At 37.2% G+C, this 144,179-nt stretch overlaps 1 long non-coding RNA gene across 1 annotated transcript; it reads right to left on the bottom strand.

The window, feature by feature from the left end:
* Positions 1–50,766: 50,766 nt before the first annotated feature.
* Positions 50,767–141,225, bottom strand: LOC115946852 (uncharacterized). The gene is made up of 3 exons (XR_004080868.1): positions 140,992–141,225; positions 63,502–63,661; positions 50,767–50,859 (listed from the first exon to the last, which is right to left on the bottom strand). It is a non-coding gene; the product is annotated as an uncharacterized lncRNA (long non-coding RNA).
* Between the last annotated feature and the right edge of the window lie 2,954 nt (positions 141,226–144,179).

Genomic DNA, 144,179 nt, shown 5'->3' with positions numbered 1-144,179 from the left:
CTAGATGAATTCCAGTTTGTCCTTAACAGGGCACCGGAAAAATGGACTGCTGTAGCTGGTGAGCGGCTGAAGTTTCAGTTTCAGAAAATGGCTCTGGTTATAGAGCAGAAGTCCTGCTGTTTTGGCTGGCTCCTTTATATTATGGAAACAGCAGCTTAATCGTAATTGGCACACATATCTTCACTGGTAAATGAAAGGAGCACTGGAATGCTGTATGCAATTCATTTCAGCTTGTGTCTGGGATATATTGCTGGCATGCAGTGTGTGGGGTTGTGCCAGATGGAAAGGTTGGCATCTGCAAAGTTCCTCAGTGGGCATCTCACTAGTACTTTTCAGAAAGCAGTGCTCCATTTCTTTCTAAGATTGAACACTAGGAGAGAAATGGCAGCTAAAGCCTATTCAGCTGTGTTTTTACGGGTACGGTCTGTAACATGCCACTCTTTGGCAACAACCTGTTATAATTCAGCACCTAAATATATTAAGAGCCAATCCCTTAGGAATGCCTAGGATATTTTTGAAAATGGGAATTCAGATGACTAAGGGCATTTGCCAATAGACTGCAGCAAATGTAATTGCAGAAAATTGCCAGATACCTTCTCCCACTATCTGCTTTGCCCCTCTGCTGAGTATGGAGAATGGAATGCATACATGCTCAACTGCTTAAATGCAAAGTTTCAGAGCCTAGATTAAAGCCATCTTGGTCAGCAGTTTAAACTTAGCCCTTAGACTCCTTACTTACATGACTGAGGTGTGGGTGTGTGTCCCAACCTGCCTGCTCTCCACTGGGAGCAACAATCTCCAGAAGTGGGGAAATAGTAGAAGATAACATCTCAAACAACAGTTATAAGGCAAAGGAAATGTGTGCCAAAGACTTCAATGCCAAAGGCTTATGTGCTTAAAAATACATTTAATATGAGAATTTACAGAACTGTCTACTTGAATTCAGACATTTGTATTTCACTAAAATCAACATATGTTTATGAAAAATCTCAGTGATCACTTCTCTAAATCTTTAGTTACTGAAGTACCCTTAAAAAAACTAGTCACACATCAAGTATGAAAATGATTAAGGCTCAGATGAACTTACTTAGACCTTTTGAAAATGTTTTCCCCATTGGCAATGTGGGAAAATATTAGTGTTTATGGATGGAGCCATACTGGAGGATGAGAAGTAGAAAATAAGGGAATAAATTATATTCAAAGAATTATTTTTGACCTTTCAAAGAGAAAGAAGTGTAAAGTTTGGGTCTTAGTCAAAGCTGAGATTCAATGTATGGATTAGGGGCAAGAAGCAGGGCATTTTCTGCAAATCTATCTCAAATTATATTGCTAGTTGTTTCTTCCCTGAAAAATCCAAAAGCACTATAAGGTGCAATGACTATAACTAACATAAAGTAATTTGTAGATTTCTAATCACACTTCTTTTTTAAAAACACGCAAAACTAATCTCACAAAACTAAATGCAAAATAACAATTGAAAAATGTGTCCCTTAGCCTTTGGATGAATTTAAAGAAAAATGTGTATTGGATCTGTACATTAATAAAGCCTGCTAAGCTCAGTAGAATACTTTATATTCATCTGTGCTTCATCAAGCAGGTTCATGACCTCTACAGAACTGCAGCAGCTCCCTCTGTTCTGAAAACCACATGGGGGAAGATGGTAAATATTATTTTGTGATTAGAAAATGTTACTGGAATTGTCATAGAGAAATATTTAATGTGGAGAGTGTGGTTCAGGAATTAAAACATACACAGCAGGAGAAAAAACAGCATGGGGCAAATTTTACTCCTAGTGACAGGCAAGTAAAATTTAAGGTATGTCATTGACATTGGAGATATTATGCCACAGTTACATAGTTATCACTGAGCTCATGAAGATATTTAAGCACCTGTCTAACTTAAACCATATGAGGATTCTCATTGTTCTAGATGAGACAACATGGATATTTCGAATTAAGCAGACAAATATGTTGCTGAATTGGTACTGGAAATACAAAAACAAAGTCAAATGATTTTTCTTTCGTCAAATAAGCATGTATCTACATAACCAAACATGTTAAATATATATATATCAATGACATTTGACGAGAAGCATGGGAATGACCTTGTGCAGAACATTATTCTAAGGTAATACATAAAATATGTGATGCTATACTTATTAAAAGCTCAATACATCAAACATGTTTGCAATTCCTGTTCCTGATTTCCCTGCAATGTGCATGAATATGTGTACATATCCATGTACACTTTGGTAATAGTCAATCTACCTCCCTTTTTCACAGATTACATAACAACCTATCTTTTCGGATGTGATAGCCAAGTGGGCTGCTTAAAATACAAAACCAGAAGATTCATATTATGTATATAATTAAAAAACCCAAACACGACAAAGAAGGGTAGGATTGTCACAACAGCTCTTTATTAAGATGAACTTTCATAGGTCTGATTCTAAACCTAAGAAGACTCAGAAGACTCCTGGCTCTACAGCAGTCATTGCAAATGTTGCTTCCAACTTTCACAGATTTCAGCAAGGGCAAGTCTTAACCGTTATTTTTCAAAGTTTTCAGTTTGAGTGTTTCAGTCCAGCTTGGTTATCTCAGTAAACTGTTGATATATTAATTAATTCTTCAGTATATTTTCCCACATTGGTGAAACATTCTTGATTAGGTTATTGTTACCATGTATTCATATTACATGTTCCACTATTATCAAATGGAGACAAAGGTAGCAATGATGTCTGTGTCAGCACACACCCAGAATTGCTTATGCTCAAATCTCATCTAGAAAATTCAAATCATTCTAACGGTTCTGTGGAGCTAAATATTGCTTTCACATAATTGCCAGGAAAGGGCTTCCTAAATTATAGGACAGAATAAATTATAGGAAAATCATGTTCCCTACAGTCCAAGGGGGGAATTAACACAGTCTGTAAAGACTCCCCAAAATTATGAATCTGCATTTAAATTCCACATTTAAATGGAGCTAAGATTACTTCAATGAAAAAGCTCTCTGCTCTTGAGAATGTCTGTTCTGGAGAGCATTAATATAGGCTTTCTAGACTTTTGCTAGGCATTTAAAGCAAATATGCTATTTATTAATAACTAAAAATTACAGTGACTACTATAGTTTTTATTCTGAACAAAACTTAAACAGGAAAACACTAAGAATCTCAACAGACTGTTTTGGTTATCTGTCCCTTCTTTAATCTGAGAGATTACTCAACAAAACCAATGTTCATTCAACAACATTCATGAAATCTGTTGTGGATTACCAATATCATCAGTTAAACCTGCTTCAAATTTATTGCTTTCATTCAGGTTAAATAATAAAAGAGTCCATTTGTACTACCACATGTATATACATGAATTCAGCTTTCATCATTCTTTACGAGTTTAATCCGGTGATTTATGTTTTTTAACACAGTTTTGGGCAAACCTGGTGAAGAAATTTAGCCAGTCTGATAGAAGAGTTAGACTGGATTACTGTGATGTGTGCCATGTTTAAAACCAGCCTGTTCTGTTTGGAGAAAGGGAAAAGTGAAGTATTTTAACACTGTAACCCTGCTTGAAATTCTAACAATTTTAATGGCTTTAGCAAAGGAGAGCAGAATGAGATTGGGAGAGTTCAAAGACAATGATCTTTATTATTAGAAATATGCTAGAACAGCAAAGAAGCAAGCTGGTTTTTTTCCGCTTTTTCTTTATTCACAGCAGGAAATAACACTGTTTAGATTTGAGTTTTCTAACATATAAACAGTCACGGCAGTGGCTACATGTTAATTTTTCTAAAATCATCTCCCTTTTGAACCTCGTTCTATTTACCAGTGTTAGCTCCCCTCCCCCGAAAATTAAAGGTAAGATACTTTGCTTATGTGTTATATCACAGCTAAATTTTTTCATTTAAATTGAAGTGAATTGAATCAAATGGCTGCCCAGCATAGCTGAAAGTTCTGCTAATGAGGTACAAAGCTTTTTGCCTTTAGGTCACTGGTTCAAATCCAGGAAAGGCTAGAAACAGCTGAAAGCTTTGAACCACCTGATAGCTATATGATATTTTCACATGAAATGAGTTTGTCAATCAAAATCCAACTTCAGGAAATAAGTGTTCCCACCACAGAAACACCCATCACACAATTAGAATTATTTGCTGTCTTCTAAAAAGTAAAAAATTATTACTCTACACCTTTAACAATGATTTGGTTTTTTGAGATGAAATGACTAAAGTTGAAATATGTAAAGCATGAAATATGGAGAAGCTTACATTGCTGATACATTTGTGAAAATAGCATTCATAAGTAAAAAGGCTTAAATGGCTTTCCTTACTTAAATTTCTGTCTCCTCTCTCATTAGCATCAGTTGGTGTGTCATGTGCTCCTACAATAACTGACACAGATCCCCTCAGTCATACAGGGAGAGGAAAAAAAAGTTGTATCTCTGGCAGATAAAGACAGAAAAGATTTTAATTTCTGTGTTAATCAGCTCTTTAAATATGAAGCTTCTGAAGTTTCAAAAGGAATGTCAATGACCTGCAACATCCTCCTCCAGTTTATGTGGTAGCCTTTTTTTTTTGCATGTAAACAATTCCTCACTGCCAGCAACAACTGATCATGCTTGAACAAAAATGTTAGTGAGTGATAGATATGGATCTCTAACTCCTCCTACAACCAAAAGACAGAACTGCATATCAAACTAAATAAAACTCGTAATTAAAAAAAAATTACCTAACTGGAATTTTTATTATCTCATCAACTCGTTATATTTCAATATTATGAAGCTACAAGGAGCTCAAGCAATAAGAAAAGAGTATGCTGGAGGAGCCAAGTCCAAACTCACGAACAAAATTTTAATATAGTCCACATCCTAGCACTGAAACAAAACCAGATTACTTTTAATGGTGCTGATTGTAAGTTAAAGGAGGCTGGGAAATTTTGGTATTTAGGCAGTCAGGTCACGTACACACTCCCCCTCTCTCTCCCTCCCCAAATGATTAAGCTTGGGTTCAGGTGTTTACCTTAAAAATCTAAGTTGAAACATTTTTAATAGAATTTAAATAATGACTCTGGCTGTCAGTGTGAGTTGGACTTGGGTAGTTTTGGACATTGAAGGAGGATTTGAAAAATCAATCATTTAATCTTCCTTTTCTTCCCTTGTCTTCGCTCTGTGTGAACTCAAACAAGGCATTGGTGATACCATTTACCTTGCAAAAGGCAGTGCTTTTACAAATCCTAACAACAAAATATTTATGCTTAAAAGTTCAGAGACACACTTAGCGATGCTATTCCTGGGAAACAGAAAGAACCAATACCAAACTTTAGTTCTTATCAGACTGGAGCAAATTAGAGTAATTAACATTTTGAATAATCCTATTATCTTTACAGCTGTACTTACTAAGAATCAAAAAAATATTTCTGCTTCAATATTCCCTACTTCTTATATACTAAGAAAAGTTAATTTTATGGGAGTGGTCACAGTTCACATTAATGCACATGCAAGAGGTGGTGTAAGTGGCCCTTTAAAAGGTACAGAAACCCTTTGCAAGGTTTTAAAACAATCCTGAAGTGTATGATGTGCTGGTTTAGTTCTGAGGTATCTAAACCTTCAAAATTATGTAAGATTACTCACAGTGAATTTTCAGAAAATGCCTAAGTATGGAACAAGAATAGAACATTGGACTCTCAAACTTCAAAAATCTCTTTGCTTCGGTTTTCCAGCACAGACTTCAAAAAAACAATGATGACATTATTTTTAATTTTCATCTTAAGTTTAGATTTTAGTTGCTTTTATGTCTTTTATGGCACACTGCTATCAGTCTGGCTTTTTTATAGAGAGATCAGTTTGTTTAGCTTTCAATATGCATGTGAATGTAACAATACCTTAAGAGTTTTACTGGGAGTTAGTGGAAATTGAAGACTGCAGAAAAAGACTGGGATGTGGCTTAGCACTTGTAGTTTAATTCTCAGGATGTTTATGCAGCATAGTTAGCTCAAATGATTGGCATCTACATCTGAACTCACAGGTTAGTTCACCCCAAGTTTAAGGATTCCCACAGCAAGGCCTTTCTGTGTTATACATCCTTGCTATTTCCATATATCTCAAGGGCACACCAAACTGCTGTTTATGATGACATATTATAAAATTCTTTCCCTTTAAGAAAGCTAATTCTACTGTGGGTGTCTTGGCCAGAAGATTTCTTGAACAGAGGCAGACTATCAGCACTCAAAAGATCATGATTTGTTAAGTACTCTCCTCAGTAAAATACAGCTTGTTTTTTCACTTAAACATTCCAGTTTTAAAATCAGTGATGCAAATTGCTACGAATAGGGGCCTAACCACTTTGCACAGTAAAAAAGGGGGTAAACACAGTCATGCTGGGGATAAAACTATAAGGATGACTGTAGAGATGACATAATTAGGGTGAAATTTTAGAGAGTCTAAACAACAAAGATGGGTTCTGAATATTGCTCAGTTGTACCAATAAACTGGCAGAACAAATCAGTTCAGATAAGCTACAGAGGCAAAACACAGCTGGAACAACCAATTGGTTCACTGGGTCATGATGCACTCATTAGATCAACCTTGTCCCAGCTTTCCTCAGCTCTGCTTACTGAAGCTTGGAGACCTCCCTGGAACTGTGTGCAATTCACTAAGGCCTTTTCCAGTCATTCCTTTTTTCCTTCTGCTCAGTGAAGGAAAAGCATTTGCTTTATTAGAGGTTCTCTGTACCCCTAAGGGGTATAAATGTGTCCCCTAGACCCTAAAAGCAAGATTGAACTTTTCAGTGTAGTCATGAATAAGGCATAACATGTAATAGCAGCTTATTTTCCAAGATTGGAATTTTAAAAATAAAAGATCACAGGTTTCTGAAAAAATTGTTACAGTTAAGGGGGGATCAGTTCAGGGACAGTCTATAGCCTGTGTTACATAGGATATTACAGTGGTCATTTCTAGTTCTATAATTGACACAGAAATGAAACTTTTCCATTGCTAAGAAATAAATCATTCTTCACTTTTCCTCTCTTTGCTCCAAAAAGCTTCATTCTTGCAGTTATGAAAGTAATTTTTTCCCCTCATTTGGCTTACTAGCTGTCCTAATCAGATACAGAAGAATATGGCCTATCTGGGGAAGGGAGAAGAGCGCTGGTACAAAGGGCAGGATTGTGCTTTCTTCTTTCTACCCAGTTACGCATAAAGAAATGGATGTGAGGAAATAGCCTGGCTCAGTGTACAGCCTGTATTTTGGACAGCTGGAACAAGGAAGTGAGTGAGCAGCACTAGCTTTTGTTCCCTTACTTGGATGAATAAGCAGGAGTACAAGGCATACAGAATAGGTGTAAAGGGATATGACAAGAATTTGGATGCAATTTTCTTTTTCCTAAGAACTGTAAAGAGTGAATGAAATTTGGAAATATGTTGGTGCATTGTATTCTCTTGCCTCCAACACTTTGTGAGCTTTACTGACAAGTTGCAAAGTCTTCACTGGAATCCAGCAAGCTGTGATCAGGAGACCTTGCTTTCCAAATGTTAACACTGAAACTCCATGCTTGAGAGAAAGACTGACAACAGACAGACAGAAAAAAAAAATTAATAGACTGCTTCTTGCCAGTCCTCTGGGATTTTTAATAGCAATTTGGCATCCTGCACCGTTTTAGTAAACTGAGAAGAAATGTAAGTTTGAAAATTGAGAAAGGGCTTTGAAGCAAACTTGTCTGCAAATCTTTGACAAATCTTTCATTACAGAAATTTGGAAATGCTGTTACTAATGTTAGCTAAAGATGTCTTACTGACAACAAGAACCATTTATTATCTATATTTTGTATGCAGCACTTAGTGAATAAGGTGTGTGCTAGTGGTAAGAGTGCTAGCATTAGAAACAGCTGTGAACATCAATCTGCCTCCCTGTTCCAGGACAGAGGAGTTTCTATTTCCAGTAGTTGACTCCACAATTAGTAGCACCTGTCTTGGGCTTCTCACTTATGCTGACCCTTCAGTGGCCCACTTAATGAAAAGGTAAGAGATTCAACAGGACTATTTCAGGAGTTAATGAAACTACCTTCACTGATGCAACCACAATTTGGGTGGCGTGAAGTAGTATAAAAAGGTTAATTATATGTTATCTTCAGTCTGGATGACAGGATGTTTACTAGACTTTCTGAATTTCAGTCAATGAGTGTACATGCATTTAACATATACGCACTTGCTCATGCACAGCTGCTTATTGTGGTGAGTATATGAACCACAAAGTTGCCTGCTCATGCAGCTTTATTTAAACGAGTGAGAGCACTGGGCCTTTGAGGAGAACCTCTGCCTTAATGGAGAGCAAAAGCTTTTTGCATTGCAGCTCCCTGAGGCCCAGCAGTTCCACCAGAGGACGGCATTTAAGGTTATGGACTAATGTATGAAAGACACACCAACTAGGTGGGGAAGGAATTAGCACATACACTAACTACACAGCCCTGCTCCATTACTGGGTTTGGCTGGAGTTTGACAGCATATGTTAGGTTTTAAATATTTGACAGCACAGACAGGGACACCTGTCTTTGACGTCTCACCCCTCATTCACCCATTTAATGCAAAATTTGACCTTATGTCCTGAATATGCCAGGAGAGACAGGCATAACCCTTTGCTTAATACAACCCTTCTCTGTAACCAGATGTTTTAATACAACCAATGCTATTTAAAACAAGACAAACGTATCTCATTATTGTCTGAGGAGAAAAATGGGTCTCTGTATAGCATACATTTATATTCTGCAATAAAATTGACACCTGGTATAGCAAAAAGGATATCAATGTGCATGTTGCATGACTTTACAGACTTCAAGTGAATAATGCAAAAAGTATTAAATGAAAGAAGCACTGAAATTACCACTGCCGATAATTTTTCAAGAGTGCAGAATAATCTCTTGAGAAAACAAGAGGCACTATTCATTACGTTCTATCATGTGAGTTCTGCTCTCATTTTTTTCTCCTGGAATTAGTTGTGAAAAATTCAAAGATCCCAGCTGTTTAATAATGACGTTGTTGTATTCATGCAAATCCCTCAGACCTTATGTCAACATTTAATTTTACAAGAAATATAAAAATAAGACTAGTCGCATCTGTAGTCCCCTGGGTTGTACTGGGCAAATCATCGAAAACATCTCTCTCCCTCTTCCCTCCTGAACATCCTTGCTGCTTTAGAGGTAATAATAGTCAAAAGGAAAATGTTAACATTTGTGTGGTGTATTGAGAGAAGTTTATAGATATTGACAGTAGTACTCACAAAATAGATTATATCAAAACACCAAATATATTACCTTTACCCGTGATAAGCTTTTGTAAACTGAAGTCAAATATGTATCGTTGAACTCTGCAAGGATGATAAAGGCAGCATACAGAGGAATTCAAGCACTATGGATTTAGAGAAGGAACTGTTTCCACTAACCATTTACTCTTAATGAATTTTAGATAAAAATTCACTTATTTACTGACTGACACTTTAAAAAGGATTTATAAATTCTCAGATGTTTGCATAAAGAATGTAGTATCTATAACTCCCTCTAAAAGTTTTTCCAGTGCATTGAACACAAAAGAGAAAGCAAAGAGAATTTGGTTTCTCATAGAAACAGGTGCCTCAACCCTGAAAGACAAGTATCTTGCAGAAGAAAACAAGACTGTAGGGACAGTGAATATGATTGAGAAGCAATGATTCCGAAAAACCTATAAAATAAAACATAGAGTTATATCAAATATGTGAAATCTTAAAACCACAATAGAGCATTTAATATAGAAAATTCTCTACAAAAATTATTCTTCATGCAGTCCAACAGGAATTTCCTGTAAGACTATATATGCTTAAAATAACTAGATGTTCCTCAAATGTCAACACAACAGATTGTTAGTGAGACAGTTGAAAAAAATCACTCCTAATTCTGAACTTTGGAAGACTGAGGCAACATTGGTAGGCTGCCTAGTACAATAGATGCAGAAAGTTAAAACTAGACATACTGGAGTCAAGTTGAAGTATATCAGTATCTCCTGTGTAGTAGCATTAAGTGAAAACCACTTTAAAACACTGGGAGAGCTGGTAGCCAGTGACAGCCCAGATGAAACTCTACTTTCACCACATCTATGGGAACCTTACTACTACTGTTCAAATGGGTCATGATTGTACCCTGTTCATGCATAAAAAGGTGACCTTCACAGTAAGTTTCAGAAGTCACATCTCTTAGGCAGTTAGGGACCAAATGGGTGAGTAGGCTATGGGAGGGACAGCAGCGTTGTTTCTTTTGGCTTCTCCCAGTGTAGATTCAGCATGTGTCACAAAGCGTCTTTGACTCAAAAGGCTGATGCAAAGACATGTCTGTTGTTTCAGCCTAAAGCCTTTAACAATAGTTGTGCACCATTTATACAGGTGCTTTGGAGGAAGAATCTATCTGACAAACTTCCACACATATCTAACTACCAAAGCCTGTTCTTGCACTCTCACCTCAAAACATCAACCAGCACTTACAAAATATCTTTCTGTTTCTTTAAAACAATCAGTGATTTTTGCTCTTCACATTCAGGGATTCCTGTAATGACTCTACTTCTTGTACATCTCTTTTCTGGCTTCCTATTGCTTCCCCAGACACTCCACATTTGTTCTGCAGACTGCCCTGTTTCTTTGCGACTTCATACTATCTTCCAGGCTGCTGTCTTCATCTCAAGCAGTCAACCCCTTTCCACATTTCCCTAGTGCATCCAATGACCTCATTCCCCCTCCTTCAACTCATTTTCTTCCTTCAGTTTTATCTTCCCTTTCCACCTCCTATCATTGCTTAAGAAAAGCCCAGTGTCACACTTCTCCTTAACATGCCAGTAACACTAAAACAATTAGGCTAACAAAAATCAAACAAAAACCAAACCAAACTAAACCAAAACTTTTCCTGAAGAACCTTTATTTTGTTTTCACACATATAGATATGTTTACAGTGGCTTTGCTTCAGATGTGATTTGTGCTGATTAGATTGTAAAATGCCAAGGATAGAGCTTTGGATTGCCTTTTATCTGTGAAATGCCAGGCATGTAAGTGTTTGTTATAAATGAAATAATACTAAGACAATAGTGAAGAGAGCAGTTGCATCTTTTTCATATCCTCTGACTTGGAAAGGCTCTGAAAGGTTTTGAGTGAGACTGTGTGTGAAAGGGTAAGTTTATCTTTCCAGTTCCATGTAGCTGGTGTTCCTGAGGAAGTGCTCAATGCTAATGAAAAGCTGAATAGTTTCTCTAAAATCTTAGGGATCTTCTATCAGCCATGCCATGAGCATCCTGTATTATGAGTCATCCTCTTTTTGTATCAGTCTCTTCTCTCTTTTACTTTCAATTTCCACTGTATTAATTACATTTAGTTCACATACTCTCCTCTGTGGTGAGAAGTCTGTATGACAGGTATTTTGTGTATATATATATATATATATATATAAAGACAGTGCCTGCATGACAGATCAGAGATATGTCTGGTTTTTAGCTGTGAGAACACTTCAAAATAAGGTACATTGTAGATTTTGGTGGAGCACTAATGATTTCCAAACAGCACCTTTAACATTGTGTTATTGGAACATGGGTTCCAGTACAGTTATTTGCTTTGGTACCTGAGGGATTTATCCCCATACAAACCTGGGCCTAGAATGATAAACCTGATCTTGTGGATACCTTTAAGATACTATCAAACACTGACAAACAATACAGTAAGTAACCCAATATACTCTGGGAACAGTATGTAAGAGGAACCAAATACCTGCTTAAAGAAACAACTGAAATGAACATGTTTGAGGGAAGCCTTGTAAACTTGGGTACAATATTCCAGTCTGCTCATGTATTTTTGTTCTTTTCAGTCTTTATGACTTTGAAGAGGAGAAATGGACAAGGTAATCAAAACAGGAGTGCATTTTCTAAAATGCAAGTTTTATAGCTGATCTGAGACATGCAGAATTTGCTCTAGCTTTAAACCAGAGCTCGTTTTGCAAATCATTCACAGCTTTGCAAATGATCACAGTACTGTAATTTGCCTGGAATCACAAATGCACTGGATCACAAGGAAAAGATGCAGTGAGAGCAGCATTTTCTCCTGCACAGGAGTGTCCAACAATCAGTGTCCATAGCCAGCAATCCCCAAAAGCCTGGGAAGGCTTGGAGGTTAGTACACCTGTCTCAATTCCCAGCAATGCACCCTGGAGCAGGTGCACAAAGTCTATGGTTCAGAAAGTCTGTTCACACCTGCGCCTCTTAACTAATGACCCTTTTTGTTTTCTCCTTTTTTGATCTCCTGAGTGTGAGAGATGATGCTGACACAGCAGACAGGCAGGTGTGGCAACCCCAAGGAGAGGATAGAGAGGACATGTGCCTGTGCGTGTGTCTGCCAACAAACCATTGATTTTGTCCTTTATCTTTTTGCAGGTGACTTCTCGTGGGACTAACACAAATACTTGCACTTTTAGAAGCTTGTGATTTCACTGGAGCTTTGCATGCATAGAATCATAGAATAGTTAGGGTTGGAAAGGACCTTAAGATCATCTAGTTCCAACCCCCCTGCCATGGGCAGGGACACCTCACACTAAACCATATCACCCAAGGCTTCATCCAACCTGGTCTTGAACAATGCCAAGAATGGAGCATTCACGTCCTCCCTGGGCAACCCATTCCAGTACCTCACCACGCTAACAGGAAAGAATTTCTTCCTTAGATCAAATCTAAACCTCTGCTGTTTAGGTTTCAACCCATTACCCCTTGTCCTATCACTACAGTCCCTAATGAAGAGTCCCTCACCTCCATCCCTGTAGGCCCCCTTCAGATACCGGAAGGCTGCTATGAGGTCTTCATGCAGCCTTCTCTTCTCCAGGCTGAACAGCCCCAACTTTCTCAGCCTATCTTCATATGGGAGGTGCTCCAGTCCCCTGATCATCCTCGTGGCCCTCCTCTGGACTTGTTCTAACAGTACCGTGTCCTTTTTATGTTGAGGACACCAGAACTGCACACAATACTTCAAGTGAGGTCTCCCAAGAGCAGAGTAGAGGGGCAGGATCACCTCCTTTGACCTGCTGGTCACACTCTTTTTGATGCAGCCCAGGATACGGTTGGCTTTCTGGGCTGTGAGCGCACACTGCAGCCGGCTCATGTTCATTTTCTCATCAAACAATACCCCCAAGTCCTTCTCCGCAGGGCTGCTCTGAATTTCCTTTTTGCCCAACCTGTAGATGTGCCTGGGATTGCTCCGACCCAGGTGTAGGACCTTGCACTTGGCATGGTTAAACTTTGAGGCAGGAAGAACCAAGAGCCCCTTAAACAAATTCATGTAATTCTGATCTTTGCACTTGAGAAAATATTAGTCAATCCTGATTATAAGCATTTTCTTAAGTACTTTCACATGGTGAGTACTGTGACACATCCATGGGCATCAGCATGAATACTCTCAGCTAAGCAGATGTTTATTTGGCCCACGGTCAGGAGCAGTGTGAAAGAGCAGAAGTCTACCCAAAGCAGTCTGATAGACCCAGGAACTGGTCGATCAAGTATATACAGCCCATTTCATTTATGGCATAAGTAATCTTCTTTTGAATTGAGCTTTTATTCTGCTTATAACCCTTCTACAATGGTTATATTCTGTAAGCTAATCCTGACTGGTGGATATATTTTCAGTATTCAAGATTAAGCTTGAGTGATAGAAATTAACAGTTCTTCACCTGTCATCCATGAATTCCTGAATTACATTGTTTATTTGTTATTCTGTCTGGAAGCCATGTAAAAATCCTCACTCTTCAGTAAAGGAGCTAAAATATTTCACACAAAATACCAATGCATACCACATAATCAATAGTGTGTAACAAATACTTTTGTTTTCAAAAATACCTGTGTTTTTACTGAGAAAAGCCCATATTACACATATGTATAGTGACAAAGAACTGTTTATAATCTAACAGCAATAAAATCTCCTGCTAATGTGGTTTGGCTGGATATGGGTACTGAATTCAAATGGCTGTCTGTGCTCATAAATTTATTGTTGTGTGATTAATGTATAAGATCCTATGGGCAGAATAAGTCATATTTGAAATAATTTGAAAGGATTTAGTTTGAAGTAATTTGCCAATAACTTGTAATCAGCATATAATCTTTAATGATGATATTGCTGAACTTTGCCCATAAACCAATAAGCAGTTTAAGAGCTACTTATATTTCATAAATTAAACATTATCTGGATAAATACATGTCAGTACAGAAGCATTTGTGTCTCATATCTTTTCCTTGTTTTAAATGGGTTCATCCAATATCAGCTAGGTAGTGAACTTTGAAGCAGAGTCCACTGTAATAATAGTAAAGTTTAATGATGCATAGCTTTGTGAGACTGACAAATTCCCAGCCAAAGTATTGATTCCTGGAGAATTTATGAAGCACAGGCTCTATTCTATGTCATTATGGTCCATTTTTGGCTGAAAGAATCATGTAAAATAGATTTTTAAATGAGTGGTAATAGCCAGACATAAAGAAGGTATTGATGTGTGTCATGAAGGGTGAAATAGCATGCCAGGTAAAGGCATATAACAAATTGCAAACAACAGTGCTGAAACTCCTACAAATGTAAATTTGTTTTTAGTTTTAATCAAACCTTTGTTTCAGTAAGTACAAATTTTGCCACAGAACTAAAAAAACTCACCCTTTTAAAAAATGTAATTATTTACGGTTCGATTTCATGCTTCACTTTGGAATGTGTCTGTAAAATGCATATCTCACAGACATGTTAATCAATATGAATTGTGTACTACATTACAACAAAACTACATCTGAGATTATTAAGGAAAAAAATCAAATGCACATAGTTCTGCTTACTTGAGCAATATGTGAAAATTAATAGTTTGAACCTCTGCAGAACTGTTAAAAGACAGGACACTTTTTTGTTGTTATTCTTTTTCTCTCCTTTTTTTTAAGATACTTTTAATAATACAATCTAACGTATTTTTTCAATAAGGTAAAACCAAATTATGGCACAGTCAAAGCTTGAAATAGGAATAAAATCTCAAAGTGCAGAGAAATTGACAAAAAGATGGGTGAAGAGAACTTCTGATTGGGTTACCAGGGCTTTACAAGAAAGTAACACTGCATTTTAATTGCATTCCAGCAACCTCTTTTTGATCTAGAAAAAGGTCACCTAGGTCTAACAATGCAAGGGACCTTCATAGTCCAGACGTAAATATATCTCCCACACACCCAGAAGCGCCCTGAGAATTAGCTAAATCCTCCTCAGAGCAGCTGCTTTTCAACCATTCAGGAGTTTATCAGCCTAATAAAAAAAGTAGCTGCCAGGAAAAAAGGCTGACAGTCTCAATAGGCTCTTCTGTAGCCTAGTGGGGCTGAAGAACTCTTCAAGGCCTTAGTCAACACTAAACAGAGGGCTCTGAACTGACACACTCATCTACACCACAAACAAGCTGCAAAACCCAGAGAGAGGTCATTCTTTACATAAATGGTTTTCCCAGGCAGAATGCAAGTCGACTCAAAGAAAGTAGGTTGAATCCAGGTGCAAGGTTAGAAAAAAGTACTTTCAGGCTCAAAGAGCAGGAGGAAAAAAGGTTCCCACCTGTAATACAACCTAATATTAGCTCTATTTACTTCACTTTCAGTTCAAGTCCTTTTCTGGTTTTTTATTCCATATGTTTATTAGGATCTATAAACGCAGTCCTCATCTCTCAAATGCAGTATATTTTTGTCTGAAGTCTAAATTTTCAGCTTGTTTTTACAATAATTTCAAGAACAGTCTGGGCACACTGTAACAAAATATGATAGTGATTTCATCATCTTATTTTTCTGTTATATTTGTTTCATAGGCCATTTCACATAATTCATATCTCCCTTCCTATTACCAGTTTAAGATAGACTTTTAAAGGTGCTGTAATGTAACTTTCATGTGTTAATGCACATATAGTATAGATAAGAGTACATAATTATTATACCTGACTGCAACAAATCAACTCTACTAAAACAGAACTGTCCTTTTATCAACAATGTTAACTGCTGAAAAAGGGAAAATGAGTCTATTTAATGGCATATTAGATTTAGTAAATAAGCTATTCTACAATTACTAACTCACTTGATGACAGGCCTCCAAAAAACCACCTTTGATCACTGACAAGGCCCCACAAAATCATATGAGCTATGATGAATACCTATAATTAACAGCATGAAGTTAGTTCTGACCTACAGCAAAGAGATGACATCATATACAGCAGAATTTTCAGGCTCTTTGCTTACTGATCCATGTGGTTCATTTGTGCTTTAAATTCTCGGGACTGATTTTCTAAACTTCATGCATGCATCTACATGTACAAAAAGAAATTTGTAGCAGTCTTCATTTTCATGCATAATTACTGCAATTTGCACATGCAATTCAGCTACTTTTGCAATGTTACTGTTCAGTTTTATACCTAACTTGTCCCACAAAAACTACTGAACACAAAACTGTAGTACTGAAATATTTGTATATTCCCAGATCTTTGTTGTCAGTGTAGATCTACAACACATTTTGTATTATAACTGAGGAATACTCTAGCTAGCAAAATAAAAAACTATTTAATGTTCCTCACAGCCCCAGGTTTCACTAAGAAAGCTTTCTGGGACCTTATCCTTCCCAGGCTAACCTAACCTGGATTTGACAATTTAAGTGCACACAAATAGACAGTTAATACACATCAATAGTCTGTGGATGTAAACCTCCACATGTCACTTGTTTGTGTGTGTGAACTCTCTGTATTTTAATTACAGATTCACTGGAGTTATCATTAATGCACATTTCTGTCAATAATATAATTCTAAATCACGTTTTAATGCAGAAAAAAATACTTTTTTGGTTACGAAAGAAACATTAGTGATAGACTAAAAAGCATTTGTGGCTAGAACGGGTAAATTTAAATTTTAAGAAAAAACACATCCTCTCTCAAACTCAACTGAAGGCCCAGCACAAAGAGGATGTGTTGGAAAATCCAGCTGATTGCCAGTGTTGAAAACAAAAATGATTAACTATTATTTGTCTTTGCAAAGCTTTCACTTTACACATGGACTTCATCATTAATATTAGAAACATATTCTTTTCCCCCAAGTTTTCATTGCTCTGTATTTTATGCATGGATTTAAATGAACAGAGCAGAGCACGGAGTCACTGCACCAGAATGTCAACCTTTCACTTTCACTTTGTGCTTAGCCAGCCTTTTTTGGCTGGACTGATGTAATGCAACCTCAAAACCCTCCATCATTCACCATGGTCTTGTCACTCAGTAGCACTAAGCGAGCAGAATGGTGTCTGAGCACACTTGCTCATTGTTGTTACAGCTGGTGTTGTAAATGCAGGGCCTGAAAAGCAGTTGCTTGGCTGGGAACTCCTTACTATAACACAAATTTTGTTGAGTATGTTGGGTCACTGATTTTATACATGCTGTATTAGGCTTAAGAGAGAATAAAAATGACCTTCAATGAACAGAGTTGCTTTTAGCTGCAGCTACAAATCAAGGCCACCAAACAAAGGTATAATTCCTATAAATGCCAAACAGAGCTCACAGGCAAATACAGCCCTTTTTGAAAAAAGGTTTCTTTCCATCCACATTGAGAATTGTACAATATGAGTTTCAGTAGAACAATATCATACAGTATTCTGTTTGATATATGTTTATTTCACATTACTTGAACCTACTTTTGTGGAAATAATGTAAAATAATGTTTCCCACAGGATATACTGTTACTGTCATGAATGGATATAAGTGAACTACTTTCTAAACGAAGAGCAGGTCACAGCTTATCTAACACGATTCATCACAGAGGTTAAAGGGAACAATTACTTTCTGCATGACCAGCCTTGCCCTGTTATTTATGATACATATTGCTCTAACCAAACTGGAATGAGAGATCTAGATGCTGCCATAATTGGATCTTCTTTAATTATATCACTCAATAAAAGCTACAGTTTAAGAAATAGACAGGAACTGTGTCAGCACAGCTGATCTTCTGTAACATTTTAACAATATTTAAGTTATGTACTATTAATATTATGTACTACCACATCAAAGGACCAGCACTCTCTATTAGGGCATGAAAATTAAGACCCACATAGAATTTCCAGAATAAAGGATGGAAAGTCCAATATGAGACATTTAGACTGTTTTTTTGCTTGTGATTCATAAAGATATGGACTACAATCTCTGTCAAAGAAGAAGAGAAAAAGAAGTCATCAAGTAACTGTGATAGCAAAACAGTCAATTTAACAAATAATATCTTACAATCCTGGTCAAACTTAGTCCCCTACCAATTTATGTGAAATAAATTAACAAAATTAATTTAAAATAAAGTTTTGCATATTTTCTGAAGTGTATTGAACTAAGGCTCAGTAATGAGGCTGCTATATAATTGTAACTCACAAATATTCAAAGACAGATTACTTTCTATATTTTGGTGTAAATTCTCTTTATATCTAATGTATAGAATAATAACAAGCAATAAACCACTCAGAAATGATATTTCAGTACTCTTTCCTTTAAGTCATTTATGTGAAATCAAGTATTCTGTTTTCTCTGATAAGTGAAACACTTATACATGCAAGGTTCTCAATTCAATTTCTTCATCTTTGGTTTATTACAATTGTTAACTCCTAGTTTACTTATGAAAATATGTTCCACATATACTGTATAAAGAATATCAACTACATTCCTTCACCAATATCTGTATCTATATGTCAGTACAATGGGTTTGTAATGAATGTGTTCTAGGATGTATGTTATGGGGAGCAATTATCTTGTCAAGCATAAGACATACTGAAGAGACAAAGAGTGCAAATTGCACTCGATAGCCTTAAAAGCAGTGCTCTGCATGTAACATGTTACACATACCCCTGGCAACGGTCCAAAATGACTCTTCCCTGAGGTCTGCATTTTGAGTATGATAAGAAATAATCAGTCTCATGTTATATAAATGCAGGTGACAGTCTATGTGCTACAATAATGCAGATATAAACCAAAGTGATGATACAAAACCCTCTATTAGATGTAGATTAATGTCACTAAACATTATTTTCCAAAGGTCATGGTCTCCAGCATACTTCTGTGTTTGGCAAAGCTACATTATTGATAAAAAGCTCCCACTCAAATATTATAGAAGATATACTACACTGCTTGACTTACAAATTTTTTTTCTCAAAGATAATGTTATATCAGTCTGTCTGCAAATCTAAAGCATTTGTTTCTGTTAAAAACCACTCAAATGTCTTTAGACCTTCACAAAAATATAAATAAATCTTAGCAATGTACACACTGATGAAGTTTATTAATGACTAGAATAAGCCTTCCAAATATAACACACTTTGGAAAGGATGAGTTACAGAAATCACCCACCACTGCAAATGCAATATTTAGTGTGTAGGGCTCCACCCATCATCATCCCCTCTGATGGATCCTTTAGCACTGGACAAAATTGTGACTATTCTTCCCCATAACAGTGATCTGGACAAAAGAAAAGGAGTGCCTGTGTGCAATTATACTGGTTAGCACAATTGGCCCAAAAATGCAGGTGAAAAACCTCTGTACTGCTGAATGTTATCATAGTAAAAGATGCTAAAAGAGAGTTAAAAGGAGGCTAGAAAAATACATTTTTGGATGTTAATTGCATGCCTTCTGAAGCATGAGCAGTAGTATGGCGAAGGGTGTGAAAATTCCCATTTGCAGAAATAACCACAAGGAAATAAAGAAACTGGCATTGTGACTACTTGAGGGCAGGAGTCCGTATCTCCACACAGCAGTAACAGAAGTCTAAATAAAACCATTTAATCTATTAGGACCATGTCCTGTCACTCTGCAATGCACAGAACTGTTGAAGGTTCAGGGAATATTTTATGAAGAACATCAGAGTCAGAACATCACTTCTTTGCTGAGGTTTTAGCTGGTAAAAGTGTTTAACAAACTTGTTAGAGAGCTACTGAATATTTATTTTTAAGTCTCCCACTGATTTAGGAGGTAAAATATTAAATTCCTTTACATACAGTAATAAATGAACAGCATAACTCTGGTTTGTGATGCATAGTTCTGCTCACCATCAAATATTATGTTACCTTTTGGACTGTTTCTGATCTTGGCCAATTTGGATAGCAAGATATTGTCAACTTGTCTCCTGAAATGCAGAGCAAACACAACAGTGTCTTCGCAATGGAATTTTTGCTTCAGTCTGTTCAGACACCATTACACCTTGTGGTGGAAGATAGACTGAAGTCATATCAATCTCTCAGTTATTCACTTCTAATCAAGCAGCTGTATCTCTGTTCCCAGACTTTGGCTGCCTGAGAAGCCAGCACAGTGCTCCTGCTGTTCCTGTTACTTCATGAGCAAAGTAAAACCAGTCCCTTATCTCCACCTAGCATACTGAATGTAGCCAGGATTGGCACATGTCAGAGAGAAATTCTTACATACTTGCAAACTACTGCAGTAATTTACAAGTTAAAATGCTGTATTTTTGATACCTTCCTGTTCCTTATTTCTTGGAATTGTAAAGGTTTCTGAGGTGGTTAAGAAGTTTTTAAATTCTGTGCTTTGTACATGACTACAGTTGAGAATTATGATCTTACACTGACTACATAACAGTACTGCTGCCTCAGTTCAAGACCAGTGTAGGTAGTCTGGTAGTCCACAAACTGTAAGTAGCAGGGAAATTTCAATTTAATTCAAGAGGTCAGTGCATCTAGGCAAAATGGGTTTAGGAGTTTCATCAAAGAAATTCTGACAGTTACGGTTAGTTATCAGTGCTACTGCAAGTTTAATTGCTGTTAAGGCATTCATAGTTTCTATGGGCGACTTCTAACTGCTGTTGCGTTAGAAGGAATAAACAATTGTTGGGCAAAGAACTATGATTCCATACAGACAGATATTGCTGAATACTGCATGAAGCATTCTGCACTGTGCACCTGTATCTGGCTGGAATATGCTGAATGGTTGCACTCAACAAGTCACAGTAAACAGCTTGATGTCCAAGTGCAGACCAGTGACGAGTGACATTTGTCAGGGGTTGGTTTGGGACTGGCACTATTCAAGATCTTTGTCAGCAGCACGGACAGTGGAACTAAGTGCAATCTCAGCACTTTGCCAGTGACACCAAGCTGTGTGGTGTGGATGGCATGGTGAAGGGCAGGGATGTCTGGACCTTGACAGGCTTCAGGTGTGGGCCCATGTGAACTTCATGAAGTTCAACAAGGCCAAGTGCAAGGTGCTGCATCTAGTTCAGGGTAATCCCAAGCACATATACAGGCTGGGCAGAGAACAGATTGTGAGCAGCTCTGAGGAGAAGTTGGGGTGTTGGTTGATGTGGTTTAAACATGAGTTGGCCAGAAAGGAAACTCTATCCCGGGCTACATTAGAAGGAGCGTGGCCAGCAGGTGGAAGGAGGGGATTCTTCCCCTCTACTCTGCTCTCATGAGACCCCACTTGGAGTACTGCATTCAGCTCTGGGACCTCCAACATAAGACAAACGTGGACCTGTTACGGATGCCCCATTCCTGAAAGTGTTCAAACCCAGGTTGGACAGGGCTTTGAGAAACCTGGTCTAGTGGAAGGTGTCCCTACCCATGGCAGGGGCATTGGAGCTAGGTCTTTCAGGTCCCTTCCAACCCAAACCATTCTATGCTTTTAAGATGCTATGGAAGAATTAGAATTCTTTTATATTAAACACTAGCAATATCCCCTTTTCTGAATCCACAGTCAATAAACAGAGTATCTGAAATGGCTGAAGTTTCATTATTTGTTCCTCCAACATGTCTACAAGTTGAGGTACTGTCTTCAGCAAATAACCCTGATGGGAGTGGTTGATCAAGTTCATTACTTTACTAAATGAATTTGAGCTTTGACCTAATGTTTTGCATGTGTGACTTGTTCTTACATTGGCACTAAAAAAAAAATTATGCTCTAGGAGCCTGCCCATATGCTGGCTCTGTTTGACTTTTTAAAATTGATTTTAATATGGTTTAAGGTTTTCTTTTAACCATGTGAGCTAGAACAGTATGAACTAGAAATCAAAAGAATGTAAAGTGCATTATATTATAGATTACAATTTTTGTCAATATGGTGGACTCATAGAATCATAGAATGGTTAGGGTTGGAAAGGACCTTCCAACCGCCTGCCATGGGCAGTGATGCCTCACACTAGACCATATTGCCCAAGAGTCTGTGTGAAAGACTGATTTAACAACATTTTATAAAAAAGCAGATGTGAAAGCAAAAAGAGAGAAAATACTGATGTGAAACAGCAAAATTGATTCCTATGAAGCTGTCTTACCTACTTTTTTTTTTTTGTCTAGTAGCCCTGGCCAGATTAATGATAAAAGAACTCACTTTGACAGAAATGCAAAATTCAGAGTTCCTGAGGAATATTTTCACAACCAAACTCTTTCCAATTGTAATATTCTCTCAAAACTTCTCTGCATAGAGATATAAATCTGAGGGAAACCACACTTAGACTCAAATTTAGATAAATCTATTAAAGGAATTTTAAATGTAAAACCTGAACTTGACAATTTAGAATTTTAGAACCTTCTTCTGCAAAGGCTTTAATTCAAGGATGAATGTGAAGATCCAGAAAAGTTTTAAATAATTGATGGGTGTGGGATGGGGTTATATTATCCAAGAGGAAGGCTTCACAGTCTGCTTTGGGAATGAGTCAGTCTAACCAGAGCCAAACAGACTTCACAAACTCCACCTTTATGACTAAGACTTCTTTGTAAATTCTGCTAGTGTTAAGCTTCCCATTGTAATTACATCTCCTTTTCAAATAAATAATATGATGCTCATCTAAAATAAATTAACCTGTTATTTCATCTAATGCATTTGAAACTGGAGCACTCACTCTCTTTGAGGAAACAATTGTTTTACTTGAGCAGACTATATTTCTTCAATGGTGGCAGAAAGGAAATGCTCTGCCTGCAACATCCTGGCATAGTCTTTACAGCTAAAGTAAAAGAAATGCAAATCTAAAGGACAACTCCCTTTTTTGCACCTATGAACAATTAAATGTGCTGCTGGCTGCAATGCTATTACTCCATTCCTCATAGAGCAGCACTACTTAATACCTCCTGACAATTACAAAAAACAAGTAAGTCAGGATCATCCTGAACTGGATTGTGCTAACATATAGCTGAGGATAAAATTGGCTTCAATGAGTCTCTCTTTACTCAACAGTTCACACCGTTTTTATTCAGTTTGTCCCATTTCTTGCTTAATCTCTCCTGGGATTATTCTGACTCCAGTAAATTGAACTGAATAGAGCCTCCAAAGTGGAGATTTTTTTTTTTGTTTTTTTTTTGGTGTACTGAATACTATTTTTGCTTAGAATATTGGTACTCACTCATATACGCTCTTTGACTGAGACTATTGCCCTGAAGAGTCTGTCAAGGTTTTCTGTATTTCCAGAATCCCTAGTATCAACATCTAAGGGCCATTAAATCAGCCATTAAAATTTGTTTTTAGCTACATCTTACTGACTGAGAACAGCAAAAGACCTTTGCTTAAAAATGTCCAGGACACCAAAGGACTACAATTCTGCACATGACTTCTTTAACACCGTAGCTTTGGCCAGGAACTGAAAACCAATTTGCCATAATTTCAAGCCACAAATAACACTGGCAAACCACCTTTGAATTCCATACAAATTAGGTCCAATTCTTATTTCCTATTACTGTGATAGATACACTGTGCAAGGACAACACAGCTAAAACATGACTTCTTCCATGGGAAGCAGCAGCTCAACTTCACATAACTTTCCTGCTGTGTAATTTTTTTTGTTATATTGGTGGCTGTGGCTGTGTGCGTGTCTGCATTCATGCATCTCATTTCTGTAATATTTCAGAAATTCTCTCCAGTCCTCCTGGTCTGCTTTAGTGAGCATCTGGTTAAGCCGTTGTAAAACTCACCTGTGTTGTGCTAACCTTGACATGCTACACAGTCTTAGGAAGTGGAAGGCAAAACACAAACTATCAAAATCATCAAAGGAATAGCTATTTATATTTTATATAATTTGGAAAGCATCAGAGGTAATTAAAAAAAACAGCCCTACAAAATGGCTTGAAACAGGCAGGAACTTTTCCTCTTCTCACAAGCCCAGAAAAGAAAAATCACCTTTGAAAGTCCTCTTTAGCAGCCTTTCATGGTTAGCAGAAATTATAAATCGTAGGAAACACATATACACTTCTTTTCATAATGTCTGATTCAATACTCTGTCATCTGGCAAATCTCCCACTGACTTCAATGTACTTTTACCTAAGCAAGGTCTGAGTAAAGACTGAAGAATACAGCCCATAAGCTTTAAAATACGCTGTGTAGCTTTGAGGAGGATAATCTTTCTCTCTTTATACACCCTGTGCCAAGTTGGACCTGGCACTGACGAGATTTTTGCTATTAGCAGACAATAGGGACTAGGTTAAAAATAGTGTAGCCATGAGAAAGCAATGATTCTGATTAAGTAAATTCCATTGAACTCTTTCTAGTAAGTATTATTCAGGTCATGAATGCTAATTTGTCCTGCAGGGGGCTGTGGGTAATTACCCAGAAAAACTATCAGCTTTATTGAGTTGCTACAAAACAGTATTACTGAATGGAGTGCACTCTAAAGGGAGACAACCTTGATATGTGCCCATAGAAATAAACAGTCTTTTTCTGAAGATACTGTAAACTGGATTGAAATGATTATAACTTTACTGTGGATTAGGATACATTTTAGGCTACTTTTATGTTTCTATTAAATAAAATTAGCATGCAAAATTATTCAGCACAGAAGTGCCACTATGACACCTAGAGCAAATTTAGCGTTCTGCATATTTAAAGTTGTGTAGAATCAGAACCATCTTAAAAAATGAAGCAAATGTGGCACATTGGCTGCATTCCAGCAGTCACATAGAACTGCTGACATTACTAAAATCTAGATAATTTAGTCCCATATGGGAATCCATACCACAATTATATTGTCCCTGTTCTGACACAGTCCTGATTTTGCACTTCTTTAAGCCTAGCTTTTTATAATTTTAATTCCCTCCACCAATAAAGCAATTTGCATTCACACAGCCTTCTTTGCTAAGTGAGAGTGAAGAAGAAATCTGTTACATGACCTTGGTCTTTTTTGCAGTTGATTACAAGGAAACAAACTCTTCAGCTAAACCATTCTCTCATCTGTTTTTAATTGATGTAGAACATTGCACTAGAAACTGTACGAGAGAACTAAACAAGGAGCATACCACAGCAGGTGACATTTCACTTTCATTTGAAGAATGCATACCTGAGGCAAATCCTCCTCCACAGAAAGAGATGCAGTACACACACTGGAAGTTTTCTGGGTATATACACAGTATTGGCTGCTCACCTTAATTATTAAACTGAAGGAACTACAAAGTGTCCCCACTGAATCTTGCAATTCTGTAAGTGTTAATCTGACTTGTTGGACTTAGTTGTGCACACAGTGTAGAATCAACCTGTGCATGTTCTGCAGCCATTTGTCTGGAATTTTGGGCCATCTAGTCAGAACTAATGCTGTGATCCTTCCTTTGGACGTCCAAAGAGCCATTAGGTTACGGGTAGAGTGATATGGTACTGGCAAAAGTGTTAGAATGAACAGGTATATCTAAAGGAATGGCAGAAATCAAAATAGAAGCATAAAATAAGAAGATATTCTATACACCTATGGAAGCAGACTCTGTACTGGAGTCAATCAAAATAATCTTTCTATTGATTCAACTCTTAGAATAAATTGCCAGTCAACAAAGGCACACCTGAGTTCTATCATGCTAGACAATGCACAGACAGCTGTGGACCTCAGTCAAAGGATGTAGAAGCAGAGGCTGACTTTTCCACAGATTCTCTTCTATGAGAACTCAGATCAACTCCTATAATTTGATAAATCTAGTGTAATTAATAATAATTCATGATATGACCTTTATCCTAAACAACTAATAGCAAAAAATGATTTTAGATGAATAGTTCTTTAAAAGCACTCCAGGTAGAACTGACACGAATCAGGGGAGCTTTGTAACTTCTTTTGACTTTCTTAGTTACTGTGACAGAACAAAAACAGCATGTGAAAACTACACTGAAATTAAAAATTAATTTAAAGAATAGAAAAGTTATCCTCATGAGTCTGCTTAATTTCTGGCATTGCTGGACAAGGAACTACAGAACATGTAAGACTCTGTCCAATATAAGGAATATTATTTGAAAGTTTCAATAAAAATGGAGAAACCAGCAGCAAAACTTGCTTATTAATTTAGTAAATGAACTGACACTCCATCCTTTGTATTTCACTTTCTCTTATTTTCTTTAACTTTTCACTCTCCATTTTTTTTCACAGTCTCCAAATAAATACTTTTCCCTTTACTCAACAGCAGATTAACATTCCCACAGAACCAGCACAGTTGTGATTGGCTACTGTAATTTGTTTAAAGGATTGATTTAATGTTCAGAACATTGGAACAACAATGTTTGTGAGTAAAATAAAATATTGAACATAACTTTGAGTTGGACATGATATTAATTAATAATGTTTTTCAGTGCTTCACTTCCCATCAAAGATATGGGGTTTGGATCAAAGATCAAAATGTAACTCTATACATTTGGCTGGAAAAGGCTCATTTCTAAGTACTTGAATGCAGCTGGTTAAGTCTGCCATTCGGCATTTTTATATTTGATTTAAAAATAAACTTTATTATTACTTATTTTGAAAATATTATATTTTCTTGCTTTATTTTGGCAAAGAATAAACAAATTCTTTCATTCTCACAATGAACTGTTTTATATGTCCTGAATGAACTCACCAGCTATGAGCAAAGATAGCCAGACAGCTGTGAAGCTGAACCGTTCTAATACACTGAAAAGCAAATACATGGAAGTATTTTTTCATTCTTTTTGCACCTCGACAAAGCCAGAATTGAACAACAAAACAACACCATGAGCTGTTGTGATTATTGGTAATTCTTACTTTTCAGTGTTAGCAAAACACAGAAGCAATCATGATAATTCAGCTGCAAGTCTTTGTGCTGTCAGTGTATATCATTTTAAATCAATAAAATCAAAAATGCATGTCTACCTCAGACATATATTCTTCAGAATATCATTTTGTCTTGTGGTTGTTGTTTAATTAATACTACATATATTAATGAGAAATCCTAGGTATGAAGAGAGTGAACAAAATCATTTTTAGCATTAGTCCTATTTCCAGAGAGTTTTCTGATAAGCTTTTTGCTTACTTGGAGTATATATAGAGTCATTAAGTATCCTTTCCTGTATTTTCAGATGACAGACAGGTGCTCCTAAATACAATTATCACTGTGTATTTTGTGGTCACATTAATATTGATTTCTCAAAGATACTACTACCAGAATAGATAGAATTGTTACTGTAGGGTCATTAGTCCCTGTGCTCAGTCTAAAAAAGTCAGGAAGCATTTAACTGGGTGTTTTACATGGGACTGTTGTTCATCTACAGGAAAAGGTTAAAAGAAACCTTTTATTTCAATAGGGGAATTAACATAAAGAAAATATAAACACACTTACAGCAACCCCAACATACTCTAAAATTCTGTTTCTTTCTTCACACGGTGAAAGACTGAGAGCCATTTCTCATCATTCCTGAATGTGCTCTGTTGTAGAAAAAGCCTAAAGGATTGAAAAGGCCGTCCTATGCATGCACTTTATTAAATCCCTGCATGCCATTCTAGGGTGACTGTACTGTCTGAACAAGTTCTTCCTGTTTGCATGTAAGAAATAGCTGGCTCAAACAATTCAGCTGATCAGTGAGGCTCAGCCAGAGAGTGTGCCAGTCCAACTACATGTGGCCTAATACTCTTTCCATGAATGACAGTTAAAAAGGGTTTTCTTGCTTGAATGGTCTTCCATAGGATGTGGAAACAGTCTCAGCTGGGGGAGGGAGGCAGCCAAGGCAGGAAACCAGCATCAAACATCACTGCTTAGGTCCTTCTGGCTACCTGGCTTTTACTACAATGGAAGCAGACAGATTTACAGTAAATTCTTATAACTGTCTTTCAAAAAGCTATTCATTCTGTATCTTTTACAAAGCAGTTACCTGAATGGGGCAGAAGGTCAATGTGATTGCATGATAGCAATAGGACACTGAAAGAAATGCACTGGGGCGATCTTTGCTTCCTCTTATGAATTCTTCTTTCTGCCTGCTTGCACCTCTGCAAGTCACGTGCATTTTCCATTTCAGTAATTTTCTATGAAACAGAGACAACATACACGGAGCACAGAAGAGGGCTGCATGACGCTTGAGGATGGAGCAATGGCACCAGGAAGAAGGACAGGTGCCATTCTGCCTTGTGTTAGAATTATCCACTTCAGTGTGTTCAGCAGTCTCGGTTTTGAGATTTCATGTACATCTAGTTCTCATGTGTTTATTTTGAAAGATAAAGATGTGGAAATGTCAGAACTGGTCTGCTAAGTGTCATAACCAAAATATAGCTTAGATAATAATTATTCTACTAAGGCAGAGAGAAAAGAGTGAGGCATTTTACCATTACTGTTGCAAGAACTTCCCACTACAGATATGCACACTGTACATATACACTGGTCTGAGTAGACTGAGTACGTAACGAATACAGATTAAGTTCAGTGAGCTCAATCATTATGTGTTAGTATATTCAAGAGACTCTAGTTATTCACATCAAGATCTAAAACTAATTACAAACTAATTTGTTTTCATATTTCACATGAATATTTCACCTTCTAAAGGTTATGTCAGTAACAGACACAGTAGTAGGAAATAAATGAGGCAACCCTGTTTACTATGCCAAGTGAAATGAAGACTATCTCAGGAAGAGTTTCCTTGTACTGTTCTGCCAGTGAACTCACTGCTTGGCTAGAGAGACACTCATCTGTAAAAGTTTAACAAGTATTCCAATGAACCGGCCACTAAACCATCTTCCTTTGAAAGGACAGAGTAAGCCTGAGGATTTTGAAGCTTATACACAGACGGCAACTTTCAAATTATATACAGGCCAGGTACAAAGCAGGCATCTGTAATGTTAATTCCCCATTACTGTTCCACTGAACACATTTCTACTTTCCCACTGGAATCTCTTCTTAGTGACAAATGACTCACTCATCATGCTTACTCAGTTCTGACCTCACCCAAACACATCAATTGCACCAAATAGTGCAAAGCTTTCCTAGTTTTGTGATGTGGTCAGCTTTCAGACAGCTCAACTGTCTTCACTTAAAAGAGGTGATGATGTTCCAGAGACCTGAAAGGCAAGTGATAGTTGCTTTATCCAGCAAGACATCCTGCCCTTGGAGTAAGTGTATTGTAACTTGTCCATTCAATGAATTATCCTACATCCTTTGTGTCTGTTTTTATAATTTGACAATTGTGCAAGGTGATATGGATATCTTTTCATGACATTTTTGGGAAGGTTTTTTCTTCAGTTTATAGAATTGGGTTTTTCTCAGACTGTTTAGTGCTGAAATTTCTATTCCAGGTTTCATATAGATGTAAAAGATACACATGTGCATAATGTTACTTATTCTTACCCTGGTAGTATCCATGAGACATACTGTATCTGGCCTTTCCACAGACACACAGAATGTTAATTCACTAGAGAAAGCTTGCTAAAGAAATTTCCATAGTTTTTTTCTTTTCTTCCTTTCTATAGTCAGACTCCCATCTTGGACATCCATGAGACTTACATTTGGGGAAGAAATATGTGGCAGCTTAAGGGCTTAAAATAGCCATGGGAAAAGTCAAAGCAATCTCTGGATGTGTTAGCTGCTAAGGTGGACCATGTTGCCATGCATGTTCAGTCTTGCACAGTCCTCAGATTGTGGGAGATGGGCTTCCTGTGAGCATATTACCATTGTTATTAGATGCCCCATTAATATTCAGGCATCCCTGGTTTTTTTTTTTTGGTGATTTTTAGTGACGAAAGAGTAGAAATCTTAATTTCTCCATGTGTGTGATCTGCCAGCAATGACACAAGTCCATACACCTTACAGTGCTCTGGTCACTGTAGGAACCTCAGGAGGTTGCTGGGTTTGTCATAATACACTACTGAATCTCTTAAAGGAGATGCATATCATCTGAGCATATTTAAAGCTCTAAGGAAATGTGATGGATCCAATGGAAACAGATCTCTTGCACACTGCCCTAGAAATCTTCTCTCATCTACCTGTTCCTCTGACAGAAGCATGGGTAAGAAGCTTCACAGGGAGGTACAATTACTGAATCTTACTGAAATGAAAAAAGAAGTAATACATGACCACCTAATATTATTCCTTTTCTGATTTCACTGTCTGTTTCTATTCAATTAATCACTTCTGTGATTAGGGAAGAACACAGCAAAAGAACAGACATGAGACTGGTCTCTTGCCCTGCCCAGGAATCCAGAACTTTGGCAACTTTGCTGAAGCACCATGTTAAGTAGTTGATGGGGTGTGTATGTATACATTCGCATCCGTATACAAATTAAAATATCAGTGAGATTACTGAATTCACATCATCACTTACTGTTTCATTTTTGCAGCATGTTTGCAACCACCTCATAATGCTATAGGTTGGGCAGCTGCATTTTTCACCAGCATAGCCAAGAAGCCTATTTAGCCAATCTCACCTGTGCTAGAATCACAAGCAGCAGAGTTTAAGTATATACACAAGTGACTTCAAAATACTGTGAATCACTTTATGTATTTTTAAACTCTTCCTTCTCATAATTTAAGTAGCTGAGAGTATGTGATCAATCATTCTAACAAATAATTTTATTCAACTTCGTATTGCTCATGTGATTGTGCATGTGCATGTGAATCACAGCATTTATACTGCCTAAGGCACATGAACACAAAGGAGCAGCATAGACCCAGCTGATTAAGCTGTAGTGCAAAACAACACCTCAGTAGTCAGAGGTATGACAGCCGACAGTGGTTTATTGGACCAAGGAGTATAACATTATAATTTACTTCTTTAATACTTGTCATATTCTTTCTTATTGTTTCCCCTTATAGAATGAAATATGTAGGTAAGAGATTGCTACACAATTTCATGTGTTATGTCCCTCCAAAATTAGAGAGTAACAAACTTTCTTTATTAGCCACTACATTTGGTATAGTGCCATAAATCACTGGAAGTGCAGGTGGGCGTCTAGTGGTTTAAAAAGTCAAGAAAAACTAAAAGGCTTCATGTATCTGCCTAGAGCAATTTTAGAACTACAGTACAACTAGACAAAATACTACACTTCCTAGTCATGTTATCTTATAGTATGTTTCTAGCCATAATGTTTTTGCTTATTGACAGGAAACCCACAATTTACAGAGTCTGGCTCAGGGCAGATATTTAAAAGTTCTTACTTTTTTTTTTTCCCAAAACTGAGTAATATGGGCCAAAACTATTTTTTCTGTGCCTGTTTTTCTTTCAAAACTGTAATCTGTAGCCTTCTTCTAGAAGCACAAAGTATTTGTCACAGACAATTTATAAAAAATATTTTGTTTATGAAAAAAACATACGTAAAACTGATGAAATGACTAATGTCACAGCGTTAACTTTCTTCTCATCAATATAGCTTACCAGTGCTGACATTGCAATTACAGTCAAATGTTCCGGCTCTTTGCTTATTTGTTCAATCTGTCAGTCCACCATGGGGGGAGACAAATTGTGGTGAGCATTTGACAATGCACAAAAGAGATATAAGACCATCCTGATTAAATCTTGGTGAAAGATTAAATGACTCTGAATACTTGCCAGATTTCTCAGACATGACATTTTTAACCAATGCTACTAAAATATTCTGTTCACCACAGTTTTGAAAACATTTAGGGTAAAAATAGTCTGTGAAGCTCACAGACTGGTCCGTTACGTTTCAGAATCGACAGATTAATAGCTGCATTCATACTATGTCTCAGCGTTGTGAATTATGCATTTTACTGGATCAAAACCTATAGCATAGCTCATCCATACTCAGACGACAACCCCCAAATGAGTGAATCCTCTGATAAAACTTTCCCACTGATATCAGAGCAAGAATATTACTGATTTGACTCTTTTACCAAGGAAAAAAGATATTAAACTACTTTTGAACTCAATCATCCACGTAAAAAGGCTATAGACCAGGCAAATTTTGAATAAACTAACTACATACATTTCAGAGTTAGACAATTATGAAAAAAAAAACATAGATCTGTAATTTCCATGACTTTGGAATGTATGATTTCTGCTGATTTCAGCTGTATTAAACTGGGTCGTAATACTAGAAACAGATAATATGGACGATGTGAACTAAAACTGCTTGTTTATACTCCTATGGGTGATTAAAAGTCTTGACTGTCACAGAATGGTTGAGGTTGAAAGGGACTATGGGTGATTAAAAGTCTTGACTGTCACAGAATGGTTGAGGTTGAAAGGGACCACTGGGAGTCACCTAGTTCAAACTCCCTGTCCTGGGTTCAGCAGTAGCAGTAATTTTTAATCTTAGTAGCTGGTACAGTCCTGTGTTTTTGACTTTCAGCCTGGGAACAGCACTGATAACATTGATGTTTTTAGTTGTTGCTCAGTAATGCTTATTCTGACCAAGGATTTTCTGAGTCTCATGTTCTGCCAGGAAGGGGGGGAAACCTGGAGGAAGCAAAGACAGGACACCTGACCCAAACTAGCCAAAGAGGTATTCCATGCCACAGTACATCATGCCCAGGATGTAGAACTGGGGGCAGTTACCCGGAAGGGCTAGATCACTGCTCAGTTGGGCTGGGTATCGGTTGGTGGGTGGTGAGTAGTTGTGTTCTCTTCTCTTGCTATTTCCCTTATAATTATTATTATTGGTGGTAGGAGTAGTGATTTGTGTTATACCTTAGTTACTGGACTGTTCTGATCTCAACCCATGGGAATTATATTCCTTCGATTCTCTTCCCCATCCCTCTGGGAGCAGTGGGGAGGAAGGGGGAGGAGTGAGTGAACGGCTGCGTGGTTCTGGATTGCCAGCTGGGCTTAAACCATGACACTCCCTGCTCAAGCAGGGTCACCTAAAACACTGTCCTTCTCCATACAAAAACACACAAGAAAGGAAAGGCCCAAACTGCTTATTATGGTTTTTACTGGGAATCCTTTTAACTTTGGGATTCAAGTTGCCAGATACTAGAATGGATTATGTTCTAGTAGGTATTATATTCATATATTGGACTAAAAAATATTGGTCTACTTGTAGTCACAATATCGGAAAGAAGCCATGTAAAATTTAATGTTTCTTAATCAAGGAACTGTAAGTGATGACACCAAACATCAGGGCAATAAAGCACTAAACTCCCTATTTCTAGAATTATATACTACGTTTATAATGCAAAATACTGAAACCTGTTAATCTACATTGTTTTTATATCAGCTGAGGATTTGATCTTAAATTTCTATTCTAATAACATTTTTTCTTTTTTTCTTTTTCCAAACTGATATTTTTGCAAAAGAATAAGACCCAAATAGTTAGTTTGGGGCTTTCATTTACAATTGATATGACACACATTGAAACTGAAACACATAAATGACACATTTCAGAAGTCTCTAACAGACAAATGTTTACCTTCTGAGTGAATGAAAGTATTGTATTTGCTTTCTGTTTCATTAGATCTCAAGGCTGAAAAAAGTCTCATATGCTCACAATGAAAACATATTTTGATTTATGTTTTGCCAGATTTCAGTGATGACTTCTTACAAAAGAAGTCTTCTTACAAAGGAATCCTCTGTATAGGTCTTGTGAAATATACAGGTAATATTACAGAGAACTACAAGAATACAATTCTCACAGTTTACATAAATAATAATAATAATAAAAAAATCTTAAAAAGCTATTTCTTTAGCATTCTGCTTTTACAAACACCACAGGCATTCACTAAAACTCACAAGAAATGGTGAGCTGGCAAAAACCTAGAAACTAAGACAATTTTGTTGACATCATCATGGTTAGATAAATTGAAATAACAACTGTCTCCCCCCAACAAACAGTTATTACATCTCCTTATGCATTCTTTTAAGATTTGCAATATGTAGGGGTTTTCCTATTTTTATGCATAAAAATCTACATTATTATACACTTTTCAGATGTGATAAATGACCAAGTAGTAGTGATTTTTAAGTCCACCTTCCAGCAAATGCTTAAAATACATATAAATTCAATAGAGCAAGCAATCTCAATTGAAATCAACATGTTTGGCAGAGATGTGTGTAAAATACAAGCCTCAGAAAAGACGCTATAAATTTACAGCCCAATCCTGACCTTAACTTCAGTAGTAAAAATCCAGCTGATAGTGGTAAGAGCAGAATCAGGCGCCTACAGCTTAGGTTTCTAAGGTTTTCTCCCCCTTCCTTCCCCCTCCTTCTACAACAGCTTGAATTCCTGTATTCTGATTAAGATAGATGGAGTATTTGCATCCTATCCATATTCATAATCCTTCTTTTCAGTGTCAACCCAAAATACCACATTTGTTGCCCAGGCAGACACATGCAATGTCTTCAGAAGGTTTTGCATAGATGGATAAGGACACATCCCTTTTCAAAATTTGCAGAATAGGTGGCCACTAGGTGAATTCATGCTGTTTAAGTGCTAAGAGACCAGAACAAAACCTACGTCTTTTGTGTGTGACAGAAACTGTAATTAATGATTTCTTCCCTTTTTGCTAAAGAGAAAAGGGAGATGTGCTGTTGACAGGCATTTTATTAATGGTTTCTACCATCTTAGTATATATAAAAGGCATTATTGGTTGCAGTGCTAGTATAAAAGATTTTTTTTTTTTTTAGGAAATGTTGAAGATGTTTCATGGATGAAAAATGAAGGCAATCTGTCCGCTGCCACTGAAAGTTTGGGTTTCAATAATAAAATTGAAACTATTGTGACAGTTCCTATTGTATCCTTTAACCATCTGCCTCCTGCTGGCACAATCAATGATGGCGTCTGCAGGGACATGGTCACCCTTACCTAGATTTTCTCTTATTTCAGCAACAAAACCTGTCAATACCACATCTCACGGTTGCTCTTCTAAGAAGATTTATCAACCATCTAGGTGATGGTACTTATTATAGTGACTGTTGGTCTGTTGTTGCATTTGGAACCAATAGAAGATAAATATTCAGTCTGGCACACAAGAAATTAGCCATGCATTTTCCAGTTGCAACAATGGCAGCTGACTGTCTAATCCAGAGGCCAGAGCATTGATGATTTACTCTTGGGCCTTGCCTATACTATGGAATGAAAGTGAATGAGAATAAGACAGCATCGTATTTCTTTCTGAATTATATCAAGCAGGAGACTGTGACAATCCTGCCCACAATTCTTGAATTTGTGCTCATTTTCACTGAGTTAAAAAAAAAATATTGTGAAATATGCCAAGCAAAAAGCTGAAAATCAGAGGCCAAATCTTAATTCCGTATAAATGAAAGGTGGCAGTTTGACTGTTCAAATAGGCTATGCTCATTTACACTGGCTAATGGGCTTTCCATTGCTTATGGACAGACAAGAAAACAGTCATTTGTCTAGGTTAGTACTTCTTCCACAACACTTTGAAGAAATGTTTTGCTTTGCCACTGATTTGTGAACAACTTAATAACTTGTGTGAACCAACAAGAAGCAGACATTTACCACATGTATTCACAATAATGCAACCAGAAAACAGGTTGGGAAAAGGATTTACAGCAGTTTGCACACTCCTCTCCTGAAAGAAACAATGAAGTAGCAAAAAGCTTTCCCTATATTTTATTGAAAGTTTGCTGATATCTTAATTTTAAGCACAGAACTTTTTTTGTGATTGTTTAGCTCAGCCTTACAACTGACAAGAGTGTTAAATAGAGCTGTACTAGTTAGTTAATAAAATATCCGCCCCTTCTCTAAGCAAATGTGTGATTCTTTTAATTCAGTTTTTCAAACTTCATTCTTAAAAGTCCTGGAAAATCTATGTTTTGGAAGGCTGCTAGAAATCCACTGTTTGCACACTGATCTATACTAGCAGCCATTCATTTTCTCTGGGAATTTTTGTGTAAGCTCCCTTATTGGGAATATGCTAATGACATCCGCCATGATTACTGATTTTCTTTGAATCGTTATTCCTCTGTGGGCAAAGCAATCAGAAAGGGAGAACAGGAGATTTACTTTTTGCTTGTGTGCCTTCTTCAACCATCTGCTCTATCCTGATTCATTTGAATAAGATCTGCAGTTTTAGATTCTTTACTCTGGCATTCTGAAGCATTTTGAAGCTTAAAAGGAGTTAATAGTTATCTATCAGTGTCACAAACGTGGTACTGCAATGCATTCCAAGAGCAAGTTTGCCTTTGAATGGTTTACAGAGGCAGATTAATTTTATTAAAGTAAAAAATTACAATGTTCTTTAACAGCTTCATTATTTCAGACAAGTCTTTTGTGAGCACATTTATTATCTGGAGCATGGAGTATAAAAGCTGAAAGAAAGGGAACTAATTTATAAAGCAGGAACATTTTAAAGATGAAAATTGTTAATCTAATCCCCCCTCCCCCCATGGAAAAAACAGAGAGCAAAATTGTGATCAATTTAATAAAAATACAACCTTGTAAAATGCACTGCATTTACTGAATTTTTGTACCTGTTCTTTTACCTGTGTGAATTTCTGAAGCACATTTACACAAAGTCATTTTGGTTTTAACAAAAGGTGCTATTTAGCTGTATCAAAATTCAATTAAATTGTTCTCTCAAATGAAGTACTGGCCTCATATAACAAGTTTCTCCATGCACAGTGATAATGATGTGCATGCTTTATTTATTTTTTTTTTACAGGATACCAGTTTTGCCCTGCTTTATATGTACATGACGGGTTTAAAGCAGCACCGCTGATTGCCAAAAGGCCCGTTTGTACAACGATAACAGAAAATAAGCAAGAAGACATTGTAGCAAGACAGAATAAAGCACAGACAAATGCAGAGACAGCATTCAGAGGACTGTATTGAATGCTTTAGTGTAGTCTTTTCATAAGCAAGTAAACTTTGAAATGTTAAGGAAAATTAGTGGTTGGAATTAAAAATTCTTTCCTGTATTTATTTCAGAAATACTGTTAATGAACACAAAAAGACAGCCTCTCTAATTGGTTCATAATGCCTATAAAAATAGAGACCCTTTGAAAAAAGTAAAGACAATCTTTAGATTAGCAGGCAGCATATAATGGTTTTCAAAGTGCAAGATGACTTGTATTCTTACCTTTGAAACCAGAAACTAAAAGTAATGCAAAATTATTATTAAAATTGAATAGTTTTCCAGTTTCTTTGGAGGTGCCACATTAAAACCTCTGCCTAATGTTTCTACTAGTTTTCTGGCAGCCCCTGTTGATTAACATTCTGATTTCTCCTTATCTTTTTAAAAATAGAATGACAATGCAAAAAACTGAAATGGCAGTGACCTTCCTGCTAGAATTAGTTATCAGTAGTCACTTTCTATCAACTAACTTCAACTCCTTTCAGTGCTCTCAGACAGAAAGCTGTAACTTGTATGAAAAAAAAGTAGTTACTTGAGAAAGGGTTTTTCTGTTCTCATTCAAATGAAGGGAACTTAGAAACACACTTTGTGTTTGCTTTTAATTAGAGATGCAACTAAACTAAACCATAAATTACAGGGCTCAGTTCAACTGTGACTTGGTTATCCTGGAGATTGGAAATTATGACTACAGTTTCTTTTAGTTTAAAGATGTATTCATCTCTGAAATTCCCTATTCCGTATTGCACTAGAGGACTGAAAATACAGATTTAACTTTTATGGTGTTTTTTTATAATCAATGTCAATGTGGTTCCATGAATTTCAAGGACTGGTCTCAACCTTATTTTTACTTTGATGTATTGTACAAAACAAACACTTCTGAGAAACCTAACAAAAACAGAAGAGCAGAATTCTATCTTAATAATTCATAAAGCAAAATTCTTAACACCAAATTAAAGGTAGGCAAGTAAGGAAATACAAAAGAGAAGAAATCATGGAAATGGCAGTGTTATTTTTTATAACAACATAGACACCTCACTATTTTGCTGGTCAAGTGTACTAAAACCAAAACACATGTGATGCGATATTAAATCCTTTTAATTGAGAAACATGTTCTCTTGTCTTGCATTAGTATTCTTCTTTCTTCCTAATGAAAGAGTACCTTATTGCTAAAACTTTGTGCAATACAGCTTACTTATTCCATGATTAAAGCCACTTACCACATGAAGCTCTGGCTCTTTAAGTACACAACCTCACAATACAATAGAAATATTTTAATCTCCTCCTCACTGTGTCTCTGTAGTCTTAAGCAGTTTTAGGCTCTTTATTTCTACTAAAAAAACACCTTATAACCAAACACAATGTTTCTGAAAAACAGTACCAAATGCTAGTCCTTCTTGAAAAGCTGAGGAGAAGGCAGTATGTTTATTTTTGACAGAGAACTGCAGAGTATCTCCAATGGAAATGTACAGTAATAACATCAGTTAAGAGGCCCAGCCCACTCCCATATTAATGGCTGACAAATACAGGAAGGTCTACCAACAGCATTTAATCCCATCAAAAATACCACATTTACACTCCTGCAATGACAACTGTACAGAGTTCAGCTTTGAGGTATCTGGGGGTAAATGGAAAAACCCCATGTTATTTCTCCATAGACTGCAAAGTCAGTCTATGGAAAACTTTTGGCCCCTGTTAAAGCACTCAGCTCATTAATACACAATTTGTTGTAGGCATTCTACATAGTCATAATCACATTAACATTTGAGCCCATCAAGATCTTTACAATTATTAATGCACGCATATGAGATGACAGTGATAGGAATGAGACTTCAAATTTTTATCCATTTTTGCTGCATATTTATTATATAATTTACCTAAACAAACAAAAAAAAAAGGGGGGGGGGGGGAAATGGTCACACTGTAGACCTTACCTGTTAATAAATCCTGCAGAATCCAAACTTTCACTTTTATCAATAGGCAAGTATTAGTTCTTTTTACTATAGTTTTTTCTCTTGAATTTGAGGTAAATAAATGGAGTATTTTCCATTAATAAAAAAAAAAACAAACACAACAAAAAATCCAATGCCAAGAGAAGCACCAGAAAACATTCTGATAAACTCTCTTGAGATTGCCAAATAAGATATAGATATACTTGCTCTTTGAGTGTCTTTGCTCTTTGAGTGTCTTTGCTCTTTGAGTGTTTTTGGATGATGTAGAATAATGTTCCTGTGGCCAGTTTAAAATGGTATATACTGGTTTATGTTTACCTGTGAATTCTTTAGCATTCAGACTGTAGACTGAGAACTATTCTTTGAAATTTCCTAAAAAAGATAGCGCTGCCATGGGTTAACATTGTAATATTTCATTTTCATGTAAGTTTTGTTATATCCGTGAGTGGATATATACAGACTAGCAAGCCACTAGTATAGCTGCATTCATGTTCCTTTTCAGAATACACTGTATTTCTCATCTTTGCTATAAAATGGAAAAAGAATTTCCTTTCATTTGCATAAGATGTTATTTGGAACTGTTAATCTATCATATAGACACAGTCAAATGCACCTTGTAATTAACACAAACCAAATTCATTGCATTTAGGTAGGATGCTTCTTGATGTACATGCAAGGCAATTGTTCATGCAGCCTGCTCTGGAATTTGAGAGCCTTTCATTTAATGCATACAATAAAACTAGTGTGATTTGTAAAAGAGGCAGTTTTTCAAATAACCTGAAAAATGGAAGGTGGGGGAAAAGACAGGAATAAAATTCTTGGTTTGCAATGCTTCAAATGTTTCCCAGACAATATAACATACATTTTTTTTTATATATCTTTTAAAAAGTTATGAATTGGTGGCAAAAATAAAACTTAATTCAGAATGGTTTGAATGGTCTCATAATTTGAGTCCAGTTCAGAGAAGATGAAAATTTTCTCACATTATATTTTTGGGAACTGCAGGACCCTCAATATGACAATTACTCTGACAAAGTACAAAGTTTCTGCATGACATATATACTATGCTCTTAAATTTCTGACATCTCTCAGCACTGAGATTTTCTGGTTTATGCAGCTGTAGAGATGTTTCCATAGAATTAATTTATGTGCTATGCAATTAAGTGAAAAGATTTTCTCCTCATCACATTCCAAGAAGTATTCAGTAATTCAGTTGAGTTGATGGAAGTTATACTTTGTGTATGTTACAGGCAGTTATTGACTAAGAAAGGAAACTGACTTTGGGAATAGTAGACAGATGCCAGGATCACTGATAGCTTGAAGACATAGAGAACACCAGACACTATGTGTACATTTGTAGCAAAAAACTTCAGTCCAGCAAAAAAGGCCACATATTGCAAACCTGATGAGACTTCTGTTAAAAGAAAACACATTTTGGGGCAGAATAAAGGTAATGAATAGTGTCTCTGTGCCTCCCCATTTATCAAACATCTAGCAATCTTTACAATATATTTTTTAAAATCTTTATGCTGACTATACAAAACCCCTCAGACTATACAAAACCCCTCATGTCATAAATACTGTGGTTAGCTAACTTAGGCAATAGGTGCATTTTAAATCCCAGCCATATGCTCAAAATACCTTTAAATCTAAAAAATAAGAGGCAAAGGAGCAGAAACCAAAATGCTGCAAGAAAACAGGATTGAATTAATTTATCATTAGTTATCAGTCCTGTAGATTAATATACTGATCCATAAGCTTTCATTAACTGCTGAAGAAATGGTTTGTATTTTCTTGAGTCACACATTAGTGTAAAAACGAGGACAAGGAGAAGCCTCAACCAAGCTTTGTATGCAAGTTAATTAAGCTTCTGGAGTAATTGTCCTCTCATAAACCTCAATAGATTTCTCTCTGTTGCTTTCTCAGATACTGAATTCCCTAAGGATTTTAATTTCCTTCTCCAGTTCCTAATTACTGTACTCCACTCAGGTTCCGGTTATCTTGTTTTCCTTCTCCGAGTGCTGTTTTACTCCTTTCAGCTCTTTACTCCTCCTCTTTAGGATCTAGTTTCCCCATTCAAGCTGTTTTACATGTTATTCTGGAGAGTCATTTAGTACCTTTTTTTTCCCCCGATACTGATGGAAATCCTTCACTGCTCCTAGTAGACCAGATTTTGGGGTAAAAATAGAACACTGTTCTCAGCACAATGGGTGGGGTCTTTTTGTTGTTTTGGTTTGGGGTTTTTTTTCCTCCTCCTCCTCCTCCCCCCCCAACATCAATTCAATAGTATCGCTGCACAAGCTAGTTTGTGCTTTGGGGTTACTTTGCTGAGAAATAAGCTCATCTGCTTACAAAATTTTAACAACATTACTTTTGGTGGAAATGCACAGACCTAAGATCTGCAGACTGCATGAGTATATAAACTTACAGACTAATTTATCTTTCTCCAGAACTACTTGAATGCTTCCTTCAAAACAGACTAAAATCAACAACAAACAAAAGCAACAAGAAGAAAGCAAAAACCAAAATCTCCAGTCACCCTGCAATTTCTTTTCAAGAATGGTGCAGTTGATATCATCTTGTCTCAAAACACACTGGCTACGAAAGTTTAATTTTGTATGTAGCTTTGTTCAAAAACTTCCTAGCAAACACTGCTTATCGAATAAAAGAACACTATACCTTTCATGGTACAAAAATCAAAGGTGGCTCTTCCTGCTACTGGTTTTACTCAGCAGTAAAGAGAAAACCTTGCAAGTGTTGTTTACACAGTACTAAATCCTTGTAAAGTCATACTGAAACAAGTCTGCTATCTGACCTAGCCCTTAGGGCTACTTAAACACCTGTGGATTTATAGAGTTCAGATGTCTAGAAGGTCTGTGCTGAAGTTCATTTCCAAACCTGTGCCCCATGTGAAGTACTTTGTTGGCACAGTTAAGCCATTACTACTTGTTTCTGGTTTGTAAGGCAATAACATTATGAAACAGAAAGAGTTCAGAATTAAGACTACTTATCTTTATATACAGACTATAAATGTGCATAATGGCTAAATACTCAACATATAAGTTTTTATTTGCAGAAGCTTAGCTTCACTAAAAGAAAAACAATGCAGGGAAAGAGAGGAGTTATCCTCATCTGTACACATATAACTAATTCCCAAGTAGGAAGTATATATGTAAAACACATATCAGACCATCAAGTTTAAGTAGGGCACACTTTGTGCTAAGATACTACGTATTATTAGAGAAAACACTTCTCATCCCCCTCTTAGAAAATAAAGTCTCCTGCAGCCCAGATCACAGTAAAAATAGTATAATATAATCTACAAGCAGAAGAATAAAATAAAACAGGTTCTAAACTTTTTAAAAGGTTAATCAGTTAGAAGGCTTATTCATTAAATCCTGGTCACACAGGAATCAATAAGCTTGACTTGAACAGGAACAAGATTACATTGTCCAGTGGTTTTAAATAAAGTATCCTGTACCGTGAATCTCCAGAAGTCAAACATGTTTGCTTTCCCTTTAATCCTTTCAAAATCATAATTCATTAAAGTTTAAAATTAAGGCCATGTTATTATTATGTGGCTCAATTATATCCATTTACTCTAGATTCTTTACTACTGGATGTATGCTCAGCAAGCTGTAAGAGAAAAATAATGGCAATTTTATGCTTTCAGTGGGTTTTGTATAACTCTGTCCAGCACAACTGGTAAGTTTCAGGTTTTCTATGAGGTCCCCACAGGTTTCAGAAATCCACAGCCTTGCTTAGATGATGCAAATGGCAACAATTCTTTAGAATACAGCACAACCCCAGCAGCTATAGAAGCATTTGGCCCAGTTCAGCTGCAGTGTGCATTGACAACTCACAGTTTTATTGAGATTTCAGAATACTGTTTTTCAGAGCTCCAGTTTCTTGAAAGACCAGCTCAGGAAATGCTTAAAGATATGATATTAGTATATCCTAAAAGTTCATAAAACCAAAGCAAATAATAATAAAAGGAATACAGCTTTTTATTTTTTTCTTCCTTTGGTTCTTTAATTTCGTGATTTTTTTAAGCCAAGCTCCTAATGCATAAATGTGTCACCTTAATTTGCTAATGCTGGAACTGGTAAAATTGTTTCCTGGAGCTCTGAACAAATGCATGCTGAGAAAGAGCTTTGGGAAAGCATGCAGTCAGGGATTTTTTAATAATTTTTAATTTTTTTAAACACGAAGCTAGCTTCACTGCATGAGAGAGAGCAAAAGCAGCAATTGTCTTACTGTTGCCTCATATCTCTACAACGGCTTTAGGGAGGTTGCTGCTGCCAACACAGAGCAGTGAACGGTGGCTGCATATACTGTAGCAAAGATGGCTCTTATGCAGGGGGACAAGTACATATCTCCATTCCCATTCCATGTTTAGCACTGTACTAACCCAGAGCACAACAGCACATCTTCATGTATTTCATCTGAGCCACTACTGCAACCATTTAGACCTCATGTATGTACACTGAAGAATTAAGAGTTACATAAAAGCTAAATGTTCTTAAAATCAGACTCACAAAAGCCTCAGAACTCTTGTGGAATGCAAATTCCAAATTAGATCCCTCTTAAAGAGCAGAATAATAAAACCAGCCATTACAAATTTAGCACTTCTTTCTCTTTTACATTCTGCTCAGTATGGCTTTCAGTACATAGGTGCGTATAATAACCCACTTCCATACTTAGCCTCTTGCGTATCTATCCTGTTTACACATTGCTAAATCTCTTTTATTGCTGCTGACAATATGTTGTTTCATACCTTTATATCTGTGCTTATATTGGTTTTACTGTTGGGTTATCATTGTGGTGGTGAATTACACTGAAAAAAAGATATCTATTTATCTGATAGGGTTTGGCTCACACAAACATTTTCATGATCATAGTCTTTTTTTTGTACCATTTATTTAATATACATTTATACACAGATACATGGTTATTCTGTACCAAACATAATAGAACGTAATAATTGCCATCAGTGCTATTACTAGACAAAGAAAAACTGACAATTTCTGGCAAAAGCAAGAAATGACACAGCCAACACAAATTATTTATCTCAGTTGTTCTCCATACTGAGTCCTTGAGGTCTAAGGATGAATTAAGTGCCTAGCAACTAACAGATAGTCCACATTACCATTCCTTTCTTGTCTTTATTTACATGAAGAATTGGGCCCTCACCAGGAAACATCTCTTATCCCCACTTAATAAGAAGATCCTCATTTATCACCAATTGTCAATTCATACAGATCTCTCCATCCAATCCTGTGCATTAGCCACTCAGGAAGACTGACTGCTCTACACTACATAGGGAGAGTCAAAATATATGAAAACTGTTAGCAACTCTTATTCACATAACTATGCAGCCAAAGGTTATAAAATGCCTTTGTTCTGACAGCTATAGGGAAATGTAAAAGTAGCACAAATTCAGGGAACTAATCTTCTGTTTGGAAATTTGGGAAAAACTCGGAATTGCCATCCACAGCTTTTTACCAGCAGCAGAAAACCAGGGCAATATGGAGGCAAGGAGATGCAGATCCTTCAAGTCCCATCTACTGAATGTGAGATTCATGCACCTGAAAATCCCTGTACATAGCCCTTTATCAAATGCATTTGCTAATCAGGGCAGAGACTTCCCGTGTGCCTGCATGTACTAGATCAGCTATGCCTGGCATGTGGGGTCATGCAGCAGAAGGCAGAAGCTAGAGGCTCAAAGTAAAAAAAAAGGCAACTCATCCTGTGTCACAAGTGTTTCTCTAGGATATACTTCAGCCCATACCAAATTTCTCGAATGCTAGACGAGGAGGGTTAATTTGAAAGCCCTAGGGGTATTGCAGTGCTCAGGTCAGGGGCAGTCAGTAAAAAAACAGCGGAGACTGCCAAAGTGGGATTTTGGGTAGTACAGTGGGAAGGTAACTGAAAACTCCAGAAAGAGCTTTTAAAGTATGTGGAATAGAGATAGTCCATGTACTTCATATCTACTTGGCAGGTAGCACAGGGAAGCTCCCTGTGGCATTACAGTAAAATGGTTTTACATTCCTAGATATGATAGCAGTGTGAGGCCATAGCAATAGCTGCTGAAGGGTAGAGAAGAAAAATGCAGGATAATGAATCTGAATTAAGATGAATAGAGCAGTGGACAATTAGCTAGTTTGTCAAAGGAACAAACAATCATTAAAGGAAGACTTTCACAATGTAAAACCATTTGTACAGATGCCATAAAAGCGACATCAATTTTGCAAGACTGCAGTTGAGCTTGATCTTACTCCAAATGGGGCTGATTTGCAAACTCTCAGCACAATAATCAGTTATTTCCCACATTCAGAGGGAATGCAGCTCTACCTCTGATTAAACTTCATTCTTAATATTTCATTTGTTGTAAAAAAAAAAAAGTCTCCTGAATCATTAGACTACTTTGATGGGACAATTTTTTTCTTCTGCTTGAAATATTTCATACTGCAATAAACTGCTGAATGTAAGTGTTAAAATACAGATTTTTGGAGAGCTAGAGAGATATTTTTGGGTTTTCAAATATTAAGACAAGATGACATCATTTTGTATCTAAGTCTGAATTTTAATGAGCAGCTCTATTGATAATCACTGAACATCTATATTTATAGAAAAATTGAATATCATAAATACAGGATTGTGCCATTATCTACATATGTTGCATTTCTCCATACATACAGAAATCAGAGTTTAATTTCAATAGCAATGGAAATACAGCAATTTACACCAGAACTATTAGTCAGAATGTAAAATTAGATCTAAGTCAATGCACTGGCTCAGTTTTTGAAAGTTGGATCTAGCTAAATTTTTCTTGTGTATACTTTCATTTCTGCCTCACTGGAAGAAAAGAAGCACAATCCTGTGCCCACTTGTAAGGTCATTATGGAAGGTTCTTAAGACTTTTAATGCCATTTACTGTGGTGCAGCAGTACTTATGACCTAGGACTTAAACAGCATTGAAATGCACAGCAGCAAATCAGAAAAGCAGAGTAAAAGTTTGATAGAAATTTTGTTCACAAGAGTTTTGTTTCTAAAGGTAATGTTGGTGTTTGATAAGAATTAGTAAAAATAATGAAAGGAAAAAATACTAGAAACCATGATTTTTGTTTCCTTCTCCATAGCAAAAAAAACACTCAGTATTTTTAATTGTGGGTTTGAAAACTACCCTAGTTTCCCAAAGTAAATATACTATAGGTGCTCTTATGAGATGGAATCTCTCTAATTTTGTTGATTCTATAACTAAGTTGAGAATATGCAGTTAATGTGCAAATTCTTAATCCATTTACTTAGCACTGCCCATATTGGCATGCACTTTAAAAAGCAGAAAATATATTAATTATGCAGTATACCTTCAGATCTTAACAGTGTAAATGTGCACAAATAAGCATATAAGAATAAAGTATTATGGACACAGCTAAAAGTGTTGGAAGCTGGCTTTCTAAACATGTTTCTATAAGCATAAATACTTTGAGATTCTTATATGAAACATAAACACATACCATTGGTTATTCACATACTTTCATAAGGAATATAACTGCATAGGCAGAAAATACTGTGTTATAAAATACAGTTATGTTACCTACAGCATGAGCAATAGAGTGGAATGTAAAATCAAGACAAATTAACCATCTTTTTCTCCAAAACATGTGTTAATATTAAAAAAACCTTGCAAAAACCTGACTCTTCCTGCAAACATATACACAAAGTTAATATTTTTGCTATTTGTCTAAACTGAATCTTAAAGTGGTTTTGTTTTCTTTTAAACTTTAAACTTTATTGACTGTGGGGAAAAGATGTATACACTGTGCAGGGTAACTCTTTTAGGTGAATATTTTCTAGCATTGTTATTATTAATAATAATAATAATATAAAAAAGTGAAGCGGATCAAACCAGAAGGAGCCTTGAATATATTTGCTGGGAATTGCCTCAGGCTAAACACCAGGGACATGAAACAAACTGTTCTTATCACCTTTTTCCAAACACAGCGATTTAAATTTACAATGAAAATGCCAGCACCAGCTGCACTTTAAGAAAGCACCACATGTCTTGATGAGCTCCAAGAAAATGGAAAAAAGCCCAGTTCAAGTTGGAGGTGTCATCTTCCTCTAGTCAGCTGGGTGACACAAAGCTGAAAGCGATGAAGTGCTAATTAGAGGTTGATGAACAGAATCTCTGAGTGGAAACTTGTCGAAATGGCCTCTACTGAATCATAGCCTTATAAGTCTGCCCTTATCTCCCCATACAGAGCACTGACGGAGCCAGAAAAAGGCAGTGTGAATCCAAATATCTATATGGTTAGGTTGCATGTTTTATCTCATACCATATGTCCACTTTATCTTGGAGTTATTTAAAAATTACCTTATTTTTAATGCTGATATATCTTTCCCTTAGTTAGTTCTCTTAGAATGTCTAGACTCTACTGCAGAAGGAGCAATCAGACTTAAAAAAAAAAGATGCCTTTTATAAATAACTCCCATAATGAAAAATAAAAAAAAATATCTTCCAATGTTAAGTGAAAATAAGCAAAGACCTGTGTCTTAATGAGAGATATGAATAAGACCACAGGAAAGAAAAATGACGAAATGCACTGAAATGAAAACAAAATGAAAGAAAACAGAATAAAGGTCATGCTTAGAATAAGGCTGAGTTTAGAATTGTTCTTCACTAAAAAGAAATGCAGTGGAGGAGACCTTAGCTGGCAGGAGAATTTGGTGGTTTTTTTCTTCTTTTTAAATAATGTTGATGTTAAAGTGCAGGCTTTTTTTTTGGAGAGTATCTTGTTCTAATTGGAATGAAAGCAGAAATGTTTAGTGGTGCTGACAGGCAAGTACAGGCAGGGCGGTTTCACTTCTAGAAACAGCAGGAGCTACTGCTCACACAGCAACAGCAGGTGCTCCAAGCTGGGCTGGCAGGACACTAGAAGGTAACTACATCCTTTTCACAAATACATTGCTTGCTCTTCCCTCCACCTCACATTTCCTCCTTTCTTCCACCTTATTTATTCATCCTAACTATTGCTGTCCTCACTGAGCAAATGTTAGCGTCACTACAGCCCTTCAGGTCCTGAATCAGCATGTTACCAGCTTCACTGGGAGACAAATATGTGCTGAATATTAAGAGCAAATTCAAAGGTTCTCTTTATTCCGGGTGACAAAATCCAATTAATATGAAAGAAAATCTGAAAGTAGAGAGGAGGGCTGAAACCTTTCCCATGCAGATGCTAATGCAGATGCACAACACTACAGCATCAACTAATCTGTGTATGTACGTAGTATGCTAGAGCCACATAATTTGGGTCATCAGCTTGGCATCAGAATATCATATCTGGAACTTTTTAGAAGCTTTTTCAGATTACATTGCATTGATACCCAGGAACTGACTAACTGAGCATTGCATGTTCCTTTTTAATTTTAGGCATTTTGTAAACTGTGTAGCAAAGTGATCACCCTATGAACAGTATGTAGTTTGTGGGATAAAATACCATTAAGATTAAACTTCACCAATAACTGAGTAATTCCAGAGTATCTTTCAGCCCATATGCTAACAAGTCCAACAAAAACCAGACTACACACAGCTGAAGCCCTTCTCCTTGTGCTACAAATTTTATCCTTGGGAGGCATTAGACATTTCTGTGCAATTTATGCTAGCTAATGTAATGTATTTTTCAATATAACCTGATTGTATTACAATCCAAAATATAAAAGTTAGAGACCTTTGTTGATATCAACAGAAAAGGAAAAGATAATGAAAAGTTCAGAAGGCACTCACAACACAAAGAAATACAGCCCTTGCCGGAAGGTCACAAAATTTGGGACAAAAAAATCCAGAGCCATGATTGTTTTATGTAAACAGTATGGACTATACAAAAATAATATTTCAAATATTTAATACGTTATAAGATATGAAGCACACTTTCACATTTGCAGTTTCAGTCAGTGTTTTGTTCTGTTAACCTATCACTTCAGAAACCTAGTTCAGATTAATTGTTGTCTCAGAAAAAAAAAAAAAAGAAAAGGAGAAAGAATCCATGCTCTTTTGAAAATGCCAACTCCCATTAAACCAGCTCTCCAAAATAATGATGCTCATCTGATTTCTCCCTCTTTGATTAGACTTGTATAATTCTGTATTATCTTGGTAGCTTTGATGCCAAACAAGATTAGATTGTCATGTACAGTATATTAAATTTATAATCTGAATAAAAAAAATCACTTATAAGACACTCAGAATCAGTATCCAGGGACACAGCTACTACATTTACATAATTTACATCACTGATATGCCATTATTTCCTAATTATTTATGGCCAATTATCAATTGCTGGTCAATGCTTGGAATCAGTCACTATAATTATTTCCCTGTGGCTTCTTGTTTAAATGTAACAGACACAGTTTTATCAAGCCTGAGCAAAGCACCAACATAGACATTTTCTCTACTATTTTTTGTTGCCTTATATGTAATTTTTCTTCAATATGAGAACTGTACCAACTACAAACTCTAAAGGCTTTCAAGCAGCATTTGGTTACTTCTGACATGTATTCAAAACTCGTGTATGAAACAGAGATTAAAGAAAACCCCAAAACCACACCAAAAAACCAAAACCCAACCAAAATCTTTTGGAAAATTCTGTCCTGTTCAACAATATATGTGGTTGTATTGTCTATCCTCTTTTCTTTTTTTTTTTTCTCACATTTTCATTTTTTTGCTTTTGTGTTTTGCAAAAAATTGATGAAATAATAGCTGATTTCTGCCCTCATATCTAGATTTCACTTCCACTCAAATCAGTTCTAAAGCATGCAAACAAAAATCTGCATTTGAATTCCTAATGATTCCTCCTATTGTCTCATTGCTGCTACAACCTGTCAATCACTGTTGAAAAGTGCTAATCACTCCCAGAAATCCCAGTCTCACAGACAAAAGTACCAGTCACCAAAAAAATAACACCAATTGGTCATGGATGGAAGGCAAATCTCACTAGGGATCTAACTGCACAATGGAGTTTATTAAGTCCATTTTGCTATAGTCTAGCAGCACCCAACGGTTTCAGACTTTAATTTCAAAGTCAGCTAAAATCCACCAAAGTAACTTATATTCATTAGCTAGGCTTTAACTGAACTGCTGTGAAATCTCTTGGCTGCGAGGGCCTTGAGTAGAAGTGGCAGCTTTCATTTTCAGTTTAAGGAAAAGAGATCTAGTTAGGTGTTAGGTACTCATTTCTTAATCAGTTTGCTTTTTACAGACACTTAGTTCTTTGCAAAATTATTTCTTTAACTAATTGTATACATCTTTGGCTAAAAATACACATGAAAGAATATCTCACAGTTAATACTCTGTACCTGACTAGTTCCCCTCTGTTACAACATTCAACTTTAAGTAGAAAGAAGTAGTAACAATGAGTATATACCATGCACCATGAAAAAAGTTGCCTCAGGTCACAGAAACTGTATTTTATATTACAAAGTGGAAGGTGGCTAATTCAGCAGTCATGACATCTAAACTGCTGTATCCTAAACCTCACTTTTTTTTTAAGACTCAGTGCAGATTGCACTGTTTGAATTTAAAACTATAAACACAGACTGTGTTTTCCTGTTACATCAACTAAATACCGAAGTATGTTTGATCTTAATAAACTATAATTAAGCAATATACAGTAATTACCTTTTAGAAATCCCTATAGTGATTATTACCTCTGGAGTTGAGTAGAGGAGGCTAAGAATGTGCAATAATTGATATCTATTGGTTATATGCATTCTACTCTTGAATTCTTAGAGAAACAAAATATTTTAAACGAGTGAAACTTCTTGGATAAGTAAGGCTCACCTGGCTTCAGGTAGACTCTACTGCAACCAGGAGCTTCTCCAAAAGGTATTGTTGAAGCTATGATTAGCGACTATTGCAGTAGAAGGACCACCCCTGAAAAAAATGACATTAAAAACTGTTTGCAGAGAAGCATAATTTGTATATGGCTGTGTGCAGTACATGCCTGCCTGCTCTGTGTGGTTGGATTTCAGTAGGGTTTTACAGCCTGTGATTCTGAACTCTTCTTGCTTCAACAGGAACTCACAGCTAGCAGCATTAGAGTGCTCTCAGCACGCTTGGTGCTCATAGTACTGAAGAAGTACTTGCTTTATTTATTTTTTACTCAATATGCAACATTTGAAAAGCTTTTTTCTTTTTTTTTTTCCTAAACCAGTTTTTGCAGTTTGAGTGACTTCTTCAGAGTTAAAACAAACAGCAAGTTTCAGCACAGTGATTGTGAAACAGTATGTAGCTTCAAAACACAGAAGGTTCAGGTTCATCAATATACTTCTTGCATTACTGGAGTGCTCATTCTTTTGGATTTCTGATTTTGGTATAAGTGCAACTCAAACAACTGTATACATGGTGATCCAGGAGGGGAAGCAAGCTTGCACTTCAGGTATGCTCAGTTTGTGATACAAGCCAGGCACATTAATTCAGAAGTACATTAATCCACAGTGCCACCTAGCCACCTGCGTATATTTAGTTTAAATGTGACAAAAAGAAAAGCCTTCTAAACTGTAAAAAGTGTTAACCCTCTCCCCTTTCCCTTCCCTCCAATTGCTAGATGTAGATTGAGTAGAATAGTAATAAAAAAATGGTCCCACATGTTTATAGCAACTGTTACTGACCGAAAGGAAACCTGCAAATCTTTGCTACAACTCTGTGTTACACTGTCATTACTCCAAACAACATAAACTGGGATATTAGCTGCACTGAATTAAAATGCACCATTCCATAAACACCTGCTTTGTTGTACAAAACTTTTTTCCCTGAAACATGGAACGTCTTTACCTCCCTTCTGTTTTTCCTTCTTTTCAGTTTGAGCCTTAGGACTAAATTAGATTTTACATTATGTTTATGTTGCAAGAACGTTTTAAAGCTTCAGCAAGTATCTAGTTTATTTTATGTCTTATTATTGTAGAAATAATAAAGTCAGGCCAGCAGATATTAAAAGACACCCTCCAAGTATACATCTAATACATATTCTCAACCAGTAATATCCCCACAGCAATTTCAAAACATACCCTGAGTACACCAAAACTCTTTGACAGAATGCTCAAAGCACCATATAGTTACCAGCTCAAGGCGTGACAAAAAGGTGTTCCTTTCAAAACTTCTTTCTTCTTTGACAGAAACTGCACAGTATTCCCTGACTACATTTTACAATTTGCACAGGAAAGGAAAGAAAGCATGAGAACTGAAACATCCCAAAGAGTTATCCAAAGTAAAGCCTGAGGTGGGTGTCTGCCCCACCCAGTGAGAGGTGGAAAGTGCTTATTTTTTCCTTCCTGGCATTTGTTCATCTTCCAAGCAGTCCAGAGTTTCATTGGACATAAAGTTACAGATCACAATTTAGTGTGTGACACAGTGGGTTGAGGGTACACTTAGAAGCCCTCCCAACCACATAGGGTTTCAGCTGACAGGCATTCTCCTTTGCAGGCTCCAGGTGGGCTCAGTGGGGTTTGAAGACTGAGCTAGGCAAGTTGACCCAACACCTGAGAGAAGTGCCCAAAAAGCGGGGAAAGATCTTTCTGTCCCTTTCACATAGCAGTCAACATCCAGCTTCTTTGTATGCTAGCACTAATAAGATGTGGGGGCAAGATTTCAGAGCAAAAGCTTAATTTAAAAATAATTCCAGTTAACAGCAGTTTATTTAGAATCCTTATAATACCTAACACAACATTCACCAGAAAAAAAAAAAAAAAATCTGCAGTTTCAAGAGTATCTTTAAGGAAGCTGAATAAGGGAAATTGCTTAGGTCTTCACTCCTATAAAATCTCTATCAGTTTTGAACCACTGCAAAAAGAATTTCTGCTGTAGGCCCACTGCCTGACTGGCTTCCCATGCCTTCTGTTTGCTTAATGTAATTTTCCTATATGCCTCAGCTCTGCTTCCCTATGACCCTTACCCATAGACTCATCATTTCCCAAGTTTCTGCTACTGCTGTTGTTGCAGCATTACCATTTGAAGGAAATGCTACCTACCTCTCTTATACACTCATAGCCTACTGATTGTCCTCCTCTTGCCTTAATTCTGTCCAGCTCCCAGGCCTCCACATTTTGCTCAGGTGTCCCATACCCACAACAGAGATCTCTGACTTGGCCCACCAGGCTAATGAAGAGCCAATAGGCTAATCTACTCTAAAAAAACACATCAGAAAGTAATTCTAAACATTGCCTGTATGTATTTAGCTAGACTTCTGCACAAAGATGGCACAGAGAGAAAGCCTAAACTGGAGGGGAAAAAAACCAAACCTTTGAGATACATTTTCCCACTTCTACACAGGGAATTTTTCACCCTTATTCATTTTCCTATGAGGAGAATCAGTGAACATTCCTTGCTTTTTGTTCCTTTTAAAGAAAGCAAGCTGATTTAAAATAAAATAAAATAAATAAAAAAATAAAAAGGCACAAAAAGAGCACACTTAATATACAAAAAAAAAGGAAAAAAGAAAAAAAAGAGAAAGTCCCAAAGAACAAAAAAGATGGGTTGATTCTGACACAGGATAATATAAACAGTTATTACTTCACAGTTTTTTGTGAGTAAAATGGCCAGTTTCCAATGCCCCCTTGATACCAGACCTAGGCTGGTGCCAGATACTGTTTCTTTAACTTTTTTTTTTTCAGTTCTTTTAATATGTTATTTTGATTATTATTTTGTTAAACTCTTCTTTCTTAGCACAAGGTATATATGCAAATACTTGTTTATGCTCCTCTTGTTCCTTTCTTCCTGAACCTTCTCTGGCACCTTTCACCTGTTAAACAAATGATCCTGATAACTATATAAATCTCAACTAATAGGTCAAAATGTACTGAATATATTGGTAAGAAAAAAAAATAACCAGGTGAAAATTAAAGGACACCCAGTAAGAGGACTTTTTACAAAGAAAAATTATCATGTAAAAATTAAATTTCAGAGGCAGCCTTTCAGTCCCATCAACTTCACAACTAATTCTGCTGTCTACCACTGGCTTGACCAATACAACGTATGGACTATTGCAAAGGATCCTGCCTGCTTTTGGTGGAACTGAAAAAGTTAACATTCAGGGTTTCCTTTGGTTCCTACTCTCACCCTTCCCAATGGATCACCTGTCCTTTCTGCATAACTTCAGGACTGGTTATTTCATATCAAAGCAAATGCAGTGGGCAGTATGGTGACTGACACCTGATCTAAGACAATGGGGTATGGAGGCAGTGCATGGCAGCCTTGGGCTTTGACAGGCTTTTTCTCCTGATGACTGTTAGCCATTGTGTGATAACTACAGACTTCCCTTCCCACAGACCTTTCTGAACTCTGCTGTCTTTGAACAACACACAAAATGCAAAGAAAAGTATTTAGCAGTCAGTAATTACAAGCCACCCCTTATGTAAAGGTAACGGTAATGAGGAATGTGCAAAGAATAGCTAACACTGTCAAAAGAAGAAAAAAAAAGAGAAAGCAAGCTTGTAAAATGTAAAGCCATACAAAATTCCTTATAGACTTATCCTGCAGTAACTGTATCAATTAACCATGCTAAAAGCCCTAACTCAGATGGGCACTGCACACAGCATGTCTGCCAGTGTTTTATTATCAAGTCCATTATGATGAGTTCTTGTCCTAGACAAAAGGAGAACAGAAAAAGAATTCAGGCTGACAAATTAGACTTGAAATCAGTTTCATTTACATAACGACTGGAAGTTCATTAATAACAGAGTTTTAATTATACATGCTCTTGTTTCACTAGATACAGCAGTTTTCCCCCTGCTGTGCTGGATGTCTGGATTAGCTAAAATGAACCGTAGCAAACTGATAGACTGCCCAGATTTCTTAAGTTCTTTGCTGCTTTCAAACTACCAAGGAGAGCACTTGGGGGTGGACGAGTAGGAGATGGCAGGGGGAGGGGAAGAAATCCTTTCCTCCAGTTGATATTATTACATGTTAATGTAGGAGATATTTGAATTCTGCTTTGAGTGCAAACTTTGATTGCTCAGTCTCAAAATCTGAGAAAATATTTACGAAACAGATTCCAAATACTGTATCAGTTGCCAACTTCTAGTTCCTTATTTAGATCACTTTAGATTAGTAGCATCAACACTGGATATTTTTGTTGGGATACCTCGTGTCAGCAAACTGTTTCTAGAGAATAACCATATTTCACTACCTCACAAAGAGTTGTTTAGCATCTATGCTAAAATTACAGTTATTTCATAAATCCAATTTTCTCCCAATTCTTCTATAGGTTTTATTTCATACGTGTTTTCTTAGGGGTTAGCTTTGTTTTTAACTATAAAGTGGAATAAAGGTGGTCAGAAGCTAATATTTTCTATAGAAAAAAAATGAGATCGCTAGGGTCTTTGTAAAAAAATTCATCAAACTGCAACGATGAATGGACAGCTTTATCTTATAAGGGTAAGTTTTTCCCATCACAGCATCTAACAAGTAACTCCCATTGACTTCAACATACCCTGCAGTGAAAGAATAGGACCCGTGGATTTTACATGACTATTTGCTATTCAGTGAAACCTGAGGGCCCTACTCTCCCGCTGCAGGACGCATGTAATACCCATTGAAATCAATGGGAATTACTCTTCTGTCCTGCAGCACAACCAGGCCTCACAGCTACATGTCATGAACTATGAACACTGCCAGGTGGACAAAGTGAGGCATATATTTGAAGAATGACATTTACTAAAAGCTGTAAGTAACACTTTGAAATCCTTTTTTCTCATAGCATGTAACTAAGGCATGAAACTACAGGTCTTTTCTTCCAAAACCTGAAGTTTTTTGAAAACAAAACAATGAATGGAATAAAAACATTTTGTGTAGAAATGAAAGCAAACAAGTGCTCTCTTAAGCTTTTACAGTTCAGGGTTTTTTTTTTTCTTTTTTTTGCTGGAAATGCCAGTGGCTTTTTTGCTCCTTCTCTCCACCCTTGAAAAATTAGTAAACTAGAAAAAAAAAGATGGAAAAAGTCAGGGACAGATTCAATAGACATCTGGATCACATTTGTTCTTGTACATTTTAGGAGCCTTTTGTATTAATGTTGTTGTAGGTGGCAAAGAGGAGAGGTATCCCTGCACTTATGTTTGAATTCAGATACAAGTATTCAGCCATAATATATTGTAGTTTCCAATTCTATTTATTGGTAGATAGAGCGTGCATCTTACATATCTTGCCCATAAAATATGTCAATGAATCTGAGCACTTTTTAGTTTGGTTTTTTTTTTTTTTTTTTATGGAAGCCAATTTTCGATTATTTCCTTTCTAAGAGAAAGGAAAAATACAAGGGTGAGTTAGTACATTTAGAGTATATTCCAGCTGTATTACTGTCCCTCATCAAACAGCCTACTTGTCGACCCTGGGCCAAACCATGCGGATGGCTAAGGAATATATTCATATATAATTATTCAGGGGCTGGACAAAATTTCTAGGAGTCACTGATCACCACTATGAATAAGCAATGCATAGACTGACCTTGTATTTTCTGGCCCTCTCCCTGGAAATGTGGTGACAGCATTTCCCTGACTGATCAGTTTACTCAATGAATACATTCCTCAGTTGGGTTGTAGTGGTGAACACAGTAAAAATCTGAAGCAGAAAGAGCTGCTAGATTCCTATTTGAGAAGATTTGGTTGATGCGGATGACTTCCTATTAGTCTGAGAGTGAAAACAGAAATGTAATAAAGGCATGAAAGGTGTATGGATGCATTAACCATGCAATGTGTTTTCGATTGGACTTTGTGTGAATAATTTGAGTTTCTTATACCCAGCTCTAAATTTAGGATGTTCATAAAGAAGCTACTGCTAAACTGACAGAGTTGACAGGGTCTAGTGGAAAAAGAGGTCTGCTTACCACAGAGGTCAAAAGTGACCAAGGTTATTCTAACCTAGTCTAATTCTTATTCTTACCAAGTCCCCAGACATATGATGTGTCTCACATTCCTATGGGAGATCCCATGTTTCTAACCATTCTTCTAATCTTTTAGGAAGCATACCAGGCAGTTTCCGTTGCACAGATGGCATGCAGTGCCTGACTGAACTAGCAGACTTGACGCTGTCTCAATGCCTTTACTAGCAAGAACTGATTGAGTAGCCCTGATTGATACTCTTAGTACTAGCTGGACAATCTGCCTTGCTATGTTTAATCCACAGACCATGTGGCTTTGGGAGACACTTTTTTTAACAGCTTTTTAACAATTTACAAGGGCAGCTTTTTTGAGAAATTATCCTTCCTGGTTTTAACATGTTTCTGTCTCTACATATTCTTCGTCTATCACTGGATTTTCTAAAAAAAAAAAAAAAATTAGTCCCTTGTAACTCAGCGTGGTTTATTTTCAGTTGTTTTTAAGTTTTAGAATATAACTCAGCAGTGCAAAATCCTGGAAAAACAACTTAGTGAAAAAGTGTCACAAATGCAGTCATGAAAAAATGTGGACACACATATCACTCCTTGTCATTGACAGATCACGTTGCTGAAAAATCTAACAAGGGATAGAAGCTTAAAACAACACATTAGAGCAAATTAAAAAGACTGAAGGAGGACTCCCAGATTGTTGCTCTGGCCCACATTTTCAAATATTCTAAATTCAAACCTAGCCAAGACTTGACTGTCTAAAGCCTTAAGCTTGCAAATAGAGCCTTTAATTTTTACATAAGAAATGAAAGATTAAAACTACCTACCTTTGACCATTTCTTTGTCAAAAGTGACCTCCAGAACACATTTTTGAACTTGTCTGATGTAATATTTTTCTTGAAATCAAATCACAGACTCAATCCCATTTGGCCCACTGCACAACATGTGATGAAATGCACAATATGTGATGAAATGCACAATATGTGATGAAATGCACATGCATTTTTCCACACAGCTAATAAGAGAATTATGTACTTTAAGGAGGATACTTAGGTAAAAGTGAAGAGACAAAAGAAAGTTGTTTTCCAGATCTAATCTTTATTATCTCAATTTTCCACATTTACAGTCCTCATGGTTTAACCTGCTCTCACCAGGTAATTTTCAGTTATTCACTAGTTTTCCCTTAGCCTCAATAACAAAATCTTCAAGTAAGGTTAGTGCAGAAGATTAAGACTGCATTAAGATTAAGTCTGAAATGTTCTGCTACCAATTAGCCCTCTAGTATTTCTGTAAGCCTTGAATTTTTGATGCGATCAATGACACCAAGTGGAGCCATATTCTGTGGAGTGGTTATTAAAGATATAAAAATCAATACAAAGATGATACTTGGAAATCTATATCACAAGATAATGAATCACCATGAGAGCCAGCTAAGAAGAAATGTCAGCAAACCAAACAGAAGGTTTGTGCATAACAAATTATTTGATGCCAGTAGAGTTTAAGCTAAATTTTGCATGAGACAGAAGTCTTCAGGCAACACTTATGATACATTTGCATGGCAAGGTTTTAATGAGATGAAGACACAAGACCAACCGTGCACAGGGCTTTTTGTGCATTAAAGAGAGACAGAAGGAATGAGAGATGATTGAGACATATGGGATTAAGACAATAAGGCTATAATTTGATTTTAATGACAAAACAGCATCAAAAACTTTCTCTGTCAGTAATCCTCATTCAATTTCTTTTAAATGAAACATTATTTGCCTGCACCTTAAGTGCTGATTGTTATTGGAGTTGTGTATTGGAGCTTCACAGGATACTCCAAATTTAATTTGATCTACGGATTGATTTAGTTGGCTTCAAAGCCAGGTTTTCCTTTCCAAAATTGAACTAGTGCATGACTTTGCAAGTTCATTTGGGTTTACTGCTTGACACAATTGTAGGAGACTTTACAGCATTTATAGTATGTTTTGCCCTGCTGATCTCTTTTCACTCACATGTACAGACACTCATACAGACAGAACTATTAAAACAAACACTCTTGCTGCTCCCTTCGCCCCACCTTTTCCCTGAGATATATTTCTCACTAAAAGCTACTGATTCAAAAGACCCATACAGTTTAAATCTATATTATATGAAAACCATCACTTTGAACTTCTAATATATCAATTAGAAAGCTCTTAGAGCATTTGTTATCCTTAGTTATGCTATACCTTTTCTGAAAGATGAGAATAGCAGGATCTCATTTTGCAGATTACTTATTTTAGTGAGTGATGTAAAAAAACCAAACAAATATTAAGATATGACAAGGTCTTAGGCAATTTGGATGCTCTTCAGCTGTGGGACATTTACCTGCTAATTGCCTATCTTGTCTATACAAACCATGAGATCTTTGGGATACAGCTATATTACTATGATTGACTCTCAAACAAGGCCTCTCAACACCAATAGAATTCAAATGAATTATATTAATAAAAATCAGATAAAAGTATCCCATAGGAATTCTAGCAGATCCAGAATGACAGCAGGTCCTATAATGCATTTTCTTCTGTAGCTACATAGCTAAGCTAACCCTAACATTCATATAGTTTTACTCCAACTCTTTTTTATCCTTTTTTTTTTTTGCAAAATCAATATATCCATTTTTAGACTTCATACTCCCTTTCAAGGGCTATTTGCTCTTATTCAGTAGGATTAAGGCACTTTGAACACACCTATTGTGGTACAACAACAAATGCTTCTGTTCCCTTGTTTTTCCTAGGCACACATAGCTTTCACATTTGCAGCTGTTAAGTAGCAACACTCACAGATAATATGCTCACAATCACAGCTTACTGTGCTTTTAACAGGACACTAAATGCAAGCCCGTTATTCTTTGTTAATCAGTAGATGTCTGTCGGTTGACAGTCACTAGATTTTTTTTTTTACCCTTAATTTTTTTGTGTGCAATTTCTAATTTATGCCAACCCCCCTCTCCAAACCAAGAGACTAAAAAGGCAAAGGCAGTTCAGGTCCTCAACATGGTATACGCACACCTGCAAAGGTTGCATATTTGAGAATTTGCCCTTTGTCCTATAAACAAGAACACCAAAACATTACAGCAACTTTACTTCCATCTGCTTCAGGTTGGCTGGCAAGTTCGTGAATCAACCATCTAGTTGTATAGCAAAGCTACTTCGAAACTAAATAGAGAAATAAATAAGAGCTGTGACATACTTTGTGCAGTTTTTACCAGTCATTGCAGTTTTGACTTAATTTGTTTCCCTCCCTCTTTGCATCTTGAGCCTTTGAAGGCAAATGAACCATTCGGTGTCATAAAACAAGGAGAACTAGAACAGCTTTCAGTAATAACAAAAACTAACGGAAAAAACAGATCTTTTGCAGGCAACATTTCACATGGCTCAAAACGTCTTTGCCGCAGTTTAAATCCTGCAGCCTTGCGATTGTTCCGACACCTCTTTATTGTTCCTTTTAAGTGCAAATGCCTAGGTAGCATCACTATAAATGAAACAGTAGTGTTCACAGATTGCATTCAACGGCTGTTAGAGCTTCCTCTCCATCTGCACAATTTGCATCTATTATAGGCTCAGGAAGATGGCTTTTGCTGCTTCTTAGTGGCCTCAGAAGGGCACAAGATCCCCATCCCCCCTTCCCCGCCCCAAAAGAACTGCCGTGAGGTTGATCTTTAAAGCCCTTCCTAGAGGCAGCGCAGCTATGATGCGTACTGAAGGATGGAAGGAAGGGAAGAATCTGGTGCTGAGAACGCTTTGAAGAACACCGCTATGATGTGGCGCAATGCAAGTTCTCTGAATGACCCCATCTTGTGATGCCCACTACAAACTTTAGGTGTTTATTTTGAGTTACTAATAAAGATGCAGAGCTCTAGTCTGAGACCCCAGCACAGGCATTCACGACTCCCGAGCATGGCTCCGAGGGGTTTTGCACAGTGATTTGTGCAGTACTCTGCTTCTGGGGTGCAAGAAAGAGGTGGGTGAATACATTTCATACCTGTGAATTTCACATTTCTTTCACAGCACCTCAGGGAAAAAGAGTGTATGGAGAACAGACTGTATCATCTCTCTTAATTCCCTATTATCAGTTATGTGCTGAGAATATTTTAACAAGGGGTTTCTTCGAAAATTAACCACTGTGGCCTGAGCTAAACCCCTGGCAGGTAGCAGGGAAGTGTTTTCATGCAGAGCGAGATAAGAAGCAGAAAACGCTCTGTGTTTGCTTTCTCATTGCTCAAACCAGGAGGGAAGACAACCACCCTTAACAAATGAAGTATATGAAGTGCAGAAGCTGCCTATTATTTATTTCTGAGAAAATAATATTTTGATGATATGACTGCTCTCCTTGGATAGATAAAGAAAGTTTTGTAGATGAGAGCCAGAACCTTTGCTCCTTTCCTGGAAATGTTTGCAATAATTGACAGGTACAGTCCAGAATAACACATTCCAAAATCTAAAATATTAAAACTGAGTTCTTTAGGGAATAAAATTATGATATTTATGTTTAGTATTTAGAGTTGGCCTGATTTAGTAAGGGTGATCTTTACCAGTCATAACCAGGCTAAAGGTGATTGCCTATTGAACATATTTGTATTATCCTGTACTGTTATAGATAGATAACAGTGTCAACACTACAACGTGTGGTGCCATTGATGTTTAGGTAGTACAAACAATCATTGTCCTATATATCATGAGACTCCAGTATTGCCATAATCACATAAGGTGAAAGCAAAACTACTACTGCTATTATTATTATTAATTTTCCTTTGTTCTGTTTCTCAGGAATCAGACAAAAAGCCAAAGCCAGGAGACAGGAATTCATTGTACTAGGCCACCCTGCTGATCAACTAAAACAATGTTATCATATGCTTTATCTCTGTGACAATGCAATGGGATTATATTATTTTGTTTTACTAGCAAGGCATAATTGTATACAGTCTCTCCATGGAGCACAAAAAGTACTGGGAGTGGGAGTTTATAAAAAGGAGCTAGGCATACAGAAACATTTTTTCTTCCACTCTGATCAACTGAATGAAAATTTGAAGAATCACTGACACAACATTTTTCATATTCTCATTTTTTTTTTCTAAATAGAGAATATATTTTGCTTACAGGAGTTAACTAGGATAAATGCAGTTGAAGCCTGCGTTATCTGCACTTTGGATTTCAGGCACCTGCTTAATAAATGAAAATAATTAGGTAAAATCTTTCAATGATTATAAGAATTTATGAGCAAATACTCTATTTGTGTATCTAGTTTTCATACAGTAAAAAGTTATTTCTCTACAAAAACATACTACTTTAAATACCTACCTACCTGAAAACTTGTTTCAAGTGCTTTGTTCCACAGTTAAAAAGATGAGATTTCATCACACACTGGTCTATTACTGCCTTAAACACCTTGCACATTGACTTCAGTGTACCACTGTTGATATGCCATTAAATGTGTTGTTATTATTCTCCTAGAAATTTGAACAGAGACATAGAAATACAAATTCCTAAGCCTTAACCTCCTAAACTAGACAGTGGCTATCCAGAACGCAGATTTCAACTCCTCTAAACATTCTAGCAATTAATTTTCAGCTACACCATCTTCCTACCTAGCAAAAAAAAATAATAAAAATTAATTTATAAAATACTTTGATTCTCCAAATAAGTTTACATAAAGATAGGCTTCCTTCTGTTAGTAGAAAACAAAAGTCTTTAAGATGTAGTTACAGCATGATGTTATTAGTATTTAAAGGAAAATGAGTACAACTATAGCTTGCATGAAGCTATATAACTTCAGAAAGTCTGCAAAGCCTTGGCACTAAACTCACTTGCTGACCAGTTATCCATCCCCAGTGTCTTAGAGATTTTCCATTGTTACTCAAGAAGATGAACTAGGTGCAGATATCACAGAAGCTAAATCAAGCACAGTATATGTTTTTTATATGGATGAATTTCATGTTCATATTCCTCTGCATTTCCCACTAAAATTGTATTTGGAACAAGGTAATTAAATTAGACAACTGGTAGAACTCCAGAGGAGATTAGCTCAATCAGACAGAAAAATCCCAATACCTTCATTGATATTCGCTTGCACCCTTCCAGACAGAGAGGTGAATACAGAATAAACAGATGCAAGCAGGAAGATAACCACTTGGCAAAACCTTGATGCAAGAGCACAATAGCCAGCTAAGTACAACCATCCAAGTAGGAGGGGGAACACAGAAAATGGTTCATTAGGAACCCCTGCAAGGCTTTTCAGCTTCACGTGGCACCCTTTTCAGCCCCTTGACACCAAACACCAAATGCTACTGGCCTCTCTCTCAAAAGCAGCAATTTTTTAATTGTCACCGTGGCTGCGCAAGCAGTGCCAAGAGTCACCCCTCTCACTTGCCTCATACTTTCCACCACCTGGTGCTGGCAAAGATCCCTTTAGTTGGCAAGGCAGTGGGACTTTATTTTTCCTTGTGGCTCCTTTGTAAAGGGTACAATGTGGATCGTTGTATCCTTACATATAATTAAGTGCTTAAGTGGCAGCATGTCATGCTGCAATGTTGGGATCTGAGCCTGGGTCCTGAGCTAGCTTGCAGGCTCAGAGTGCTGACAGGCAGTATTGTATTGAGTAACAGTGGTGAAAACTGCCAAAGCTGGAGTTAATTCAGATAGGGGATAAATGCATATGCAGGATATAGAGAAATCTACCTTAATCACAACTTCATTAGAAATACTTCGAGGAAACAGCAATGAAGAAGAAGTCAAATGAAGCCTGTCACAGTAGGACCTCCAATCCCTCATGGGCTCCTACCCAAGATTAGGTCTCATCGTGCCCAGCTTTAGGCGATGTCCCTTGGTGCACTGTCACCTGCAAGAACAAAACCAAAAGAGCACAAGACATGAGAGGATTTAAAATACAAATATTTCAAGCATTAAAAAAGCAACACATGATAAATTCAATTACATTTCTGACCAAAAATTAATCTATATTTATCTAGATAGATCCATCTAAATGCATTGATATAGGGGACTTCTTTGGTTAGTGAACCTTGAGGAACAGCAGAATAGTGTTGCAGGGAAGGAGGGAAAGAAGGAGGAAGAGAAAGGTGGCTGAATGAATTCAGGAACTCAATTTGGTGGCTGAGAGCAGGTGAAAAACTGCTGAATCCCATGTAGCAGTGGAAGATGGTTAATAAAAGAGAAACAAAAACCACAACCAAACCAATCAATTCTTAATCTTCAACAATTAGTTATTTGAAGAGGGCACTGCTGCCACCTGCTTGTATTATTGATCATGAAAATTAAGGTCATTCAGTGGAAGACTGCCACCGTCATTAAAACTGAATTTCTTTCCTGTCCATAGGGAAAGTAGTTGCCTTTGGAGACTGAATAAAGACACGTCTGAATTCTTCCCCTACAGTTTATTCTTCAGCAAGCATGGATCCAGTGAGAAAGACAAAGGGGTTATTTTGGTTTGCACACCATTGCTTCCTTTCATGTGTTTTTTTTTTTTTCTTGAAGTGGCATGTGCTCCTTTAAAAGAAGCAGGCTCTCAGTGTGCCATAGGACCCCATTTTTTTCTAACGTGTTCAAAAGAAAACTCCTGAAATACGTTTGGTTACTCTTTAATTTCAAAGTGGTGGCCAATAGTCAGCTACAAATGGGTTTAAAGTGATCTTAGCCAGTGCAAATTTAAACTCCCTCATCACTTGCTGTAAAACAAACCACAGTGAAATCCCTCTCATTATCATCAACTGTGAAATTCTGGTCAAGCCTTACTCAGCTATCCTCACTCAAATTGTTTTTGAATCAACACAGAGACTAGTGCACAGCATCCCCACCCCTACATAAACTTTCAATCCACCTCCATCTCTTACTTTGTCCTCTACTTGCTCCCAGACTTATTTTTTGCCAAATGAAGCAGACAAGTGTTTAATTACTAATTTTTATTATTTTTTAAAAAAACATGTTTATCTTATCTGTGGTTCTCTCTTAAATAATAAGTTATTTGCATGTGCCTGGGAGCCAATAAATGTTTTTATTTTTCATACATTTCTGATCTGATCAAAAATATTTTATTAGAAGAAATTATTATGTAAGGATTATAAGGGAGGAGAGCATGAAACCAAAGTTATTAATAACCAAGTACTCAAGGAATTCTCCAGCCTAAATTGGCTCCAAGAATTTGAATCTAAGCCAACACAGAAGAACTTTAATATTATCAAAGGAGAAAAAAAAGAAAATAACAGCATCACAGCAAAACCCAAACATATGAATAAAAGCTTATTTTGGAATTGATAGCTACGGTAGTAAATGAGAAACTAAATTAAGCTCACAGCTAAAATACAGGAGCTCTGTTCTTGTATCAGGTGTGAACACTGCATCCTCAAGTAAGAAACTTTTTCAATATCTGCATCTAATGGATCAGATTGAGTCATTAATAGTATTCTCTTTACAGAGCTTCGACATCCTTGATGCTAAGTATTGCCATTACTATGGCATGCCTGGGTCTGTGGCATGGCTTTTGAAAGCAAAAGCTGCTAGTTTCAAGCAGAGAAGTAGCATATGTTCAGTTTAAAATTCAAATGTATTTATAACTGAATGCTAATGGCAATGTTATTTATTCACTTAACAATTCTGTGATAGGCTGAATGAGGCAATTAATTTTTAAAAACATTTATTAGTATTGTACAGAGAAATAGGAATTTAAAAGTAGCTGAGATTCATCAGGATTTGGAGTGTATCATAAGGTGGCGAATGCTGCCCTCTGGCTCAGGTTGGCAATGGTCACTTATTCAGAAACTGTCTATTTTCAAAGTATGGGTGAGACAGGAAAGGTTAAGTTTCAACAGCTTCCCTTAATACTCTGGTCTGTAATAGTTTAATTAAAAGTCTAAATGCTTAAAACATGTTAAAAAGAAATTTCCTCAAGGATTAAATGTTATTTTAAAATTATGTTTTTCAAATATCTGCAACACAGAAAAGGAGCTGTTTCTTGTATGTATCTTTATTGTGAATGAGCTATATAAGTCATGTCAGCATTAAATTTATAGGCCCATAGAGGACTTTTACACTAGTTTCTTTTTTTAATGATTCAAGAATACAGAGACTTATTTCACTGTATTTTTTTTTTCACAGTTTTAGGCAAGATTTAATAACACAGGAAAGGCACAGTATTTTTTATCTGTTCATACAGTGGACAAAAGTTTAGTCCGTTTTAGCGGGAGATAGTGTGATTGAAATATATAGGTCTGCGGCTTAAACGTAGCAGCTTTAGAATTTGCTAAAGCTTATGGTCACAGAAGTCTGCTGTAGGTATACAATTACTTTTTTAAAAACCATGTGTGAACAGATCTTTAGGAAACAGAACACAATGATTTTACTGTGCTCAACCTCTTAGAAACTGGGGACCATTTTTCCCTTTAGAAGTAGCACCTTACCTTGTACTGCCTGCACCCTTTACATTAGTTAGAAATAAGAAGCCTTCCTTACTTTGGGAAGTAAGGGAGAAACAATTTCACTTACAGAACATAAATGTTAGGCACTGCTCACCTGACACCCTCCCCATACCAAGTTTGTCCCACAGGAAGCCCAAAGCCTACCTGCCTTACTGATCAACTGACTGGCATGTCAATTCTCAGCAAGGAAGCATTAGACCCGGTGTCCTTCTGAGTGCATATCTGAGTTATATTTTCCTACCTCCCCCACCTAAAATTCAGTGCTGCTGTTGCATGTCTGTGTGTAGGAAGCATGGAACAGAAGAGATGGTTACAGGCCGCATGTTCAACGCAGATACATAGCAAGTAGGATTTCCTTCCTCCTTCTCCCACACCCTTTCTTACTCCCAGTCTTTTATAACCTCACCTTATATTCAGACCAATAAAATACAACCATGGTAGCATTTTATACCCATCTTGCCCTCATGTGAAGGACTATGTAGGGTTTAGGACAATAGGAAATCCAGCCCCGTGACTAAGTCCTGACGCTTATCTTTTTAGAATAGAAGCTGGAAGAGAGACTGGATGCCTGTCTTTCAAGATGATAAAATGCAGTGTTCTAATACAAGGCAGTATTTCTCCTGGGAATATCTCATTTTGGATAGGAAAGAGTGCAGTACTCTTTTCCATTGCTGAAAATTTTGTTTGTTTTAAGGGAGAAAGTTCAGAGCAGCTTTGGGAACAGCTATCTCAGAATCAAATTGCCAATAGAAAGGATAAATTGATAGGGCTTTTTGTTCACAGATCATACATGCTAACATAACAGTAATTAAAAAAAAACAACTTTAGTATATTAAAAGGAAAAGGAAACCCAAAGCAAACTTTCAAAGGAAGGATTTTTAGAAGCTATGAATGTAATACATGTTTTCAAAAGACCCAGTGGAATCAGGTAAGGAGAGCAAAATACCCTGGGAAACCTCATAATGGGCTCTCAGCTGCACTTAAAAGTGAAATTTACGCTCACAGAATGAGTCCTAAGAATTCTTTCCTATAAAAATGAGAAAAATTAAGACAACTTGCAAATCTTCTAGCTTAGATTTTATTTCAGAGAAAGGCAAATGTTATGCAAATTCTACATCCCTGTAAATAAGGAGACCTAGAAAAGCTTTTAGCATGCAAGATGCCTCCTTTCCTTATTTATTCAGAAAGGGATATCAGGTGGAAATTACTGCAAGGAAATCTGAGATTTTCAGCAATAGAAGTGGCTCTTCGGGAAACTTAATTTCCATGTCTTTAGCCACTAACATGGCTTCTGAGAAGGAAAGCACCTGTTTTGAGAGAAGCCACATAATTAGAACTGATGGGAAGATAAAAAATCCTTTTTGTAGTAACACTGTGGTTTTGAAACTTGCTGTTGCCCTGCCTTTCAAAGGTTTGCAAAAACAAAATAGTATGAATGTGTTTGCTTTGAGATGTAGTGAAGTTCGCCTATTCTGACCAGAAATTTCACACAGAATTTGGCAGAACATAAAGTTTAACCTAGGTCATAAGCTTTCCAGGCCAGAGCCATAGCCCACAGATGTGTTGCATTTTATGAGATAGCATGTTTTGGCATACTTCGCATGTGACAGAGAAGCCATCAGTTCAAGTCTGTCCTCAGTAATGTAGCCAAAAATTTGAGTGAGTGGTGTTGGCATGGCAGGACCTCTGGGATTTTTGATCTTGGGAAGATCACTACATACAGATGGAATGATTTAGCCAAACTGGTTAAAGTTGTCCTAGGGAAAAGCAAGGGGCTGTGTGGGTATTTAGGGACAAGTGTCTCTCCTGTTTTCTTCATCTTATCGATAGAAGATGTCTTTCTCAAACCTCTCAAAACATGGTGTTCTTTCCTCCATTTCTCTCCCCTTCATAGATGTTTTCCTTCTGAAAAGCACAGGCCTCCTCCCCAGCCCCACCTTCTTTCTCTTCTGCAACAACATCTATTCACTTATTTACAGCTCCCCAGTTTCTGAGAAAAGGCATCAACAGGAAAGAAGTGAGAGAGAAAGGCTAGGGAGTTGTCAAGAGCTTCAGACAACTCAAGTTCAGAGTTAAAGGTCCTAATCCCAGTCTACAGCAAATGGTGAAAATGCTGCCAGGCCTATTGTGCTTACATCTGAACCCAGCCCTACACAATTTTCTTCTCTGGTGGTACAGACAAAATTAAATCTTTGGAGGACTCATACGTCTATATAAAGACTCTCCTGTAAGGACAGTCACTGAGCATGACAATGGAAGAGGAAGAAAATACAGAAGACCCTCTGCAAAACATGTGTTTCTTGTCCTGTTCTTTCCAGCCTTGGTATTTCCCTGCAGTTTTTTATTTTGTGAGGTCCCAGCTGGAGGAGTAATTAAATGGATTATTATATTGGTACAGCAATTTCCAAAAGCAGAAATAAAAAGACAAAGAAGGAAACATTTTTACATTTTCCCCGCCTTTATACTCCAGCTAGAGATTTCTCTGATCTCCTAAGTCTTCCAATGTAATATTTAAAAAGCATATTGCTAGAAAATCCTTATTTGTAGTAGATTTACTTAATAAATTAAGACAAAGGAATAACTAACTCTCAAGGAAGAGTGATGGAAAGTCCTTCTGCCATGAGTGTTGGTACCTTTTCCCACTCCTCATGTTACATATTTCACTGCAGACTTCACAATTTCAGAGCCATGAGTGCACAAAAATCATGCAGCTGCAATTTTTCAAAGGATCTGAGTGGCAAGGACCTCAGCTTCTTCCAACCAATTAACCAAAAATCATTCCAATATATTTTTCCATTTACGTGAATGAGAAGCTATGTTGTACAGCATACAATCTAAACCTCTGGCTTCCCCGATGAAAGTGGGAGGAATTGTGCCAGTCACAGTTGATGTAGAAGGTAAAGTGAAAAAGATATGCTAAATAAAAAACCTGCTTGGTTCTTGGTGGTTTTGGAAGCTGCACTTATCTCTCATCACCCGAGAATTTTTTCATGAAGGCACTAGCAGCTTCTTTGCTCAGAGTGACAATACCTGCATGACTTAACTTACAGCATCTCACATTTAATTTACATCAGAGCACAACAAGCAAACACTAGCAAACTATCTAGCAAATGTATTTCACTGAGAGAAAGCAGAACTTCAAACATATTTCATGAGCTGCATGTGGGCAATTGTTTCACCTCCAACTTTAAAAAAACTGTTCTTCCATTTGTTCAGTTCTGAGAAACCTTTTATTTTTTTTTTTCCGAGTGATTTTGCAATAAGAATTTAAATGCATTCACAAATTAATACACATGAAATAATAAATCAGATTGAAAAATAAAGGAGTAATACCTTTGCTAACGAATATCACTAAAAGGTATGATTATTATGAATTTTCATATGCAAGTCTGCTTCCAACCTCATGAAATCCAAAAACCTGACATAAAAGCGGAGCTCTGAAACAGCTGGGTAGCTTGAATCTGATATGAACTTTATCTTTCAGAATGATGCTGCACATCTTGTACTTAAAGACAGAGCTTTAATTTTCAAACCATGGAGAAGAGAGGACACATAGGGAGAATTCCTCATTACTGTGTTAAGGGAAACTGAGAACATTTGGTTAGACTACGAATGGGGGTAGGAAGACATATTGAAAGTATTGAAAGTTGGAAGCTAATAATAGATATTGTAGTCCTTTTATGAGTTTTTATTTTTGAAACATGCATACCCAAATTGAAAGAGTTCAAGTCTTTAAGTGAGGTTCAAGGGTATACTTTGAAATGGGAATAATATGTAAGTAGATGACATTTATACCATCTAAATTAGAAGAAAGAAATTAAAATTAGTATATCTGAAGTGAAGAAAAAAAGAAAAATAAGGTAATCATGTAAATCTGAAGCTATTTAGGCACCAGTGTCTGGGCAAAAGAAAGCAGTGAAGGATGCTTGCTAACAAAGACTGAATAACTGGGCTTGAAGGGAAATACCAAGGTGTGCAGGAGAAAGAGGAAGTAATGGAGAGACATTCCCCTGTTTGCTGTGACTTTATATCTGCAGTGGCCCAGGGACACTTGGCTAAGAATCAAGAACAAGCTCCTTCCAGCAAGATGCTAAAGATTCACTGCCAGCTAACTGGGCTAAGGGAAAAATAAAAAAAAAAGGAGAATCATAATAAATATAATAACACACATTAAAGATAGTTCTCACACTTGTAATATCCATCTTAACCATTATCTTTGGACCAGTATCTAATTAATACATCTGGACCAGGCCTTGTATGGTGGTAATAATACTTTTCATATCATTTTAATTTGAATTCATCTTAATGTTTTCTTTGTCTGGGTTCTCTGATTTAATCCAAATTAACTTTGCTTTTATGTAATGCCCCTGGCAGAGTTTTTGAGACTCATGGCACAGAGTTACATTACACTAATCCATGGCAAATGTGGAAAACTGCTGAAAGGACAGTAGCTTCTTTTTTTTTTTTTTTTTCGGAGGGTTTCAGAGACACATGTTGGATTGGGTTAACTTTCTGACAAGTCATCCTGCCAAGATCATATGATCTCTAAACCTGACATCAGAAAAACAGGGATAGGACTTCTGGTGTTACACTGAATTAAGTATAATGAGAAACTGCACCGTGAGAAGGGAAAAGAAACTTCTGAGCATCTTAGAAAGCCATGAAATGCCCTCTCAGCTTAACAGAGAGGAATAAGGCTACAGGCCTGTCAGAAGAAAAGAATTTAAAGTGAGGTTGTGTCTGAGGGGAGGGCACATTCAGTCAGTGTAGATGCAGAGTTTGATCCACAGCTCTCTGAAGTCAAATGTTTTAGTTTACGTCAATGGCCTTTGATTAGGCCCAGAGAGAGCTGTACAATCCAAGGGCTGCCAGGCTTGGTTACAGTCATCAATACTATAAATCCCTGAGAGAGTTTCCTTACTAAACTCTAGGCCTTTTTGCTGCAGGACGCTAACTAAGGGCATGATCCTGAGCAAACTTAGTTCCCTTGGCTCCAAAGGTTATAAATTCTTTTGGCTATCTTGCAGCACACACACATATCCCCTGTTTTGTTGTAGCTGCTTAATAAGAGCACTAGAAAGGGTGGGAGAGTAAGAAAGCTATTCCCATAGCCAGAACTGGGGTCCCCTGAGAGGGAAGTGAGACGATAAGGCCCCAGCCTGCTGCACACCGGTCCCCGGGGCTCACCCACAGGTGCAGCTAGGGGCAGCAGGGGCTTGGCCAGGCTCCTTTCCTTCTGCAAAGGGGAAGCTGGACCCTGAGGCTGCCTGAGGGGAAGCCTTCAGGTAGTCAGATGAGTCATTTCACACCACTGAGCCCAGCAAGTGGGCCACTAACTTCAGAATCTAAACCAGTTTGTTTCACCTTTGCAGCATCTCATGAGAGACAGTCTGATTTCTTTATTTACTAAGCTTTTCTGAACAGGGACAAGCTCAAACAGAAGTCTGTTCTCCCAGGAAACAGAAGCTGTAACCCTCCCTCCTGTAAGGGTTGATCATAATGTTGTTGTATACTTGGGAAATCCTTATCTGCAAATTAACCTCAAAGCTCCCTGTCTTGCTCCCTCAAAGCCCAACTTATATTACTTTTTTTTTTTCTAAAATAAATTTAATAAAAAAAAATATTTGCAGGATGAACAGAAAATAAATCAACACTACCAGAAAGCCAGGAACTTGATTGTTTCTCCCTGCTTCTGCAAAAAACCCATAAAAGCTCAATTGTCCTCTCAGGACTCCTTGGAAGTCTTAACAAAAGTCTCTAAAAAGAAACTAAATGAAAGACCAGGGAGTTAGCAGCAGGGCAGATCTATCATAGACAAATCAGACAAAACCCTCTTTCCTTCTGACCGTATCTGGGCTTAATTCTGATCTCGTTACTCACACTGAGTAATAATTCACACCATAACTAGCCCCACTGGAGTTGCTAAAACGACTTGGAGTGACCCATAAGCCTGTTTGACAAATATCAGTCTGATACACTAAGGCTAAATATCTTAAGAGCTAATTCAAATATTATTTTTGTAATTATGTGGCCTAAAAAAACCCCAAAAAAACAAAAACAAAAAAACCCAAAAAACCTGCTCTGTTTTTGTTGTTCTTCAGGTGCTTTTTTACCTTCCAAAGACAGCAAATTTGTGATTTTCTTTTTTTTTTTGTTTTGCTTTGCATCTTAATACAGAATGCAGCTAGAAAATTAATGCCTTGTCTACCCTCCAAAATGTAATGAATATACAAAGACATATGAAGAACTGGCACCTTTTGACAGGTATTAACATAGAAAAACCTGAGGCCAAGTCTACAGTATGAACTTCTGTCTGAAAAGTACATTAGTCAGCAACGTAATAGGACACGATCTCAGCCATTAACCCAGGCTGAGCAATGTATTTTGTGTACCTAGTGATTAGCCTGATGCAAAGTCCTCACTTATTTACTGTGTCTTTGTGTTGCTTCATTCACCCGTATGTACGTGACAGCAACACTGTGAAGAGGGAGATTTGCTGTGCTGCAGAAATGCATACTGTAGACTATTTTTGTATTTTTGTACACTGATGTCTTCTACATGTCTTTTTCAGTGAGTCGTAGGAGGGTTTTATCCGTGTTTCTAATCACATGAAAGGGAGCCATTGGAAAGTATCAAAAGACTATCAACAATCAAGCCAATTTTCCTGCATTTCAGTCTAGCAAGGCTGGACACCAACTCAAGTGGAAGCACTCCAAGAGCTAATCAGGATCCTTAGGAAGGGTATTCTGCTCTTGCTTAAAATACCGAATTCCTGCGAGCAAGTTCAGCATGTAGACAGGAAGCCTGAGGAAGTATCTGAGGTGCCAGCAGCAAAGCTGTTCAATGAATACTATTGCACAACACACCCCAATGGTTCCGCCAAACTCCTCCTCCAGCAGGAAGCCTGGCAACAAGGCACTCAACCAGTTGAACAAAAACTACAAGCTTTGCACCATGCGAGTGATTTGCCAACAACTAGTAGCCTGCAGGCTGCATACTGTTACCTAGTTATTAATGAATGCTGCTGATTAACCTTTTGAAAGTGCTTTGTCCACCACACCTACTGGTGGGAACCTGCAGTGGTAACGCTCAGGGAGGTTGCTGACATAGGAGTGACATTGGGGATAATGAATGGGCACCCCAAGAAGTGACAACAACTCTAAGAGTTGGATACAAACCAGGATAGTTCTTCCGAAGACCTTTGTGAACGGGGTAGTGTAAGCTTTTAAAAAGTTATTAACCTATAGACTTCACTGTAACCTACACTGTATTTCAGGCTGCTGTGCTTAATTGAAAACAAATTAAGACTTGTTCAGATGACTTCCTATTATGACCCAGCAGTAAATTTGGCAGAGACTGTGACACACACACCCCCCTAACTCCCCTAGCTCAACTCCACAAAGTAATGCATCTCTGAAACTTAGAATATGGTACCTATAGTACTCAAAAATGATGTGTCAGGCTATAAAGAATCATGATAATGCCTCAACACTATGGCAGTAAAAACTTCTGTATTCATATTTTTATTTTTTTCTTCTTTCTTGGTCATGCTTCCTGGGCAGTTTTTAAGCTTGCTTTTCTTTAGAAAATGTCAAATAAACAAGAAGTCAAAACTCCTTGAAAGAGGCATCAAATAACATGAAAATAGGGGCAAGAGCATCAAGAAATATACAATTCTGAAATAATACAAAGTTTGCACTAAGATATGGAGAGTTGATGACTACAGTGAAAGCATAGTGAATAAGCAATTAAAGGAACAGCCTGAATTTTAATTATGGATAGAAATGAGGGAGGAAAACCAAACAAAATTGAAAGAAAAGTACAGAAAGGATAAATATGTGAGAGGGAAAAAAAATGCACAAAAAGCATATTATACAGAGGGAAAAAACTGAAATTCAATAAAAAAAAATAACAGCCTCACTATATTACCATGAAAAGAGTGCTTATGCATTCCTTCACTGGGGGATCTGCAAAACACTGTTTTTAAAATTGCTGTTTTCTCAATTTAACAAAACTGTTACTTTTTAAGCTAAAAGCACAGTTAAAATAGAAAGATTTCTTTTCTAAATCCTCTTTTAGGTTGAGATTTCACACAACAGTTGAGCCAGTTTGACAGCTTGCTGCTGATTGGGGAGGCAGCCTCACTCCCCTGCTTTGTTCTCAGCCATGTGGTCTTACTTCTTCTCTTGTGCTGAAACTGGCACTTGTCTGACACCCCAGTAAAAAATATTCCACTCTCTAAATAAAAAAAGGATATTTTTTTTCTTCAGAAGATATTTCTGTTTGTAATTAAAAAACCATCAAGACAATGTAGGTGACACTGCTTAACAGTCCTGAAACTATGGAGAAGACAGACATTTGTGTTTTATGTCTCTTCTGCTCATTGTATTATTACCCATTTAATTTCCTTCAACGCATATATCAAATGCAGTGCCTTTCTCCTCATAAATTAATAAAAATAATGCAAAAGGGCAGGTTACAGTCCCCTATGCAAACTACTAACAAAAGTAGAGTACGTGAACTAAAACTAAGTTTCCATTCTGACTTTTACACTTCAGACTGACACAGTCCTGAGCACAGACCCAAGGCAGGCTATCAGGCATCAGCTAAACCAGAAAAAATTACAAATCATTTGCCATATTCTGCCTTCATTTACACTCTTGCAACCTGGTTAACACTCACTGCTTCAGCTTCCTCTCACAGTAGAATTTGGGTTTGTGTGTACAGATTAGTTAGAGTTTCCTTGTTTTCACAACATTACTACTATTACTTAAATGAAGGATATGTTTTTGTTCTCCTCTGTTTCTGGAAGACTTCTGTTCTTATATCGGGATGGAAAAAAATTCGTGTGCTAAAATCCAGACAATGAAAGGATGTCCAGTACTTTGGTTTAGCGAAAGATTTTTCTTTTGGCAACAAAACTGCCATACACATTCACACACACAGAAAGGCACAAAAAGAGGAAAAAAAGTATTGCTGAAAACAAAATTTAGCTCCAATATTTAACCCTAATTTTTACTCATAAGAGTAGTCTCATTACTATCTGTGGTACAAACAGGACATGGCAGGATTCAGGCTATTAAAACCAGAAATTATTCAAAAGTTAACATGTGTTTTTTATTTAGAGAAACAGAACAAAAGGGACTCTATTTGAAACAGATCATTTAAATAAAACCAGCATACTACTTATGCAGATAGTATACTTATGTAGATACACACGTGTGCACACATGTACACCCAGCCGGAGCTCCCAGTGTTTTCTGGCTCCTGGTATTACACATAGAAACCTAGTGTGCCCAAAAAGCCTGGTGCCAGGATTTCATGGGTATCCAAACACCCCAGTATAAATCTGAAATTCACTGGGCACAAAAGGAGCCCCTGCTTAAATGCAGCAAGATCCTCAGCTACCTCTCAGGGAATTTGCCTGTGTTTCATCAGATCCAGCATATTCCTGAGAAATATCTGAGGATATTTGATGAAGTGACATTTCCCTGATAATTTCCCTTATTGTTCCTTTTTAAGAGACAGCTGAAATTATTTAGATTGCTTGTTAAAAGAAACAAACACAGGAAATGAAACCGGGTGAAAATAATTTCTTAATTTTGAGGGTGCACTAAGGTGGAGTAATACTTACCAAAGATAACTGAAAATGTAAACACACTGATTTCAATCAAGAGCACTTTTCATAAGAATATTTCACTCACTGGTTGCTGCTGATGGCTCCCTGTTCCTTTTAGAGGTGTGTTACCCATTCTGGAATATACACAAGAGTTCAAGTGTTGCATAATTACACAAAACAGGGCCTATACAAGAATATCCTGTTTTGCTTCCTGTACACTCACTAGGGTGGCTCAGCTGAATCCTTGACAACATCTAGCTCCACGAAGAAAACATCAAGGCTCCTTGCTGATAGCAGTTTTTCACCTAGAGCTTCTCAGCAGTTGGGCTGTTTAGCCCCAAAGTGTAAGCAGACAATCACCCTATTGTTTACTTTCTAGTCAGAAGGAGCATTACTGCTTTTCTTCACTGTCCATGGCCTGTGTAATCCTAGCAGTCATGTTCACTCAGCAGTAAATCTAAATATGAGCTTCCCAAAGGAGTTTCAAATCCATGACATAGATTAGGATCACTGTGGTTTGACGCTATCTGTGGCAGATTCCACAGTAATTAACATTTTAAACCATGGTCAATACTGAAATTATTTGATGAGGACTTACTCTATACGCCAAATCGTGAGAAATTAACAAATTTAAGGGGTATTATTATTATAAACTGAATAGACTATGGAGGACAATGTATCTTTCAAAAACCCTGTCAGCATTGCTTCATCTCATTACATATCACTATATCTTAAAAAAAGGAGCGATTCAATTGTGTGATGGTGAATCATGAAACTTCACAAACATTCAAGGAACACACATGCCACTACAAATTAACCATTAGCACTGCATGGTATTCATCCTTTCTGTCAGACACTGTGGGAAGCACGCCTTATTAGCATGGAAGCACGGAGCAATAGTATCTCAGTGTACTTAACATTCGCTTACCTTGAAAAAAAAGAGCACACAATTGCAGTCTTAAACAAAAAACTCAATCCCCAAAATGCTGCAGCTCTATTCCTTTCCACATTTAATCCTAGGATTTAAAAATTACAAAATTAAATCCTAAAGCCTTTTCTTTCCCCTCTTCCAGTTCACTATTTTTTACAATGAAATGTAGTTTTTGCATTTTTAATCAGGCTTAATCATAAGCAAAGCAGGCATCACAATTGCGGCTATTTCAGGGTTCCCCCTCACACACATTTCTGGTTTTGAATTTCAATAGTACCCGCAACTGGGGGTCTTCCTGGATCCCAGATGTCGAATTATATGGTCTGTCCTATTCTACTTATAATGGTAGTCCAGTTCCCTGTTAAGTTTGACAGGAATCTGAATAGCTATTCTGAAATCCCCCATTTCTTCCTGAACGGTATTACAACTGAACTTAATTTTGCATCTTGATTATTAATAGTCTTTCTTGACTTAACGATTACTCATAAATATCTGTTCATTCTTTCTCTTTTATCTCCTAGTAATGTGAACCACCCTATGCAAATCCTTAAAAATATAAATAAAAAATTCTACATTCAGCATCAGTGTTCCTGTTTGAGGTCCTGTGCGGTCTATAAAAACTTGAGAAAGAGGCCCACTTCCCATACCTATCCTACTTACATGCTGTTTTATTTAAGAATCAAGAGTACATTTTACAACCACTTTGCCATGTTAAAAAAGGAGAAACATAAAAGTGATTTTCAGGGGGAAGGTAGACTTATGTTTTGTTTCACTAGCTTTTTTTCAGAGTAAACTTGTAAAATACTAAGATGTAAATGCCAAACAATTTTGTAAAAGCTAATGTAGCAGTAAACCAGTCTCCCACTGACTTAGTAGCAGAACTGGTATTTTAAAACTTTACTGTTTAGTGTATGTTTTATACAAACATGTATTTGAAATTTCATTTTTTCCTAAGTGTAACCCAACACTATGGAATCACATACATCTCAGAAATTACTCCTATCCACTTTTAGTTCAAACAGTAACAGAGGCTTGCTGGCAGATAAGGTTAACATTGTGTAAGGTATTTGAACTAGCAGAGCAGTTCAGATACGTAACACAGTGCATCACAAAGGCAAGTCATGGCCTTTGGCACCCCTGCTCATACTATTATTAATTATGCATTTCCTCATCTTATTAGTGTTTGAATGGGTGTGAAAAACAAACAATGCTGCCCTAAAGGATATTACAGCCATACTACAGCCTGACATCTTTCTGGGATTAATAACAGAGAAACCAGCCCTACAAGTGACCTTTGGCTTGTATGTCCTAGAGACAATTTTGGTTTTGGATAGATTACATAGACAACTGTTATCTGGCTTGGGAAGGATCATTTCTTCAGAGATATTGAGGACCCTGTTGAGCTACATGGCAGCAGTCATAACCTCCCTTGCTCTTACAAACAAAAAAACCCAAATCTGTTGAGACTCATATCAGCAAACCATTAAATTACTGAATAATCTCAGATTACCTGCATACTCAGGAATATCTCTTTGCATGCATAATTTGCTTCTAAATCATAAAGACCTAAACCCCCTTTACTTACAATAGCTGACTTACTATCATGTTAGATAAGTTAGGAGTTGAAGTTCATCTGATGGTATCTAAATTTGTCTGTAAAGTTATAGATTTGTAAAATTACCTGAATTAGTACAAAAGTCTCAGCTCCTTATTTTAGATACTTTCATAAGTGATGCATCTGTATGCAATTCTTTATTAGCATTATTATAGGATGAACTAAACTTCCATTGTCCATGCTGTACCAGTTTACAGCAACATCTGCTGGATAACCTAGAGCTGTAACAACAGAGACCTTGACATACTGAAGTGACAGAACAATATGAGACATGGCTATCGGAAAGCAAGGGTTAGATAAGAGGATAAGGAAAGGCTTTCACATCAGACTTTTCTTTGCAATGACACCTTCCCTTTGCTACTGCCTGTGCCACTGATTTCATGACTTGTCCAGGTTGCCAGTTCATCTAGAAGGCTCCCCAGCTTATGAGAGGTTGTATCAGAAACAATAAAGTCAGATGGCAGTTTTGTATACCTTGGGGGAGAAAGTAGATTCAAACGCTAGAGAAAATGATACGAAAATTGAATGATTTTACTCTATTCCACAGACATTTAATGTTTTAGCTTAAATTTAATGTCATTAAATTTAAGTGTACCTTATAGTGTTAGTAGCTCAATTTTGATGGCCAAAAGTTCCCCTTTTTTTAAGAGAAAAAACATTTTAAACCCCCACATTCACATTAGTAAGTCAATAACAAGAATACTTGCTTTGATTGTCTTGTTGACACAGAGTAGTTGAGCCTGTTTTATATATTATTTTTTGTATTATAGCAGGAGTATCTTTAGGGCAAAGTCTCTGGGAGAAACACTGTTAAATGCTTACCATGGACAAAACCTTCTTGCAGAGGATTTTTTAATTCTTTTTCAGGTGTACCCTGGTTTGTTTACTTTAAAACAGATGCTAAGCTACATACAATGACGTCTGTTAAAAAAATCATTATGGTGCAATTGAAAACAATGTTAAAGGTGGAATTTCCCTCCTCTCTCTCTCCTCCACACCCACCCCCCCACCCCCCCATAAGTGTTGTACACTTCCTCTGTGCCTTTCATGATTATCTGCACCAGCTCTGGTCAGGAGATACAGCTGTCATGAAACACTCAACAGATGGCAGTGGCTGGGTGATGCTTCATCCATTTTTGGATGCTCTACTGACATTTGAGCTCATGCCTTCTATAAATGCTGTCATGCCCCCAACTTCTTTTAGCCAACACAAGCCTACAACGTGCAATGACAATATTCATCTTTCCAAAGGAATAGAGATAAATTGAACTGCCCTTATGAAAAGCAATATAAAATACTTAAATTTAGTGTCCTTTAAAACTTTTAACCATTACAGATAGATATGGCTAGAAAATAGATAGACTGATAAATTGGTAGATGGATCTCCTTTCTTACTGCTGTTTCATCCTTAAGCTATTTTATTCTTATAAGGCTCTTCAGAGATTGATTTAGCTTACAAAGAACAGCAATTTCGCTCCAGATTTAGGAAACTGCTAGGAACTAGAGTGCTTTGAAAAGAAATTGATTAGCCCAACTTCTTTAAAAAGAAAGGAAAACAGCTAAAAGATACACAGTATCTTTGAGCTTTTCAGGTAGTAAAGGCTGCTTAGTGTTTTATCTTAAGTTTTTAAAGCTTACTCTTATTGCATTTTTGATAGACTCAAATTGGAGGAAGCATCAGCTTGTGGAATAGAAGACACAAGACCGCCTTTGTGTTTGGATTTTTGTTTGTTTAAAAGCAACTTTGTAATAGTACCATCTAATATAATTGTTTCACATGGAGAGATGATCCCTGTGTGTGTCCTACATAGGGGACTATTTTTTGTGCTTCCCAAGGTTCATACCCAGTCACTACAGTTCCTGATAGAAACACAAACAGAGATAAGAAATGGAGAGAGAAGAGGAGGATAAATTCACGCACTTAATCATAGGGATTAAGAAAGGCTTCTTGGGAATGCCGGGTACTGGTATTTTGTCCTGACCTAGGAGTGGTGGCTACATTTTTCTCATACTGTTTCCAGCACAACTCATTCTAAATACAGGATGTTCAGAGACTACCACTGCAAACAGAGCTGATGTGTTTAATTGCCAAACACTTGATGATGCCCTTCACTATGAGGCCTGGTTTTTAAATGCTGTTGAGAATGTTATGATTTACAAGTTAATTTATACCCTAATAGTGTTGAAAGAAAACCTAAGGGCTACATCATTTTGTCAACAGTCCTTGCTGAACAGCCAGGAGATACTTAGCCAAGTACTTAGGTAAGCAAGACACACCTTCATGTGTGATGAAAGGGAAACCAAAGTTAGGAAGTATGATCTAATTCTTGAAGCCTAAACTTAGATTTAGCACTAGAAGTAATCACAGAATGATGCCATCACATTGTGAGGGTACAGTCAGAAGTCAGACTTGCTTTTTTACAGCTCAGCCATAGATTATGTCCAGCATGAAGTTGTGCAAGTTAAGACCTCTTAAATAATCTTAACAGAAATAACTTCCACAAACATAATTTATTATTTACTGTCACTAGCCATGTTTGGCTACTGAATACAGTTGACTGATACAACTTCCTACAGTTTTTTTAATTAGCTGAAGGGCCTCCAGATTGCTGTCTTTTCACTATGTTAGGTTTAAGGGCAGTGACTGGAGATAGGCCAATCTCAATCACTTTTCATACTATATTCCTTCCTGTTTCCCTTCAATTGTTAAGACAGTAAGGGCACCCAGTCTACCCTGAGTCTGTAATTAATCAGTAGGATCAAAACCAACTATTTTCAGCATAAAACACTTACATGATTTGCCTGTAAAAATTCTTCATGTACTGAACATTTAATTCCTAAACTACACCTCTAGAGACAAAAAACTACCAAGAGAGTCCAATGTTGACATCTTCAGTTAGCAGTGTCTATTGTTTCATCTATTCTTGGGCTTCACAGTCAAGACATCCTAGCTAGATGAGGACAGTTAGATGTGGCTAACTAATCTGTGCTTATCAGTTAATAAGCCTTTGGACCTTAGAGAGCAAGAGAAACATACATGGTTCAGGCTGGGCACAATCACATATACAGCCATATATCCGAGCATTAGAAATGAAGGAGATACTAGTACTGTATACCAAAGGGTTAACCTTCTTTCTCACTGCCTAGAAGACCTCCAGATCCTATTTTTACTATACACCCACACAGAGAACAAACAGCAATTCTCATTAATTTCTGCCTTTAAGACAGCATTCTGATGCCTCAGCAAGCATCAAAGAATATGTATTATGTGTGTTTATCACAGGTTCACATCCCCTTAAATATTCTCACCTATTTAAATAGTATTTACCTCATGTTCCAGAAAAGTTTGTTCTCTAGCTGCAGCCGTATAATTTATTTTTGCTGTTTTGTGCTATTGTATTCATTATCTAATGTAAGAAGAGAGTAAAATACAAAAGTATATAGTTCTTTGTAACACTAGATTTCGCATTTAGAGGCGTTTTTGCAGCAGCTTCAGAACCCTCTATCTTACATCAAGAAAGAAGAGAAGGATACAGAAGAAACTATAGAAGGAATTTGAACTCCTCTTCTGTAACTTGTAAACTTATGCTGCAGAGTAGTCTGTAGTGCACCTGTGTATCTGTAACTCTGGATAGCATTACTGTTTCTTGCAGCATTTCCCATCCCGTGTGTTTATCCCACACAGTTCCATGGAGCTATATTAATAAGTGGAACATTACTAGTTATAGTTGCATTCCGAATTAAAAACCCAAGAACCACCTGTTATGCACTTCATACAAATAACAGCACAGCACTGAAATTTTTCATACAAATGTTAGCTGTAAGTTGCCTCAGAAGACAACAATTTTCCTTGTAAACATGCGTAATAATAATTTTTTTTTCTTCATACATTCATGACTTCCCTTATTTCAGCATCATTAAATAAGGGAGTGGGCATTTCATGTTTTATTGACTTTTTGTATAGATGAGGTTAGAGAATTTTGAAGTAAGACCTGTATGGTAATGGTTACTTCTTTTATTATATAATTCCTGAACATATGACTTTGCAAAATGATAAAGGACTGACAGCATAAGCACTGGGAAAAGCAGTGACAAACAACCTGCAAACACACAAAACAGCAAAGCTGAGCAAAAATCTCATGCTGCAAAGATTCACAAGCCACAGCTGATCTGTTTGAGCACTGTGAGACTATACACAATAGGGAGCTTTCCAGTACTAATCTGTTCTGACATTTTATAGAAACTAATTCTTGCAGACAAATAAAGGTCTAGCTTGGAACAATTTTATTGAGGCCATCAGCACCCTTCATGATTTTATCTGATTTTCAAATAGCATATGTTTTTCTGTTTGTGGACTTCATATCCTGCATAAAAGCAAGACAAAACTAGCAAACACAGCATTCAGAAGAAAGCTAAGATATCAGGCATGTATAATCTGAACAGATTTTAAGGCACAAGAAGGAAGAAAGTTGAACAAGAACAGAATTACCAATTCTACACATTTGATATATATGCATGTCTATTTACACGTATTCACACACATTGGGAATTAGAACAAAACACTCTTTTATCAGCTGGGTATATGTTGATCATCAGCCACTGGCTGAGACCCTAAAGAAAAATCTATTTGAGCTTTTTGTGTGTGTGCGTGTGTGGCTTGAGTACTGGTCCTTCTGTCAGTGTTTCACTGCATTATCGTAAAGAGCAACTCTTTGCATGTGAAGAGACAGATGCTGGCGATTTAGGCAGGCCAACACACCACAGTACTTTTACTCAGCTGATATTTAATGATTTACCATTTAATGCAGTTCATCTTTCATAACCCTGGGTTCAAACAGAAGCAGCTGCTATTAGGGATGCAACAGTATTGAACTTCTAACCAAAGGCATAGGAGAGCTTCTTTTATAGCTCTAGCTATTGGACCCATCTGGCTCTTCACTTAAGTACTGCAAATGAAGGAGAGAAACACTTTGCTTCCCATCAGTGAGGTCCTGAACAGAATGCATAATTATTCAGAATAAAGGCTTTCCAGTCAAAACTAGCTGCATTAACAACACTTTCCCAAACTTCATGTGGATGAAAACAATTTAATCCATCTTATTATCTAAAGAACACTCTGATGAAGTCAGAAGCATATAAAATGAGGAATCATACTTGAAATAATTTTTAATACCAACATCCCCAAGTCTGATTGTAAGGAAATTGGGTCAGTATTTTTTAACCATTTTCCTCTGGAAATTAAAAATTCAGTTTTTATTTACCTCCATTTTGAAGCAAGAAGGGAGAAAGAGGAAAGAGATAGCTTATAGGATATTAGAACACAGCAGAAGCTGATGTATGGTTCCTTTCTAATAGAAGAGCATCACTGAGGCAGGAGGCTTGCTGTCCCCCAATACCCCTGCTCCAAGTCCTTGAACTAAAGAACTGTTCCCCTTCTCCAATAACATAAATGAAATGAAAGCTTTTAGAAGTGCTTTCAATCACTTTAAAGGAGAAAACCTGCATGTGCTAGAAATGTTATCAAACTAATGTTTAAAAAAACACATTTTAATTTTATTTTTTTTTTTTTAGTAAGATTCTTTCCTAAAGCAATAATCTGTTTTCATTTTTGTTCTTGTGGAGATCTGATAGAAATCAGATTATGGTAGAACTACATTTACTCCCAATTCCTACCAACATCTGTAAATTAGGATTTGCAAGAAAAGAAGTAGATTATGGACTTTCATTACAATTACAGGGCTACAGAACAACAACTGTTGCCTAGTTATGATTATAGCTAATCCTTTCATTGCTCATAATGAACCAAATATATCTTAACTGTAAATGTAGGTGTCTTTTGTTATCAGTGGCTTTTAAAGCAGAGGTATCCAAACACAGTGCAATTTATGTCATAACTTATATGCAACTTCTTTTTTTTGGTTTCTCTCACATCTGAAAATATGAACTCACTGTAATTGTTAGAGGATTCGGTCTCAATACAGACTATACTTTTGGTGATGCTATTTTTACCATTGAAAGCTCTTCAGCACGTATGACAATGAGTATTGCTAGAATTTATGTCTAAGTGCTAAAAGTCAGCTCTGAATGGGTTCTCCATTGCTTGTTCTGCCCAATATTGTTATTGTTCTAGCACAGTGAAGTGGAGCCAATTCATCTCCCTTTTCGACTATTTTCCAGTTTTCAGTTTTTCCTTTTTCTCCTGAGAATACTAAACTTAAATTGCAGTATTTGATTCAAAGATATAAAAATTTGTAAGAGACTTGGAAAGAGTTTGGTTAAATCTGAAGTTTATGCTGAATTAGTGGAATATCTTTTTACAAGAAAATCTCGACAAACACTGTTTTTCTTCCAAGTGTTGATTTCCTTTAAAAGCTAAACAGGATAACCACATACAACTTCTTGCCAAGCTTTATCAAGGAATCCAGAATCAGGTTATGTTAAACTAGGTCACTTTCCCTGTATTTTGTAAGCCTCTCACTGTCAGGTTTTTTCTTTAAATTTCATCCTTCAAAAACAAATACAAAAGAATAACTTGGGGCCAGAAGTTTATGTTATGTTTGCAGGAATCCCCGGGATTCTTGGCTGATTGTTTTCTTTCAAAGAGATAATACATAATAAATATTCCACTTCACGCCACTTAGGAAGTGGCATTGAGCAGGAAAAGTCTAGAAACTGGGTTTATAAAGAGATAGCATCCTGTATCCTCCCTGTTTTTTTCCAATGGTAGCTTCCAAAACTCAGTACTCTAATTAAGAAGACACATTTTTGAATGCTTTTCTGGTGTGAATAGCAGCTTTAACTGGATAGTTGTGGTGCAAGAGGCACTTCTACTTGCCAGGGTTTGTAAACAAAGACTGCAGAAGTAAGCATACCTTCTTCCTGCTGTTTCTTGGCATTTTAAGGATATTACACAGCCAAATCTTCCGAGAAAGATGGGCTAAAGAACAGTTTAAGCTTTGTTTTAGTTATCCTTGTCCAAAACTTCAGCACCTGCTCAGGTGATACCTAGCTCTTGGAGCACCTCAAGTCTGGAGAAAGTTGCAGGTTAGACAGCAGAATTCCACAGATTCTAGAAGGTACTGTTTTGTTGTTTGCTTGCTTTTCCTTTCACAGGGCTGCCAGTGCTGAAAATCCACACAGGGAGTTAGGATCTTTCACATTTCTAGTCAAGGTGATCCATGAAGTTCCTTCCAATGGAACAGAAGCATGCTCTTACCCTACGTATTTCTAAATTTTCACTATGGAGGACCCCAAGTTCTGAATCCTGAAATCCTTCTGATTCAACAAAATATCTTCTCAGTATTCATCCAACACTTCTGTCCAGGGTTCTGTAAACTGGCTGCTTTGGTGGCTGCTTAGCTTACAGTAATTTTGGCATCTTCTAAGTTTTGTTAGCCAAGATTAAGTATATTTTAGTCATATTTTTAAAGGATTTTCAAACTAGATACTTCCCAACTTCATAGCTAGACAGGCCTAGTAGATTTATCTGTAAAGAGGTAGTTGAAAGCGGAATGAATAACAACACTTTCCTCCATTACAGCAGTCACCAAAACCATGTCAGGGCTGAGGACTAGTTATGACCTCAGCAGAAAGATATGTTTGTACCTCTGACAGCAGCTCGGAGAAGAGAACTTAATATCTCATATACAGGGAGTGAAAAAGCTAAAACTACTGGATAAGAGTAGGGAAATAAAAGCTACAGGGATAGAAACAGTTTTGCTTTTAAGGGCCTAACCATTTAATTCCAGAAGATGAATCAAGATTGCTAATCCTATCTGGAAAATATTACTTTTGACCCAGGTTACCTATGGTAAACTAAGACATAAGTACGCTTCTGTCATATGATGTGTTTGTATCAGCAGTGAGAGCATCTAAGCACTAAGTCACCTGATTTAACACACATACCAACTGCTATCCTGTAAGGGTACATTTATTACTGAGATAGCGTAAGATCCTGCAGAAGGTGGGGGAGAGAGAGAGGACATGCCACAGGCACAAAGGCTATCAGCCTGACAGAATAACTAATCCAGCCCACAATTTTTCCCCTTTCTTTCCTGCGAACCTTCAAACAAGAAGCAGGCTAGAATGATCTGACAGACAAGGCAGTCTATAGTGTATAGGCCTGACCTGTCTGTGACAGAGCAACTTATCTCTTAGCATGCTTAAATTCTTCTTCAGACGCCTTCTCATTTGCTAATGCATTTGCTATGTTGATTAAATAGTTTAGGAGCTGTGACAGAGACACTGTCACACTCCACAACCCTGCTACACAGACACCCGTGTGTGGGCAGGCAAAAATGAGTCATTCCTTGTTGTGTACTCAAGTCTAGTTCACTTTTCACTAATATCAGAGCATTTCTTGAACCCTTCAATACTCTCGCACTACACTGCATTTTTGCCAGATGTATCAGCTTTAACATTGTCCAAGTCTAGTTTTTCTGCTTCTGCTAGTTCTTAGTCCTGTTCCTAAGAACTATTCCTCTGTCCTGAGCAGCATTCACAACATATCCCTGCCAAATATATATTAATAAATTCACAGACTACACTATTATTCTTCCTCAAGAAAGCAAAAAACAAATAAATTAGTAGCCCACCATACATCCTTGTAAAGCTTTTCTAGAGAGTGAGAATCATAGAATACCAGATTGGAAGGGACCTCACTGATCTCCTGGTCCAACCTTCCTTTGCAAAAAACATAGTCTAGACAAGATGGCCCAGCACTACGTTCAGCTGAATCTTGAAAGTGTCCATCACTGGGACTTCACCAAGCCAAATCTTTCACCCAGATTTCAAAAAACGTCAGTTTTCATTAATGTACATGTGATTTAGTAATACTATTAAGTGATACAGGTTTTATTTTTGTAAAACATTTAGCCTCAGAAAATCCTCCAACAGATTGCAAGCACATTAGTACATACATATACCATGCTTTTATAAAGAATTATGTTTTATTAGGGTTTTTTCCTTGAGCTTCTATTCACATTACAATCGTGATCTTGTCCACTGCTTCACTACTTGTTCCCTCATTTTTTCTACAATTACATATTAAATGCAACTTTTTGTAAGTTGTCAGAATTAGAATTACTTACAAGTAACATACTTTTCCATTTTCTAGGAGAAAAAATAAGTCCTAAAGTCAGCTTGAAGTCTTCATACAATCACTGTCCTGAGAGTATATTTTCTTAAAATTTATGTGTGCTAAGGTTTCTTCCAAACTAAATTATCCTATGTGCCAAGTTTCTGCAAAGCTTTTAATAAAAAGAGATTTTTTTTTGATATTATGGCTTTACTCAAGAAAAGTAAAGACAGATAAAATGGTGCTTAACATCTTAACATTCGGATTTACCTTCCTTCCTCCCAGTAAATTTACTTTCCCATGTATTAACTACTGTAAGTTTCTGATACCTTCAAATAAGAAATTCCTTTACAGCAAGATTTCTTGGAAGTAAAAGGGGAAGTAGTGGTATTAGTTTTTTTTGGCAATGCCATCTCTTAAGATTGACTGTTTGGATCTTCATTGTAAAATCAAATGTGGCCTATGATAAAAATAATCTAACATCTCAGCTTCAAAAGAGGATCTCAGTTCTGTTGTTATCCCCTCCCCCCCAGTATTATAATCAACCCATGAACTCAGTAAGAAATCTATGGACATTGGAAGAGAAGGCTATCATAATTACAATTGAATATAGGAAAACAAAAATGTCCTCAATTACACTTATGCAAAGTGTTTACAGGCTGAACAGAAGTCATACTTGTCTGTTTCTTATCAGATTGTTTCTAAGGAAGAAGCTAGAAATATTTGTTTGGCAACCACTTATTTTGTAATGAGGTCAGCATGTGCATTTCATTTGTTTTTCTTGCTGTAATACTTAGTCCCACACCTTCAACTAGAGGACAAAGACTATTATTGCACAGTGTTAGCAAGAAGCTTATGAAAATGCAGAACAGAGGTTGCTTAACAACATAATGCAATGGACAAAGGCAGCTGACAACACTGAAAGCTGAAAGATTTTTAGATAACATTAAGTATTTGATTACACAAAAGAAATATTCTACAAATAGATGTAAATTACTTGGCACAGCTGGATTTGGAATCATTTCTATTTAATCTACCATTTCTTACATCCTATCTACTGTAGACAATAACTAGAATTGTTTCACTGCACTTAAGACCATAGTACTTTGGGAAAACTTTGGTTTGTCAGTCTGCCTTAGTTTCATATATACAAATTCCTGTTACTAAGAACTCAGGGTGGTGTCCTTCCTCAGTGCTGGTTGGACAATAACTTGCTTACCATGTGTATTCTGACTGAGGAATGTCATTTGTGCAGAGGAAATTGAATCCAACAATTTTCATCTCTAGCTGCCAAAGTGTTACCTTGGAGATACTGCAATGTGATAAATGCATTATTGGTCAGTAGTGACTGGATGAAAGCAATATTGTCAGGCGGGCTTTCAGATGTAATATGAATGGGAGAATGGAGGAAACCAAAACCGGCTCAAAAGACTTTCCTTTCCCTGAACATCAGGTGTCAACCTCAATATGATGATAATAGGAACTCCTTTCTATTTGTGATCGGATAGCAGTGATAGCTCTTCCTTTATTTAGGGTCCTTTCATCTTTTTAGATCAAGTGCTTTATAGGCTTTAGATGAAGATTACTCCCTCACATCCACCTACCACTGACATGCAGTCAGCCTCTGGGATGCCAGTGAAGAGTGCCAGAAGCACCACATAGCAGGTTCCAGAAGGGGAAGTAAAAAAGAATTAATCCAGCTGAAACTACAGGGGAACAGCAGAAAGGACAACATAATGACCCAAAATGGAACTTGGCCAAGATACCAGGCTTAACAATCATGCAAGGGGCTGAGCAACTGTTACAGTTTAGTTTCGTGTCTCATCAGCCACAGTAAACCCAGCCAAGCACCACTGCTGAGCCCTGTGCTGATGAACTGATTTAGTACTCCTCTTGCTTCTCTAAGTGGCAAAAGGCGTCATCTATTAATTTGCCAACAGATCCGACTGTAACACCCAAGTCTCTATTGTTCTCCCTTCCAAGCCACTCACAATCCAGTTACTTAATAGAGTATGACAAAGTCGCAAGGCAGTATGGCTAAAGAGACAGGCATTTGAGAGGATAATGATCTGTCAGCAGGGCTGTGGCAAAAGGAATTTACATGAAGATTAATCAATGTTTACAGCTCTTCTCATTTGTGAGAACAAAGCACTGTTCCTACCTGCCATCAATTCTATGGTTTTCAAGAAAGAAAAAGAAAAATAAAGAAAACGAACATCACTTTTTAGCTGAGGGATGGAAATACTGTTCTGTATACTCTGCAAGCCCCAGTTTTAGTAGGTATAAAGCCATAATTATTCTTTAGTGGAGGACCAAAGTGTAGTAGATGCATGATCATGTATACGTTGCTTAAAAGTACTTGCATATTATGGTAAAGTTACCTGAGTAAAATAATACAAAACCCCAGAAAAACACCATCAAGCTGCCTCCCTGAGCTACCACAGCTGTCATGATTCATGGTGATTTGAGAATTAAATAATTTTTCTTTCAGAGTTTCTGTAATTGAAAAAAGGAAGCAAGTATCTTCTTAAGATTCAGCACACAATTAGAGGTGAAAATGACAGAACACACAGTAAGATCTGTGCAAAGCAGGATTTGAGGAATTTCCTAATAACCTGAAAACTGGAACATGAGTTAAAAAAGATCATCTTATTGATTTCTACATCATATTTACAAGAGCTAGTGTTGTGAAATATGAATTATAGCTTCCTATGCCAGTATAAGCCCTGAGCCCCAATGGGATCCATCTTAATGAGAACAAGTGGGTCAACACTGCTGGCTTCATTTAGTCATTCCCAATAAGGATGATAGGTTTATACTCTGTTTGCCTAATGGGAATAGCTCTCACGTATACCTGTCTCAGTCTTTCCTGGACACAGCACCCCATGTAGGTGGCAGTTAAAGCTCTTTTCTTGCTGCTGTCATCCTTCCCTCCTCCTACCACGAGGGAGGTTCTGCCTCAGGGGCCCTGCACCACATACCAACCTTAGGGTGGAGCAAATTCAGAATAACTCAATTACAGATGATAAAGTTACTCTAGATATGCCCAACTTTCATTAAGGGAGGAATCTCTCTTAGGACAAGCCAGCATGAAATGGGACTGATTTGGCATGGGCTTAATAGGCAGATTTACAAGTTGGCAATTTCTGTTTTCTTCTCTGCCTCGTGGGGTTTGCAGTGCCTGATTAGGAAGGTGGTTTCCCTGCGCCTCTGGGGAATGCCTGCAAGCCTCACCCGGCTGCTTCTCAAAGGAGCAGCCCCTTTACCCGCCCTTCCCTTGTGATAAACTCCTCCGAACATGAAGTCAGGGCAAAACAATGGCAAGTGACAGTGACTGAACTGTATAAACATGTTGACAACTGATTAAGCAAAAATAAAACAAGACTCAAATAGCTCTTCTGCATAATTCCCTATTTGCATAACCAAAAGGGTGGCAAGGCTCCAGCCACTGTTCATTTCCTGCAGCAGCCAGAATAATTCAGTTTGGAGTGCTCCTTTGCCAATGGGAATTTCAAAACTCTGGGGCACAAGGCAGCCTCGGCAGCCGCTCAGGCTTGCAGACGACCGCAGAGGCAGCAAAGCCTCCCATCACGGTCACGGAGGGGCAGCGAAGTTTTGTCGAAGCTGCTCCTCCGCAGACTCACAGGAGCATAAGCAGGCTAAAGGCCACAACAACAGGCAGCAGCGACACCACATTTTACAGATCCGACCAGGAGACAAACGGCAGTGCACAATCCGCGGTCGGCACTTCATCTATGAAATTACCTCAGCTAAAGGAAGAAGGCATCTCAAGGTGTAATAAAGCAAAACCGGATGTCTCTTCCTAGACAGAACTCAGTGAACCACTAACCTTGAGCAGAAAGGTTATTGAGATTATCTAATACTATGCTAAAGCAGCTCTAAATTTTGGGCAATAATTGCCAGCTCTGAGAAAGAACAAACAAAAATGGAGAGTATTTAATCATTTTGCCTCCACCACATACTGGTCTGTGGTTCTCTGAAATCTTTAGTATGTTCCATACTCTTTAGTGGATTCTTACATGTAAGTGCATAGGGACTTTTACATTAGTAAGAGCTTGGATTTCGTGGGGTTTGTTTGTTTGATGTGATGGGTTTTAGCTTGTTTTTTTTTTTTTTTGCTTTTTTTGTTTGTTTTTAATATCACAATTTCTAATATAGAAATTAGTGCTCCTTTAATGATAAACCAATGCCAGCAAGGCAAATACTGCAGATTTACTACAGCTGGAAGAAACTCTCCTGACTCTCCTATGAAGCCAGGAGTGTCACAGGCTGCTTACAAAACCATAAGGTTGTATTTATAGAGAGGCTAGTCTCATGCTTACTTGAAAGCAGACTCTTAATTCTACAAATAGGTCCAAATAAGGTTACACGAAATATGACCAATTTTCAAGGGGTGCAAATGCATACACTGTTTGGCCAAGCCTTCTTTAGAGCTTCTTGAAACTGTTCAGGAAACTCAGTATAATAAAAAATTATTAAATAAAATTATTAAAATTAAAATAAAATTATTAGATTTGTGATCCCATTTCCTATAAGGCAGTCTTTCTCTCCCATGCTAATATAATACAACACTTCAGCTCCACAAAATATGTGTAAAATATTTTGGCCAGTTCCTCCTGTTTATACCATAGCCACTACAGTAGAAGAGTTCTGCAGGTACAATATAAGTACCTTGAGTGTATCCTGTTTTCATTAATCCAGCTTTTCTGGATAATAAAGGATTTTTAAATATTATTTTGTGTTCAGAGAGGACCTCACTTTTGTGCAGACTTTCAAAACCTCTTACATGCAATAAAAAGGGGAGCTAAGTTGAGTTTTCTTCTTCAGCCAGAGGCAGTCTGTAGTAGTATTCTTCTCCTTTTAGCTGTCTGAGACCAGAGATGACATAAGCCTTGAAAAGAGATTTCCCCCTCCCCATGCCTATTTCACTAACGCTGGAGACTGCAACAAAGTTATACAGCATTGAACTATTCTACTCTGAATTTTCACAGACTGCTTTGCTTTCAGGTTTCTGCTTTTTTAGGATTTCTACTAAAATTTAGGATCAGGTCAGTTGCATTCAAATTTTTCAGGTTTGTTGACCTTCTTTTCTGTAGTGGCTTATGTTTTCCTTTCCCTCTGTACACCCTCTTCTAACTCTTGCACCCCAGCCTTCAGTGCTTCACTATTGTCACAAAGGGCTGTCTATCCCCACTCTCCATGCAATGATCTCCACTAAACCAACCCTAGATTTGTATTACTGAACATTTTCCCCTCCTCTTTTCCCCCTGAATTCTTAGCACAGTTTACACTGCATCATCCTTGACTAGCTGGCTACTTATACATTATCCACTTAAAGCACCCATACCCTATTTTTCCTGGCTACTAATTTCTGAGGAAGGAACCCCTGGTGGCCTATCTCATCTTTTGTTTGTTATGCCACCTCAGCTATCCTATGTGGAGAGCTTGGTCTTCCTTGGAAACAGGAAACACAGGCATGCATACGCTTACTGTACATCTGCACAGACACCATTCCTTCATCAAGGTTAGCATGGGTCCCATCACATGCAAGAAGTGGTATTAACAGCATATGGATACAGCATTTGGCTTGCCTGTTGTGGGCCCATTGTGTGTCTCCCCCTAATATACCCTATTCATTGGCTTGGTCTCCTATTCCTTGCTGCTGCTACAATTTGTCAAAATAATGTCCTCTGGGATTGCAAATTCCACTGTGCCACCCATGTCTGTCCTTGTGTGTCCCTGTCGACCACCAAGTCCAATCCAACAACTCTCAAAAGGAAAGGGAGTGGGAAGAAGAGATGGAGAGACAACAGCTGATGCAGTTCCTTAGGACTTCCTGTGCACTCATTGAAAGCTTCCAGGTCCCCAGAGGATGCCTTTGCCCTATTTCTATGGTTTGGCGTAAATTCTTAATCCATCTGAGAAAAAGAAAGAGCCTTTGAAATAATTCAAACAAACATATGAGACAATGACAATGGTGGCTTATGAAGGGGTAATGAAGATGTCTCCATGAGAGCCATGAAATATACCCAAGATTTCCTGTAAAATCAGCACAGATGACCAGTATTTCTGATGGGAGAGAAAGACAAGATAATGATATAAAGGAACTGAGGAAAATAATTTAAATTCAAGTATCAAGATCGAACTTCAAGTGCTTTTATCAGTGAGTGGTCTGTCAGTTTTTGAAGGACAGCCACCAACAATGATAGGAGAGCCTGTGATGAGATGAGGAAAAACTCACTTGCCTTATATTAGAATTGGTTGTATATGTGTGTATTTGCACATCAATGTTAGTACCTGCATGTGCATTCCAATACAAAACCCAATGCAATATAGTCCTGCATTTAATACACCTATCTAATGACAACTTTTTTTTCCAGATTTCTCAAGTAAAGGCATGTTGTCAGTGTGTATGCTGACACTTTGGTTTTTTTTTACATTTAATTAGCATAAAGTCTTTGGACTCCTGCTTTCTTATCTCTATTATCCAAACGCATGAAAGAAGCTGACAGCAGATCTCTAACAGCCAAATAAGTATGACCAATACAAATGATTAGAAGATTTCCATGTTCTTTAAAAAGAAAAATTATTAGAGGAAGATTATTTAAATTTCTTTAAAGGAAAAAAACTCCCAAGTCATGAAAATGTATATTTATTGTTGAGAAATGTGAATATCTGATTTGCACTGGAAATACCAAATCTACTACTTTTTTATTTCTGAAAAAATTATCAGAGGTGAGAAAGTAAAATAATTGAAAACTCTTGATTTGATAAGAAATACTCCTTCTATTATATAGACACCAATGTGTCTTTTTATCCATCCACAAACACTTATTCCATTTTTGGATCTTACTTTGGTTGCAGATATATGATCAATAATATAATTTGTTGTGGCTTGACATATCACATAGATGAATACTTTGATCTGCATTTGCTAACCCTGGAACAAATTATTGGAAGCTACAGCTGACTTTGATATTCTGCCTTTATATCTTCACCAATGCCAGCACTGGCTTGAAGCTATTCATAGGATGCCCTTGGATAATGTGATAGATTGTACATAAATTCAGCCTATAATCATTTTGGAGGCAGTAATGACAAAAGAAGACTGTCTAGATTGTGGACTAGTAATTTTTTATTTTTTTTATTAAAGAAAACTGGTATTCAGTGTTAATTTGGTTGCTGCTAAAATAGCCATGCTAAAAATCACATGAAGCTGAAGTCTGAATGTATCTGTAGCAGTAGGCATTTACTGATTGGAAAGAAAAATCTGAATCCAAATACACTCCAGTCCTACTAGTTAATTTCTCAATAAAGTAGTAAAAGGCAACTACAATTTTGTTGATAACTTAAACAATACAATATCATTATTAATAAAATGACTCAGTACTTAATCTAAATAGAAACTGAAGGTACAGATGACTATTATTCCTTCCATCTGTTAAGACCGGTACAAAAGCTTTGGGCCATCATGAAGGAGATACATCTTTTAGGAGATACAACCCCGTGAGAAAGAAGGGAAGGAGACTTTGACAGACCTGTCTTACAAAAAGTTGTGTATATTTTCTTAATGCAGAGTTAAATTAGCCCACTTAAACTTACAGCAGCTCTTAAGGATCTTAAAAGGAAGCTTCCCACACCTCCGTGGCCAACACATCATTACAAACACCCATAGTATCATTAGTCCCAGACTAAGATAAAGGACAGTATATCATTTGTCCCACTCCAACACTGCTTTACTCTGGGAATACCAGACAGGGTTTTGTCCACAGAAGAACGCTTTCATAAAGACAGGAAGAAATAAAACAGCCAGATCACAAAAGAGGCTACCTCCTTGTAAAGAACGGTCTAACACATAAGCAGTATTTCAATTGTTTGAGTGCAGATATCTAAACATTAATCATATGAAAAATTAAATTTAGCCAAATAACATGACAAAACCCCAAAACTGTGAATCCTTTCATCTGTAGGGCAAACAAGATAAATCCAAAAAATACCATTTGGTAAGACCATACCCTCCTGATCCATTCAGAACAAATACATTCACAGCAAATAGTACAAGGGATAGAAAATACATGGCCTTTTTCTTCCAGATGCTTCAGAGAAGAAAATAGTGAGACACAGGAAGACAGATTTATGTTGTTTCATGAAAACAGTGTTCTCTTTCTGCCTCTCTTAAATTTGCTTTACTTCTAAGAATGAGAAAAAAAGTCACTGAAGAGGTGACAAAAGGCCGCTTACCATATACACAACATTAATCAGTGAACTGGGCATAGGACTGGATTTCAAGGAAACTATTTTTACTCTGGCCATGTGGTAGTTCTTTCACCTCTCCCTGCCTCAGTTTCCTTGACTATAAAGTAGGGTTAAGTCTTCAAAAGCCATTTCATGTCCAGGTAAGTGAAGAAAAGTCAGCACATTTGGACCTTTTGTTAAAAGTCTTTACAGGAAAAAAACCCCAAAAACAAACAAACAACAATTATACATTTACTTGCACCTTTAACTTCCCAATAAAAATAAAGCCTTTTTTGATGCATGTGTGGTAGTACAATCCCTTGTTGCTGTTAGTACTTTTTAATGTTAAGAGCCTGTTGGCTAACTCGGGTTTCCTCTGGGTGTGTTCCCATATTCTTCTCCTCTTTGGGAAGCAGGCTCTTGTTGCTGCTCAGATATGTATCCCACATCTTGTAATCATTAATGTACTCAGGGGAAAAGGAGGGGGCAAGAGGACGTTGTTTCAAAGTATGTTTCTGCCCAATTCATTTTGGCTTAATTTGCAGACTAAAGCAGAGCTCTACTGAAGCACGTCCTTCCTCAGTCATTTATCATGCTCCCCCTTCCCCACTACTGAGCTGAGATACTAAGCAGTAATAATACAGCTTTGGCTAGATTAGTAAGTTGTTTCTTGCTCATTTTGTTTAGATTTGGAAACTTTTTAATTCTTACAAGTGTCAGTGAATTGACAACATGAAGGTAACTGTAGACTTATGAAGTTGTTGCACTGCATGGCAACTAAGCAAACCAAAAGCAAGAGTATGCCGTTATTGTCTCTAAAGAGCAGGCAAGAATCTAACTCAAAGCTTCCCAGTATGGGGGAGGAGTAATAAAAGAAAAACAAAAAAGAAAAACACACAACAAATAGCCATTCCTAGGATGACGGGATAGAATCAGTGCCAGGACAAAGTAGCAGTTTTCCCACCCCCACCCCAGACCACTTTTTCAGTGACAAGTCTGGTTTTCAAAGACTCTGGGACAGACAAAATAGCAGCGAGGCCTTGGCTAATTTTGCTGCCTCTGGCAGTCTTCTGCCCTACCACCTACTTTGACTTCATGGCTCTGGCCCTAGGAATAGCTACACTGGGAAGGGCTAGGAATGTGACTGGTTAAGATTTTCAAGGCTGATGCTCAAATACACGATGGGAAAGCTTCAAAGAAGTGCAGGACTACCAGAACTGGGCAATAAACCAGACAGACCTTTTGGTGTCTCATAGTGCAGAAGTATGACGGCAGCTCCTGTGCCAAATGTATTAACCTGTGCAAATCCCCTCCCCCCTTCACCTCACCCCCTTTCTTTGTTTAGTCTTGGTATCATGTATATCCTTCTAAATAGCTGCACCCATCTCTTTAGGCAAAAAGATTGTTTAGCAATGAGCTTGAAAATATCAAATTATATTGTCAAGACAACTAACTCCCCCCTCCCTCCAAAACCAATGCACTGCAAAAGTCTACTGTAAAAGTTCATGTTGAACTGGGACTCTGTGCTCTTGTTTACCAATAGATAGGCTTGTTTTAATTTCCTTTGTATGATGTGTTTAGCCCAGTAACATGAAATATAATCAATAAATAAACCAGAGGGAAAAATTACAGTCCTTTAAATTAAACCAGAAAGATTTTACTGATTGCTTATACTCTGTGCACTGCATCATAGAAAACAGGCAACTACCTTCAGAACATGACTAGTCTGAATATGTAGTTATTAAAACTGATTTTGTCTGTTCATTTTACTACCTGAGTGAATTTTAAAGTGACTGACAATCAATTGTGAAATCTTACCTCAGCAGGTCTTTAGAAATTGTAAGTGCATGCTTCCCAGAAAAAGTCTTAAATATTTCTACATAAGGAAGACCTAATGTTTCTGATAAAAACCATTGCAATGATAAAGACAACAGGTTTACATTTCTCCAAATATGATCTTGTTTTGAGGAATCTCCTTATATTTGTGTTCACTGCTTGTGCCAGACTCTCACTGTATACAGAAGCTTGCTAGTGTTGGACTGTGCTTATTCTGAGCCCTGAGTGAAACAAAGCAATAGTTTTGTGGAATTGCATTACTACCAATTTTAGCTGCTCCTAATACAAAACGCTAGCTGGCACAGTTTGGTACTACTAACACGGCAGACAGCTGCCCAACCCCCTTTTTCTTCCTGCTGTTAAGCTACACCTATCTGTATATCCTCAAGTCTTTTTGGACTTGTAGTAAGATTTGTGCCAGACTATGTTTCTTGGCTTTAACGGTTAGCTTCCTTTCCAGAATATACATGCTGCTTTACACATACTTTTATTACTGACATCATGAGAATACATCTTTGCTATGTTTAAATCTGGATGTTAACCTGATTTTGCTTCTTCCATATGTGGGTGATGTGAGACTAAGAAAGCAAATTAAGATGCTGTTACCTGCTTGAACCATTTCCCCCTGCCCTTTCACAGGGGAAGTGATAATCATTTGAAACAGCAGGCAACCTCTAGCCAGGACAGTTTTCCAGAAATCTGAGTTTCCATGCATTTGAATCGTATTACTAATGCAGTTCTATAGACTTTGCATTTTATTACATGATTAAAATACTACCAGGCGCAAAAAAAGTGCCCCTTCAACTTTGCTTGAGTCTCAGTTGGACATGTTAAATAAGCAAAATTTTAGAAGTAACCATTAACAGTTGTAGGTTCTTGCTGAGATCTGTCTCATCAGGACTAAATAACAGATATTTCCAAATGTCAAACAAGTAAGACATAGGGTGGTCCCTATTAATCAGAGCACATTTAAAACTATTACTGTTGCTCCCTATGAAGTTCTCTCACTATGAGATATTCTAAAAAATGGTAGGATATAAGCAGTATCTTGTATAAATCCACATTCTACTGAGCGAATCCAGATGAGGACTGAGACATTCAAACATGAGATCCTGGTGTTCTCAATGAGCCATAGTGGAAGGTTTATTTAGTTTATTTCCATTCAACATTCTCTCCACACAGACTATTTTTGAGGATCCCAACACATCTGCTTAGACTAGTATGCTGGAATCAGATTCAGTTCCCAGAATGGGCCTTTTATATATCACATGCTCCAACCAGGAGAGTCAAACTCATGTATTCCCAGACCACACGACTTATGGGATCAAGCCTGGATCAGCCAGTGGAAGACTAAACTCCTACTTTCTTGCAAGGGAAGACTATCATTCCATACAATCAGAATTTATTAATAGGATATATTTTTCCTACTGTCCTTGGAGAGCTACTCTACAACATTAAGGGCATGAGCAACTGGCTGTTTATGTGTAACCAAAGATATTTCTAAGACCATGATTTGACAACATGAAATGCTCAGCAGCAAAAATGTTTTAAATTTATTGTCATCCCTTTATTAACCTTTCCCTTCCTCAACCCTATGTTGTAAAAAAATTCTGTCAAAAAAAATCTACATCAGTTCCCAGGTTCAATTCCCTCATGCTGATAAAGGTACAGCTGAGAGGAAACTGCAAGGGCATAAACAGACAGCAAATGGCTAAAAACTGTTTACACAGGTATTGACACCAAAGATTTCATATTACAGTGCAGCCTAAATTTAACTTCTTATCCTGGTTTTAATCTGAACCAGCCACCCTTCTTGTGTCTGCAAAATTACTCAGGAAATGTCTAAGATTAAATTTACTCCCACATAATTCTCAAACTCCCTAGTTCTCTCTGGGACAGAAGACCCATAAGAGTAGTGCCTTTGACAATGGCTTATGGCTTTACATTCCTTTCTCCAGTAAATTGTGGCAGCGAGTGGTAGCAGGAACATATCTAAACAAGAAAGACTGTTTAAAAGGAAAGCAAATTCTTCCCAGACACCTGAAATTAATAAGTGAGTACTGGGTTGGAATAATTCTGTTTTGCTATGCATTAATACTCGGGGTTTTCCTTTCACATGTACCACCTTGCGTGGTGAATGTCCGACTCCTCAAACTCAGCCAAAAATTTTATTAATCCTTCAAATTATTCCCATGAATTTGTGGGGAAAAAATAATTTCATAGCAAGGAATAACATGAAACATTAATGCCAAATATTAGTATTAAGATGAAAATAATACCATTTCTGTTTGATGTTAAAAGATTGATATTATGTTCCATTATACAGGCTTTTTATGATGGGGTAGCTAAGGACTATAGAGTAATGCAGATGAATAGGTGATTAGGAGCCAGCAGGATCCCAGATACAAAACAGATTATGGTAGGACTGAATATTTGTGGCTCACAGGCTATTTGCTGTAATATAATTCAAGAATAAACTGAATCGGTACCAGCTGTACTACAGCACAGCCTTGCTTACCCAGAAAACACCAGTTGGAACCCAGTTTGTATTTAAACAAATTGAAATTTGAATTTGCATCCATTTGAGAGTTTGTCATAGGGGCAGAAAACGTCAGAGAGAAGCATATAACCCTGGAGGAGTTTCAGTGAGTTAATACTGACCATGAGAGGAGATAGCTCACCATACATTTTAACGGAAAAACATGGGAGTCAGAGTTCAAAGAACCATGTTTGAAAATGTATTATTAGATAATTTTTCCTAGGTATAATAAGTTTACTGAATCTCAGTTAAATCAGCTTCCTCACTAGGTAGGCAACTCTACTCTTCTTGCTGCCCAAACCCCGCTACTGTAAGGGTAAAAAAAAACCAACACCACAGAATTCCTCTATATCTAAATTCCCAAATCCTGCAGCTTTAGAAGACCTTCATCGTTTCATCCTTCTTTATATTACAGACTCAAAGGCAGAACTAATAAAAAGAAATCAAATAAGATGATGCTATCTGTTCCCCACTGGACTTCGAAGTACTTCAACGCAACCACAGACCCACATCACATTACTGGGCAAGGCATTTCAAATAACACGCTCCTTCAGGGAGGACAGAATAAGTCTTCTGTTGCAAATTTACCTCCTGCTTATTTAATGCAGATTGCTAAACCCAAATATGCCACTTTTTGGAATGTGGGATTAGTTCTGAAATGCCACTCTAATATAGATAATTCTTTCTTGCCTCCTTGAGGGTTTTATCTGCCAGGCTAGATGCTTTGTTAGCATTAAGTTGGTCTTCTGGCATTTGTGAGTGAAAGTTAGCAAAAATATATGAGAGCGGGTTGCAGAAGAACCCTAGGGGAGTAAAGTATTATTGGATGGTATGTGAAAACTCAATTAAATTTATGCCCAATCATTTTCAGCATATGAAAAGAAAATCCAGAGCCAAATGTATGTATTCCAGTTCTCTAGAACTAGCAAACTTCTGTCTTAGCCATGCATCCTTTCTGAGTACTAGGAAACCTCAACCCTCCTACCCCCAAGAGAGAAACCAGAGATGGTGGCAAAAATCCAGAGATAATTACTGATGTCAGCACACAAATAATGTGCTGATAAATTGGTTGAGGGCTATTGTCATGGCTTAGATTTTATCACCATATAATAAGCAATTAGGTAGAAGCATATAGATCTAAAATATAATAGCAAATCCTATTGATGCCTGCCAAATAAGGACTGTTTATCCAGATATTGAGAGATATTGCCCTTAGTTGGGTATTGAAGTGTTCATAATGTGTTGGTTTACCTTTGGGTTGACTCTGTGGTAGGACCTGAGATTTCTTCCATGAAAATAAAATAGTTTCTCTGTAATAATTTGACTACATGATACTGTCCTGACACTCAAGTTCCAGCTATTTATAAATGAAACTTATTAAAATATTACACGTATTTTTCCTGTATCCATGCACAGATCCTTAAAGCCAGCAGTTATTTACAAAGGCAAAATAACAGCACTTTAATTAGCTCTGGAAGCTATCCATTTTAATACTAATAACTGTATTGAATACCATATTATGTTGTATTAAGAAATTTGTGATAGAAATTCCCTTTCTGTAGAATTAGGAAGAAGCTATTAAGAGATTTTATTTGTAAAAACCTGGCAGCTAGGAAGAAAGTAAAATACTCTGATACTTGGATGTCGTGAATGACTTTTAAAAAGCCTGGAAAAATAACCCTCAAGTTAAAAAAAATGTTTTTGAAATATACCTTGATTTTCGAATTCAATTCAACTGCGTAAATATTATTTTCCAATAATTACAGGCACTATGGAAATGTATTTCCCAAAGTTGTAGCTGTTTATATTAATAGCACAGATGCAAGTCTCTAAATCACATAATGAATTCAAATCTTGCCTTAACTGCTTTTCTAAAGGAGAAATTACTCTGAATTTGAACTTTAATGCATCTGAACCAACCAAGAGAATACCCACTTGTCATTGTTCATCTATCTGACAAAGCCCACCTAACCATTTCCAAGAGAATACAAAGAGCAACACAAACCCTTGTCTCTCAGCCTCTTTTTAGCCCAGATTTTTTGGCAAGTTGCACACATGGAACTCTAAAGAAGTAAAGCCATGTGCATCTATGGCACCTCTGAAAAATAACAAACCCTTTGAGAAAGCTGACCTTAATCTTTTATGGGCTGTCATTATCAAGTCAGTAAATGGCAAAACTTGCACTTCTACTGAAAGCACTGAAGCACCTATAAATCATGATTAAAAACATCATTTTACTATAATCATAGAACAACTGACAGAAAAGCCTTGTTAATATTTTGATATTGTCATTTCTGATCCTCAGTGAAACAGGCCACAGAGAATTACTGTTCTAAAATAAGCTAAATTCTTCTAAAGCTTAAGCTTATGGATGCATAACTCAACACTCATTACCAACACAGAGCTCTCCCTGCAGGCGATGATTCCTAAGGCTTGCACTCATCCCAGGTTAATGCCACCCCATGAAAAGAGTTGGGTTGTGCCCCCTGTGAGAGCTCCTCCAAGCTGTGCTGAAGTGCAAGGGCAGTGGGACAAGACATGCAGACACATGGAAAGCCTGGAGAGCTGAGAAGTGACACATGGTTTCAGCTACTGGAATGTATGGTTAAAAGGCTATGTATAGTAAAAAAAAAAAAATAAAATCAAACCACTTCACTGAAATCCAGGACTGTTTATCCCTCAAGAACAGTTTTAAGGAAAAATTCTGTTTTAGTTTAATAAAAACTGATTGTAGCAATTGTAGCCATTTAAACTGGACAGCCTTGTAATGCCTTGCTCTCCTCTATAAAAAGACTATATAGACACTGAAAATCCTTTGTATATCATAAGGAGCCATTCTGTTAATGATTAATTCTGTTAATGACATAGTGCCAGATAAATACTTTTCTATAAGCTCTAGAAGATATTTTTATATAATAGTATCTTTAGATGGTGAAGCTATAGGAGTAATTGGATAAGGATAACTTTCAGTTCCAGTCCCTGTTAGCACATCCTTTTCAGCTTTAAGTGTGGATTGTGTTAGGTTCCCCCCTCCCTTCGTTTCTATTGTTTCTCTCCTTACTGCCAGAATTAGTTCTCTAGACTGAATAATAGAACACGGCAATCCTTGATCTACTTTGAAAGGAGAGTGACTTCACTTTTAAAAACATACAAAGAAAACAGAGTTTTAAGATAGAACACAGGGAGCAAAATTGTAGTAGATAGGAACACAATACTATTTTAAGACCTTCAAAGGCTTCTCTAAAATAGCTGGTGTCATTAAAAAAATCTTTTTAAAGACTTTTGTGGCACAACATTGCTGAAGCGATCAATTTTAAACAACTTGTAAACTACAGATCAACTTTCTCTAAGAAAGTGTTCTTTATTTTTTAAAGAAAAAAAATAATCTTATCTAAGCAGACTGGAACAAAGAGGTCACTATTAAAAGTTACAAAACCAGTCAATTTTTGTAGGAAATTTATAACTTCTGTCTACTGTGCAACAACATTTTAATGAACAGATATTATGAAGGTCTGCGTCCCAGATAATATGAACAAAAAGCATTACCCAGAGAAAATTGAGATATTTTTCCTTAAAGATGTTTTTTCAAAAACAGAATGGCAATGGAAAAGCCTGCTCTAATAGCTTGGGCTTTAATAAAACAGCATTTCTCCCTGCCCCATAACATCTTGTAACATGCCAAAGAACAATTCCTATCATAACATTCACAGTCCAAAAAAGAGGGACATCAATTAAAGTCATCCATTCTAGAGATCAGTTAAATAAATGGAAATATTATTTTCTGGTAGATACTGTACAATTGGTGTCTAAACCATTTTGTTTTACCACAGAACAAAGAAAGCTATGCATTTCTTCTCTTGGCAGGTGAAAGTACAGCTAATATTGACAGTAAGTTCTTGGTAACATCTGGGGTGCAGAAGACGTAACCAATGACACTTCCATTTTGAGAACCTATCCAGCATGCCACTAGGTCTTTAGATCTGAAACACCAATATCATAACAGCAAAGGTCATGGTAATAACAGGGATGGGAAAAATTTAAAATACGTAATTCCAGTATGAAGTCCTTGCATGATCATATACACTGCACACAAATTATACACATTTTAATGATGCTTTATTTAATGTATTTTTCTTTCATGCACTTTTTCATGACAGTTCCCTCTTCCTCCAGTCTCTATCCTTTAGTGGAAATAAAAATCACTGTAGTCTGCCTATGCCCTCCTCTTGGAGAAAAACAAACATTCACACATGCACCCCTCCTTCCCTGACCTTCTTTCCCCCTGCTTCATGCCCAAACACAAAAAAACCCAGGCATATGGCTTTTCAGATGAACTGGCACTTTAAAATAAGCTCATCCATGGAGGAAAACTGCTTTCAGGGCTAGAACAATAGTCCCAGTATAGTGATGGATATATTCTGCCAGACAGAAGACACATTTGAATGCTTTGTGGAAAAAAAAAAAAAGTTGAATCCCAAATGGATACAAGATTCGAGTAACAGAACGATTTGCTAGTCTGAAGAACTGCTGCAGTTGACACGGAAGGTGGCACATTTTGCTTTCCCTCCATCTGTGACCTTTATATAAAGGTGTGACATAAGTGCTATAAAAAGATTTAGTTGAATGCATTAATGCTTCCTTTTGAAGTCTGTCATAATCTTTTTATTTACTTTGTAAAATAAAAAAATCAAATGGCAATCAATCTATCAGTAAGCAAATTATGATCTGGAAGTAGATAGTGAAAGAAATACTATTGTTGCTTTCAAACACCTGGCATCTTAACTGAGATGCTTTTGCCTTTTTAGCAAAGAATGAATGCTAGCTGCAAACTTTCAAATAATTTTTACACATTGTGGCTTCTTACATTCCCAGAAGTAGGTAGTGCAATTATTCTTGGTCTCAAAATGCATAGCTATGGAAAAAGCCTAAATTAAATTTACTCTTGGTTTCTCTTTGTGATACTTCTGTATGTACAACATTTATATTTAGAGTGACTCTGTGTTAATCCTCCTGGAAGGAGGGGGGAATGGGTGGGAGAAGGTGTGAGAGGCTCATATGCTAGTTCCTATTGTAGGTGAGAACCAAATCTCTATCACTATAGCCCTCCCTCTGCAGCAGCGTTGACAGTACCAGCTGTTATTCCAATAACTACTGCTGCAATAAAGCCATTTCTTCAAATTAGAGGATGCTTACACTGCAGAATGATCCTTTTCTTTTGTACACTAGCTTCAGGAAAGCTGCACACTAACTACAGATCTGGCCTGGTAATGGCATTGCTGAGTGCTGAAATAACTCCTTCAGAGCTCTAGGTTTACAGTCCACTGTCCAAGACCAGCAGAAAATTACTTGTGCAAAGTAGTATCAAAATATGTTAAAGACTTTTATATTACTAAATACTGGTTTTATTAAGACTTAATTCCTGTTCAAAATAACAGTAAATGACACACACTTATGATAGAATCATATTACAAGTATAATAAAAATTCTTGCACCTTCCCTCCTCAGTCTTCTTGAGGCAGACCACAATACAGAAAATTACAAGCACCTTAAAGAGACAGCACAATTTAACAGAGAATTGTGAATAAGGAAATCTACTCTAGTTGGAGTAGAAAAGTAATTCAAATCCAGCAGGATGCTGCAAAATGTGCATAACTTAAAGTATATGATTTCTACTAATTATAAACGTTGAAATAAACAAGACTTTTGAACATACACAAGTTTAAGTAATTTCAGAGCTTCAGGCTTCACATTTAATGCTTCAAGTACATTCATCTGACTCTTGGATATGCACGGCCCCAAGAGCAGAAGGGAGACTGCTGCACAGCATAGTATTTCTAAGCCTCTCCCCAACACTCACAAATGAGACAATTACTTTGGGCAACCAGAGGTTCCAGCTGCTGGTAAAATAACTCAAAGATAGGTACGTATCTGCATTCTGCAAACTTTAACCTTTTTCTGTTAAAAAACAGCAGTGATACTTGATACATGTTCTATCTCAGGTTTTTTTTCAAGTCCTTCATCTCATCCCAAAATGAAGTATTTTTTATTGGAAGAGACTGTGAAGTTGAGCAGCTGAGTTTCAACACAACGGTGTTGGAGCAAACAACAGCACACACTACTTCTGCTTTTATATGGTTAGAGTACAACCTAACTGCAGTATTTCTGCTAGCTGAGCCAAATCTGGCCCCAGATTTGCCATAGTAATTATCTGCTGCACAGTTACCTTCATGCTTGCAATATATTGTGAATTTCTGGATACTTTTATAAATACACACTAAGTTTTTACAAGATATATTACTGGGCTTAAAGACTGAGTGGCTTTTTATTGACATTTTCATGTTATTTATTCATTTTTCCTTGATGATGCAAAGTATAATTCTATCATTTAGTATTTTATGGATAAAATATGTACTGCATTTTTTTATTTACACAGAACTATTAACCCAATCATATTAGTGGCAGGAAAATCTTCTTGCTAAACACTGGTGAATTTAGCGTTCTTGAAGTCTGACTCATTGCCAAAGAAATGCGTATTTCAAGCTTAAGTGCCAAAAAAGGACAGCTTTGAGGCCAAAGGCTCTTTTATGATAATAATATCCTGACATATCAGCTCAAGCATCACTGAACATTAAACAGAATTTTATGAGTACACATGTAAATATAATGATGCTACAATATCTGAAAAGAAAAATCAAACAAGAATTTAAAAAACAATTTGAAACAATAGCAAAACATACCACCACAGACTTGGAAAGAAAAATGCCACACTTGTTACACTAAACAAGAACAAACACAGCTATACAGAGTAGGACAGATCACAGACACCAGGGATGCGTTTTCCTTTGGTGCAGGGACGTGGAGGGGAAGAAGCTGTCTTTAACCACAGCTCAGTACTGCAACTAGTCATGTTGTTATAATGCTAGTACCAGTGGAGACAAAGCTTTCAAGAGGTAAAGTCATCTACCTCTAATCCCACCAAATATATATTAAAGTAAGCAGCAAATTATGTGATATTTGTACTGAAGAGATAATTACATTAGTATCAAGTGAGATTATGTATGCAATAAGAGGGTAAATTTACTACCACATATTGCACCCAACCAGATATTCTTTGGGGCCTTTAAATGTATGCTCAGCTGGCAGATGTTCAGCTGTGAGAAATCAGAGAGGGTGGCTTGTCCTTCCATTTCGCTCTGAGCTTCACAACTGAGCTTTCACAAGGGGTTTCTATGTTAAAGTCATGTTCTGGCCATGCATCATACATGTGGATAAGCAGTGAGCTGATGATACAGAGACAGTAGAAGAATATTTTATCACCAGTCCTTATACATAAAGTATTACTCACATTTAGGCCCCCATAGCTCACAAACTTCACATCCTCAGAGGAAATAACTACTTTGGCATTGCAGCTGTCAGACTCCCCAGAGAAGGAAGCCAGCATTTTTTCTAGCACTCCCAAGGAAATACAGACTTGAACATCCCTCCTTGAGTCACTCTTGAAGTGTCTGCACATTGTCTTGTAAAACAAAGATCTGCCCTGAATAAAAATACCCTAGAAGTATTGAATATGAGCTAACCTATGTGCTTTATAAATATCAATATACTCAGCCATATAAACTCCCTGAAATTATTTTTACTCATACTGATATCAGCATAAAACAGGTGCTCAGGCAGAATCCAGGTGCACTGTAAACTTTTGGCCAAGTACTATTGCCAGAGTCACATATCATGGCTATGTGTAAGTCAGGAAGAGATTTCAGTGAAGTTCCCCTTCTGGGTCAAAGCAGAAAAAGAACCTGCTGAAAGAGGTTCAAGGGCACTATCAGTCTACCCTAGGCTGTCATCCCATCTTGGCTTATTTCCCTGGGAACAGCACTTGGTGCCTTTTTCTTTTTTTTAGTTTTTTAATATTATGGTTTTAATATCATGGTTCAGACTTGGTTGGCCTCAATTCTTTATATGCCTAGTGTTTGAAATTGTTTGGACGTTCTGAAAGAAATAAGCCTGCCAGCCAGAAATACTAAGCACCCAGACACAGAAGACAAGCGTGCCACATACTGGGCCATAACACATGTCAAAGGCTTGGATTGTCTCTGTGCAGTTTATTTTTCCTTCTTCCTCCAGTGTACAATTCACCCTTTAAACAGGTCCAAGCAGTTAAAAAGAGTTATTGTGGATTATTTGTTCCATCTTTATTCTGTTTCTCCAGAGAAACACAAGCTGCACTCACTCATCTTCAGACAATCTAGGACTACAGGAGAAAGTCAGTCAGGTTGAGGATTTTTTTGTGCCACTAAAGGACTTCATATTGTAGCCTATTTCAACAGCTGGAAATTCTTTGTTTTTCATATTGCTTGCATTCATAGGCAACTTCTCCATGTAAACTTTCTGAATCTGGTGATACACTGCTCTTTTTTCTTTTTCATAGGTTACTAAATGCTAACATTAGTCCACAAAAAAGCTTCAATATTTTCAAAACTTCTCAAAGGAAGCTCAACCATACAAACACTCTGTTAAACAGTTTATTTTTACTATTTCTGTAGAATGCTAATACCTAACATAAAGAGAATACTGTGTTCAGATGTAGTTATGTAAGAAAACTCTACTTATTTCAGAAGCTTGCACAATCAGATGACATATTGCTGTACCATATGAAAAGATACTACATAATAGTAGTGTCTTTAATGATGCTGCTGGACTTTCTTCCTCTCTTTAGTAACAAAAGACATGAGCACCTCAAAGGGCAATTGTAGCTCATCATTTTGATCCTGAGCAAACATGCATCTGAAATTTCAGATAATTCCCTTTCTCTGCCACTTCAGAAATCAAAACAAGTTCTGTGGTTTAAGACAATATTCTGGGGGAAAGTATTTAAAACTGTGCTGCTGAAAAAGCATGCTAGGTTTTCAGCTTTGGATAATTTGCTAAATGTGAGAGCTAAAAGCTATAAAAACTGGAATTTATTAGTAAGAAAGCATATGGTATATTCTATTACTGCAGGAAACAAACATTCTAAAAACACTGGTGGCTTAGTTTCAGCAGCAGCTTTTTATCCAGAGATTTATCTATCTATCTATCTATCCTCAATTTTTTAAAGTTATCAGTAGCACATTTTCATTCTGAACAGTGAGGGTCAAACTATACAAATCCTTTTCCAGGCCTGCCTGCTCTTTCTCTCTTTTTATTGATTTTATCTTTTTTCCTTTTTCAGGGTAAAGTGAGCCCCAGCCCTAAACAACTCAACACCTTCAGCAGAGTGACCCAGCCTGCCAAGCAGGCAGGCTTCAGGCAAAGCCTGTAGAGAAGAGAGACAGAGACACCGAAGGAAAACAAGGAGCACAGCTGATACTAAAGAAGGAAATAATGGCAGGAGGGAAATCAGAACTAATGAAAGGGAGTCCTTAAATTTAAATTTCAGTCAGGAAAAGAAGCTGGGAAAAACAAGTGTTGTTCTTTATGCAAATAGTTAGCTCTGTCACAGGGCAAGAATTAACGAGAAAAAGCCTGTTGCAGAGCCACCTTCAGCACCTCCTTCAATACTTCTCAGGAGACAGTTTTACACAGGAGAAACACAAAGGTTTCTTCTTAAACCAAGCTGATTAATCCACCTCCCTCTGCTCCCAAGGCAAGCTGCTTTCCCTGTGAGAGACTAGCAGCCATTTTGCAGCCTCAGGAGTAACTCCAGCTCTCATTCCTTCAAGTGCTTTCACCAGCCTAGGGCTGAGACATAACACCTAAAATAAGAGGGGAAAAAAAACCCAAAGGAAAACTGCACAGACTCACTCACTGCTGCAGAAATAACCAAGAACCAGGCCCAAGCACAGGCATGACAGCCATCAACTATACCCTTCTGATGCACATCCTGTACTGTAGAGAGTGAAAAGTGGCTGTGTGCAGGGGCAGAAATAGGCTCTGCTCCCACCCCAGTAGCTGGACTACAGCTGTTTCTCATTAGTCCTAATTGCTCCTAATTACTGACCCACCTCAACTCCTTCTATGGGGGTGAGGTTAGAGACGTAAGAGTGATTTTTTGGTGGTCTTTCTAATGTAAAATGGTTTCTGTGGCTGATCTTGGCGAATGTTGTTTATAAAACATGCCTTGCCTAAAGTCACAATCTTACCTTGAAGTCTTTTGCTCTCCCTGACAAATTTATACTAAACTGGATTGTGGTTAATACAGCTCGGGTTCTCTGTTGCTTTACCTTCTTTTCTCTAGGGTCAGTTTATCCTTTGTATTTGCCTTTTCTAATGCAGCCACATAGTGAAAGACATCAGCATTTCTTCTACAGTAATCTCCCAAATCTCTTTACTTTGTCAGTATGCTGCATGTTTTTTTTATTAAATAGGTTTTTTCTTTTCTGTTTTGGTTCACTGCTCCTCGACTTCATAATTTACATCATGTACACTAAACTTGTTTTCATTTATAGGCCCAGACATTTAAGCGATGCTGCTATCTCTGAAGCAGGTTGCACAGTTCCTCATTATAGGAGGTAGCTGGCTAGTAGAATGTCAAACATTAAAATTAAGTCATATTTACTGCTTTAGCAAAGCTACCTAGACATATTTTTTTTCTGTATTTAAGTAGCTTACCAACAGTATAGCCTATTTAGTGAGTGATGCAGAAACATCTGCTACCTGAAGAAGTGAGGCAAGGCATGTGCAAAGCCAGCTCTACCACCCTATGTTGAAAGCTTCACTTAGTATAAGCTAACTGCCACATGCCCTTTAATTACAACTGATTCATGGAAGTTACTCACTAGAAGTATGTGTATGATAGAAAAATGTAGGCCTACATTTTGGTAAACATGCAAACAAGCAATAACAATAAAGCTTAGCATTCTAACCAACAGAAGACATCATGATTGACAGCTTGAATAAGTTTTAAACTCACACTGATACTCTGCTTTCACTCAAAACTCTGCTTCCAAACTGCTCTTCAAAGTGGAATCTTAGTTTTTTTATTGCTAGATTTAACACTGTCTCTCTGACTGTGGTCTCTACCAGCACCGCTAAGAGTTTCCCATTACTGCTGGTAATGGTGATATACTTTTACACTGGTGCTGCTTGCTCAGTGATCCATCAGAATTATGAGAGTGCTTAACCTGCTACAAGGTAAATTAGAAAGTCCCCCTAACTTCAGTGGGACTCCCTACAATGCATAAAGATAATCATACGTGGGAGTCACATACGATCCACATGTTACTTGACAATGGTCCAAAGAAAGCCAACAAGCTATGTAATAGCCTGAGTGACTACAGCGAGAATTTACATCCAAACTATGCTGGACAATAATTTGAATCCTAGAATAATATATATTCTGGCTTTAAAAGCCTGAAGTACAAAAAGATAACCAGATTTAATATAGCACTTCTGGACTTAGGTAGTTTTTAAGGAGCACAGTAGGTGTTAGCTCCTGCGCTATTTCTGAGGCAACAGCAAAGAGTCTACTGCTGTAACTCTTGTTTTTCACACTAGCTTGTGACCAAAGGGACAAGGAGGCAGCTGGCTCTTTCCTAATTCCAGGTAATTTTATGGAGCAGGGGGGAGGGAGGATGCTGGCTTTTTCAAGCCCTTGTGGTTCTGCAGAGCAGGCTGGATGTTCATGTGGCATCTTTTTTCTCCCAGTTCCCTGGTGCACATTTTTGTTGCTCCACTGCACATTTCTGAAATACTTCAACAGTTTAGGGAATCACTGTACTTTCTGAACTACATGTCTTGGTCCTCATGGGGGATTTTAACTACCCCAATATTTGCTGGAAGACTCACACAGCCAATCATTCACAGTCTAGGGGGTTCCCCCAGTGCACTGATGATAACATCTTAATGCAAATGGTGAACAAACTAACTAGGAGAGGAGCACTGCTAGATTAGGACTCACCAACAAGGAGGGTCTGGTTGAAGTGATGGTCAATGGCAGCCTTGGCTGCAGTGACCATGAGATGGTGGAGTATAGGATCCTGTGTGGGAGGAATAGAATACCTAGCAAGGCCACAGTTCTGGATTTCAAAAGGGCCGACTTTGGTCTGTTCAATCAACTGCTAAGGGAAGTCTCATGGGAAAGGGTACTAGGCGGTAAAGGGGCTCAAGATAGTTGGTCAGCATTCAAGGACCACTTCTTCCAAGCTCAGGATCAGAGCGTCCCAATGAGTAGGAAATCAAGTAAGGGAGCTAGGAGACCAGCGTGGTTTAACAAGGAACTGCTGGGCAAACTCATGTGGAAAAAGAGAATGTATGGATTATGGAAGGAGGGGCTGGCCACTTGGGAGGAATATAGGACAGTTGTTAGAGGATGTAGGGAGGCAATTAGGACAGCTAAGGCCTCCTTGGAACTTAATCTTGCTAGTCGTGTTAAGGACAATAGGAAGGGCTTCTTCAAATACATAGCGAATAAAACTAACACAAGAGGCAATATAGTCCCACTGTTGAATGAGGTGGGTGCCCTGGAGACAGAGGATATAAGGAAGGCAAAGGTGCTGTATGCCTTCTTTGCCTCTGTCTTTACTCCTGCAGATTCTCTCCGGGTGCCCCAGATTCCTGTAGCCCCAGAAGGAGTCAGGACAAAAGAGGAGTTTGCTTTGGTAGATGAGGATTGGGTTAGGGATCAGCTATGCAATCTGGACATCTATAAATCAATGGGTCCAGATGGAATACACCCACGGGTGCTGAGGGAACTGGCGGAGGTCATTGCTAGGCCACTCTCCATCATCTTTGGTAAATTGTGGGAAACAGGAGAGGTGCTTGAGGATTGGAGGATGGCAAATGTCACACCAGTCTATAGGAAGGGCAAGAAGGAGGACCCGGGTAATTATAGACTGGTCAGCCTTACCTCCGTCCCTGGAAAGGTGATGGAACAACTTATTCTTGATGCCATCTCTAGACATATCAAGGATGAGGGGGTCATTAAGAACAGCCAACATGGTTTTACCAGGGGAAAGTCATGTTTGACCAACCTTACAGCCTTCTATGAAGAAGTAACTAGGTGGAGGGATGATGGTAGAGCAGTAGATGTGGTTTTTCTTGATTTCAGTAAGGCATTTGATACTGTCTCCCACAGCATCCTCATAGATAAGCTAAGGAAGTGTGGGCTTGATGTTCAGCTAGTGAGGTGGATCAAGAACTGGTTGAAAGGAAGAAGGCAGAGAGTTGTGGTCAATGGGGCAGAATCTAGCTGGAGGTCTGTGACTAGTGGAGTCCCTCAGGAGTCGGTGCTGGGACCAGTGCTGTTTAATATTTTCATCAACGACCTGGATGAGAGAACTGAGTGTACCCTCAGCAAGTTCGCTGATGACACTAAATTGGGAGGAGTGGCTGACACACCAGAAGGCTGTGTTGCCATTCAGTGAGACCTGGACAGGCTGGAGAGTTGGGCAGGGAGAAACTTGATGAAATTCAACAAGGGCAAGTGTAGAGTCTTGCATCCGGGGAAGAACAACCCCATGTACCGGTACAGGTTGGGGATTGACCTGCTGGAAAGTAGTGAAGGGGAAAGGGCCCTGGGGGTCCTGGTGGACAGGAGGATGACCATGAGCCAGCAATGTGCCCTTGTGGCCAAGAAGGCCAATGGCATCCTAGGGTGCATTAGAAAGGGTGTGGTTAGTAGGGCAAGAGTGGTTCTCCTCCCCCTCTACTTGGTGAGGCTGCAGCTGGAATATTGCGTCCAGTTCTGGGCTCCCTAGTTCAAGAAGGACAGGGAATTGCTTGAATGAGTCCAGCACAGAGCTACAAGGATGATTAAGGGAGTGGAACATCTCCCTTATGAGGAGATGCTGAGGGAGCTGGGTCTCTTTAGCTTGGAGAAGAGGAGACTGAGGGGTGACCTCATCAGTGTTTACAAATATGTAAAGGGTGGGTGTCAGGATGAGGGAGCTAGGCTTTTTTCAGTGATATCCAGTGGTAGGACAAGGGGCAATGGGTGTAAACTGGAGCATAGGAGGTTCCACGTTAACATCAGGAAGAACTTCTCTACTGTAAGAGTGACAGAGCACTGGAACAGGTTGCCCAGGGGGGTTGTGGAGTCTCCTACATTGGAGATATTCAAGGCCCGCCTGGACAAGTTCCTGTGTGATGTACTCTGGGTTTCCCTGCTCCTGCAGGGGGGTTGGACTAGATGATCTTCTGAGGTCCCTTCCAACCCTTGGGATTCTGTGATTCTGTGAACAGTATTGTAGGTGTTTCAAATGATGATGGTCATCATATACCTGGACCTGGAAAAATATAAATCAGAATATCCTTTTCCTTCGTAGTGTCTTTAAAGATTTCTGAAACTATGGGCAGCTGTTAGATTAACAATAATGTTTCTTACAACACAAAAATAAAAGATTCCTAACAACTGTAGTAGGACCATCCCATGCTTCCCCCTCACTGTTCCTCACCTAGTGAATATGAATGGCAGTCGCAGATAATGACAACAATCTATCACTAAGACAAAGTCCAATTTTAGGACTGAGGGACTGTCCCTCTCCTAAACTCACGGTTTCTTGTCCATCAGTCTGTTCATACAAAAATGTTTGTCTAAATGAGCTGAGCTGCAAAAACGATAAGAAGAGATAAGGAGCTGGTCTCTAGATCATCATGTTGCTATTCTGAAAGTAATTTATGGATTTTGGCAGAAAAAATACACAGAGAAAAAAGCATAATTGAGGACTGAAATCAAAAGACCTTTCCATTCTTGTTCCCTTTATTCTTTCAAGTGTCAACCCAGTCCAAAATGGGCTCTGAGATTTCAAGGGACTTACAAATTGAAGTGACAAGTTCCCCATTCAATTAAAAAGTTATATTGGCATGTGCAATCTCTCCTATGTGTGAAAATGTAGATTTAACAGTAAATAAGAAAATGTGTTTAGTATTGTAGGGGATTTTCTCTCTCTTTCTATCAGCTGCTTGAGAGTTTGAGGAGGACTGTGAAAAGCAAGGGAAGCAAGCAAGACAAACTTTCACAGTGCTCAAAGTCACAAGCAACTATGATGTCATGTTGAAAATATTCCAGCCAGAAACCCTTCCCCCGCCTTATTCTCCCAGCTGCTCCTTCTCTTGTGAAGAAGTAGTTTACTCTACAAGTTATCAGAAAAGCAAACAAACAGGGAAGTTTACACAAAAATCAAGGGGAATGGAATGATAGGACAATGACAGAAAACAACAAAAGCAAGGAAATACACAGATAAATGTCAAATACACCCTCTGGACCCTTCCATTTGTTTTACAACAGCTAATTTAAAATTCTCCTCTTTCCTTACTTTCAGGATGCCTCCCGCTGTGTTAAGGTTTGAAGACATTTGATATTATTTACTCTTAGTACCTGGTGTGGATTTCACCATCAGTAATGGATGCATATTGCGGATGTGGGAAGACCCTCTTCACAAAACTGTTCTGGGCAGAACAGAATGCATCTATGGCAGGGAGGCAGGTATGATGACCTGCTGTAAAAATCTATGATCCTGTTTTTAAGACTCAGTTTTACCACAGAATTCCTGCACAGAGCTGGATAATATACTTCATCTTTTTCTGCTTAAGCTCTCCATCTCCATAACAGCAAGATAATGTATTTGCTTGTTCTTTGTGGGTGAGATTTTCTATATCACTGAGAATTAGCTTGAAACAGAGAATAAAATCTCCTTGGATTTCAGCAGGAGGTTATTATTTGTATGCTTTCATTTGTATGCTTGGGTATTCCCCAACTGTCTGTCTAGATCTTAAGCACTTTGGGTCAGAGACTGTATTTCAGTGTATGAATTAACCACAATTCACACAACAGAGCTCTGATTTTGGATAGGCGCTCCAAATGTCAATGAATAACAGTAATTGAGCGGGGTATGGGGGCTACTACCTTTCAGCTGGGAACATGGGGTACTTGGTTGGGTTGAATCTGAATCAAATTCAAATAAATTCACCCCTGGACTATTTTCTTTTATTTGTTTCAGACAGGAACCCACGTGCAAACACTGACTAGGCAAATTCCTCTACTCTTTTCTGAATATTAGGGTGGCAAATGTGAACAGCTTTGTGCATGAAGAAAATTAATGGCTTTGGGATGTTATTTTTAAATTGTTGTAAAATTTGTCATAACAACATGTCTTCTATAATTTCTTTGATAGCTCAGGATTATTACTTTTCTTCTTTAGTGAAAGGTCACACAACTATATACCATCTTTTAAAACCGGTGAATGCATAATGGCTTCTGCTTTTCTAACAGGGATCATCAAACAAATTCATAAATCAATGAAGCACACCGATGCATTACTTTAATTATCATTTCTGTTCAGGTGGTTGGTTTATGTAATGTAATTGTTTACTATGTCTGAGTATTACACTAGAGAAGCTTGGCTGGATCTTCATTTCAAAATCTATTCTAATTTCTTTAGCATTTTTATGAAATTAACAAACACATCTATGGAGTAGGTGGAAGAAATTCAGTTTAAGGAAAAATACAACCCCTTCTCCTCCCCTTTTGGCATTTGTGATGAGATAATTTTAAACACTGCTGTCATTCCACGTGTTTTCCTAGAGACAAATGCTATCCTTAGATTTGTCAGTTAAACCTCCGTAACAGTTTTCGGGCATTGCGAAGCATTACATGTCGTTAGGTAGACAGAATTTATGAGTTGTGCAGTTGGCTTCAATACTGCCATGCTTAAGATATTAGACATGACCAAACAGAAAATGATAGACATTAATAGAGAGCACTGACATTTTTCTTTGAAATACAAGAAAGAATGGGTTAAGATGAAATAGTATAAAATTCATTTTCTTGAAATAATATTTTTCCTAGCAGAGTGGTACAGAATAGCTAAGTGTTTAGCAATCGTGATTTACATTTCTTGCAAAATGAAGGGCTTGTCTCAGGAATAATGAGATTAAAACCCCTTCAACAACTATAATTTAGATTTTTATTTATTTCTTGTGTTTTTAGCTTTTGGGGTTTGTGTTTTTGCTGAGAAATGAAACTCTTATAATCTGATAACCTTAGGCACTGGGATTTTCAGAATAAAATAAAACTAAGAATATCATGAAGTCCCAGTGATGGGATTTACAAGAGCCCAATGGCCTGGATGAAGTTAACTCAAGCAGCAAATTAGTGCCCTGCTCAGGGTATTGAACAGCAGGAAGTGAGGATATTTCTCAGCCAAACAGACTTTGAAAGATCTGAGCTGAAGACCAGGATTTCAGGGAAGCATAAAGGGGAACTCTCAGCTGGAAGAGGGAGACTGAAAAAGGCTGTACATGTACAGTGTTGAAAAAGGACTGTATTACATGAACAGATCACCTGGCTGAGAATGAGCTTTGCATTTATCCCTGAAGACAGTATCAGCTAAGTCTTTTGTATCCCTGTAGTCTCTCAATTGGCTACAGTAGGACATTTGTGATTTACAGGCCTTCAAAACAGAATGAATTGGAAAGAATCTGTGATTTTTCTCACCACATATATTATAACCTATATATTCCTCTCATGTCCAGGCATGAGAATGCATATTCCTGTCTCATGCTTTTCTGAATAAAGAGTTAAAGGTCTTGTTTATTTGTATTACATACAAGATGTTTAAATGAGATATGCTATTGAAGTTTCTCATTAATGTTAACATAAGCTACATATGTATATCAGATGCAGGTCCCCTGAAGTGCGTATCTCCCAATATGCTGTACAATCCATCATGGGATCTGAAGCTAATAAGTAGGTAATAGGACCACCATATGAGCTTTGCTTATTTACAACTGTTATTAAAGTCATTCAAAAGCAGGACTGAGGACAAGAAGAATATATTAAACCATATTGCTTTATAAATGAAAAAATGCTGCTGTACAAGATGACCAGAACAATAAAATGTCATCTTTAATTCACCTCAGGGTTAGCTGTAGCAGTCAGTGGAGTTTTATCACAAATTACTATGGCTTATTGTGCTGAAATTCTGTGGATCTTGCAGCTCCAGGAATGAACAATAAAGTATTAAAAGAGTCAGATTTTAAAATCATAGGTGATATTTTAGAAATGGGCCGCAGAAAATTATTAGCAAAATATTTAGAAAAAGTAATTTTTAAAGCTGTTGCAACTACTGCACACATATATCCTTGGTGTGATCTCCAAGTTAAATTATTATGTTTTTTACATCCTTTGTATGGTGTGATATTTCAAATAAAGATTTAAATTTGTTCAAAAAAACCCCTCCAATAATAACTGAGCAGTTAGTAATGCATTTTTCACAGGGTCTTAAAGACTTCCACTGTTCCACATATGTAATGTTTTCTCCTACTAATAGCATGCTGCTTTATAGGTTGAATTATACTATTACATAGGCTTGAAATCTCAAGGTAGTCTCCAAAGGCTAGAATATGTCTTAAAGGACTGCAACCCTCAGCACATGCTGATACGTAAATTGTCCCTCTTGAACCTCAGCAGGTCTTATGATTTAGCAATCTGTTGAACTTCTCAACTTTCTTGTCTTTGCTGGACTGTCTTTTGTGCCTTTATGTATCCAAAACTAGCTGAGATGCCCAAACACATAACAGAAAAAGCAAGAAACTGAAATTCTGCCATGCTTTTGCTCCCAAATGTGAATGACTAGTATTATACAATTTCTTTGTCTACTTGAAACTTGTGAAGCAGTGTAAATGTGTTCTTGCAATTTTTACTCATTTGTGGAGATCTGTAATCAAAATCACAATAAGCTGCTGAAGTGCTGCATGTAATCTTATTTCAGAAATGTTAGCATTAATTTTATTTTGTTAGCATTACGAAAGGAATGTTTTCAGCAAATACCAGATTGTATACATCAAGGTACTTGGGACCAAAATAAAATAAGGTACCACCTGAGCTCTAATGCTTCAGAAAGCAAAAGGAAGTTGTTTGTAGATTCAATTATGCCTGGTTTTGCTGTACATTATTCTAAATTACTGTTCCACAACAACTTTCTCTGAGAAACACCTAGATACATTTAGGCTTCCAGAAAAATACCTGGCATCAATCCAGCTCTCCTTTGTCTTGATTTAAGATTGTATGGTATGTCTCTTGGCAACAGCACAGACCTCTTTTCCCTTTTTTGTGAGGACATATTCCTCACAAACAGGAGGGATATGTTCATAAGACAGAGGGATTTCAAATTTCTTAGTGAAACACACAGCAAAAGCCATCTTATGACACATGATGTTACAAAACAAATGAGAATACAAGTTTTACAAATAGGAGAGAACATTGTCAGTATTGCATTTTCAAGTAACTTTTTTTTGGTTATAAATCATTTGCTGACACCAAATGTCAACAGAATCCATTCAAAGATCCAACTTAGAAAGATACAAAATGCTTTGGAGTTGAAAAGAGCTGAAAATGCATTGCAACTAGCATTAACACATTTATTCATGTAATTTGAGTACCTTAAAATTAAACAGTTTACTGTTTATCCTTGATCTTTATAACTGTTTCATTAGCAGAGATGGGTTTGGTTATAGAAAAATGTGACCTTGTATCATAAATTCCCTACCTGGGTTTATGTGCAGCAGCTGCAGTGAGGTTTTCTTTTTTGGGGGGGAAGGGTGTTATTGTTGATGGTGTGTTTGTTTGCTTTAATATGGTCATTTATTGAGCATTGTGAATGTGCTCAGTTTTCTACTTGACATTGATGAAGGCTGCCCCATGGGACTTCTATTCTTTAGTAGTGCAGTTCAGGCACACAGAATTTAGCCCACTGATTTACCATGTCAGAACACATTTTCCCTCTTCCTTTGCCTTGTCAGATTGTGGTTCTTTGTTATCTAGTAGAGGCAGCTTCTCTCTTCAATGAACCAGTCAGGAATATCATCACACTTTGTAGTCTTTCTGCATCTCCTTCTAGAGTAACACCAAACTGAAGAGGGGACAGAAGTACACATTGTCCATATTATTACATATAATTATGGTTCCATCTGAATAAATATCCACAAACCTGAGGAAGAAAATGAGAGTATAGCCAATCCTTGGGGAGTGTGCTACTGAAGGAACATTGTGCCCCCAGAATGGTGAGGTCTTTATAACACTCATACCACAGCTGAAGACCTACATCTGGGGGAGGTTTTTATGCACTGTTTTCAAAACAGGTCCATGCCCTAAAGGCAAAGCCTGCTCTCCAGATGGAAAATGGTGAGGTAACAGGGCTTCCACTGCAGACCAAACAACCAAATGTCTTCACCAAAGCTACCCTGATTTATTTATTTTTACAAGGTTTTGATTGTTTGAGTGAAATGGCTGCTATTTCTGCCTTTGCTCAGTTTGAACATGTGTTAATAGAGGATTAGTCTCCTCAGGCAGGTGCAAGGAAAGTGCTTACAGGATACGACAGTGAAAAGAACCGGCCGGTAGGGAAAAAACCTCAACATGTTGTGGTATAATGAGCCCATTTAAACAGAAGTGAGTGTTTGACATTTACATTTCCCTGTCTTCTGTACAAGGCAGAACAATGTTCTGAAAATATGAATGTAGTGGAAAATATTTTGCTTAAAAAAAAAATCTGTTTAATTTATTAAGTCTCCAGCCCTGACAGCTTGTCACAGGAAAAACTGGGTGCGCTCCATCTCTAGGGACAACTCTGTTTTCAGTTGTTCCACAGATCATCTCTGGTGTCACTCCAGAGAAAAGACACCTGCTCCTTTCTCAGCCAGTGGTGAAACAGCTAGCAAGTATTTAAAAATTCACAAAAAATTAAAAGGAAGAAAAAATGAAAGTAAAATTGATGAAAATTAGACACTGGGAATAGGAGAATTGTAAGAGAGGGAAAAATAATAAAGCCTATGATATTTACTCTAACTTTCTAAAGCCATGACTAATGCATAATTTAAATATGTTTAATTAATTAATCCAGTAAATGGATACCTAGCAATTTCAAGGAGCTAGCAAATAAGCTAAAATAGATTACATTATCAGAATAGGCAGAGAGCATGCCCAATAATATCTCAGCTAATTTGTCTGTTAAATAACACATCACTGTTCCACTTCAAATTCCTCCTCAAAACCTCTTTGCTCTGTTGCACGTGTGAATGGTAAGGCTTACGGTTTGCAAAGAATACACCTTATTATGCTGGCAAATTTTGACTCATTGCCTTCTGCTTTGTACTCTTTGTACTGTTTTGCATTTAAGCATAGCACAGAAATTTTCCCAATCTGTTTAGGATTGTAACGCAGTGGGCTTCTAGTAAGAACAATCATTTGTAGACAGCACACTAATACTGCTAAGAAATTAATAACAAGAATCGTATCGGATAGCTCATGCTTTGGTTTAGTTCTTGAAAGTCATAATTAAAGGTACCATTTTATAGTCTGTTTTCTAAGAAAAGTAAAGTATAAGAGATACTTCATCTCTGACAAATATCTGGAATATTTTTCATCATCTTAACATTTTTTAGGAAATGGATGAATACATTAAAAAAAGAACAACAATGAATATGAAAGAGTTGATATCTATATGATCAGAACTATTTGGATGGAACAAAAGCTGATCTGGGTGTCTGCCAAAACCATATCCATTTAAGCTGAACTAAGTTTGGTTTTGGTGATAGAGAGAGACACAAGGCAGAAATGGAAGGAATAAAGCCATAGCAATACAGCTTCATGGCAATAGTAGTGATATAGGCATTTGTACAAGAACAGGTTTTGTTGTGGTGAAAACTGTAGTGAATGAGGATGGAAGTGAGGAAGTCGGCATAAGGATGCTTTTTGACCTGCTTATGAACCAAAATACAATAAATCAATAATAAAGTTACAAAGGAAAGTTTTACATAAAAAAACAGCGGAAGGTAGAAAAACAGTGAAGATTTCACAAAAAAATCTGATTCCATCTGCCTCTCTTCCAGAAAGATCAAGATAAATTTAGAATTATTTTGATCTTTTTATAAAGTCTTAAACCTTCTTATATATAACCCAGAACCAATCTTGGCTTAAATTCAAAAGGCCAGCGTGTATTTTTCAGTTGCTGACATCTGAATACCTCATTAGTATGTTGAAATTGTCACTCAAGTGGCTGTTTTATTTGCCTAAGTGCTGATTTAACAGACCAAATGCGAGATTTGGCAGTATTGTTAAGGCAACCATGTTTGAAACTTGAGTGCTGACTTTGAATTATACGTGACTATATCTGTGCCACTGTTCAGTGAAAACAAGCCTTCTAGCTATCCATCATGGCAAGCATTGCATCAAAACCTGAGGTATTGTACACAACTGACCTATCAGGTCCTACATGCAGCTTTTGTCTTTTTTTAAACATATTTTACAATAAAGACCATGCATTATTTGAATTTTAACCATTCCTTTATCATTAAGACTTCAATTCTTGAATAGTTGATGTGAATTTGAATCAATAAGGCCAGAGAACAACTCTGTAGTTAGCATAAACAGGGAGACAAGATGCTTAAAAGTCCCAGAAAGGATGAACAAAGGAAGAGTTAAGGGTACCCTGAATGGCACCCTTGCTGATGACTACTGGCTGATGGCTAATGAAAAGCTGTTAGTCTCCTTCCTTTGAATCTACATTCTACATGTAGGACATTATTTAAAGGGTGGACTTTTAAACACTGAACAATTTAAATATTGAACACAGAACTCACCAGCCCAGGATTTTCAGTTATGCTGTGTCAGTACTGAAAAAACCCAACATACTGCAGCAACAACAGCAGCAAAAACCTCAAGACTTCTGTTATAAGAAAATCATGATATTACCAGGTAAAGTTGTTTGAAAGTACGGATGAATTTGAATATGTGATATCCTTCAAAAGTCAAAGTTAACTTATTGGTTAATAAATAGTTTATGCTTGTAAGAGTTTTATACTGGTGTGGGACAGCTTTGTGGAATAGAAGAAGCCTCCTTCTCTATAGCTTTTCTATTATTAACTGCAAGCACACATAAAAGGTGCTACATTTGCAAAGTATGATTGTTCAAAAATATCAATGTTAAAATTCCTTTTTAGCTAATCTGGCCTCACAGCTTGAAACACACTGTCAGTCCTTGAAGTACTGGTGTTTCATCCAGACAAGCTCTGGCATAATTCCAGCAATGACTGACCCTTAAAAGGCCTGGACTTCAGTTAAGGCCAGTCAATCACACCATACCGTGACAGATCTGTGGTGTGGGTAAATACGATAGATAGAGAGGCTATGATGCTGCCCTCACACTCATTTTAACTTACTCCTCTGAAAAGTCTTGGATCAGCGTTTGGGGCAGTATCATTATTTTTTTTAAGGGGAAAAAGAAACATGGTTCATGACTTCATAAGAATGCAAAATGGGAAGTGCCTTCAAAAAGTGAACATATATTTGCCCGCATGAGCCTCAATCAAAGAGGGATGCACAAAGAGACATTTGGGTGTCCAAATGTGCGCTTACAAAATCAGGAGGAACTGTTAAAAATAAACATGTTCTTCAATAAGACATCTTTATTTTTTAAATTTATAATGCCTATTACATGCAAACTGTTTTGCATTTTTACAGTTAGCAAATGTCAATAAATCCATGGCATGTAAAAGGGCACTGCTACTATGGCAGTTATTGGAATTCTATACTTTGTCAAATATATGTACCTCTTAATTCAATAATCTTTAAAAGCAATACTCATTGTGGCTTACAGTATGACACCTGACCTTTTGTTAATGTCAAATACCATTTTACTTTAGCATGGGAAATTATTGTATTTCTATAAATATAATCATTATTCTTGGAAAAAATGTATTAAAGAAATAGAATAGGAAACTGATCAGCTAATCAGCCATTTCACATGACAGTGATTTTGTGTATTATTTTTGACATTTCTGTGAGTACCCTAAACAGACCTGTGGTAAAAAATGAAACAGCAACTGGAAGTCAAAATTTTTTCTGTAATACTGCCTTGTTAGCTGAGAGTAGGTAAAAAACAAAATTCTGTTGTGCTGATTGGCAAGAAGAATGTAGCATTAAGTCATTTTTCCAGCCAAGCTAGATAAAATCTCTGGCAATGGTTATATAGTATGTGGTTTGGAAGTTTTCTTAAAGGTAGCTAAGTTAAGTACAATTTACAAAACACCTATTTAGTTGTGATAGATATATCCAGTTCTGCCTTAAAAACAAGCTAGCAGCAGGGGAGATAAAGAATTCAGTTCCACATCATTAGGAGATACAGATTTTTTTTTGCTGCCCTAAGCAAATATGCTTGCCACTGAATGAAACATATCAGTTAAGCCTGAATCTGTTGCTTGACCAGTGTATTCATGTACATCATCTATAAATATGTGCCTTTCTTTCCACGTTGACAGGATAGATGTTATTGATTCATATGGGCATTTGTGTTAGAGGGAGACTGTGGGTTAAAAAAGGACCCTAAAATATGTATATTTTTTACTTATCTCTCTATATGTAAATAGAAGAAGTGGTGCATTCCTACTGAGCAGCTGGATTGCACTGAACAGTCTTGCACAGAGAAGTGTATTGTCCTTTCTGCTGGGATAGATCAAGGCAGAATTTTGCACTGTGAAAAAAAAAGCAATGTACCTTCTTTTTGCTTATGATGTGCCTCCAATGGTGGTGCATGTGCCAGAAAATTATTCTTTAAATAGCAGCCTTCTTCACCTTCCATACTTGGCATTGACATTGTTTTCTTTATGAAGTAAAGTGTAGAAAGATGCAACACAGTCTTAGTGTGGCTTAGCAAGAGAGTAGTGCCAGATTTAGACTTTGTTTATGACATAGTTCTTCTATGAATATGCAAGCAAAAATCAAAAGGCTCTCCAGCTTGCAAAAAGAATTCATTATGAAACCTCACAACAAACCTAATGAGAACTTTAACAATTCCTGATTCAAACATTGTATTAGAGGGCAAAAGTGTAGCAGAGATGAATCAGTTGGTTTACTGATGCATGAAATAATGGCTGCATTCATGAGTATGGAGGACATGAGATTATTTTGGAATATTTATGTGGACATTCTAGGTTCTCCAGCTTTCTGCATGTTATTTATAAGGAGAAAGATGGGTTAAGAGCTAGGAGTCAGAATATGGCTATTTGAAAGGGCCTTTCACCTCCCGAAGTATCTGCTAAAAATAATAGAAGACTCAACCACCTAGATGGTAGGTTTAAAAAATTAACCATTTTCTAGAGAAGAGAGAATTTGCCAGAGACAGTATTTTACTATTGCTGTTGCTGACTTTGCTAGATTTGGCCTCGACATTTTGCCCCTAGTCATTCAGTAATTGAAACTACCAATAAAGGCTACAGCCATAGCTTCAAAAAAACCCTGTGTTACCTACTTGTAATTCATTGCTGGTTGCTTAGCTTCCCTTAAAAGTCAACTCCTCATTTACAGTTGATATAAGTCTTTCTGTAAAGGCTGGAGAAAAGGTAATGTGAATTATGAACCTGCTTTTCAGGACACAGACAAAAAACTTGTTCAAGATCCCACTGAATTGGTTGGTGCTGTTTTCCATCACAGGAAGCTGCTACCCCAGAGCTCTGACAGAGGAAGGAGGTCGTGTGAGTGCTTTTCAATCCATTTCAGACAAAATGAGCTGGGTTAGCTCATACTCACCTTCAATAGTCCATTAAGATTTCCCAGCTCATTTTGCCAGCAAGGCTAAGGAATGTGTACACAAACTCTTCCACAAGCAGAAAGGGGAGGATGTCAGCTTCAGCAGAGGAAGGTGACAGACCACTGGGGGAAGAGCCATTTTCCAGTGCTCTCTCAGGAATGCTTTTCCATGAACATTAAGTCAAAGCAGAGAAAGGCAAACTAGAGGCAAGCTAAAGGAAAGCTAAAATCTAGCCTGATAAGGGTATTTTGAGGTGATTTTGTAAAAACTGGTGCTCAGTGGAGAATCTTTGCCAAAAATCAGCACTTAACTGAAGACCATTTTAAACAAGAGGTGATCGGGGAAAAACTGTTAACTTTAAAAACAAAAAGTAAATGTTTTATTAAAATCTTGCTTGCATCTTAATATATGGATATGAAAGCAGGATATTTACCAGATTTACTGACAGATACCTTTGGAAGTAAATGTCTTTGAAAAAAACTAAGTATTTAATTACAATAAATTAATTAAAGTAAATTACCAATGTGAGGATTCACTGGAAAATTCAAATCTCTAGCATTCTTTAAAAAAATGCATGTAAGTATCTGAGAACTGTGGGTCTAATCACTGAACAGTTTCAAAGACTGAAGACAGCAGTGAGTAAGAAAAACATAGAGTATGCTCAAGATAGAGAAAAACAAAGAGCCCCCTACATGCTTGACTACAGCCTAACAAACCAGTGGTGTTTGATGGTATGAGAGGCTTTAGAGCCTTTAGACAGAACTATATACAAGCTTTTAATTTCAAAATCAGGTTGAAAAACACAGGTTATTTCATGACAATTCTAAATGTACAACTTTGTCCAATAGGCCACTAAAGCCTGTATTTGATCTTTAACAGAATCATTACATATTCTCAAAGCTTAAGTAAATGAAGTGCTTTAGTACTGAGATTTCAGGGCCTATAAATCCAAATACAAAAACTGCTCAGGCCCAAATACAGTGTTTTGGAGGCACTAATTTTAAGGTATTGTAAACAAGAATCTTGCAGATGTCATCTTTTCAGTTGTAATAGTATCTCTTTTAATGTGAGAGAATGAAGTATGGAAAGAGATAAGGAAGGGAATATGACACTGGAAACTAAACTGGTCTAGCTTAAAATGTAGCAGTGCCCACTGCTTTGTTGAAGGAATGTAACCTGCTGGTGACAGCAATCATGACTTGACAGAGGATCAATAACAAGAGTTACAAGTGCTTTGCCCTTTTTCTGATATGTGACAGTTTTGGAAAACAGCATCCTAGATAATCCCTTGTGGAACAACTTTCTGGATTATCTCTAGTGACCCTAGTTTTCCTACACAAACATAAATGTGCTTCATATTATTAGCCCCAGTTAGGATAATAGCCTTGGTAACAATGAGATGCAGAATAACTAAGGAGCTTTGCTGTGCTTGGCAGTTACAAAAGGCACCTTGAACAAACAGAATAAAACAACAAAAAACATTTAAAGCTACCTGCAGCTGCACTGTGCAACTCTGGTGGGAACAGTTTTACTGACTGTGAGGAATTTGATTCACTCCTTGCATTTCTTCTGGTTTTAGCCAGTACAACTTTAATGAAATAGCTAGCTTAGTTTCCTTCCAAAATTCACACTTACATTTAAAATTGGAATATCACAGCAATGAGCCAGACCCCTTTTATTTGGCCAGTGTTCATCCTATAACTACAGAAGTGGCTCCTGCATTAATCTTCCATGCCCAATGACTAGGAAAAGATTTGAAATATTAGGACACAAAAAGTTTTGAAAGGATTTGCCAAGTTTGACATTTGCACCTGTGTAACTAGCAAAGGACAAACTTTAGCCCTTAATATTATTTTATCCTGGCAGCATTTTAATAGATCCTGGTTTGATTTTGCATCATATCCTAACTCCTTAACAGTTTTAAATATGGTTGTGACTTACTGCTGGGGTCACTGAACAGTGTAGCTAAACATCCAGAGTGTGATATTTGATTACAGTTAAGCTTTTCCAAAAGCCAAGAGGAATCCATGAGTAAAATACTAGAGATGAAATATTTAAAGACTCCATACGGCTACAAATTCATATAGCTGATTAACATATATTTTAAGGATATTGATTCCAAAGAAGAAATGCTCCCACAAAGACAGACCCAAGATAAAGGCTAATGTGCAAATTGCTTTAAAAACTGTACTTACTGTAATTACATGGCGCATTTTACAAGCAACTAGGGACTGCTTTGGATAGATGACTGAAATTTAATCAGTATCTGGCACAGATTGCCTTTCACACCTCACATTTCTGAAGTACTGTTCTAGGGAAACCTGGTAGAATTGCGAGCCTTTATTATCACATTTGATCTCTCTATGCAGTTTCTGAAAGACTGACTTTCCCAAATATCACAGAAGATACGGGTCTGGGTACTTTCTCTCAGGAGCATGTCTTTCTTTTCATTTTTGGGCAAACGTTATACAGCTACCTAGGCTCAGGTTTGTAATCACATGGAACATTATGTATGAAATGCAGAAAATGTTGGTTTCTTAATGCCACCACCTGAGACTACAAGATAAAGGAAGCATGCACAGCCCTTTGTACTCAGGATAGAAACACTTGTGCTAAACCTTCTATAAAATACAACTTATTTCTTCTACTGGCTTTATTTTGTTATTTGTGTTAGCTATCAAGAAGCTGTCAATTAAGAAAAGGGATCCCCAAATGATCTATGCCTTTTAAAGCAAGTAGGAAACAGAAAATAATTAGATATGGTAAATGCGAAAATTGATCTATCTGAAGAGAGTGCAGTTTACAAGCAAGAAATCAATCAGTTTACACCAAATAGATTAAAATCATGTATCATTATTTTTAATGGTTCAAGATGTAAAGGTCTGAAGTCTAAATAGAATTCCTGATGATTACTTTTATTAAAACCCTGAGTATCGGAAGATATACAATGGCTGCCTAGATTGATTACTATGTTATCTGCTTTGTAGAAAAATAATATCCTTGACTTGCTGCTTGTTGCCAAAATCCTCATTACTATGCCTAATATACTGTGTCCCTGGAGTAAATTAAAGCATTTCCTTCTTTTGTACCCTAGTTTCCCTAAGTTGGATCCTTAGAAATACCAGGACTATGCTGTGACATCTGAGTTCTGGAGATCAATTTATAGCTGTTAAAGATCCTGAAGAATTGGCCATTAAAACAGTTACTATTTGACAAATAACAACATTTGTGTTTAGCCTGGACATTTATCAAGCAGCCAGAGCACTTATTCTTGATGCCTGAATGAAGGTCTGCATGAACAAACTTATTAATCAGTTAGTGCCTGTTTTTAAAATACCTGTCTTATTTAAAAACAAACAAAACAAAAACCACACACACACAAACCAAACCCCCAAAACAAACAAAAAAACCCCTAAAACCCAACAAAATAACCCCAAAACAAAAGCAAACAGCTTGCACTTTTACATATATTAAAGTCCTGATTTGATAACACTGGGAAGTGCCTATGTCATGGCATTATAGCCATGGGCCAAACCACCACCAAAAAGTAAAAGCTCTGATATATATAAAATAAAAAGAAAAATAAATAATTTTTCTTGTGAAATGCTTACATATTGTTTTAATCTTAGACTAGGGATCTGGTGGATTATATGTATACATTTTGTTGCATTTAGAGGTACAAAAACTCAAGTAGACCATGATTGCATTTCCTCAGATGTAGCAACTGTGCTATGTTACTGAAGTTAATAGGAACACTGCTACTGACCTCATTAGCTTTTCAGAGATTGGAAAATGATCCATAGGACACTTCAGTATTTAAAAAGTTTTAAACTAAAAATAATCTTTGAACTATTTCTTTATTATTTGTGAGTGAAACCAAATTTTTTTAAGCAAAATATTTTCACATAACAAAAAAGTTTAATTTTGAGTTATGTAAGATTGTGATATCAAAAACATACAACAAAAATCACTTCTATACAAGGTTTGCTCTGAAAACACCAGTGTATTACCAATTTCCTTCCTGGTTTTGTTTCATAAGAAAACGTGGGTTAAATTGACACCATTTTGTGGAATTTATCACCACTGCCAGAATTGTATTCTACAGAAGAAGATGGTTTCATCAAAGCTGTTCCAAGAAGCTTAGTTATTGAATCCACAGGGAAAAAAGTAAGCCTTACGTAGGTCCCAGTTACAAGAGTCTACTGTTTGCTAGTGAGGGATCAGTGTAACTAAAATAGAGGTATGGACAAGACAAAAGATTCAAAAGGAAGCTTTGTGGTTCCTCACCCTACTTATTTTCTCTGAGGATTATGTAAAGATTGTTAAACGTTGTGGGTTTCTGTTCAAATTAAACACAACATATAAATATTTAATTTCTATTTACTGATCAAACTACTAGAGGTATTGCATATATTTTAGCAGCAGATTATTAATTTGGCCCTTATATTTTATCATATATATTCCACATGCAGTATCAGCTCTGTTTTCTAAGGACAGATTAAAAATCCAATGAACTTATTTCAAAAACAAATGAATAGTAGGCATACCACTTTCTTCCATGAATAATTATATTCTGTGTTTATAGAGCATTTATTTTTCAAAGCTGGAGACAAATATTAACCAAACAATCATCACAACATCCTTGTGTGCCAGGTTTTACATATAAAGAAATGAGAAAAAAAAAAGAGATACAAAATACAGTGCCTAGCACTTTAGTCCTGTAACTGGGGTTTCAAGTTAAAGTAATGCAAATAACAATAATGGTATGGGAGAAACCTTTCAAGTTTGAGTGTCTAACTGGCTTGATTTTCATAGGTTTAGACTTCTGAGCGCTCACAACTCCCTTTGAAGTTGATTGAAAATGTGAGTGTCAGCACACATTAAAATCAGACCACTAATTTAGATGCTTATACATGAAATTTAAATTCACAACTTTAAGTTTGGAAAAATTCACCTAGGTGATTTTTCCAAAGGTAGCTTAAAAACCAGTGTCAGAACTAGGAGGTTCTTGATTTCCAACACCTTGTCTTCACGGAAATTCCAGCACAGACACTATGGGCTAAATGAAACACAAAGTGATAGATCTATACAGCTAAAGGAAGTTGGTGTGGGCGGATACTATTGTATGCTACCATAACCCAAAGATTTGTATGAGATGCTTCAAGAGAAATGTCCCTTTTTAACTGCAAAAATAGTTGATACAACACTGTTTCAGGGATAAGACACTGAAAGTCTGATGACTTTACATACAGTGCTCCTCTCACCTACTTGCATGTGACTTAATGCGTTACTGAGAAAACACTCATAAAACTGCCTGTGTTATCATCTATGAAATTATGGCTTAGCTTTCTTTGTGCTCTAAGAAGTTATGCACCAGGTTGTCCTGTTCAGTGACTTAAGATCAATTCCTCTGCTTCAAAGGAGTATGACGAATTTTTCTTTCTATGTACATAGGAGCTAATTCTGGTTGTTACATGCAGATAATATTGAGAGAAGAGAGGCTATGAGGAGCATCTTCCTCATCAGCCCTCAGTCACAAGAGATGGCTACAGTACAGAAGGGATGTTCCTTGATCCATATGATTTCCTAGCTTTGATGAGGTGGCCAAAGGTCCCTTTTATATTATGACTGCAGCAAGATGCAAGAATTACTTGAATACACTGACTCCCTAAAATCGAAAAAGGGTTAGAGCTGGTGAATTATGTTTAGTACCAGCTCTCTATGGAGATATGTCTCAGGATGTCTAGCTTACTGAGTACTGCCACTCAGTTTGTAGTGAAAATTGTCAAACACTGAGAACCCAACATACATGTCAGGTATTTCATGATATATTAATTTGGGCAAGTTCTAGCTGGGTCGTGTGCTCTGAATGCTTGAGACTGGTCAAATCCCATCAAGGGCACTCCTGAAACACATCCTCTAGCTTGGCAATATCCAAAGGAACAAGGCCATTTCTGGATGTGGACCAAAGCTCAGTGTTTTGGGAGGACATGCTGATTTGCTTTAAGTGTGCAATCCTAATCTATGTGCACCCTCCATGGATGCACACTCTCCATATTCTCCCATGTTGGTTCTGTAGCCTGGTACTTCCAAGGCCAGCACGCATTGGGAGTTTGCCTGCAGCGGAACTCTGTAGGGTGGGCACTAGTCAAATAACTCAAGCTTATAAACCTATGAAACAGAAAAGAGGTAGAAGCTGGGACTTACAGTAAGCTAAGCCCAGTTATTACAAAGGGTTGTTAGATTCTTTTAACAATCAGGAACAGATACTATAATCTCACTTGCTAAAGCCTCATCTGTAAGTCCTGCTCATACCTAACTGACCTTGAAAATACGCAATAGTAGACTAATATTATAGCTATACCAAAAGTGGACAAAATAATAATTAAAAAAAATCATAAATAAGGAAAGTTTACCATGGTTCAGTGTTTCTTTCCATTACTTTTTGGGAGAGAATGAGGTATATGAATATCAGAAAAGAAGCAGCTTAAACTGTGATGCTTTCAGCTTTAATTATGAGCAACCCCAAGTCTCTGTTTACAGAAGAGAGATTACCTACATGTTATTTGAAAACCATTGGGTGTAAGTTTATAGTGGTAACATGCAAGTCTGATTTTCTTTCATACTTAGGATTTAATAGGTACAGAATGCTGCCCAAGGGAAAAAAAAATGAACAAGTAGTAACTTGATATTTATTCTACACAGACGTGAAGAAAGCTTAAAGAAATACACAATGTCTGAAACAGTGACATGTATATTTTAATTGTAAAGTTGCTTTTCTAATAGATTTTTCTCTTATGGAACAGGTTGAAATAGTTGCAACATTTTCCAGTGAAAAATATCCAACCTCAACACCAACTCCAAACATCCCAAACCACCGCAAAATTCTGTTTGGGAAATCTTATGGTGGAGTCATAAAAACTGCACTGAGTTTGTACAATCTGAAGTTGAGAAACAGTAGTATAATTTTGTATAAATGATGCTTTTTTTTTTCCAGGACCAGATTATTCTGTAAATATGGATTTCTTCTGCTTCCAGGATAGATTATATTTATCATCTACCCTGGAGAATATTACTGAAGAATCCTCAGGTGTTTTCAAGCACACAGATCCACAGCCCTGATACTCTGACTGCAGTAAGGAAGCACAAATATGATGTAATGAGAGGGGCAGTGGTGGAAATTCTAAAATCTGCATTGCCCTTCTGGTAAATCCATGTCTGCAGAAACAGAAACATTTCTGCAATATAAGCCTTGTTACTATTGTTCTTTTTTGCAGATGGAAGTAGAGCCATAGTCAGTGTAGGTGGTTCACCCAAGAACACGTGGAAGGTTTCTGACAGAACCAATATAGACTCATAGAATCATAGAATAATTAGGGTTGGAAAAGAACTTAAGATCACCTAGGTCCAACCCCCCTGCCATGGGCAGGGACACCTCATACTAAACCAATATCACCCAAGGCCTCGTCCAACCTGGTCTTGAACACTGCCAGGGATGGAGCATTCACAACCTCCCTGGGAAGCCCATTCCAGTGCCTCACCACCCTAACAGGAAAGAATTTCTTCCTTAGATCCAATTTAAACCTCCTCTAAGTTTGAACCCGTTACCCCTTGTCCTATCACTACAGTCCCTAATGAAGAGTCCCTCACCTCCATCCCTGTAGGCCCCCTTCAGATACTGGAAGGCTGCTATGAGGTCTCCACGCAGCCTTCTCTTCTCCAGGCTGAACAGCCCCAACTTTCTCAGCCTCTCTTCATATGGGAGGTGCTCCAGTCCCCTGGTCATCCTCGTGGCCCTCCTCTGGACTTGTTCTAACAGTACCATGTCCTTTTTATGTTGAGGACACCAGAACTGCACACAATAGTCCAATTGAGGTCTCACGAGAGCAGAGTAGAGGGGCAGGATCACCTCCTTTGACCTTCTGGTCATGCTCCTTTTGATGCAGGCCAGGATATGGTTGTCTTTCTGAGCTGCAAGTGCACACTGAAGCTGGCTCATGTTCATTTTCTCATCAACCAACACCCCCAAGTCCTTCTCCTCAGCGCTGCTCTGAATCACTTCTCTGCCCAACCTGTAGCTGTGCCTGGGATTGCTCCGACACAGGTGTTGGACCAATATGTGGACTGTGAGTTTATCTTTGCTCTTAGTTCATGCTGACTTGCATCCTGGATCTCCTTCTGACACTAGACCTTGAAAGCTGACTCATCACAGGTTCTTTAGTATGCTTAAGCTAAAGCCTATCTGAAAAACACAGGCCATTATTTTAAATTAACTTAATTTTACAGTGGAGAATTTTCATTTCATTATTATTTATAGCAAATGTATTTGATGCCTCAATTCCTTTTCCTTTTCTAACACAAGAATTGTCATTTGTGTTGCATTTTAAGACAAATTAAATTATAAAAAGACTCAGTTGTGTAACTATCAACACTATGGTATTTCTACTTATTACGGAGACAAACAAGGAGTGCATTGGAAAAAAACCCTGTGAATCTCGTTTCTGATCCTACTGAAGCAAGTAACCCATTATACCAAGGTTAATTTGTTGACTCATGATTTCCACTTATCCAATGATATACTGAATCATATGAACAAACCTCTACAATCTAATCAGGTTTTCTTATTGAATCCTGACCTTTTATACACCTTCTTCTTGATTATGAATGACAGTGACCTTTATCTAATTTAAAACACACATACTGATGCAAAAATATGCAAAGTACACATGTAAATTCTGAATTAAGATGAAGATGTGCATAATCTTCTGGAGAGAAATTGCTTTAGAGAGAGATGTTTATATTAAGGCCAATTGAGGGTATGTGGGGAGAAAAAGTGAATTAGCCAGAACTCAGATGGGTTTGGAAGCACAGCTGTGGAGGTAGTGAAGTTTGCTTAGATTTTCTCAGCTTCTATTTAGAATCCTGAAATGTCAACATAAATATCAATTTTTGTTATGCTATTTAGCATTTTACAGCATTCATGAAATGATCAAAATGCAGCGAAGTCAGACAAAATACCTCTTCACCTAAGATTTGGCAAACTATACCTCAGTATTCCATTTATGTTTCACTACAAATACATAATATTTAATTTCTACAACACAAAAGCTTGGTCAAATTTTCAACATTATGAAAGCTGGCTGGTTCATCTGGAGATCTTGTTTTTTTTTTTTTTTAGTTCAGAATATAATTAGGAACTGCTGCAAATACTGAAAAACAATAAAAAAATAAAAGAGTAATAACTCCCAGGTAAAAAGAAAGAACTCCCTAAGTTTTCTTTGGCTTGTTTATGTTCATCACTAATGAGTCTGAACTGAAATTACTAAAGATGAACCCAGCAATGGGCACAGTCTGAACCATTGTGTAATCCCATAATCCACTCTCTCTCTTCACAAGTCATTCCTTCCTCTTAATTGCTGCAAACCTAAGTGATAGACCAGTGGTTTTGCTCTATCCACTCTCTTAAAAATATATATTAAATATACATACATTTACAGAAAATTTTCAAAATTCTACGTAAAGAGCATCAAACCAAAAATGTAACAAACACATTCGTCCAAGAGACTCCAACCAAACAGTACCTGGCATTAGCATGTACATTCATGATTAACAACAGGGGGTTGTCAGACTGCTATTTCTGAAATAAACAGATTTATCCTGACAGATAATCAGCAGTTTTCACTACTTAATACATGTTATCATCTGCCGCTGACATCATTACATTAAAAGCACACTTAGTATAATCTTTCGTAGAAAATTAAACAGGTTTTATGGTACACTTTTGTTGGATTTTGGGGGAGATAGAGGGAAGCCCAAAGGAGAAACTGGAACATTAGAGAAAAGATACATGCCAACCAAGACAGGGAAGGTCCCCAGAAATGCTATCCTGTATTTGTTTTTTTCATAATCCATTAATGTAACTTTAAGTAAATTAAACCCAAATGTTCTGGCTGTAGATCATGTCCTGTACTTTTAAGCAGCCTTTCATAATGTCCTTGGCTGTCCTGCTATTACCTCAATACTCTTCTGTGTCTGTCTGTCCTTCCTGCTTCATGTAAGAAGAAGCCACATAAAGCACATTTGTGAAATATTTCTGTTTTTCTCACTTATAGATGTATTTTTGAGGCTGCCAGCAGGACATGGGGAGATCAGTGATATCAAGCATAACCTGTATAATTTTCTGGCAAGCTCAACATTTCTCTTCTTTAACTTTCAGGCATCTCCCTGTGGATCATCCCTCCCTTCCCTGAAAAAGGAGGCACTGGGTGACACATAACTCACCGGACATGAAGCGCAGAAGTTACTGAAATAATGGAAAAGTTCATCACAGACCAGTTCCATGACCTGCAGGAAATGTGGAACAAGGTCACTTATGCATGGGGTCCCTGTGGGCCCCCTCTTCCAAGTGGTCTACTCCTTCAGCTCTCTGTGTCTGCAGTGATCAAGTTAGTATTCAACATGGAAAATGACATTTTAGTAAGAGAAGCTTATTATACCTCCTGTTTATAATCCAAGTGAACTATTCTTGCATCAGTTGTAAAGCTGATGGGAATTATATATCGTCAGGTTCACTAGGGGAAATTCTGAAATTCCTTTCCTTTTTTAGATTTTAGGTTGCCAATTAACATTTTACTATTACTGTTCTATGAATTCATCTGATGCACCCAGTGCAAAGAGTAGGTAACAGAAATTACATGGGAGCTGTTTCTTGACTTTGACAAGTTTTTTATCCTCTTCATCAGACTGCAGTTTCTAAGTCATAGACTTAGACTGTTCTGTAGGGGCAAGTCAGATATCAAAGTGCTGGCTCCAGTGGCCTGTTGTGACCAGCTTTATTTCTCCAGAGACAGAACTTTCATCCCTCTTTCCGTCCTTTGTCTCACATGGGATGCATTTTGTCTCCTGCTTTCTTCTTTCATAACTTCATAGAAAGAGAAGTAAGGAATAGTGGCTAGTTACTGAGGGATGTTTATCCATTCACACTCATGCATTTTCATGTCACATTCTCCCCAAGGTTAACCCCTCCTTCCCACCCCAGACTGGCAGAATTAATACAGTGGGAGGGATGAAGTCCCTTAAGTGACAAATGTAACATTTAAAGAAGTGGCAGGATCACATAGACTTTAAATATGTCTAAATTCCTACGTACTCTTTGTCTCTTACAAAACCTAACCTTTGAGAATTATGTATGTGTTGGTTTAGAATCTCTTACCCTCCTTTATCACTTTATTCCTCTCCATAAAATTTCAGTGGCATTTAAAACTAATGTAGAATTTTACCACAGATCTTTTGCCTCAGGTACACTGGACAAACACTCAGCATCTCATACTCTGATGTAGAATGGAGAAAGAAATGCTAATCTAACCAAATTATTTCAGTGGTTTATTTTACTTCTAAAAGTGTTGCATGTCTACTGACCCTCATCCTTTATATTTCTTGTACACAGCGATGTTTGAGGTTGCTTAGATTTTTTGTTTGCATTAGATATTTTGTGTCCAAAGGTCAAGTGAGCACTGCTTTTGAATCAGATGCCTACTGGCTGCATTTCTAATAGTTAATTTTTTCACACTGAGAGAAATAAAAAAAAGTGGGAGACAGTTCAAGCTATCCCAAATAAACAGACAGAAGTAAAGCAACTATTACTTTTCCTGTGTGGACTGCTCTTGCTCATTTCTCCTCAAGAGATAACACTCTCTGACATAATGTCAGATAACCATGTTCAATGTTTCACAGACTTGCCATTTACAGATTCATTTCCACTCCACTTATTTTCTTTTTATCTGCCTCTTTTTTGGTGCATTTCATCAGTGAAAATTTTAATGTAGACTCCCCAGAAAAGGCACTAGGGAGACAGAGAGAGGCAAAAGGGTCCAACTTGACTTAAAACACCTCTAGAAATTATAAACGGAGTAGCAATGAAATGTTCTCATGAGAATAGTTGTTTGCATAAAATTCTCAACTGTTACTAAAGCTTCACTGCAGTTCCTGGGGAAGACAGATATATAAAGCCTCAGGTTAATTTCAGTCATTACCAAGCATTTTACATCTGCTGAGGAATTCCAAACATATAAAAGGATGTCAATCTAAACCTTTAGACTAAAATAAATAAATAAATAAGGAACAACTTCAAAGGCTGTCAGTAGGCAAGTTATGGATCTGATTCAGCTTTTAACCCCTAGAGGTATAAGCATGCTTTATCTGAAAAGAATTGCAAGGTCTGTACTCTGCAACATTACATTTTAATAATCTACAGTACAAAAAATGATAAGAGACTGTGATATAATTTTGTACATAATTTGATGAGAAGCTATGGGGAACATATTCTTTCTATGCAATTATAGAAAATACTAATGACAAATCATTGATCAAGAACTTTGTTGACAATTAGATTTCCTATTTATAGCTGTACACTTTCTTAAAGGCTTTACTACTTTTTAGGATTCCCGAATTTTCTTCCTTCACTAAAATATTTTTAAGGTATAGTTCAGCAAATATACCCGCTTAGAGCTGAAAACAACTAAGGCCTTTAAAAAGTTGAATGGAACTTATTAACAATCTCTACAACATCCTTTTAAGACGATCATTTATCTTTTTAAGTGTGCTTTGTAAAACCAGCAAAAAGAGTCTGATGGGAGTAAGAGCCCTGCATTATACACAGCTACAAGGTTTACTGCATCCTATAGATTCTGCTGCAAGGCACACTACAGTGGACCATCAGGTAACTTATCTTGGAGATGTTTGACTGAATTACTATAGCAATGGCAAGTTTGCAGAGGCAGAGGAAGGAACCACTCCAATAGAAAAAAGCAACTGGCCACAGAACACAGACAATCTTGTTTAGAAAACTTTATAGCATAAACCAGCCTGAAAATAAACACAAAAGTTCACTCCTTAGAGAGTTTACTGAAAATACATTCAGAGGCCTCAATAATATAAACACTTGATTTCTTCTTATTTATTTCAGTGTATCAAGGAATTAACTGAGTTACATCTGGTAAACCTGGTGAACCTACAAGGAGAATTGAGTAGATTATTTGGAAGTAAATGCATGAAATGCTTCTGATGACTCACAAAGGAGCACTTTTGTCCCTCTAAGACATTGGTCATTGGGTAAAAGGTGGAAAGGAAGTAGCAAATAACTGCCTGCTGCAACAATATTTTAATCCACTTACAAAAAATCTTCCTTGGAAAGGTCTTTTTTTCCCTTTTTCATAACTCCAGTGGTGAGTCATCTAATCTCATCTCTGTATATTGCTAAACTCCACAGGGATCACCTTTACTTCCCAACTTTATCCTGGCCAGAGATTCAGTCAGACAAAAGATCCTTAATGTCTTTCCTTAAGTTCAGCTCTCATCTCTAAAATCCATTCCCTTCTCTTTCACAAAATGAAAGAAGTCTTTTTTAGAAATACTTTCCCTCTCCCCTTATTTTTTTTTCCTCTTCTTTCTTCTGGGGGAGGCAGGATGCTGTATCAAATCGCTCTTTTCTATAAATCAAAATTGCTTTGTGTGAAGCAAGTTGCTGTGAAGAATATATTTCTTTTTCCCTGTGTAAAAAGGATTCTAAAATCATACTTTTAAAACTCATAGATCAAAAATACATGCTTGTTCTCCCTAAGTAACATTAATTTACTCAAAAAACTCTGCACTTGAAAGAGTTAATAAAAATTCTAATTACAGGATAAGAAAGAAAGGTCAGACTCCACTTACATCATTGTGAAGGGCTTTTATTACACACTCCTATAAAACATATTTCTTTTTTCAGTTGCCATCCTCACAGGGTAACCTGCATACCAATAGGATCTCCAAAATGCCATGAAGCAAAATATATTTATCTGCTAAATTCTATGTACAGTAACCTAACAAATGCCAGAGAAAGAAAGATTGCCCTCTGCACAGTAATACTTGTGTAGATGTCTTCTTTATGCTAACAATGACAAGGCTCTCTGGGTTTGTACTGTACTCCAGAATGCATTTATTTCAAAAAACAGACTGTACATCAAAGAGAAAAGGTGCACATTGTAGGCACCAAGATACTTAATATAGCAAGCAAGTACTCTTTCTTGAAGCTTGCTAATTAAAAATATCTAATGCAGAAAGGAAAAACAGAAAACGTATATCCCAAGTGTTTTTGAGGAAATTAGACAGGGTATGTTTTGGAGTATCTGTGCTTCTCTGTCCTGACTGGGCAACTGAATTCTAATTTTAAACTCCGTCTAAAGCTTCACAGAACTGTTATTTGATTAACTTGAGTGTGTTAGATAGTAAGTCTATACAAAAGCAGGGTGGCTCCAAATGTTATTATTGTAATTTCTTAACTCCAGCTGTGCAAGACAACAAACAAGAACTTTACTGTGGGACAAGTGTAAGTCAGAATAATTCTATTCTTTTGATATATTACACTTCAAATCCAGTATCTGTGATTTAACACATCCAAAGTGGTTTTTTATAGTTATTTTAGTCATTTGCATCCCTAAATTCTTACAACAACTGCAAAGAAATACACATTTAAAAAATGTAAGATTACTGTTGGCCTTCATAAAACTAGTGTGTGCTGTCAGATGCATTAATTCAGTATTTCATGTGATTTATGCTCAAAGTTAGAATATAATTAATGGAGGGCCTGACTTTCCTTTTCTTAAGGAGTTTTTAAGAATCACATTCAAACAGTTGTTTCTGAGTTGCACTTTGTTTGCAAAGAGCAAGAACTGCCTGTCCAACATTTCCAAACAATAGATATTAGCAGAGAACTGTGAGGGTTCCATTTCACCACAATTCTATTAACTGTATGTTTACCTTGTGGTCTAAATTTATGACAGGCCCATTTGCCGTGAGGCCTGGAGTTTCCTTGTTTACAATACTGCAAAGTAAAAGGTGACCTTTTTATTTTTGTTTAAAACCTTTCAACAGTTTGTTCTGCTCCAAAGATAGCACCTTAATAAGGTTTCAGGACAGAAAGCTCTCTTGATACTGTTTTCCTTTGGGGGGTACAGAGCACTGCATTAACTTACATAGACATTAGAAAAGAATTTTAAAAGAAAATACAAACTTGACTAAATATTATATTCATAGATTAGAAAGCTGATGTGCTAAGATCCTACCTGCCATTATGAAAAAGAAAAGAAAACCGGGGGGGGGGGATGGGGGGTGGAGATCGGGGAAGTGGGGATACATAGCTGTCTAAACAAACAGTTAAAGCAGCCATTTAAACAGTTGCACCTATACACACAAGTAACAAAAGCATCGAGCACCTGGCCAATTCTATTAGGACCTAATTCTGACAACAATATGCATCATTATATTGGGATCTGATAATGAGCAAACACTGGAGGCATTACATGTCTTTAGAAGAATCAGACTTCCTACCTTAGTAAGACAGATAGAAGGTAAGTCCCCCTTTAAAGAAAGTTGTAAGTAAAACCAGGCAGCAGTTGCAGTAAATTGAGTCCTTTCAGTCACTGTATACATGCAGCAGTTCTGCAATAAGGGAAAAATATAATGGGAGGAGCAGCTGTGAACGAGTGACCTCCTGAAGCTGAGTTCTCTTTGTGAATCAAGCACTGAGAGCCAGTGCCTCTGATTTGCATGGATTATCTCCACTTGAACAGATACATTTAAATTAACTGGCACAGGGGCAGCGGGATAAAAAAAAAAAAATAAAAAAAAAAAAGGAAGAGTAAGTGAGTGAGTGAAGGAGAGGGGAGCGGAGGAGAGCGAGGAAGGAGAGAGGAGAGAGATCGGGGCGCTTGGCTGGATACTCCGGTTCAGGCAGCGCTGCGTCTCAGAAGAGCTACAGCTCCCTCTTCATGTCACAGTTGTAAGATGAGGAAAGCTGTCATGGTCGAGTTTAAAACAGGTTTTTCCGCCCTCCTTCTCCCCACTTCCCGCTCCTACCCCCCGGCCGCCCCCCTCTTCCCCCCCCCCCCTTCTGATGGTCCATTTGATCAGATTTCTATAAACACTTAATAACTCAGTCTGTCATGCAGCTAGGGTTTTATACTGCAAGCCTCAAATGATTATAAATCTGGTAAACCCCACTAAATGATTTTAAACATGGAAATATTTTGAGCAGAGTAACTTATACAAATGGAGATGGGATATTTCCAAGTGTGCTGTGACAGATTTATTGTTTGTGAGTGTGCAGGTGTCTTTAAAATAGTTAAGGGAAGGTAGCATTCAAAGCACTTCTGTGCAGGAGAATAACAGGATGATGGTATGTGCTCCAGCCAGTATTTTCAACATTATCTAAAATCTATCAAGACAAAAGAGATACAAAAATTTGCATTCAACCGCTTCAGAATTTCTCCCTTATTAACATAAATACCACAAACATTACCTGTTGCACATTCCTGATTTGATTTAAATGCAGTACTTAAGCTGATTAGAGAAATATGAGAGTATGTTCAACCCTCTTCAACCTGTATCCAATCCAAGAGGAACCTTAGCTAAACTTTTTTTCTTTTGTTTATGAGTACTTCAAATTAGTTATTTTTACACTGAAATACAGAATTTTGTGAACCTCTACATGTATTCATTCCACTCTGAAAGTCATGAACAGAAAGTAGAATGGCTGGTCATGTGTCTTTTCATTACCAGCTGAAAACAGGAAAGGATGAAATTAACATTCTTTGAGAATAATTATTTGGTAAGATCTGGTGGGACAAAATGTCCCATATTAGCAGTTAAAACAGTTAACCTTTGTCTTGTAAGAGGCATGTCTTGCTCTAAAATTCTGCTAACCTGGTCAGAGATCAATAGAATGAAACCACCTACAAAGACACATAGGGCTAAATTCTGTCTCTTGCTTATTTGCAGTTGAAGTAGAGTCCAACGTGAGTCTGTTGTGTTCCTGTTAGTGATTCACATTTCGGGGGTAAAGCCCTAGAAGTTTTCTTTGTAGGACCCCAACATTTATTGGAACACAGATTCCAGAATGATGCCTCTGTCTGAACAGAATATGTCGTAAGTACTGTACTTAATCTAGTAATGAGAAATTGCTTCTTGGAAATAATCACATTTACAGTAAAATTTGCTGCAGATAAATGATTACATAGATATTGGACAAAATACTGAAGAATATATTTGGATTTCCTAATACATGCTATATGGCACATTTATTGGTGTCTGCCTGAGCCCCATAAAGTGCTTCCTCTGAGAAGTGCTCCAGGTTCACTGAAGAAGGTTTGGGATTTTGATTATTTTATTATGGGAGGGGGAAGGATCCTTCAACAAGACTCTGTATATCTGAATATTTACCCTGATAATATTTAACCTCACCTAAATCTTATCTTTACCTGTGCAGTCTCCAGAACTTCTCAGCCCTGTTCTTTGGTCGTATCTTATGTGCTTGTTGGGCACAAAATTGTATTTCAAATTTTCTCTCTTGTTCTTTTTGCTGTGACCGCTCACTAGGTAATAACAGCTGAATTTGACTCCAGCAGGGCCTTCAGGAAACTAGTCTTAGTATCTAACCTGTGTATGATAGCTGTGGAAAGCAGCCTCCCAGTTGATAGGTGGCTTTGAAAAAGATGGACTGTGAACCAAATTTGCTCCTATTACTTTGCACCCTGCAATACACCTCTCAGTCCTGCAGTATGCCAAGCTGATAATGGCACAGCTGTTCAGTCCCACCAACCTGTACATCACCCGCAAAAGGGATGCCCAGAAAAAGGAAGAAATATCCAGCAATAAGAGGGATTTTCACCTTAAAGTTACACGTAAGAGGAAATGTAAGGAAATGAGAGAGCCATGGACGGTACAAGACAAATTTTAGAGACAATGTAAACTGGATGCAGCAGCTGTGGGATGTCTTATTCTCTGGAAAGATATGGACGCCTGAAGTGTCATCTGCTAAAGTTCATGAAAAGAAGATGTGCCTGGAGGCAGTGTTGAATGAAGATGTGTGTTTAAGGAAATGGTGTAACAAAAGTAAACTGAACGGGCAACTGGGGATTTATGGACACTTATTGAGAGAGAGGTCATATAAGAGATAGCTCAGAGGAGACTGGTGAGTCAGGGAAGCTTTCAACAAAAAAGAACAAGTGGAACAGTCTGGGTAACAGAGCAAAGCTAAAGAATATGCTTGCCATCTGGGAAACTGAAAAAGTACAAGAGACAAAACTAAAACAGAAGGTAGAAAGAAAGTGGAAAACTTAATTCCAGCAAAAATTGTAGATTAGGATCCAAAGAGGAGTATGAAGGGTGGAGAAATTTGTGAGAAGGTAAAAACAAAAGGAAGTCTCATCTGTGAATAGAAGATAAAATGGACTAAGAATAAAAATAGTGCTTACATGAACTGGGAGACTGTGTTAAACAACTAAGTTGTCACTAGATCAATTCTGCAGAACAGGATGCGAGGTCATTTCCCAAGAAGGAGGACGTGAGATGTGGGTGGGAAGGGAAAAAAAAAGATTCTGCTAGGAATAGGGAAGAATTGTTTTTTTTTTTTTAAATTATTTTTTTCTTCACAGTGGGAAAATGATGCTATGAAATTCCCACTGGAATAAATCAAAGATTATTACATGAAATCATTTCATTTTAGGTAGGGGAAAATG

This window comes from Melopsittacus undulatus, chromosome 6 (assembly GCF_012275295.1).
Source record: "Melopsittacus undulatus isolate bMelUnd1 chromosome 6, bMelUnd1.mat.Z, whole genome shotgun sequence".
Taxonomy (NCBI): domain Eukaryota; kingdom Metazoa; phylum Chordata; class Aves; order Psittaciformes; family Psittaculidae; genus Melopsittacus; species Melopsittacus undulatus.
This window is presented reverse-complemented; position numbering and strand designations above follow the sequence as displayed.